General features: G+C 36.9%; 2 protein-coding genes across 8 annotated transcripts; one reads left to right on the top strand and one right to left on the bottom strand.

Annotated features, from left to right (window-relative positions):
• Positions 1–18437: 18437 nt before the first annotated feature.
• On the bottom strand, positions 18438–57033 carry GLIPR1L1 (GLIPR1 like 1). Its single transcript, XM_014736885.3, has 6 exons — positions 56800–57033; positions 34041–34286; positions 30386–30486; positions 24439–24527; positions 18681–18707; positions 18438–18592 (listed from the first exon to the last, which is right to left on the bottom strand). Exons 1-6 carry the CDS (start codon positions 56974–56976, stop codon positions 18501–18503), a joined length of 732 nt encoding a protein of 243 aa, XP_014592371.3. The 5' UTR covers positions 56977–57033; the 3' UTR covers positions 18438–18500.
• A 6138-nt stretch (positions 57034–63171) lies between these two features.
• CAPS2 (calcyphosine 2) lies at positions 63172–116414 on the top strand. 7 transcript variants are annotated; one of them, XM_023631113.2, is made up of 18 exons: positions 63172–63495; positions 67264–67370; positions 71446–71495; positions 73192–73237; positions 73324–73443; positions 74687–74863; positions 86597–86719; positions 89528–89595; positions 92405–92524; positions 96940–97014; positions 97538–97633; positions 97722–97815; positions 100569–100687; positions 101974–102050; positions 103610–103764; positions 106853–106972; positions 109156–109252; positions 113330–116414. In XM_023631113.2, the coding sequence occupies exons 2-18, from the start codon at positions 67293–67295 to the stop codon at positions 113503–113505; spliced, it is 1791 nt and encodes a 596-aa protein (XP_023486881.2). In that variant the 5' UTR covers positions 63172–63495; positions 67264–67292; the 3' UTR covers positions 113506–116414. The 7 variants fall into 7 exon arrangements, with proteins under 7 accessions (XP_023486881.2, XP_070110281.1, XP_023486882.2 ...); XM_070254183.1 differs by having other exon boundaries at positions 63257–63495; positions 71450–71495; XM_070254180.1 differs by lacking the exon at positions 73324–73443.
• The last annotated feature ends 1062 nt before the right edge of the window (positions 116415–117476 follow it).

Below are 117476 nucleotides of genomic sequence, written 5' to 3'. Positions count from 1 at the left end.
CAAGACACAGACCCTGCTCCTGAGTAGCTTACAGTTTAGAGAACTAGGAAATTGGTAACTTCTATACCATGTGATAAATACAAAGCCAAAATACTATTGTGGCATGTATGGGGCAACTAACACCGTTTTTGAGAACCAGGAAAGACTTTGTGGAGAATGAGACATCAAGAAGGTGAAGCACATAGGTGAAAGAGCCCATTCTAAGTGAGGAAAAAGCATGTCATATGCCAGGAGATCCCAGAAAGCTAAAAGTGTTTTAATAGGAACAGAAGGTATTGTAGGGGTAAAGGTGGCAAGTGAAAGAGTTCCTTTATGACGTTGATACTGTTGTTAAGACCATGAAAATTGTTATATTATTGCACAAGATAAATAGAATAAATGCAATCTTAGAGTAGGAAGAAATTTTAGACACTTTTACTCATCCCATCTATGTATTAGACATATTTTCTGATACATCATTGATAGGTGATCATCATACCCTCTGCTTAAATAATTACGCTAACAGGGAAGACACCATCTCTTAGGCAGCCCATTCCATTGGTAGACACCTCACTCATTAATTTAATAAGTGTTTCTTTAGGACCTCCTATGTGTCAGAGCCCATGCTAGGTGATAGAGCTACAAATGCTGAACAAGCTAGGTATGTGGTATATCCACACGAAGCCTTTAGTTAAAGGTGATATAGACAGATCATCAAACAATTACAATACAGAGTAGTAAATGCTATTTTTAATTTATTTCAAAAATCCTTACTATGTGTCAGGAGCTGTTTTATTTTTATTTTTTGATTTTTTAAAATTGTGGTAAAATATACAGAACATAAAATTTGCCATTGTATCCATTTTTAGTGTAAAATTCAGTGGCAATTACATTCACAGTGTTGTATAATCATCACCACTGTTTCCAGAACTATCTGATACTATTTTAAATGCTTGGAAAATATCAATTCATTTAATTGATTAAAAACCTTAAGAAACAGATATTATTATTTTTATTATCTCCATTTTACCGATGAAAAAATTGAGAAGAAGTCCAGTAAGTTGTCTAAAGTCACCCATCCAATGAGCAGTAGAGCTATTTTCAAGCCCAGGTGACTAACATAGGAGTACAGAGGAAGCGCACACGAAAGCATCTCATTTGGTTTGTGTATAAAGAGGCTGGGTTTGCTGACAGTGTTCTGCAAACATTCAGCCTTTCAGATCTGTCAATGAATGGGCCACATCACAGATTTCATACAAAAAATATTTTAAATGCATTACATTTCTAAAATATACTTTTTCAAAACTTTTAAAGAGACGTGTAATACTTAGGGATTATTTAATCATTGTTTAACATATGATGTATTAAATCACAGATTGTACATCAGTACCAAAAGGTATGTAGTTTTCTCATAAGTTTTTGTAGGGTGTGACTTTTTGAGCTTTGAAATTTTGGGCTATTCAGCTAGCCCTCAAAGAAGTTTTCACTTTCTTCGTTTTGAAAGCGATGAAATGATTTAGCATGTTAACTTTCTTGAAGGCATTGGAATTGTTAGAGGAAATTGCCAGAATCGTCTGTCTCTTTACAAGCAATGTGAAAACTACAACGTTACTAAATTATTTCACTCAAGTTCTGCTGCCGATGTACTTTTGAATACCCATTTACTTTTCTGTTGTTGTGTCTGAGATACTGCTTTCACTTAGCAAATAAAGGCAATTTTAGGAAAAGACTTTAGGCCTCTTGTTTATCTCAGATGATTTTGGGCTTCCTTAAGTTTTCAGTTTCTGCGTACTATGCTTGAAATTTTAAGGAAGTACACTTAAGGAGAATGGTCATGAAATAAGGCTAAAGATAGTGATAGGCGTCGTTTTGTTCTCTGTATAGATGCTATTGGAGAGATATATTGTTTTGTCTTTGACTCTCTTTTTTCACATTTTATCAGTCCTCACTTGATTGATCTTTTCTCTAATGAAAAATACAAATTATAATAATGATGCACAAGAACTGTTACAAGAGAAAATCAACATGATTCTTCAAATAAAATCCAACATTCAAAAGTGGGAAGATGGACTTTACTTCATCAAAATGCAAATAGAGGACAACCAAAAAAGATATTTGTTAGATAAATGTCAAAGGATTAAAATCACCGATGTGCTGTTAAAGCACATTTAAGAATCATTTAAAATTTCCAAGAAAATGAACAGCACTATTAAAATGAAGGAGATAAACAGGCAGTGGACCAAAAAGAAAAAAAAAGAGCCAAAAACAGTGCAGTGGATATCTTCATGATGCTGCGTCTATTCTTTCCTTATAGATAAGTGGACTGTGTATATCCACATTCCAGGATAAGTTTGGGTCTCAGGAACTAAATTACAGTGTGCCTCATCCAAAAGTCAATGCCGTAAAATCAAGTATAAATCTGTGAATATTTATATGAAATTTTGACTCCTAAAATTACGCTATTCCTGTATTCTTGAGTTCAGTATTTATTTGGTATGGTTATATGCATGCAATAACTCCTAGGAATCCTCCCACCAAAGGACAGCATTCTCCTAGATTATTTTAATAACTCTCAAAAAAATGTATAAATCTGAATGCAGTTTATGAAAATGTGTTTACATCTACTAGTATTCAAGAAATGAAAATTAATAGCATCTACCTGAGAATTATTGAGGGGATTGTATAAATTATTACACGTGGAGCACGTAGTGCTTGGCACATTGTAAATATTATTTTGTGCTAGGTATTACTGTTATTGAATTAATGCTATTGATAAATGCTGTCTCATCTCACTTATATGGACAAGGACTAAAATAAGTTTTCAACACAGCATTTTGCCAGATATATTATGCATTCTTAATACATATTTATTGAATTATTATAATGATAACCCTTGTGTTTTCACTAGCTAGGAGGAGCGAATCCAATGTGTGCAACTCAGTGGGTTCCTGGTAGTTTTTGACCAGGGGGCATTGGCAGGTGGTATGTAGCTTGGCTGAGGGAAAATGGGAATTGATGGTTATAGGATTTGTTTCTTTCCTTTGCTCCGGTATGTGAGCCCAGGTAGATTTAATTACAGATTATGTTACCCAGTTTTCACTAAGCCAAACATCAGAAATTGGTCATATGTCTTGCAAAAATAGCTGAAAGGATATTGCAGATTAATTATAGACAAACAATATCAATTGTTTGATTCTTGTCTTTCTGACCTAAACATCTCTTTAGCACTTATTTTTCCATTCATTTTTATGTCATCATTTTCAGGTTCAATTTTGTATTTTAAACATATATTGCTCTATTATAAAAATACACATAATACATGTAATTAAATGGTACATATTTACTTTTGGTTGAAGCTTAGGGTCACCAACTTTCTGGTTTGTTAGGGAATGCCCTGGCTTTCCCCTGTCTTGGGAAACCCTTTAGTCTCAGGCAAACCAGGACTGTTGGTCACTCTACAATATTTCCTTAGTGATAGAGATACATAATCAAAAAGTTAGAGAGACTACTGTTTAAACCATCTCTTCACCATCCTTCCCAAGGGCTAAGAATGGGATTAACCTGGCCTGGCTAAGACTGACAATTCTGATCCCTGTACTGCCAAGCAATTAGTCAATTTCTTGGAACTTCAGACAAAGCCTCGTAGGACAAGAGGATACCCAGAAAAATGCACTCCTCAAAGCCTGAGTTAACTGTCATCAGGAATTTGAAAAGGCCAAGCCCAGAGCTGTCTGTCTAGAAATTCCAAACTGGGTGAAACAAGGTTGATATTAAGAAGAAGATGTGCTCAGAGTCAAAGAATGGCAAGTGATGCCAAGCCTCCCAAGATGTCCTGTCAAGTCTGTGGTTATGATCACAAGAAATAGAAAAGACATCCTCTTGACCCAGAATTTTCTACTCTTGCTGATGAAGGGAAACCCCACTAGGAAGGCAGAGGTGCTCCACCTGCCCACGCTCTGCTCACAGCTTCAGTGTACGTGGAGAACACTGCAAATGGTGACCTTATTTTCTGAGGACTGCCACTACTTGCAAGTTCCCAGAGCAGTGCCAATTTCATACTCTTCGACAAATATTTCTTTAAAATCTGAGAAGATAATTCTGTAAAAATTCATTTTTTAATGTGGTCTGTAGAATTTCAGTTTTCTGATTTAAGGAGTCATATGTCCTTGGATGAATAAGGAGCCTGAAGAAGTAATGGAGTAATTACATTAAAAATCAGAGGATATTTTAATTCTTAATTAAAAACCCATGAAGACAACACAATAATAAACAATACAACAGATCGAAAAGTATACTATGTAAATGTCAGTTTACCTTTAGCCTATTTCATTTTATTTATTTATTTATTTTGAGGAAGATTTGCCCTAAGCTAACATCCGTGCCCATCTTCCTCTACTTTATATGTGGGATGCCTGTCACAGCATGGCTTGACAAGCAATGTGTAGGTCTGCACCCAGGATCTGAACAGGCAAACCCCAGGCCACCAAAGCAGAATGTGCAAACTTAACCACTGTGCCACCAGGCCGGCCCCTAACTTTAGCCTATTTTAAATTGCAAGTTAAAGAGTAATTATGAATTCAAATTTTAACAATGCAATAGTTAAATAACAATAGCTCACTAAAGAGATAGTGACTCCAAATACATGATGCCAAATAGCAGTATGATTGTTAATTTTATATGTCATTATGGCGAGGCTATAGTGACACATTATGTGTCAATGTGGCTAGACTATGTTGGCTAGTGTTTGGTCAAACACTAGTCTGGGTAATGCTGTAAAGGTATTTTGTAGATGTGATTAACATTTACAATCAGTTGACTTAGGTAAAGCAGACGGTCCTCCATAATGTGAGTGGGCCACATCTAATCACTTTAAGGCCTTAATAGCAAAGACCGAGATTTCCTGAAGAAGAAGGAATTCTGCCTTCGGGTAGCATCATAGAAATTCTACCTGATTTTCCAGTCTTTGGAATCAAGACTGCAACAGCAATTCTTACTTGAATCTCCATCCTGCCAGCTTGCCCTACATATTTTGGACTTGCTAACCTCCAAAACCATGTAAGCCAAATACTTAAAATCTCTCCTCACTCTCTCTTTCTTCCTCTTCTACGTCTTGTTCTCTTTCTCTGAAGAACCCTAATACGAGCATATTTGAAATATAAAATCACTTGGCTTCTTTTTTAAGAATAGCATCAATTGCCTAGCTATGTGGAAATTCCTGGGTATTTGGCAACATATGCAAAATAACTCTCAGTCATGTTAAAAATACATTTAAAATGGTTTCTAATATTTATACTGAGGGAAGTTGGTGGTTGCTTTAGTTGAGAAGAAAAAGATCTAGATAATTTAGTCCACAGAACTCAACAATTCAACATAAGTGATTTTTTTTTGAGGAAGATTAGCCCTGAGTTAACATCTGCTGCCAATCCTCCTCTACTTTATATGTGGGATGCCTACCACAGCATGGTTTGCCAAGCAGTGCCATGTCCGCACCCAGGATCTGAACCGGTGAACCCCAGGCAGCCAAAGTAGAACATGCGAACTTAACCACTGCACCACTGGGCCAGCCCCATAAGTGATTTTTTTTTTAAAGTATCCTTTTTGGTGAGGGAGATTGGCCCTGAGCTAACATCTATTGCCAATCTTCTTCTTTTTCTTTTTTCCCTCCCCAAAGCCCCAGTACATAGTTGTATGTCCTAGTTGTAAGTCATTCTAATTCTTCGATGTGGGACACCACCACAACATGGCTTGATGAGCCATGCTAAGACTGTACCCAGGATCCAAACTGGTGGACCGCTGGGCCACAGAAGCAGAGTGCACAACCACTTGGCTATGGAGTCAGCCCCCATAAGTGAATTTTAAAACTGAATTAATTGAATAATCTGGGCATTTTTTTGTCTTCAGGCAAAAGAAATTCCAGAATTTACCAATTCTGTGCTTTGTAGAGGTGTTGTTAACTATACTACAGATAATTTTGTATAAGGGTTTTAAAAGGTATATTATCTGCATCCTGTTATTGTATGCAGGGCACATTTGAAAATAAAATCTCCTAGAGTATGATTTTAATTTTCAGATATACATGTACCTTTAAAGCGTTTAAATTTTCTTTTTTTATTGCAATAACATTGGATTATAACATTATATAGCTTTCAGATGTACATTGTAATATATTTCGAATTCTGTGTAGATTACATCATGTTCCCCACCCAAAAACTGATTATAGTCCATCACCTCACATGTGAGCCTAATCTCTCATTTTGCCCTCCCTCCTTCCCCCTTCCCCCGTGGTAACCACCAATCCAATCTCTGTTGCTATGTGTTTGTTTGTCCTTGTTTTTATCTTCTACTTCTGAGTGAGATCATATGGTATTTGACTTTCTCCCTCTGACTTATTTCACTTAGCATAATACCCTCAAGGTTCATCCACGTGGTCAAAAATGTCTGGATTTCATCATTTCTTATGGCTGAGTAGTATTCTATTGTGTATATATACCATATCTTCTTTATCCATTCGTCCCTCGATGGGCACCTAGGTTGCTTCCAAGTCTTGGCTGTTTTGAATAATGCTGCAATGAACATAGGGGTACAAGTATCTTTATGCATTAGTGTTTTCAGGTTCTTTGGATAAATACCCAGCAGTGGGATAGCTGGATCGCATGGTAGATCTATTAATTTTCTGATGATACTCCATACTGCTTTCCATAGTGGCCGCACCAGTTTGCACTCCCACCAGCAGTGTATGAGGGTTCCCTTCTCTCCACATCCTCTCCAACGCTGTTGTTTTCTGTCTTGTTAATTATAGCCATTTTGACTAGAGTGAGCTGATATCTTGTTGTAGTTTTGATTTGCATTTCCCTGACAGCTGATGATGTTGACCATCTTTTCATATGCCTGTTGGCCATTGGTATATCTTCTTTGGAGAAATCTCTGTACGGATCTTTTGCCCATCTTTTAATTAGGCTGTTGGTTTTGTTTGTTGTTGAGATGTATGAGTTCTTTGTATATTTTGGATATTAACCCCTTATCTGATATATGGCTGGCAAATATCTTCTCCCAGTTGTTAGGTTGTCTTTTCATTTTGTTGATGATTTCCTTTTCTGTGCAGAAGCTTTTTAGTTTGATGTAGTCCCATTTGTTCATTTTTTGTTTTGTTTCTCTTGCCCGGTCAGACATGGCAGTTGAAAATAACGCTGCTCAGACTGACGTCAAAGAGTGTACTGCCTAGGTTTTCTTCTAGAAGTTTCATAGTTTTGGGTCTTACATTCCAAGTCTTTAATCCATTTTGAGTTGATTTTTGTGCATGGTGTAAGATAATGGACTCCTTTCATTCTTTTGCCTGTGGCTGTCCAGTTTTCCCAACACCATTTATTGAAGAGACTCTCCCTTCTCCATTGTATGCTCTTGTCTCCCTTGTTGAACATTAGCTGTCCATAAATGTGTAGGTTCATTCAATTCTGTTCCACTGATCTGTGTGTCTGCTTTTGTGCCAGTACCAATGCTGTTTGGTTACTATGGCTTTGTAGTATATTTTGAAATCAGGAAGTGTGATACCTCCAGCTTTGTTCTTTTTTCTCAGGACTCCTTTGGCTATTCGGGGTCTTTTGTTGTTCCATATAAATTTTAGGATTCTTTGTTGTATTTCTGTGAAAAATGTTGTTGGAACTTTCATAGGGATTGCGTTGAATCTATAGATTGCTTTAGGAACTATGGACATTTTAACTATGTTATGTCTCCCAATCCAAGAGCACGGAATATCTTTCTATTTCCTTGTGTCTTCTTTGATTCTGTCAACAATGTTTTATAGTTTTCAGTGTACAGATCTTTCAATTCTTGGGTTAATTTTATTCCTAGGTGTTTTATTCTTTTTTGTTGCAATTATAAATGGGATTGTATTCTTAATTTCTCTTTCTGCTGCTTCGTTGTTAGTGTATAGAAACACAACCGATTTTTGTATGTTGATTTTGTATCCTGTGACTTGACTGTATTCATTTATCATTTCTAAAAGTTTTTTAGTGGATCCTTTAGGGTTTTCTATATATAAAATCTTGTTGTCTGCAAAGAGTGACAATTTCACTTCTTCTTTTCCAATGTGGATCCCTTTTATTTCTTTTTCTTCCTTGATTGCTTTGGCTAGGACTTCCAATATTATGTTAAATAAGAGTGGTGACAGTGGACATCCTTGTCTGGTTCCTGTTCTTAGAGGGATAGCTTTCAGTTTTTCTCCATTGAGAATGATATGTGCTGTGGGTTTGTCACATACGGCCTTTATTATATTGAGGTATTTTCCTTCTATACCCATTTTATTTAGAGTTTTTATCATAAATGGATGCTGTATCTTGTTGAATGCTTTCTCTGCATCTATTGAGATGATCATGTGATTTTTGTTCTTCATCTTGTTAATGTGGTGTATCATGTTGATAGATTTACGGATGATGAATCATCCCTGCATCCCTGGAATGAAACCCCCTTGATCATGATGTATGATCTTTTTAATGTATTGTTGTATTTGATTTACTAGTATTTTGTTGAGGATTTTTGCATCGATATTCATCAATGATATTGGCCTGTGATTTTCTATTGTTGCGTTATCCTTGTCTGGGTTTGGTATCAGGATGATGTTAGCTTTGTGGAATGAGTTAGGAAGCCTCCCTTCCTCTTCAATTTTTTGGAAGAGTTTGAGAAGGATAGGTATTAAGTCTTCTTTGAATGTTTGGTAGAATTCACCAGGGAAGCCATCTGGTCCTTGACTTTTATTTTTTGGGAGGTTTTTGACTGCTGTTTCGATCTTCTTTCTGGTGAGTGGTCTATTCAAATTCTCTACTTCTTGGTCCAGTTTTGGAAGGTTGTATGATTCTAAGAATTTATCCATTTCTTCGAGATTTCCAATTTGTTGGCATATAGCTTTTCATAGTATTCTCCTATGATCTTTTGTGTTTCTGAAGTGTCCATCATAATTTCTCCTCTTTGATTTCTGATTTCATTTATTTGAGCCTTCTCTCTTTTTTTCTTGGTGAATCTAGCTAAGAGTTTATCAATTTTGTTTATCTTTTCAACGAACCAGCTCTTGGTTTCATTAATTTTTTCTGTTTTTTTCTTTTAGTCTCTATTTCATTTACTTCTGCTCTGATCTTTATTATTTCCTTCTTTTGCTGTTTTTGGGCTTTGTTTGTTCTTCTTTTTCCAGTACCCTTAGATGCACTGTTAGATTGTTTATTTGGGATTTTTCTTGGTTGTTGAGGTAGGATTGAATTGCTATAAACTTCCCTCTTAGAACTGCTTTTGCTGTATCCCACAGATTTTGGCATGTTGTATTTTCATTTTCATTTGTCTCCAGGAATTTTTTGATTTCTCCTTTGATTTCTTCATTGACTCAAACATTGATCAGTAGCATTTTGTTTACTCTCCACATTTTGTGGTTTTTCTGATTTTCTTCCTGTTTCATACCTTTGTGGTCAGAAAAGATGCAGGGTATTATTTCAATATTCTCAAATTTATTGAGGCTTGTTTTGTGACCTAATATGTGATCAGTCATGGAGAATGTTCCATGTGCATTTGAAAAGAATGTGTATTCTGTTTTTTTGGATGGAATGCATGCACTAAGTCCATCTGGTCTAATGTGTCATTTAAGGCCAGTGTTTCCTTATTGATCTTCTGTTTGGATGACCTATCCATTGGTTCAAGTGGAGTGTTAAAGTCCCCTACTATTATCGTGTTACTATCTGTTTCTCCTTTTATGTCTATTAATAATTGCTTTATATATTTAGGTACTTCTATGTTGGGTGCATAGATATTTACAAGTGTTGCATCTTCTTGTTGGATTGTTCCCTTTATCATTATGTAGTGCCCTTCTTTGTCTCTTGTTCACAGTTTTTGGCTTAAAGTCTATTTTGTCTGATATAAGTGTTGCTATCCCTCCTTTCTTTTCTTTGCCATTTGCATGGAATATCTTTTTCCATCCTTTCACTTTCAGTTTGTAAGTATCTTTAGGTATGAAGTGGGTCTCTTGTATGCAGCATATATATGGGGCTTGTTTTTTAATCCAATTTGCCACCCTATGCTTTTCGATTGGAGGATTGAGTGCATTGACATTTAAAGTAGCTTTTGATACATATGTATTTATTGCCATTTTGTTACTTTTTTCTGGGTGTTTTAATGGTTCTTCTGTTCCTTTCTTTTTCTCTTGCTCTCTTGTGGTTTGATTGCTTTCTTTAGTAATACATTTGATTTCTTTTGTTTTACTTATTTGCTTACTTATTATAGGTTTCTGATTTGTGATTACCATGAGGATCCTATATAATATTCTATGTATATAACTGTCTATATTGAGTTGATAGACTCTTTAGCTTGACTTCTTTCTAAAAGCTCTACTTTTTCACTCCCCTCCCACGTTTTATGTTTTTGAAATCATATCTAATCTCTTGTTTTGTGTGTGTCTACTCATTACCCTCTTATCATTGAAATAGGTAATTTTAGTACTTTTGTCTTTTAACCTTACTATTATCTTCACAGGTAGTCAGTCTGCTACCTTTACTATATTTTTACCTTTATCAGTGATTTTATGGCCTGGTTTGTTTGTTCATTTGTTTGTTTTTGATAATTTCCTAATCCCTATTTGTGGTCATCACTTTCCCACAAGTTCAGCATTTCTTGTAGAACTGGTTTCTTGGTAATAAACTCCTTTAACTTTTGCTTGTCTAGGAAGCTCTTTATCTCTCCTTCCATTCTGAATGACAAGCTTGATGGATAGAGTATTCTTAGCTATAGGTTTGTTCCTTTTAGCACTTTAAATATGTCATGCCATTATTTTCTTGTCTGTAGGGTTTCAGCTGAGAAGTCTGCTGATAGCCTTATGGGCTTTCCTTTGTATGTCACTTGTTGCCTTTCTCTTGCCACTTTTAGGATTCCCTCTTGTCTTTAATTTATAACATTTTAATTATAATTTGTCTTGGTATGGGCTTCTTTTGGCTATCTTGTTTGGAGCTCTTTGTGCTTCCTGTACTTGGATGTCTGTTTTCTTCCTTAGGTTTAAGAAAGTTTTCAACTCTTATTTCTTCAAATAGATTTTCTGCCCCTTTGTCTCTCTTCTCCTTCTGGGACACCTACAATTTGAGTTTTAGCATGCTTGATATTGTCCCAGAGTTCCCTTAGACTGTTCTCATTCTTAATTCTTTTTTCTTTTATCTGTTCAGCTTGGGTGATTTCCTCTAGTCTTTCGTCCAGCTCACTAATCTGTTCTCCTGTATCCTCTACTCTGCTGTTGAGTACTTATAGTGTTTTTTTTTATTTACAGTATTGTATTATTCATTTCCGATTGGTTCTATTTTACTTTTTTTAGTTCTTTGTTGATGAGCTCACTGTGTTCATCCAGTCTTCTCCCAATATCTGTGGGCATCCTTATGAGTTTTGTTTGAACTCTTTGTCAGGTAGATTGCTTATTTCTGTTTCATTTAGTTCTTTTTCTGGGGTTTTGTCGTGTTCTCTTGCTTGGAATGTATTCCTTTGTCTCCTCATTTTGCCTCTTTTTCTGTGCTTATATCTATGTATTAGGTGAGTTGGGTCTCTCTCCTGATCTTGGAGAAGTGGCCTTCTGTAAAAGATGCCTTTTGAGGCCCAGCAGTGTGCTTCCCTCTCGTCACCAATCCAAATGACGTGGGAGTGACCCCTTTGTGGGCTACTTGTGTCCTTTGGCTGTGGCAGGCTTGCTCTTAATGCAGGTACCCAGGGAGTCTAGTCTTTCCTTCCCTGGTCAGCTGTTTGTAAATCTGGCTTGGGGAGCCTCAGCACCATTGGCTGCAAAGTCTAACAGCACACTCCTGTTGCAGTTTTTCTGTTAATTGGGTAGGTGCCCAGTGTAGCTGGTTTCTAGGGTCAGGGGCTTACAGTTGCTATAGGCCTCAGGCCTACAAGGCTGTTGTCAGTTCTCTTAGGAGTGCAGCTGAGTGGGGCTGGCCCTAGGCATGGGAGCCCTCAAGTGTTTCAGGCTTTGGAGTGTGGGGCTGATCCTTTTTATGGCTATTTGTGGAGCACAGGTCTTCTGTGTTGATAAGCCTCACCCCCCCACAGGACCACACACACCATCAACACTGTCCTGGTCTGTGCACTCTTTCCAATCCCATGGAGCATACCCTGACACCCTATTGCAGAGGTCCCCACCTCTCCACCAATGCCCCCCACAGTTCACCTGATCCTCACATAGGCCCTGACCCACAGAGGTGGACACACTCTCCTGCCTGTAGAAGATCAAGTCAATGCAGGCTGAAAAGTAGCCTGAGGGCTTGTTGTTGAGTGGCGTCAGTCCCTAGGGTGGGCTGCCTGCTCTGGCTGAACTGGATTAAATCTGCACTCCAGTGGGTGTTGCAGACCCCTGGGCTAACAGGCCAGGGGAAGAATTTCAATGGTATCTGCCAGAGTCTGTGTCAGTATACCTGGACTAAGTCACAACAATGGCCACCACCAAAGTCTCAGTCTCCAGAGAGGTCTCTCCTCTTGCCAAGATGCACCCAGAGCCTACCAAGTGAGTCTCTTTTCATCAAAGGACTGTCAGCCTTTCCTCTGGTGGTTTTAGGGTGCTGAGATGGGTGAGTTTGTGCATGGGCCCTTTAGGATCTGGGTCTTTTAAACTTTCATCCGATAGCTTTTCTGGGGGTATCTCCACTGCAGTTAATAGCCAGTGAAGCCAGATAGTAAGACACTCATCTCAGTTGTGCTGAGTCTGAACGATGCTTATAGCAGTCTCGGGCCACCACTCAGGACCTCACTTCTCCAGGGAGGGCTGCATACCTTAGGATGACTCCAGCCTGGCCAGCTGAGAAATTCTGCTGCTCCTGAAGGTGGCTTTTTTTCTCTCCAAAAGGAATTTCTGCCCCTTCCGCCTTAGTCAGGACTGTCCCTTGTTGTGGGGGTTCTTTTTATCCAGTTTTCTATTTTCTATCCAGGGTAATTTTTCCAAAAATAGTTGTAACCTGGTTGTGTTCATGGGAGGAGATGAGTTCACAGTTTGCCTACACCACCATCTTGATGGGATCTCTAAATTTTCTTTTTAAATTTTTAAATTGAGTTCATAATAGTTTACATCACTGTGAGATTTCAGTTGTACATTATTTGTTGTCTGCCACCACAAAAGTGCTCTGCTTCATTTCCTGTGTGCCCACCCCGACTCCCCTTCTCCTGGCAACCACTGAATTGTTTTCTTTGTCCATGTATTTGTTTACATTCCACATATAAGTGAAATCATATGGTGTTTGTCTGTCTCAGTCTGGTTTATTTTGCTTAGCATAATACTCTCCAGGACTATCCATGTTGTTGCAAATGGGATGATTTTGTCTTTTTTATGGCTGAGTAGTATTCCATTGTGTGTATGTACCACATCTTCTTTATCCATTCATCAGTTGATGGCCACATGAATTGTTTCCATGTCTTCGCTATTGTGAGTAGTGCTGCAATGAACATAGGGGTACATACGTTACTTTGGATTGTTGATTTCAGATTGTTCGGGTAGATACCCAGTAGTGGGATAGCTGGGTCATATGGTATTTCTATTTCTAGAGTTTTGAGGAATTCCATACTGTTTTCCATAGTAGCTGCACCAGGTAGCATTCCCACCAGCAGTGTATGAGGGTTCCTTCTTTCCACACCCTTTCCAACATTTGCTATTTTTAGTCTTAGTGATTATAGCCATTTTAATGGATGTTAAGTGGTAGTTTTGATTTGCATTTCCCTGATGATTAGTGTTGTTGAACATCTTTTCATGTGTTTATTGGCCATTTGTATATCTTCTTTGGAAAAATGTCTGTTCATATCCTCAGCCCATTTTTTGATTGGGCTGTTTGTTTGTTTGTTGTTCAGTTGTGTGAGTTCCTTGTATATTATGGAGATTACCCCTTTGTCAAATATATGCTTTGCAAATACTTTCTCCCAATTGGTGGGTTGTCTTTTTGTTTTGATCCTAGTTTCTTTTGCCTTGCAAAAACTCTTTAGTCTGATGACGTCCCAATTGTTTATTTTTTCTTTTGTTTCCCTTGTCCAAGAAGACATGGTAGTCGAAAAGATCCTTTTAAGTTTGACGTCACAGAGTGCACTATGTATATTATCTTCCAGGAGTGTTGTCGTTTTAGGGTGCATCTTCAAGTCTTTTATCCATTTTGAGTTTACTTTTGCATATGGCATGAGATAATGGCCTAGCTTCATTCTTTTGCAAGTGGTTGTCCAGATTTCCCAACATCATTTATTGAAGAGATTATCTTTTCTCCATTGTATATTCTTGGCACCTTTGTCAAAGAATAGCTGTGTGTAGATGTCCAGTTTTATTTTTGGGTTTTCAGTTCTGTTCCACTGATCTGTGTGCCTGTTTTTGTACCAGTACCATGCTGTTTTGGTTACTATGACTTTGTAGTACATTTTGAAATCAGGGAGTGTGATGCCTCCAGCTTTGTTCTTTTTTCTCAGGATTGCTTTAGCACTTCAGAGTCTTTGGTTGCCCCATATGAATTTTAGGATTCCTTGTTCTATTTCAGTGAAGAATGTCATTGGGATTCTGATTGGGATTGCATTGAATCTGCAGGTTGCTTTGGGTAGTATGAACATTTTAAATATGTTTGTTCTTCCAATCCATGTGTATGGAATCTCTTTCCATCTATTTATGTCATCATTTATTTCTTTCAATAATGTCTTATAGTTTTCATTGTACAAGTCCTTCAGCTCCTTGGTTAAATTTATTCCTAGATATTTTATTCTTTTTGTTGAGATGTAAATGGAATTGTATTCTTGAGTTCTCTTTCTGTAAGTTCGCTATTAGAGTATAGAAATGAAACTGATTTTTATAAGTTGATTTTGTACCCTGCAACTTTACTGTAGTTGTTAATTATTTCTAACAGTTTTCCAATGGATTCTTTAGGGTTTTTTATACATAAGATGATGTGGTCTGCAAACCGAGAGTTTCGCTTCTTCTCTTTCTATCTGGATTCCTTTTCTTTCTTTCTCTTGCCTAATTGCTCTGGCCAAAACCTCCAGTACTATGTAGAATAACAGTGGTGATAGTGGGCATCCTTGTCTTCTTCCTGTTCTCAGAGGGATAGCTTTCATTCTTCTTAAATTTATTGAGGCTTGCCTTGTTTCCCAAGATATGGTCTGTCCTTGAGAATGTTCTGTACACACTTAAGAAGAATGTGAATTCTGCTATTTTTGGAGGGAGTGTTCTATATATGTCTGTTAAGTCTAACTGGTCTAGCTTTTCACGTAATTCCACTGTTTCCTTGTTGATGTTCTGTCTGGATGATCTATCCACTGATGTGAGTGGAGTGTTGAGGTCCCCTACTATTATTGTATTATTATTAATATCTTATTTAGGCTTGTTAACAGTTGTTTTACATACTTTGGTGCTCCTGCATTGGGTGGATAGATATGTATAAGTGTTATGTCTTGTTGGTGGAGTGGCCCTTTGATCATTATATACTGCCCCTCTTTTTCTCTCTTTACCCATCTTATCTTGAAGTCTATTTTGTCTGATATAAGTATTGTGATACCGGCTTTCTTTTGTTTGCCATTATCTTGGAGTATCATCTTCCATCCCTTCACTCTGAGCCTGTATCTGTCATTAGAGCTGCTATGTGTTTCCTGGAGGCAGCATATTGTTGAATCTTGTTTTTTAATCCATCTTGCCATTCTACGTCTTTTTATTGGAGAATTCAAACCATTTACATTTAGGGTGATTATCAATATATGAGGGCTTAATGCTTCCATTTTATCATTTGTTTTCCAGTTCTCCTACATTTCCTTCTCATTTTATGGTTACAGGTCTTACAGTCAAGTCTCTAATCCATTTTGAGTTAATTCTTGTGTATGATATAAGATAGTGGTCTACTTTCAGTCTTTTGCATGTGGCTGTCCAGTTCTCCCAACACCATTTATTGAAGAGACTTTCCTTTCTCCATTATCTGTTTTTGGCTCCCTTGTCAAAAATTGGTTGTCCATAGATATGTGGGTTTATTTCTGGGATCTCAACTCTGGTCCATTGATCTGTGTGTCTGTTTTTGTGCCAGTACCATGCTATTTTGATTACTATAGCTTCATAATATATTTTGAAATCAGGGAGTGTGATACCTCCAACTTTGTTCTTTTTACTCAAGATTGCTTTGGGTATTCAGAGTCTTTTACTGTTCTATGTAAATTTTAGGATTCTTTGTTCTATTTCCAGTAAAAATATCATTGGGATTCTGATAAGGATAGCATTGAATCTATAGATTGCTTTAGCGAATATGGACATTTTAACTATGTTGATTCTTCAAATCCACGGACACAAAATATCTTTCCATTTCTTTGTGTTTTCTTTTATTTCTTTCAATAACGTCTTACAATTTTCAGTGTACAGTTCTCTCACCTCCTTAGTTAAATTATTCCTAGATATTTTATTCTTTTTGTTGTGATTGTAAATGGGATTGTATTCTTGATTTCTCTTTCTGCTAATTCGCTGTTAGTGTATAGAAATACAACTGATTTTTGTATGTTGATTGTGTACCCTGCAACTTCACTATATTTGTTAACTATTTCTAATAGATTTTTGGTGGGTTCTTAGGGTTTTTGATACATACAATCATGTCATCCACAAATAGTGAAAATTTTACTTCTTTTCCAATCTGGATACATTTTATTTCTTTTTCTTGCCTAATGGCTCTGGCTAGACCTTCCAATACTATGTTAAATAAGAGCGGCAAGAGTAGGCATGCTTGTCTTGTTCCTGTTCTCAGAAGGATAGCTTTCAGTTTTTCCCCATTGAGTATGATGTTATCTCTCAATTTCTCATATATGGCCTTTATTATGTTGAGGTGCTTTCCTTCCATACACATTTTATTGAGAGCTTTTGTAATAAATGGATGCTGTATCTTGTTGAATGCTTTCTCTGCATCTATTGAGATGCTTATGTGATTTTTTCCTTCATTTTGTTAATCTGGTGTATCACATTGACTGATTTGCAGATGTTGAACCATCCTTACATCCCTGGAATAAATCCCACTTGATTATGGTGTATGATCCTTTTAATGTATTGTTGTATTCAATTTGCTAATATTTTGCTGAGGAATTTTGCATCTATAGTTATGGGCGATATTGGTCTGTAATTTTCCTTCTTTGTGTTGTCCTTGTCTGGCTTTCATATCAGGGTAATAGTGGCATTGTAAAATGAGTTAGGAAGTGTCATATCCTCTTCAATTTTTTGAAAGACTTTGAGAAGGATAGCTATTAATTCTTCTTTGAATGTCCGGTAGAATACATCAGAGAAGCCAGCTGGTCCTGGACTTCTGTTTTTGGGGAGATTTTTGATTACTGTTTCAATCTCTTTAACATCAGTCTGAGCAGCATCTTTTTGAATATGTCTCCTCAGGCAAGGAAAACAGAAGAAAATATAAACAAATGGGACTACATCAAACTAAAAAGCTTCTGCATAGCAAGGGAAACCATCAACAAATCGAAAAGACAACCTACCAGTTGGGAGAAGATAATTGCAAATCATCTATTTGATAAGGGGTTAATATTCAAAATCTATAAAGAAGTCATACAACACAACAACAACCCAACTAAAAAATGGGCAGAGGATCTGAACATTTTTCCAGAGATGACATATAGATGGCCAACAGGCACATGAAAAGATGTTTAACATCTCTAATTATTAGGGAAATGCAAATCAAAACCATAATGAAATATCACCTCATGCCTTTTAGAATGGCTTTCATTAAGAAGACAAGAAGGAACAAGTGTTGGAGAAGATGTGGAGAAAAGGGAACTCATACACTGCTGTTGGGAATGTAAATTGGTTCAGCCACAATGGAGATTCCTCAAAAAATTAGAAATAGAACTACCATAGTCTACTATTCTACTTCTGGGTATTTATCCAAAGTAAACAAAAACACTAATTTGAAAAGTTATTTGCACCCCTATGTTCATGTCAGCATTATTCACAATAGCCAAGACTTGGAAACAACCTAAGTGCCCATCAATAGATGAATGAATAGATGAATAGCTATAGCATATATATACAATGGAATACTACTCAGCCTTAAAAACAATGAGATATTGTCATTTGCAACAACATGGATGGACCTTGAAGGTATTATGCTAAGTGAAATAAGTCAGATGGAGAAAGTCAAATACCATATGATTTCACTTGTATGTGGAAGATAAGCAAACAAAGAAACTAGCTAACACACAGATACAGAGAACAGATTGGTGGTTACCAGAGGGGAAGGGGGGTGGGGAGAGGGCAAAAGGGGTACAGGGGCACATTTGTGCAGTGATGGATGGCAACTAGAATTTTGGTGCTGAACACACTGTAATCTATACAGAAGTTGAAATATAATGATGTACACCCGAAATTAACATATTGTTATAAAGCAATGTTACCTCAAAAAAAGGCATTACATTTAGATGAGACAGGAGTTCAGAAGTCTTAATAATTAAACCGATGAGAGTTACATTGAGCCATTTAGTTCCTTTATTGTTGTGTCTTTCGAATTTCTCTTGTATGTAAATAACAGTTAAACTATTCTTGGAAGAACAATAACTAGGTACAATAGTTTATACGCTGTCTGAGGAGGTGCTTCCCCAGGTGGTTTCCAGTTGGGATACTCTGTCGGTAAAACACAACAGTTAAGAGCTCAACGTAGTTTCAAGGAGAGAAAGTAACTGAATCAACACTGAAATATTTTGATACATACTTTGAAGTTTGTCACGTTCTTTATTATCTAAAATAGAAAAAATAATATAAAATTAAAAGCATTTACTTACTTGTCTGACTTTTTGAACAAGATAATCAGCTTAGGAAACTTCGTTTGGCTTTTTACCTTAAGTAAGTGAAAGCTTCCTCCTCAAATCCCACAGGACTTAAAAATCTCAGATGCCCACTGCCAGCAATGTCATGCCCACAAATATTTCTAGAGTGCCTCTCCTATTGAAGGCACAAAAGCCTAAAAGAGGCAGAAGTATACACAGTAGTTAACTCTATTTTTGGCCCTCTGCCATGCCCATTTAAAGTTTTTGAAAAAGAACATAATTCTTTCTTGTTGAGTTTTGGATATGCAGAGCCCTTCATTAAACGTCTTGTTCATTTCTGCAGTGGCCCTTGCTCCACACTTTGCTTTACATCTTTCTCCCATCATATTTTTCTCCCTTATTTGCCATTTTAACAGGACCCTGAGATTTGTTAGAAATTCATTTATTTCATTTTTTTTCATTCATGTACTCATTTTTTGAGTGACTACTATGTCTGTATGGTTATCAGGAAATAATAAAGTTCTTTTCCTTAAAGAAAAGTGAAGGAAGAAAATCTATCATCAATTTAAAACTCAGATACATAAATAAAAATGATCATTTCAGAGAGTGATTCATGCTATGAAAAAAATAAACTGGGTCAATGATAGAAAATAATGAGGAACTTAACTATAATAATAGCTAAAATTTACTGAGCACTTACTTTATTTGGGGCTCAAATCACTTTGTATGATTTATCATACTAATTCTCTTAGTCACCTCCTGAGTTAAGCAATCTGACTCCAGGTCTAAACATTTAACCATTATGTTACATCTCCTCAAAAAAGAAGTTAACAGGGGCCAGCCAGGTGGTGCAGTGGTTAAGTTTGCAAGCCCTGCTTCAGCGGCCCAGGGTTCACTGGTTCAGATCCCAGGTTCAGATCTACGCACCGTTTTCTAGGCCATGCTGTGGTAGGCATCCCACACATAAAGTAGAGGAAGATGGGCACGGATGTTAGCACAGGGCCAGGCTTCCTCAGCAAAAAGAGGAGGATTGGCAGCAGATGTTAGCTCAGGGCTAACCTTCCTCAAAAAAACAAAACAAAACAAAAAGAAAAAAAAGAAGTTAACACAGTTAAAAGTTGGCTTTCTATAGAAAATGATGGACAAAAAAGAGGAAAGGCACAAACCAAAAGTCATAGGACTTAAACAAATGGAACATAGAACAGAGATAAAAAGATAAGAGAATTTCATTAAAACTTGAATAAAACAGAAATTTGCCAATTTTCACTCAGAACCTGAATTTCACATAACATTTATTTATTTATTTTTGCTTGAGAAAGTTTGGCCCTGAGCTAACATCTGTGCCAATCCTCCTCTATTTTCTATGTGGATTTCCACCACAGCATGGCTAGATGAACAGTGTAGGTCTGGGATCTGAACCCTCAAACTTTAGGCTGCCGAAGCGGAGCATGCCGAACTAACCACTACACCACCATGCCAGCCCCTCCTAGAACATTTAAAGAAATTAAATTGGTAATTAAAAATCTACAAACACATACACATACAAACCAGAGCAAAATCATTTTACAGAAAACTTCTCCCAGACATTAAAAAAATAAATAATCGGAATCTTACAAAAATTGTAACCAAAATGTTAAAAGAAGTAATGTTGCCAACTTTCAACTTCTTTTATGAGACAACGTCAATCTTGCAGTCAAAATCATATTAGGAGAAATGAAGAAGGAAAATTACAGACCAGTCATAATTTTAAAATTAAATGCAAAAATTATAAGTAATATGTTAACAGAAATCTAGCAATCTATAAAAGAAACCTCATGACCAAATTGGATTTATCATGGTAATGAAAGAACAGTTTAAATTTGGATTACTGAGCCATCACTTGACTCCTGATACCTATATGAAAGTATAAATCTCATTGGTTAAGTTGTATACATTAAACACACGTACAGCTTCTTATAAGTCAATTATACTTCAATAAAGTGGTTTAAAATAATAACAAGGGAAGTTATAAATAAAAAATGGAAACAGGAAATAGAATATGATAAAAGACAGATTTTAAAAATTAAAAAACCAGCATGTACCTACCTCTTTACAATATTATTTATTTGTATACAATATAATTTGTAATACAATAATTTGAAAATATTAGTGAAATGGACCACTATTGAAAAAAAAATTGTATTTACTCAATGTGGGATTTAAAGCACAACTAAATTTTTAAAAATTAAAGTTGCACAGTATTACTTCTAAAATGGTTTCCAAAAAAAGGGAAATCTTTTGATGTAGTTTAAAACATTAAAACACTAAAGGAAAAAAAATTGGGGATCATTTCAAGAGAGGCAGAAAAAAAATCTGATAAACTTTCATTCAAGATAAAAGCTCATAGAAAAACAAGGAAAAGAGAAAACTTCCATAACCTGGCAGTGAGGATTCATTAAAAACTATCTAAAGCAAATATGCATAATGGTGAAACACTATTTTTAAAGTCAGGAACAAGAGAATGGTATCTACTATTATAGCTCATGATCAACATTGCACTGGAAGATTCACTATTAATATTAGTAAAATAAATAACTGACAAAGATCAGAAGAACAAGACTTACATTTTTTACAAATAAGATGATTGTCATTATAGAAAATCCATGAGAATCAACAAATCATTAGAAATAATAAGAGAATTCAGTAAGATTCCTGGATAGTAGACTGATATAAAAATAATGTATATTTCTATAAATCAGCAGAAACCAATTAGGAAACATAATTTTAAAACACCATTTATAATAGCAACAAATACCTGTTAGCAAGGAATCTAATTTGATGTCTAAGACCTTTACTGAGAACATTTCAAAACTTAACTGAAAATGTTTAAAAAGCCAGAATAAAGCATCTTTATTAATGGAAATAGTCAATGTGCTAAAGATGCTAATTCTTCCCAAATTTATCTATAAATTCAATGTAATTCCAACCAAAATTTCCAGGTCTTCTGTGGAATTGATAAGTTTACCTTAACATTAATATGCAAAAGCAAAGGGCCAAGATTAGCCAAATAATTTGGGAAAGGAACAAGTCAGGGAAACACCTGCTACCAGGTATCAAAGCTTTATTGCAGCCTCTGCAGCTTGTGGGTACTGTCTGGGAGACCCACTGTCAACAGCTGCTTCAGTCTCCAGGATGGAGTCTTTTATGACAGATAAAAGCTCTCATCAAGCACAGCTAGAAAATCCATATAACATAAAACAAAACAATGTTTAAGAGTGCTAAAGCAACAAAGACTAGAGGATCAAGATTTCAGATTAGGAGATCCTTGGAGAGGTGGGCTGATGTTATGAAAGCTATTCTTTTCCTGGGGCCATTTGTTTTCTCTGGGCCCAGGACTAGAGCTGAAAATCTGGTCTTTGCCTAGGCAGAGGTCAATTTCCGGAAAACAGAGAAATCAGCAGAGCTTTTGCTGGCCTTGCAGGGCTAGAGAGATATAATTGGAGAATTGCATAGTTCAAGATCCGGCTGAGGGGTAGAGGTGGAAGAAATGAGCCCAAGAGATGCCCATTTTGCACTCAAGCTGTGTGTTTAATTTTGAAGCTGTCGGGGGCAGGAGGCTAAAACACTAGGCTGAAAACCTCTGGAAATCAAAGCAGATTTTTCAGTAATTTCTGCATGCTAAAGCAGTAAGGATTTGGGTTCAGAACCCACCAGGGAAAGGCAACAATGAACACACCAGTCTTTCCGTGGTAAGCCCCAGAAGTCTACACCTGTGGAACAGGGGCGAACAGAGGTAGACGGAACCTTACATAAATTCTAACCAGCCTCAACTGAATTCCGTTTGGATTAAGGTGAACACCCCTGACTCTACTGTTCAGCAGAGGAAAAGGCAGAACACTCTACATTTTTGTTTTACACATGTTGTTAAGCGTTTAATAAAAACTTACTAGGCACACCAAGTATTTCCAAAATCTACTGCTGTGAAACAAATCCAAGACTTAGTGGCTTAAAAGAATAAAAATTATTATTTCTCACAATGACCTGGGTTGGCTGGCTCTACTAGGAGATTCCTCTGCTATATGTAGTGTCATCAGGGTTCAACGACATGGCTGCACTTAGCCAGAACTCATTCGGGGTTGAAACAGAAAAATGACCTCTCCTCTCCAGGGCTTTTCTCAGTGTGACATCTCCAGCAGGAGAGCATGGATTTCTTAACGTGCTGGGGGGCTTCTAACAGCAAAAGCCAGAGCTGCCAGGTCTCTTAAAGGCCAGGCCCAGAACCGACACAATTATCAGGTCCTTATTCCAGGGGAGGAGAAACAGTGTCCCTTCCTGATGGGAGGAGGGGCTTGTGTGTAAAGGAGGGGAGAAATTGTTGGCAGCTGTCTTTAAAGACAATTCACCACACGAAGAAACAGAGCATATCACCAAAACCAAGGGAAAACAAAACAGTCCTGAAACTAGAAACAGACCCACAGGTGATCTGCATGCTGGACTTTTTAGAAGGAGGTTGGAATGTTGGGAGGTAGAGATGATGGAGCTTACTATGTCAAAGAGAGGATAACAAAAAATACAATAGGAGAGAGAGACCAGAGACAGAGACGCTGGGCTTGTCAGCCACGGGGTGTAGAGTCAGGCGTGGCTTCAACTGCAGTAAGAAGCAAGTGATGAATTTTAAGAAAAGACGTTATTTGATCTGATTTTCTTTATGTAAAACAGTTTTAAGTAGAAAGAGAAGTGGGAGACCACTAGTTCAGGTGGAAAATGATGGTGGTTTAGATACCAGGCAGGAAGGCGAGGTGAAAAAATAGTGCACCATTGTTGTCTTTATATCCCTTGACTGGAAAACATTAGTTTGCAAATACAAGATAGACAACAAATTTATTTTTAAAAATTCTTTGAAATCTGAAATTAGAGGGACCATACTTACAATTCATTCCGTAATTGAAATGTATGAATATAGAAACATGCATACCTCATAAATGGAAAGATTGATGAATTACTACAAAGTGAGCACACCTGGGGAACTACAGCATAGGTCCAGAAAGTCCTTGGCATCCTCATCTAATTACTAACTCCTCTTTCCTCTCTAAAGGTAACCAGTATCCTGGCTCCAGATGTAGATGCGTTTTCATGATTTTGAACTTTGCAGAAATGGAATTATTTAATATGCATTTTTTGTGTCTGTCTTCTTTCATGGCACCACCTTTTTTTTGAATAATTTTCAAATCCTCTCCACTCTTCACCCATCTCACTCTGTCCTCAATCAAGAATTTACACACTTATCCTTAAAAAGTAACTCTGTTCTGAAAACTAAAGGCCGGTGATGAAAGAGAAACATAGTTATAAATCACAATTAATTTGGACACTAATGTATTGCTTCTGAATGAGTCACTATTTTAGTAACAAGAAATAAAAGCAGGTGGATGGAAGAAAACACAGATAAGAAACACTTCAACCGATCGCTGCTTTGAGTGCAGCAGCAAACTCCATCAGTTCTGCCTGCCTCCTTCCTGTCCTTTAGCCTGAGAGGGGAAATAATCAGGGAAGAAGGGAGGGGCCATCTGAGTTTAAATATGATAATTTATGACAAATAATTTGTATCATATAGCAGCAATCAAATCTTGCCCATAAATTCTCTATAAGCTTACGTAGCCAAATTTTAAAATATAGTGAATTTGTTCTCCAAACAGAATGTGATGATTATTTTTCCCTTTGGCTTACGGCAGAGCTTCTTTGCACAAGTGTCTCCTGCTGCACACATAGAGCAGGAGGCTCCTTTAGTGTAAGGGATGACATTTCGAATATTTCCACTGTAAAAAAGAGAAACATTGATTAGCCAAATGGTTATTAATTTCTCTAATTTTGTGCATGCATTTAAGCAAGTTGTTTTGGTCACTCACCAAGTTATGAATGTTGAAAAGGAAAAAATAAATTTTACCCCAATTTTATGTTCATTTCTTTTGTAAAAAGAAACTACTGAGACTGTCCTTTACAGGATGTCCCTGATCCATGTGGCAGTTATATTTTTGAGTATTCTTTAGAACACAAATTAGATGTAAACCCGATATAATTATGCATGTGACTGTCACAACGTTTTTGTTATAAACACTGTGATTACCTCTTGATTTTGTAAATGGAATAAGCAAGATTTAAATTGCAGATGGAGACATGCTTTATGGTTTAATTTAAAAGTACAATATCACAGTCCTTATCTAGTTCTACTTGATGATGTGCCAAAAAGATTTGGCAGCTATTATGCCTACTTTTCAATAATATAAGTTGATACATTTTGAAAAATCTCTTTTTTCCATCTCTGTGACAGTGGAAGACTTAAAAAAGTGTTATTTACCTAGAGCACACAAAGAAAAACGTTGATAACAGGAGCGGTATTCCACTAAAGAAGATGGCACAATTGGTTTATCCATTCATCCACTGACGGACATTTGAGTTGTTCTAATTTTTGGCTAGTACAAATAAAAGTTACTATGCACATTTTGAACATTCGCATACAAGTCTTTATATGGACATACATTTGCTTGGATAAATACCTAGGATTGGAATGAATAGATCACATGATAGGTGCATATTTAACTTTTTAAGAAATTGCTGCACTGTTTTTACAAAGTAGTTGTAACACTTTATATTCCTACTAGCAGTGTGTGAGAATTCTAGCCTTAGGATCTGGAGCCACCTGTCTTTAGCCATTCTAATTGTTGTGTAGTGGTATTCATTGTGATTTTAATTTGTATTTCTCTAATGGTTAATTATTTTGAGCATCGTTTCATGTGCTTATTTTTCATCTGCATATCTTGTTAATCTTTTGTCCTTTTTGTTCTTGTTGAGTTTTAAGTTTTCCTAATATTGATTGTGGGAGTTCTTCCTATATTCTTGTCATAAATCCTTTATCATATGTTTTGCAAAGACTTTCTTCCAATCTGTGGCTTATCTTTTCATTGTCTTACCAGTGTCTGAATAGCAGTAATTTTTAATTTTAATGAAATCCAATTAATCTATTTATTCTCTTATGGATCATGCTTTCGGTGTGGTAGCTAAAAAATCTTTGTCTATCATAAGGTCACAGAAGTTTCATCTATGTTTTCTTCTGAAAGTTTTATAGTTTTAGGTTTTACATTTTAGGTCTATGATCCATTTTGAGTTAGTTTTTAAAGGTTGTATGTTGTGCGCATCCTAGTCTACCTTTGTTTTTTATATATGGATGATAAATTGCTCTGGCACCATTAGTTGAAAAATCTTTTTTCACTGCATTGCTTTTGTGCATTTGTGAAAAATCAGTTGAACATATGTGGTCAATCATGTATGGGTTTATTTCTAAACTCTGTATTCTGTTCCACTGATCTTTTTGTCTAACTTTATATCAATATCACAATGTTGTAATTATTCTAGCTTTAATAATTCTTGAAAACAGTAGTGTTAGCCCTTCAAATTTGTTTTGTTTTCCACAGTTCTTTTGGCTATTCTAAGTCCTGTGCATTTCCATATGAATTTTATTATCAGTTTGTCAATTTCTACAATAAAATCCTGCTGGGATTTTTATTGGGATTATATTGAATCTGTAGATCAATTCAATGAAAAATTACATCTTAACAATAATGAGTCCTTTAACCCATTAATAAGGTGTATCTCTCTAATTATTTGTGTCATTGTTAATTTCTGTCATGAACATTATGTAGTTTTTCAGTGTACATGTCTTTCAAGTTTTCTGCCAGATTTATCCCTAGATAATTTATATATATATTTTTTTCTGATTTTTTTTATTAATTAATGTTATGATAGATTACAACCTTGTGAGATTTCAGTTGTACATTATTGTTAGTCATGTTGTGGGTACACCTCTTCCCCCTTTGTGCCCTCCCCCCACCCCCCCTTTTCCCTGGTAACCACCGATCAGATCTCCTTGTCAATATGTTAACTTCCACCTATGAGTGGAGTCCTATAGAGTTCGTCTTTCTCTGACTGGCTTATTTCACTTAACATAATACCCAGAGGTCCATCCATGTTGATGCGAATGGGCCAATTTTGTCTTTTTTTTATGGCTGAGTAGTATTCCATTGTGTGTATATACCATATCTTCTTTATCCAATCATCAGTTTCTGGGCATGTAGGTTGGTTCCACGTCTTGGCTATTGTAAATAATGCTGCGATGAACATAGGGGTGCAAGGGACTCTTGGGATTTCTGATTTCAGGTTCTTAGGATAGATACCCAGTAATGGGATGGCTGGGTCATAGGGTATTTCTATTTTTAACTTTTTGAGAAATCTCCATACTGTTTTCCATAGTGGCTGTACTAGTTTGCATTCCCACCAACAGTGTATGAGGGTTCCTTTTTCTCCACAACCTCTCCAACATTTGTCGCTCTTAGTTTTGGATGTTTTTGCCAATCTAACGGGTGTAAGGTGATATCTTAGTTAGTTTTGATTTGCATTTCCCTGATGATTAGCAATGATGAACATCTTTTCATGTGTCTATTGGCCATATTTATATCTTCTTTTGAGAAATGTCTGTTCATGTCCTCTGCCCATTTTTTGATCGGGTTGTTTGTTTTTTTGTTGTTAAGCCGTGTGAGTTCTTTGTATATTATGGAGATTAACCCTTTTAGATAATTTATATCTTTGATGCTACTATGAATGGTATTGTTATTTTAATTCAATTTATGGTTGTTCATTGCTAGTATATGGACATGTAATTGAGTTTTGTATACTGATTTTGTATCCTTAAAAATTGCTAAACTTCCTTATTAGTTCTCCAAGAGTTTTCATAGATTCTGTTGGCTTTTTATATAGACCTACGGACCAGTAGTCAGCACAGTATGGCTCATAGGTCAAATAGGGCCTGTGGTCTGTTTTTATGGAGTCTGTGAGCTACGAATTTTTTTTTAATGTTTTTAATGAGTTATATAAAACAAAACAAAAACAAAGATGCATATGTAACAGAACGTATGTGGCATGCAAAGTCTAGCATATTTACTGTCTGGTACTTTACAGAAAAAGTACAGCAAAAGTACTGCAAAGTTTTTTCCTATTGATATAATGCTACATATAGGCTTTTTGTAGATGCCCTCTATTAGGTTTAAATAGTTCCCTTCTATTTCTAGTTTGCTGAGCACTTTTATCAAGAATGAATGTTTTGAGGGCTGGCCCCATGGCATAGTGGCAAAGTCCTATGTGCTCCACTTTGGTGGACCAGGTTTGTGGGTTCAGTTCCCAGATGCAGACATACACCACTCATCATGTCATGCTGTGGTGGTGCTCTACATATGAAAAATAGAGCAAGATTGGCACAGATGTTAGCTCAGGGCAAATCTTTGTCACCAAAAAAGAAGAATGAATAGCTTTTTCTCTATTGAGATGATCATATGATCATATGATCTTTATTTTTAGGTTGATTAATTAATATAGTGAATTACATTGACGGATTTTAGAATGTTAAACCAGCCCTGTATTCCTGGAATAAACTCCATTTGGACAAGGCATATTATGCTTTTACTATATTGTTGGATTCAATGGCTAAATTTTGTTTAGAATTTTTGTACCTGTGTTCATAAGAGATATTGCTTTGTAATTTTCTTTAGATTTCATTTATCCTTTGTAATTTGTGTGTTTTGAGGAATTTTTCCATTTCATCCAAGTTGACTCATGATCAGTTAACTCCATTATTATTTTGAAGTGATCTTCTTTACCTCAGGTAATATTCTTTGCTCTAAAATCCACATTATCTGATTTTACTATAGACCCTGCAGCTTTATTTTGACTAATGTTAGCATAGTAAACATTTTTCCATTCTTTTACTTTTAATCTATTTGTGTCATTATATTTAAAATATGCTTTTTGTAGACAGAATATAATTGGTTCTCAATTTCTTAGCCAATCTTGCCATCTCTGCCTTTTCGTTTGGGTGTTTGTACCATTTACATTTGATGTGATAGTGACATAGTTAGGTTTGAGGCTGTCATATTCTTATTTATTCTGTTTGTCTCATCTACCCTTTGTTCCCCCTTTCCTCTTTTTCTGCATTCCTTTCGATTAGTTAAATATATTTTAAAATTTAATTGTACCTGCTTTGTTAGCTTATTTGCTACTACTCTTTGTTTTGTTATTTTAGTAGTTACTTTATGGTTTATAGTATGCATCTTTTACTTATCACAGTCAAGTTAAATTACTTCACTTAACATAGAGTAGAATAACCTTAAGGTAATACACTACCATTTTCCCCTCCCAACCTTTATGCTATAGTTATCACAGATTTTAATTTTACATATGTTATAACTCTCATGATACATCACTATTATCTTTGATTAAACAATTCTCTTTGAAAGATAATTAAATAAGAAAAATATCCTATATATTTACCCATGTAGTTACCATTTCCAATGGTCTGCAAATATCCTTATTTCACTTTTATTTTTGAAAGATATTTTTATAGGATATAGAATTCTCAGTTGACAGTTCTTTTTCTTCCAGTATTTAAAGATATTGCTGTCTTCTCTCTTGCACTGCTTGCAAGGAGAAATCTGCCATCATCCTTAGCTTTGTTCCTCTGTATGTAGCATGTTCTCTGGCTGCTTTTAAGGTTTCCTCTTTATTACTGATTTTGAAAATTTGATTATAAGGTGAGTTGGTATAGTTTTCTTCATGTTCCTTGTGATTGCGGTTTGTTAAGCTCCTTAGTTCTTCAAGTTTATAATTTTCCTTAAGCTTGAAAAGTTTTGGGCCATATTTCTTCAAATATTTTTATGTCCCCTCTTTCAGGAAATCAGTTCCCACTAAAGTTATCTCATAGCTAACTGATGCTCTTTTTATCTTTCTTGGATTCTTTTTTCTCTGTGTATTCTATTTTTGATGACAATAAATAAGTGTTCAGTAGTTCTGCAATTTCTCTGGTATTTATAAAAATTGTACTCTGCCCAAGCTTTAAGGCTATGTATTTGTCATTCTTGTTTTTGCTTCTAATTGAGATGGAATGGAAAAAAACACAGAAAGAGATATATAGATTAGTACCTTTTCGTAGAAATTTTGGCATATCTCAGCTCCTTTTTGTCAATCCTGTATATTTATTCTTTACCTATGTTTTCATCTTTTGTACATTTTATTTTGAAATTTTTGTTTGTTAGAGAGGTGGATTATTAACTGATTTTATCTCTTTCCTTGTACAGACCTAGAGTTCCAGAATTTCATTTTGGAGACTCCCATTAGGTTAATATTATATTTCCATTTAGATATGCAAGTATCAGTGAGACAATTAAAAATTATGTATTCTTTTCTTAGACGAATGTGCTTTTCACCATCTTTCTCAATCATTTACTCATTCCAGTTATGTTATATTATATTAGAGGACCACTTGCCAACCTATTTTGTGTTCCAGTATTTAGATATTACTATGGCAATGCATTTTATGTTATCTTTTTTTTACCTAACAATCTCCATCATTTTCACTCTCAAGTTTAAATATTTCATGATAGATATAACTTTTTACACAAGGTAACATTCTCTCACCACTTTCTATTTTCATCTATTTCTTTTGGTTAGCAGTATAGAGGGAGACTTCACTGATCAAAAATATACTTGTCTCTTTAGTATAAGATCCTATTTTTGGAAACAATTCTCAACATGTATTTCAATTTAAAGTATTTTTAACAACAAAATAACTTACGCAGGTCCATAGTTGCATACAAATACTGCAGTTTCAGCTCCCCCAAGGTTAGGACAAATTCTAACTGCACAACCAACTTTATATGAATTGGCCCAAACTACCTATAAGGAAAGGAATTTAAAAATAAAATATGCGAAAAAACTCTACACAAACAATGCATTGTGGGAACAGGTATAATCTTTGTCATGCTACAAAAAATGAATGTGCATAAATACTTATTGGCTATTTTTCCCTTAATTTCTAATATTTAGTTTAAAACAATTATTTTGTTAAGGCTGCTTTCATGAGTGCTACCTATTTTTTCCCTCACTGATAATTCTCACAAATAAAAATATAATATATAGCAAAAAGCATAATTTCTCCCAGATGATTTATGAAACATATTTTTATTTTCTTCATGGTCATGTCATACAAACAATATTAAAATCAGATTATAAATGAAAACAATAATTAACTTTTATTTCTTTTTCTCAGAAAAATTCTACCCAGTTTATGATCACATTTTAAATTTTATGGTCTTAACTATATTCTTACTTTTGTCAAGTCATAAGAGACAGATAGAGATTAAAAACATATTGACTTTATTGCAAAACAATGCCTGCCATAGGGATGGTGAATCTTTATTTTTATCTAGTTGCGAAGAATAGAAAAGTTATTCAAAAGGAAGAAGATTCCTGTGGAAAACTAGCCATGGGGAGAGAGAAGGAAGTGAAGAATGTTACTACTCCTTTGTGACAAGGATAGAATAAAATTTTCCTCCTTTCTCCAAATGAACAAAGGGAAAATACTGATTTACTCCATTTGGAAAACAAAAATAATCCAAGGAAAAATGATAAAGATTTTGACAACATAAGTGAATTTTCTGAAACTTATTTTACAATTCTACTAACAAAATGTATTAACATTTTTTATAAATGACGTATTAGTCACTATTTCCCATGGCCTGGGTGTAGCCAGAATCAATAGTTTTGCAAAGTATATTTTAATGGCTCTTTAATGTCTGGCAGTCAGCAAAGTGCAGTAAAATCACAATAAATCGAGAAGTAAGAGAGTTTTGCTTCTAACCATTTGTGTGATTTGGGAGAATGACAGATCAATGATAAGCTAGTTTCCACTTAATAAAATGAGATTAAGCTAGATCTTTAAAACATCTCTTTCCTTTTGAATGCTTTAGAAAGTTAATAAATTATATGACTACAAGTGTATATATTTTCAAGAAACCATGTTTGAAAATTTGGTTCATGAATAACTGACTATGCCATGAAATTCTATTTGCTTATTATATCTAAATTGTGAATTTTTTTTGCTTTGAGAATGGTAAAAATAAATATTGACTATATGTAAGTTAAAAATGTATTGCTTTCACTAAAGGGACTAGATGTAACATTAATATGAACACTGGTTGTAATTTCAATATGAATATCTGCAGAAGACAAATGAAGAAATTTTTAGCTCATTTTGTTTAGAACACTGAACAATATAGAATTCTTGAACCAATATGAAGAATGTACCCATTCCTAATTATTTAAGCATATATGTAAATTAGCCAGTGAGGAATGAGCTCCCGTTTCTGATGTAGCAATATTAAGGGAGAAGGGTTATCTGGAAACAGGTTCCTTTTTCCTTGCAACAATAGAGGAAACAAAGGATAACACAAAGGCTGTGATTCAGCCTTGATGTCATATTAAGGATATTGCTTTCTGCTTATTATCAGGATACCTGACGTTTGATTCCATTCTCTCAATTTTCCCAGCAGTAACCAAACCATATTTTTTGCTAACAACATATATCCTGAGAAGGGTTTCCAGTCTTATTGCAAACTGTTATTGGACAAAGAGTCAATAGACAGGGAGCATGGAAGCTGCTAATTTCTTTGTTTGGTGCACTTCTGGTAAAAATGACTTGCTTTAAGACACTCTATCTTAATTCAACTTATACAGATGAATAAGTTTGGAAAACAAAGTTAGCTCTTTCTGTTGCTTAAATGGGCCTTTCTAGGAGCTCAGTGCCATCTCTAGGATTAGCTTGGATAAAAAGTGACTATTACTTCTCACCAAACCTCCCATCTAAAACAACAAAAAGAATTGGAAAATTATAGGAAATAATATTTTTCAAGATACTGGACGTCAGACAACAAAGAATAATGCCCCCTGAGAGTTGGGGGGGAAAGATGTGAGCTGTACAATTGTCCCAGCTTATTGCTTTGAGAGAGTTTCCAGGCCATGGCTGGGGGTGTGGAGTGATGGGGAAATCAGAAGAAGCTTGATGGATTCATATAGTTGAGAGACAGAGCTGAGAGTATGGGGAGACCAAGAAGGCAGGAACTCAAAGAGGATAGCATAGGAGAGGAGAAAATCTTACAGTGACACAACTGTGGAGATCTACAGGGAGTCCTCATCATCATTTCAGCAGAGCAGTGATCAGAGCATGCACGTGAAGACTCACCTATAAAAACTAGAGGTTCCACAGGGCCAGGAATAGGGCCTGTTCCCACTAGCCAGACTGGAAAATTTCATAATTTCTGGGGCATTGGGTACAGTATGCATAGGAACCATGCCTCACTGGTGAGAGATAATTAGCCCTAGACTAAACTCTGCTTTCATTCCACCCAACATATTTTGAAAGCAGAAGCCAAAAGGATCAAATAAATTCCAGATAACTGTATCCCAGAAGACAGTTCAGAAATATTTACAGGTATATAAATGATTCCAGCATCTAATAAGGCAAAATTTACAAAGTTGGGAATGCAACAAAATTTACCTAACATGATAGGAAGCAGGAAAATTTGACCCATAAGGAAGATGAAAAATCAATCCATTGAAACTAACCCAGAACATAGATGCTAGAATTAACAGGGAAAACATTAAAATAATTATAATTGTATCCCATATGGTTAAAAAGCTAGATGAAAGATTAAACATACTAGGTATAGTCACTGATGATATAAAAAAGACAAAAATAAAACTTTTAGAGATGTAGACTTTAATGTTTAAGATGAAAAACAAACAAAATATCATTAATAGTAGATTAACATTACAAAGGAAAAGATTAGTGAATTTAAAGATATAACAATAAGACTATCAGGAATTAATTACAGAGAGAAAAAATTCAAGAAAAAAGAGAAGAGATCATCAATCAACTGTGGGGAAACTTCGAGTGGCTTCTACATAAGTAACTGGACTCTGGGAAGAGAGGAGTGAGGGAGAGTAACAGAAATAGTTCAAGAAACAATGGACAACATTTTCCCAAATTTGACTTAAACTGTAGACCTACAATTCCAAGAAGCTCGGTAAACGGCAACACAAAACATGTGAAGAAAACTGTGGTACATTATTATGAAATTGCTCAATACCTGTAACAAAGAAAAAATTGCAAAGGCAGTCCAGAGGAGAAAAGATATGTTAGCGCAGAGGAACAAATAAAAGGATTACAGAAGATTTCTTGTTGGAAACAATGCAAGTGAGACGACAGTGGAGTAAGGTTTTAAACGTTCAGGAAAAAGAAAAACCTCACTGCGTAGGGTTGTATTCCCAGTAAAAGTATCTTCCAAATGAAGGTGAGTTTTCCATAAACTCAAAAGAAAATGCTAAGAAAGTTGTCTTATGATTGAAATGTGCATGAATAAGAACTAGTCAATAAAATGTCAAATATTTACCTGTGTATAGTGGCCACAAACTCTGGAACATGACGGACTATTAATATCATAAAATTTATTTTCATTATACCAGGCAACAACAGCAGATTTTGGTGTAAATATTCTGAATCCACCTAACCACATGTTTTCTCCAACAAATTGAAAAGCTGGATGGCATTCATATGATTTTGATAAACAGGTGTTGTGTTGGAATTTGCACTTCTTTGTCCATGCCTCAGCAATCTGCGCTAAACCTTCATCCCAAGTCTGAAAGATAAAAATCATTTAAATTGAATTGTGCATATTTGTTTGGATTAAAGTTATTTTAATGATTGTAATCAATTGATTTTTGTTTAAATTTTTATTTTAATAAAATATAGTTTTTATTTTGTATTTATTATGTTCATAGTTAGTCATTTCTTTTTAGTTCTGCTTCAAAACCACTCATTTAGTGCCCACCCTATCACAGTTCATCTTCGTATTTCCAGGACCCAGTTGATGGCCTGGTACAGTAAAGGCACTCAACAAATATATTTGAATGTGATTTAAATCAGTCAGAGTTCACAGATTAGTAATTCAGAAGGTCATGCAAATATGTCATAAGTAAAGGATGAGTGTCCATTTATAATTTCAAAGAGAAAAAGCCTCTCAGTCCTCTAAGAATAAAATTCTCTTAATTTGATCAAGGGTATCTATAAAAAAAACCCTGCCACAAGTATCAGTATATAATGGTGAAATGTTGAAAGCTTTCCCCCAAGATTGGGAATGAAACAAGATGTCTCATTATTTCTATTTAAAATTGTATTGGAAGATAGGTAGTACAATAAACTATGTGACCTATAAATATATAAGACAAAAGATATAAAATATATAACGATTGGAATATATCATTATTCACAGATGACTGGGTGCATAGAAAATTCAAATGAAAACACAAACAAAACTATAAGAAATAAATGAAAGTATCAAAGTTGCCAGATACCAGGAAAATATACAAAATTGTATTTCCATATACAATCCAGAAACAAATAACTTCAAAAACATCAAATATGTATAAATAATTCTAGTAAATGATTTAAAAAAAATCTCTACACTGAAAACTACAAAATATCACTAAGAGAAATTTTTAAAGACTGAAATAAATGGAGAGAAATAAAATGTTCATGGACTAGAAGATTCAGTATTGTAAAGAATATAGATCTTAATATTTAATTAATTTATTTTTTTAATATTTATTTATTTATTTGAGGAAGATTAGCCCTGAGCTAACTGCTGCCAGTCCTCCTCTTTTTGCTGAGGAAGACTGGCCCTGAGCTAACATCCGTGCCCATCTTCCTCTACTTTACATGTGGGACGACTACCACAGCATGGCTTGCCAAGTGGTGCTGTGTCCACACCTGGAATCCGAACCGGCGAACCCTGGGCCACTGAAGAGGAATGTGCGAACTTAACCACTGCGCCACCAGGCTGACCTAATTCACTTCTAATGGAAATCCAAGTAGCTTTTTTCCCTGGAAATCGATTATGATATGTATATAGAAATTCAAAGAGCCAACAATAGCCAAGCCAATCTTTACAAAGTAAAACAAAGCTGGAAGACTTACTCCACCAGATATCAAGACATCATAAAGCTACATTAGGACAGTGTAGTCTTTGCACAAAGGTAGACAAAGAGCCCGATGGAACGGAATGGAGTCCAGAAACAATTTTTAACAAAAGTGACCTTGTCTTAAGGTTGCTATTATTAGCAAGATGATTTTAAAAAATTTTTATTTTAAACTAATTCTAGATTCACAAGAAGTTATAAAAATAGTACACAGAGGTCCTGTGTAAACTTCACCTCGTTTCCCCATTAATAATGTTTTATGCTACTATAGAACGATATCAAAATCAAGAAATTGACATTGTTACTATTAACGGATTAAGATTACAAGAGGTTTACGTGCACCCACTTGTGTTTGTCGTTTTATGCAATTTTTTATCACATGTATAAACTGAAGTAACTGCCCCCATAATCAAGATATACAACCTTTGCATCAGCACAATGATCCTTAAAGTCTTACTCACTCCCCGCCCTATCCCTAACCCCTGGCATCACTAATGTGTTCTCCATCTCTATAATTTTGTCATCTCAAGAATGTTATATAAATAGAATCCCACAGAATGTAACCATTTTGAAATTGGCTTTTTTTCACTCAGCATAATTCTCTTGAGATCCACCTACACTGTTTCTTGTGTCGATATTTTATTCCTCTTTACTGATGAGTAGTATTCTATGGTATGGATGTACCACAGTGTGTTCACTTATTGATGGAAATTTGGATGTTTACAAGTTTGGGCTTTTACCAAAAAAGCTGCAATGAACATGTGTGAAAAAGTTTTTGCATAGCAGTTAAGTTTTCCTTTTTCTCTCCAGTATTTGGCATTGTCACTATTTTTTATTCTAGTTTTTCTAACTGGTCTGTAGTGATACCATATTGTGGTTTTAATTTGCATTTCCCTGATGGTTAACAATGTTGAACATACTTTCATGTGTTTACTTCCATCTGGCTATCCCTGTGGTGAAATGTCTCTTCAGTCTTTTGTTCATTTTCTAGTTGAATTGTTTTATTTACTGTTGAGTTTTGAGAGTTCTTTATGGATTCTAGACAGTTCTTCCTGAGATAAGTGGTTTGTATATATTTTCTTCCAGTCTGTAGCTTGTCTTTTCATCTCTTAAGAGGGTGTCTTAAAGAGCAGAATTTTTTAATTTTGATGAGATTCAACTTATTAACTTTTTCTTTTATAGCTTGTGGTATTGGTGAGATGTCTAATCAAAGTAACCCACCATATTAGGAAGCCTCATCTAGCTGTAGGTGTTGAGGATCTTCTCCACTTTTTCTTCTAAAAGTTTTATGTTTTGCATTTAAATATATGACTCATTTTGTGTTAATTTTTTATAAGTTGTAAAGTTTAGGGCAAAGCTCATTTCTGTTTTTTCTCTGCTTATGGACGTCAAACGTGTGTAGAGTCGTCCATAGTATTTGTCTGCAGGGTCTGTAATGATACCCCTGATTCATTCCTGATATTGGTAATTTGTGCCACTGTGTATTTCATTGACCTTTTCAAAGAATCAGATTTTTTATTCTATTGATCTGTTCTATCATTTTTCTGTTTGCAACTTCTTTGATTTCTCTTATCATTATTTTCTTCCTTATGTTTATTTTGCTTTTTTTCTTGTTTATTTGGGTAAAATTTAGATTATCCATTTAATAGCTTTCCTCTTTTCCTTTTTTTTCTTCTTCTCTCCAAAGCCCTCTAGTACATAGTTGTTTATTCTAGTCACCAGTGCCTCTGGTGGTGCAATATGGGACGCCGCCTCAACACGGCCTGATGAGTGGTGCCGTGTCCGTGCCCAGGATCCAAACTGACAAAACCCAGGGCCGCCCAAGCAGAATGTGTGAGCTTAACCACTCAGACACGGGCCTGCCCCCTCTTTTCTAATATAACCGTTTAGTGCCGTACATTTCCTTCTCAGCACTGCCTTAGCTTCATTGTATAGGTTTTGATATATTTTCGATATATATTTTTAAAATTTTACTTGAGACTTTCTCTTTGACCCATGGGTTACTTACAAATGTGTTTAATTTCCAAGTGTTTAGAGTTTCTTGTTATCATTATGCAGTGATTTCTTGATTTCATTATGTTCTGAGAACATACTGTATACAATTTCAATTCTCTTGAACTTACTGAGTTTTTATTTTGCGGCTCAAGATATGGTCAATCTTGCTTAATGTTCCATAGGCTTGATAAGAATGTGTATTCTCTAGCTATTGAGTGGAGTGTTGTATAAATGTCAATTAGATCCTAGTTGATTAATGGTATTGTTAAGTTCTTTATCCTTTATCCTTGCTGATTTTCTGTCTTATTGTTGAGAGAAGAATTTTGAAATCTCCAAATGTAATTGAAGACTTTTCTATTTCTTCTCTCAGTTATATCAGCTGTCCTTCCTGTATTTTAAAGGTCTGCTGTTTGGGGCACACAAATTTTTTATTACAATTTCTTTATGATTGATTGATCATTTTATCATTATGTGATGTCATTCTCTGTCTCTGGTAATTTTCTATGCTCTGAAATCTGCTTTATTTGACATTTATAAAGGGAGTCCTGCTCTCCTTTGATTCACACTTCCATGACATTTCTTTCTCCATACTTTTACTTTCAACCCACCTATATCATTATTTTTGAAGTGAGTTTCTTGGTTACAGCATATTTTTGGCTCCTGTTTGTTTGTTTGTTTTTAATCCACTCTGTCAATCTCTGTTTTTTAATTGATATATTTGGACTATTTACATTTGCTGTACTTATTGATAAGTTAGAGAATGTCTACCATTTTATTGTTTATTTTTAATTTTATCCCTCATTTTTCATTCCTGTTTCACTTTTCCTGTCCTCCTGTGAATTACTTGAACATTATTTAGAATTCATTTTGATTCATCCACAGTATTTTTCAGTATATATCTTTATACAGCTGTTTTAGTGGTTGCTATAGGTATTACATAATATATGTAACTTATCACAAACTACTGGTGTCAGCTTTTACAAGTTTGAATGAAATGTAGGAATATTACTTCCATTTAGGTCCCTTTACCACTCACTCCACCAATAATATAATTATCTTAAATATTTATTCTACATATATTAAAACCATATCAAACAATGTTATAATTTTTGCTTCAATTGTCAAACATAATTTAGGAAATATGAGAAGAATAGTTTATTTATTCATATTTTCACTCTTTACCTTCTTCTTTCTTCATTCCTGATGTTCCAAGAGTCCTGGTTTATCATTATCTTATTGTTTACAGAATTTTCCTTAGCTAGTCTTTCAGAGTAGGTCTGCTTATGACAAATTATCTTAGTTCTCCTGAATCTGAGAATGTCTCAATTTCACCTTCACTCCTGAAGCGTAGTTTCTTTGGATAGAATTCTGGCTGACTCTTCTTTGAACGTGAAATTGAAATTGAAATCGAAAATGTTGTGCCACTTCCTTCTGGCCTCCATGGGTTTGGATGAGAAGTTTGTTGGCATTGAAATTGTTGCTTTCCTATAGGCAATGCATTCTCTCCAGCTGCTTTTAAGTTGTTTTTCTTTGTCTTAAATTTTCTGAAGATTGATTATGATGTATTTTGGAATGAATTTCTTTGAGTTCATCATATTTGGGCTTCACTCAGATTTATTATTTATGTCTTTATCCAAATTTTGGAAATTCCCAACTACTATTTCTTAGAATATTTGTTTTGCCTCTCCCCATCTTTCTCCTATCCTTCTGGGAGTCCAATGACATGAATGTTAGGAATTTTGTTATTGTCCCATATATCCCTGATGCTCTGTTCATTTTTTTTCAGTTAATTTTCTCTCTTTTGTTCAAATTTGGTAATTTCTGTTGTTCTGTTTTCAAGTTCACTGAGTTTTTCCTTTGTCATACTCATTGTGCTTTTGTGCCCACCCAATGAGTTTTTAATTTTGGTTACTATCTTTCCAGTTGTACAATTTCCATTTGAGACTTCTTTATAACTTCCATTTCCTTGCTGAGATTCCTATTTTTTCATTTGTTTGAAGCATTTTTATAACTTCTCTTTGAAAAATTGTTATGACGACTACTTCAAAATCCTTGTCAGATAATTCTAACACCTATGTCATTGAGCGCTGGCATCTGTTGTCTTGTTGAGATTTTCCTGGTTCTTGGTATGATGAGTGATTTTTTATTGTATCTTTGACATTTTGAGTTTTATGTTATGACACTCTAGATCTTATTTAATCCTCCTGTTTTAGCAGATCTTCGCTGACATTGCTCCAATGGGGGAAACAGGGCACCACCTGTTTATCACTGGTTGGCGGGTGAAAGTCCAGGCTCTCCATTTACTCTTATTAACCCTGCTGTGGGGAGGGATGCCTTGTTACTACCAAAAGGAGATGGACATCCAGGCTCCCCCTTTGCTTCTGCTGATGTCATCCCATGGGGGGAGGAAAGGGTGTCTTGTTATCACCAGGTGGGGATGAAAATCTAAGCTCCCAACTTGGTCTCTACCAACATCACAGGAGAGGAAGGGGTACCTCATTACCATGGGACGGGGCTTGAAGTCCTCACTTTCCACATGGCCTACACTGATATGGTGGGTGGGTGGGTTGTTGTGAGGGCCACCTCATTACTGCTGGGTGGTGGTGAAAGTTCATGCTCTATGCTTGGCCTCCTCTGACACCACCCTGGTTGGGAGGGGGAGCGGCACCTCCTTGCTGCCTGGTGGGGGCTGGAAGTCCCTTCACTTAGCCTCTTCTGATACAACACTGGGGGAAAGGAGGTAGGAGGGGTGCCTCATTAGTTTCAGGCAAGTATGGTAGTCTAGGCTCGCCACTTGGCCTTGGCTGAAAAGGATAGATGTTTTCCTGTGTTGTTTGTCCAGAGTAGGAGGGTCATTGGAAAAAAAGGTTTCTGCCTTACTAGACTTCCCCTTTCCTGGTTCACTGGCAAGAGAGAGCAGGCTTTTCTTGAAGCTTTTATTTTCTGCATCCATTGGAATTTCTGGGTTTCAGGCTTCTTTGTGCCAAATCCGGAATATATTGGAATCAAACAGGAAATCCAGGGAACTCACCTTGTGTCATTTCTTGAGTCTTGGAGTCTCTAATTAATCTGTCTTCTTTCTTCTTTCCAACTTTAAAAGTCTTATATTTCTTCTATATATAATATCCAAGGTTATTAGCTGTACTTAATGGGAGAGAGAGGGTAAATGGATCTACCTCATCTTGTCAGGAAGGTGATTTTTAAAGGTCTTTGCTTGTTGTATTTCCCATTCTTGTCTCCAAAACTCCAAAGAAGACATTTCCAAGAGGTAGATAGACTCCCTATAATTCCTTGCTTCAAGAATTTGGCATGGTAGAAAGTTTAAGTAGCTAAAAATAATGGCTACTACCAGTATCAGAATCACAGCCTTGAGCATACAGCAAGATTTCAGAGGGGAAGGCAGGATGATGGACTAGGCAGGTAGGCTATCTAACATGGTTCTCCCAGCCCCCATCAAGAGTTCTGTGCTATAGGACTGCCACGGGGGCAGTTGCATGTCCAAACGTGGATGGACAATGTCACTGGCATCCCAATGGTGACTAGTTTGGAAGGACAGTGATGATTGTTGACTTGATTCCTAAAGATGCTTCTCCTATCCTTTGGAACAAAGACCCCAGGTTTTTCGTGTAATGATGGAGGAAGAGGAGTCCCCAAAATGTTAAAGATCACAGGTTTAACCCCCTTGTCAATGTGAGGACTAAAAATTAAACTGAAGGTGATTTAATGAAAATAAATGTCATCTTAAGATTTTAGATTTAAATTCATACTACTAACTTCAATGGTTAATTTCCTATATTCTTTTTTTTTTTGACATTTTAATCACTCATTTTCCTTCAAACTACAAAAATAGCTGTATTAAAAATTTTGTTTTCAGTAGTCAAGAGAGACTTCAGCAGCTCCCCGAGCATGATTCATAATTTACTCTTCTGAAAAATGAATAAACTAAGTGATGAGTTCTCAAATACCACCCTCTACCAAAAATATACATACTTGGAACAGGTAAAATATCCCAAAGACAGAATTTCCATTTTTCTCACATTTACTGTAGGAAGATACAATTCAGAACCAAACAAACAAGAAATCAACAAGTCAACAAATGTTTTCAAGCCAGATCATTTCATTTAGTATATTCCTAGCTATAGCTTTTACACAATTCATTCCTTTTCTAAGCTATCTCAGTTTAGCTATAAACTCTAGAAAACTTTACCTCCCCTTAAGCTTGTGAGAGTCCTTGTGTTTTGCCTGAATCATTGGGAGATTTCCCTGCTTTAAAAGAAAAACAAACAAACAAAAACTAGCTCAAATCTGGTACATATTTTAAACGAAAAAATATTAATGAAAACATAGTTCTGAGGAGGTGGGCGGAGCAAAATGGCGGGGTGAGCTGACCTCTCCCCTCCAAAATACAACAAAAGATTGGAAGAACTGAATTTCAGAGAATAACATAATGCCAGCTCGTTAGAGACCTACAATACCAAGAAGGTGGAGATCATAAACCCTGCTTTACACCTTCGGAGGCACTGGAACGGTAGGAGAGAACATCGCTCCCTCCCCTAGAGTCTGCGATCACTGCGGCACGGGTCGGGAAGGAGCAGGGGAGGGGCCACGTGACTGGGGGATCATCCAGGACTCCTGCCGCTGATTCAGTGGAGACCCGCTGACAAGGGGGAAAGCTTCCGTCCGCGGGGACCCTATAAATCAAGGGCCTTGGGAGACCAGAGAACAGAACTGATCTGAACCCAGACCGGCGCGTGTGAGTAACAGCCCCTCCCCCCCAGCAAAGCCAGTGGGCGCAGCCATCTTGCCCCGAAGGCGGAGAGATAACACGCCGCTGTCGACCCCCATCTAGTGGCGACAGGCTGTAACTGCAACCGAATTCTACCACCATGAGAAAAAACCGCTCCTCTACCATCCAGCAATTTATAAAAGCCCCAGACCAGAAGGAAAACAATAAAAACACAGAATTAAGTCCTGAGGACTTGGAATTAGGTAAACTAAGTGATAATGAATTCAGAGCAGCTATAATCAAAAAACTCAATGAGGTAGAGAGAAAGAGAAACAAGCCGAGTTCTGGAGTTACTTCACAAAAGAGATTGAAATCATAAAGAAGAATCAAACAGAATTACTTGAGATGAAAAACACAATGGACCAGATAAAACAGAATACAGATTCCCTGAATGCCCGTGTAGACAACCTAGAGGAGCAAATCAGCATAATCGAGGACAGACAGGCTGAATGGCGCCAGACAGAGGAAGAAAGAGAACTAAGAATTAAAAAAAATGAGGAAAATCTCCGAGAGATAATGGATTCAATGAGGAGTAAGAACATAAGGATCATAGGAATTCCCGAGAATATGGAAAAGGAAAATGGAGCAGAAAGTGTGCTTAACGAAATTATTGAAGAGAACTTCCCAAATCTAGGGATCAACGGAGAATGTGTGTAGAGGACGGTTTTAGATCTCCTAGATTTGTCAATGTAAAAAGACCCACCGCAAGGCACATAATAGTAAAGTTGGCAAATAGGAATGATAAGGAAAGAATACTCAGGGAAGTAAGAAAAAAAAAGAGAACCTATAAAGGAGCCCCTATCAGACTGTCAGCAGATTTCTCTACAGAAACCCTACAAGCTAGGAGACATATATTCAAAGCTTTAAAGGATAAAAACCTTCAGCCAAGAATACTCTATCCAGCAAGAATTTCCTTCAGATATGAGGGAGAAATTAAATCTTTTCCAGACAAACAAAAGTTAAGGGAATTTGTAACTAAAAGCCCTTCATTACAAGAAATCCTCAAGAAGGCTCTCATACTTGAAAAAAGAAAAAAGGGAGAAAGGGGACACAAGCCACAGACTAGGGAGACTGATGGATAGAACCAGAACAGGATAGCAAATATTCAACTATAGCATTAGGGTGAAAATAAGGAAACTACCAAAACAAGGACGATCGTAGCACTCTAACTACAAATTAATAAGACGAGTTGGAATAAAAAATGAAAATAATTATTTAGGAGGGGAAGAGCAAAGGGTCTAAATCAGTATTGGTCGACTAAGTAAGAGACCACCAGAGAATAGACTATATTATACACGAGATTCTAAATACAAACTTCAAGGTAGACACTAAAATAAAGTACAGAACAGAGTCACAAATCATAGATAAGGAAAAATCTAAGAAACCCAGCATAAGAAAGTGCAGTATTAAATGGGTAGTCTAAAGCACACAGGAAAAGAAACACAGGAAAACAAGATAATGAGCGACAGATTGACAGCATTAAGTCCACATGCATCAATAATCACTCTCAATGTGAACAGATTGAACTCTCCAATAAAAAGACACAGAGTGGCAAAATGGATTAAAGAACAAGATCCAACAATTTGTTGCCTCCAGGAAACACACCTCAGCCCCAAGGACAAACACAGACTCAGGGTGAAGGGGTGGAGGACAATACTTCAAGCAAATAGCAAGGAAAAAAAGGCAGGTGTTGCAATTCCCATATCAGACCAAGTGGATTTCAAAATAAGACAGGTAAAGAGAGACACAGAGGGACAATATATAATGATCAAAGGGACACTTCATCAAGAAGAAATAACACTTATAAATATCTATGTACCCAACACAGGAGCACCAAGATTCATAAAGCAATTATTAACAGACCTAAAGGAAGATGTTAAAAACAACACAATAATAGTAGGGGACCTCAACACCCCACTCACATCAATGGACAGATCATCCAGACAGAAAATCAACAAGGAAATAGTGGAGCTGAATGAAAAACTAAAACAATTGGACTTAATAGACATAAATAGATCACTCCACCCTGAAGGAGCTGAATACACATTCTTCTCAAGTGCACATGGAACATTCGCTAGGATAGACCATATGTTGGGAAACAAGGCAAGCCTCTACAACTTTAAAAAAATTGAAATAATAACAAGCATCTTCTCCAATCATAGTGCTATAAGGCTAGAAATAAATTACAAGAAAAAAGCTGAGAAAGGCACAAAGATGTGGAGACTAAACAACACACTACTGAACAAGCAATGGATCAGTGAAGAAATTAAAGAAGAAATAAAAAAATACCTGGAAACAAATGAAAATGATAGCATGCCATACCAACTCATATGGGATACAGTAAAAGCTGTATTAAGAGGAAAATTCATTGCAATTTTCACAGGCACATCTTAACAAACAAGAAAAATCCCAAATAAGCAACCTTACAGCACACCTAACTGAACTAGAGAAAAAAGAACAAATGAAGCCCAAAGTCAGCAGAAGGAGAGAAATAATAAAAATCAGAGCAGAAATAAATACTATTGAAATGCAAAAGGCAGTAGAAAGGATCAATGAGACAAAGAGCTGGTCTTTTGAGAAGATAAATAAAATTGACAAACCACTAGCCAGACTTACAAAGAAAAAAAGGGAGAAAGCTCAAATAAACAAAATCAGAAATGAGCGAGGAGAAATAACAACAGACTCTGCAGAAATACAACAGATTATAAGAGAATACTACAAAAAACTATATGCCAACAGAATGGATAACCTAGAGGAAATGGATAAATTCTTGGACTCCTACAATCTCCCAAAGCTCATGCAAGAAGAGGCAGACAATTTGAACAGACCAATCACAAGGAAAGAGATTGAAACAGCAACCAAAAACATCCCAAAGAATAAAACCCCAGGACCAGATGGCTTTCCTGGGGAATTCTACCAAACTTTCAGAGAGGATTTAATACCTATCCTTTTCAAGCTATTCCAAAAAATTAGGGAAGATGGAACACTTCCTAACACATTCTATGAGGCCAACATTACGCTGATCCCAAAACCTGACAAGGACACCACGAAAAAAGAGAACTACAGGCCAATATCACTGATGAACATAGATGCAAAAATTCTAAACAAAATTTTGGCAACCAGAATTCAGCAATTCATTAAAAGAATCATACATCAGGATCAGGTGAGATTCATACCAGGGACACAGGGATGGTTCAACATCTGCAAATAAATCAATGTGATACACCACATCAACAAACTGAGGAATAAAAACCACATGATCATCTCAATAGATGCAGAGAAGGCATTTGACAAGATCCAACAGCCATTTATGATAAAAACTCTGAACAAAATGGGCATAGAAGGAAACTACCTCAACATAATAAAGGCCATATACAACAAACCCATAGCCAACATCATACTCAATGGGCAAAAACTGAACCCCATCCCCCTGAAAACAGGAACGAGACAAGGATGCCCTCTATCACCACTCTTATTTAACATAGTACTGGAGGTCCTGGCCAGAGCAATCAGGCAAGAAAAAGGAATAAAAGGAATCCAAATAGGGAGGGAAGAAGTGAAACTCTCGCTGTTTGCAGACGACATGATCTTATATATAGAAAACCCCAAAGAATCCATTGGAAAACTGTTAGAAGTAATCAACAACTACAGCAAAGTTGCAGGGTATAAAATCAATTTGCATAAATCAGTAGCATTTCTATACTCCAGTAATGAACCAACAGAAAAAGAACTCAAGAATACAATTCCATTCACAATCTCAACAAAAAGAATAAAATACATTGGGGTAAATTTAACTAAGGAAGTGAAGGACCTATATATTGAAAATTACAAGGCCTTTCTGAGAGAATTGGATGATGACATAAGGAGATGGAAAGACATCCCATGTACATGGATTGGAAGAATAAACATAGTTAAAATGTCCATACTACCTAAAGCAATCTACAGATTCAACACCATCCCAATCAGAATCCCAATGACATTCTTTACAGAATTAGAACAAAGAATCCTAAAATTCATATGGGGCAACAAAAGACCCCGAATTGCTAAAGCAATCCTGAGAAAAAAGAACAAAACGGGAGGCATTACAATCCCTGACTTCAAAACATACTACAAAGCTGCAGTAATCAAAACAGCATGGTACTGGTACAAAAACAGGTGCACAGATCAATGGAACAGAATTGAAAGCCCAGAAATAAAACCACACATCTATGGACAGCTTATCTTTGACAAAGGAGCTGAGGGGGTACAATGGAGAAAAGAAAGTCTTTTCAACAAATGGTGCTGGGAAAACTGGAAAGCCACATGTAAAAGAATGAAAATTGACCATTCTTTTTCACCATTCACCAAAATAAACTCAAAATGGATTAAAGACCTAAAGGTGAGACCTGAAACCATAAGGCTTCTGGAAGAAAATGTAGGCAGTACACTCCTTGACATCAGTATTAAAAGGATCTTTTCGGACACCGTGTCTTCCCAGAAAAGGGAAACAATAGAAAGAATAAACAAATGGGACTTCATCAGATTAAAGAGCTTTTTCAAGGCAAATGAAAACAGGATTGAAACAAAAAAACAACCCACTAACTGGGAAAAATATTTGCAAGTCATATATCTGACAAAGGCTTAATATCCTTAATATATAAAGAACTCTCACAACTCAACCACAAAACATCAAACAACCCAATCAAAAAATGGGCTGGAGACATGAACAGACATTTCTCCAAAGAAGATATACTGATGGCCAATAGGCACATGAAAAGATGCTCATCATCGCTGATCATCAGGGAAATGCAAATCAAAACTACACTAAGATATCACCTTACACCCGTTAGAATGACAAAAATATCTAAAACTAATAGCAACAAATTTTGGAGAGGTTGCGGAGAAAAAGGAACCCTCATACACTGCTGGTGGGAATGCAAACTGGTGCAGCCACTATGGAAAACAGTATGGAGATTCCTCAAAAAACTAAAAATAGAACTACCATACGATCCAGCCATCCCACTACTGGGTATTTATCCAAAGAGCCTGAAGTCAGCAATCCCAAAAGTCCTGTGCACCCCAATGTTTATTGCAGCACTGTTTACAATAGCCAAGACGTGGAAGCAACCTAAGTGCCCATCAACAGACGAATGGATAAAGAAGATGTGGTACATATATACAATGGAATACTACTCAGCTGCAAAACAGAACAAAATCATTCCATTTGCAATAACATGGATGGACCTTGAGAGAATTATGTTAAGTGAAATAAGCCAGCGAGAGAAAGATAATCTGTGTATGACTCCACTCATATGAGGAATTTAAAACTATGGACCAAGAACAGTTTAGTGGATACCCGGGGAAAGGTGGGGTGGGGGGTGGGCACAAAGGGTGAAGTGGTGCACCTACAACATGACTGACAAACATTAATGTACAATTGAAATTTCACAAGATTGTAACCTATCAATAACTCAATAAAAAATAATAATAATAAAAAAACATAGTTCTAATGCTTTACTCTAGAATAGCTTGTACCAAGTCATCTCCTATCCAAAGTATGGTACAAGAGAAAATTGTTCTATCATTCTAACTAAGAGCTAGTCTTATCCAAATGGCAAACACCATGACCTTGAAAGAGTAGGAATTAACATCTGATAGCCAAGGAATTATATGCTTTCAAACAAGTATTTCAAGCCAGTTCAAACAGACATATACTATGTACATGTGTATGTACAAATTGTAACCACTTAGATGTGTTTATAACTAAAAGCATTTATTTGCATTTTAGAATTCCCAAGGACCTTATAATTAAAACTCATTTTTTTCTGATTAAACAATGTAATTAAAAACTTTTCTAGATAATCTATTTTAATCACCCCTTAGATCTGGCAATACTTTCACTTAAAACTTAATGCTAGTAAGTCTCTGGCCCTGGGGGAAACGTTTTATTGAGCAATATTCTGCCTTAACTTGTAAACGGAAGAATTTGACATGCTTATGGACATAAATTTTAATGAAGCTCGATCACCAGTCTTATGCCTAGTAACTAGTGACTCCAGTACCCTCCAGAAGCTTTTCTAATCAAAGCTCTCATGTAGTGAGTTACATCTATGTAGTTTCTCTACACACAAAGAAGAAAAAGCCCACTAAGGAATTCTTCAAAATATAAAGTAAAAACAAAGATAATTAAAACAGTTTCATCTGATGGAGAGTACCCACACAATCTTTTTAAGAATATGCTCATGTAATCATGATGCTTTTGCTTGTGCTGTGGCAAGAAACATTATATTGTGCACAGGGTTGAGGACAGGAGAATACTGGGATGTGTCAGTGTGTTACTGAAGAATTTACGCTATACACGGATAGTGTAAAAAGGACGATGTTGAACAATAAATAGTACATAGTCAATGTCCAAAAATTCCTGAAAGGACTATAAGAAATAATTCAAATGAAAAAATAATACTTTAAACAAATGATTTATTGAGGTAAAATTGATAGAAAGAACTGCACATATTAATGTGTACCATTTGATGAGTTTGGACATATGCAAACACCACAATAGCAATACCACAATCAAGGTAATAGCCATAACCAATACTTCTCAGAGTTTCTTTGCATCTCTTTGTTTTTGTTTGTTTGTTTTTGTGGTAAGAACACTTAACATCAGAGCTACCTTCTCACAAAGCTGGAATGCACCATACCATACCATGGACTATAGGCACTATGCTATATGGCAGATCTCTAGAACTTATCTAACATAGCTGATGTGACTGAAACTTTATCCCTTTGAATAACAATTCCCTAATTCCCCCACCCCCCACTTCCCAGCCCCTGGCAACTACTACTGTATTCTCTGCTTCTATGAGTTTGACTATTTCAGATACCTCAAAAGAGTGGAATCATGCAATATTTGTCCTTCTGTAACTGCCTTATTTCACGTAGCATAATGTCCTGCAGGTTCTTCCATGTTGTCACAAATGGCAGGATTTCCTTCTGTTTTAAGGTTGAATAATATTCTAAAATATGTATATAACACATTTTCTTCATCCATTCATCTATTGATGGACCATTGGGTTGCTTCTACAGCTTGGCTGTTGTGAACAATGCTGCAATAAACATGGGAGTGCAGAATATCCCTTCAAGACAGTGATTTCAACTTTTTTTGATATATACTCAGAAGTGGGATTTCTGGATTATATGGTAATTCTATTTTTAACTTCTTGAGTAATCTCCATACTGTTTTCTATAACTGCAACACAATTTTACACTGCCATCAACAGTGTACAACAGTTTCAATTTCTCCACAACCTTGCCAGCACTTATCTTAAAATTTATTTGTGCTGTTACCTCCAACATGACAAACATTTGCAATTAAGAAAAACAACAATCTGCATATAAAAGTTATATTAATTCAACAAAAAGTGGGGAAGAAATGAGAAGAAACTAAACCTCTTACTTTTAGAATTGCAAGAGAATCAGCAGATACCCTCTTGTTCTTCCTTATTCTTCACATTTGTTGTCAGTGCTGTTGTGTCCATTCTGACTCCTAGTGACCCTGTGTGCAGCAGAGCTGAGCCCTGCCTGGGCTTTTTGCTCCATCTTCTCACCTTCCGTCCCTGTATGAGACAGTGCTCTGCTGCTGTTCACAGAGTTTTCATGGCCAACCTTTGGAAGTGGGTGGCCAAGTCCTTCTTCCTAATCTGAAGCTCCACTAAAACCTGTCCACCATGGGTGACCCTACTGGTATTTGAAATACCAGTGGCATAGCTTTCAGCATTACAGCAACACACAGCTGCCACAGTATGACAACAGACAGTCGAGTGGTGTGGTTCCCTGATCAGGACACCAACACAGGCCACAGTGATGAGAGCCTTGGATCTTTACCACTAGACCACCAGGGCTGGCTTTTCTTCACATTGGTAAAGCAATTATCCAATGAATGACTTTGGAAGCTCTTATTATACTGCCTGTCAATGAGCTAGCTAGGGTTGGGGGCTCCCCCTTGTCCAAGCAAGAGAGGTTCAATTCTAACTCACCTTCTCTACAACAGGTACAAGTAAGAAATGAGACTTTCTTTTGTTAAGCCGCTGAAATTTCAGGGTTTACTTCATATCACAGCCTTGCCTAGCCTCTTATAAAACTTATTATTGGAAGTAGGGTGCAGTCAGAATACAAGTCTAAACGTATACCACCCTGAGACCTAGGCAGGAAGGATCCCTTCCTGGGTCTAGATTTCACAGGACATCACATATTACACACACACACACACACACACACACACACACACACACACACACAATTTATTATAAAAGACTTTCCTCATTCTCCTTAGCATAGGCTCAGTGTGACCCATGACACTGAATGTCTCCATCTTTTGCCAGATGTTTTCAAAACAAAAGACATCTATAGCTGAATGGTAAATAGGTTTGTGAATATTGCTGCCAATGACATTGGAGACAGACACTGCTTCAGAGTCCAAGAAAGATTTGAAATATGGAAGCTTTGGAAGATTTGAACTCTTACTATGAACTTTGGTAAGAGAAAAGATCAACTTTCCTTTCCTTTCTGCATGAAAGCAGTAGATTCTTGCAGAATATAATATTGTTTAGCAGTACCTTTGAAGATCTGTTTCCTCAATTCTCTCTTTATGTTCCTGTCTTGGGGGTAAGGGGCACATTTTGCAATGGGAACCATTTCCTTCACTGTTAAGTAGGGATAAATGCAGATCTGTATGTTATCAAAGTGGAGCATGACATCAGTTATTTACATTGGCCACCAGATGGACATGAGCACTAGAATGGTGAATAATTTTATATTTAGAAAAATATATAAAAAGACAATTGAATTTTCTAAAAAAATTTAAAATACTTAAAATTAATACTTATCCATTATAACTTTGCCTTTTAATTTTAATAGATAGTTTTGGTTATTTTAGAAGAAATGAAAATTTAGTTACTGATAAGATCAATGCAGATTTGCAAAATTATTCTGATTAAATCCAAATCTGAATGGGTTAGATGAAGTTCCTGAAACCACACATTCCTTACTAAATAAAGATTTAATTGTTAAGCAAACAATGAGACTGTATGTGGGCTTCCATTTTTACTCTTCCTCCAGCCCACAAATGTTAGTGGCGAGCTTGCCTGAACCATGTGCGAGAACTTTTCAGTTAGCTGACAAGCCGTGAGGAAACTTATGCCAGAGGCAGGAACGATGACAATCCATGTGACTCAGAGGCAAAACATCTGACAAAATGTGATCTATAACTCAGGAGGCAGGCCATGAGTCCATTGAACTTGGAGCTCCAAGCAGAGGTTGGAAAACAGAACATTAATAGTGTTTGTTCGTTATAGTGTGGGTTCAACAAGATATTACAAGAGTAAAACACTGGCCAGTTTGGAAGCAGAAATGAAAAAGAGAATCAAGAAATGTGGGACTTTTTGAGATATGGAAAACGAATTGCTTCTATATAGCATATAAGAAGATATAAGATTTTTAAAAGGCTTTGAGAAACAAATGGAATAAAACTTGCATGTGATTAAAAAGCCTCAGGGCAGAGAAGAGATGAAGTACATGACTCCAAGGAAGTCCTCTTAGTTGATTAAAAAGTGCCTCAGCAAATGGACCAGGTTAAGGGTGTACCCATTTCCCCAAAAGTCTTGTTTCAAGGTAACTGGCATTAAAATGAGAAAGAAAAGCACTAGGGTGAGAAAACAAAGGAATAAAGGCTTGAAAATTTCTCCAAACTCTACTTGAAGTGTGGGTCCTGGTACCTGGAACTGATTGGAAGCATATAGCTGAAAGACCTTCAGAGTTTTTGAGAGAGACGTATTCCCAAAGGTATTGTAAACCTCTTGTGAAAAAGCCTGGGAATGCTGAATACTTTCAATGACCTTTGGACCTTAAACTTCTGTGGGCAGAAAGCAGTCTGAGAGGCTATGCAGCCCTCAAAGATGCCATTCCCAATGCCCAATTTACACTGGGCCAAGAAGGATGATGGATGAGCAAGAACATTGCAGAGGAAGAAGATAGGGACCACAGAAACCAATGGATAAGGGAACTCTTACTACCTCTAATTAAAGAAATTTCTGACCCCCAGTCTAGCAGGTCTTCACAATACCTGCCCTACAGATTTCAGAATTGCTCTGAACCAATGATTGCTGTGTGGCTCCCATTCTTCCACTTTCTGAATAGAAGTGTTTGTTATGATTGTCTTCTCTTTGTGCTACTATTGAATATTGCTTATGTGGAGGGCAGACACAGTCACTAGGCCAAGAGTGCCCACAACCAACCTTGTTGGAGAGATTGTTGCATACCACTCAGAGATGTTAGACTCTGATTCAGTGGCTGGATAGGATATTGGGTTTTACCCTTTGAGGGAGGCCTTGAATTTGTTCTGCGTACAGGAGGAAAGGAATAAAAGAATATTTGATGGCCACAGAAGCAGTTCTGTGGTAGAGACATTTAATGCAAGCAGGCTAGGGTCATCAGACTAATTTTGCTGAGAGGAATATGGGTAGGAACGACATATCGCCTCCAGGCCAGATCATAAACACTCCTGTGCAACCCTCTAGCTTTCTCAACGGTGACTCTGAAGAACATGTGTCGGCATGATGGCACCAAGATGTAAACAGCTGAAAGCACTGCATGGAGAAGAGGTGATGTGGAGAGTGGTGCAAGTAAGATACTAAACATGTATTGTTTAGTGGACTTTGTGTGAGTGAGACATTAAACTTTTGTTTGAAGAATTCTAAGTGAAATAAGGCAGACAGTGAGAGACAAATACTGTAAGAGCTCACTTATACGTGGAATCTAAAAAAACCAAACTCGTAGATACAGAGAACAGATTGGCGGTTGCTGGAGGGGGAGTTGGGGGCATGGACAAAATGGATGAAGATGGTCAAAAGGTACAAACTTCCAGTTACAAGACAAATAAGTTCTGGGGATATAAAGTACAGAATGGGGACTACAGTTAACCATGCTGTCTCGCATATTTAAAAGTTGCTAAGAGATTAGATCTTAAAAGTTCTCATTACAAGAAAAAATTTTGTAACTATACGAGATGATGGACATTTACTAAACTGATTGTGGTGATCATTTCACAATATACACATATATCAAATCATTATGTTTTATAGTTTAATGTCAATAAAAAATAAAAAATGGGAAATGAAAGCCTGTGCGATTTCAGGATTTATTTGTTAACAGAGCATAGTCTATCATTTTCTGACAGATACAGAAATTGATATGAGAAATGAGGCACCTGGTTTTCCTGGATGATTTAGTAGTGGAAGACAGGGCAAACTCCTGTTGAAGACTTAGTCAACAGTCAGCACTTCTGCTTCTGGCCAAGATGGGGTAACAGGACCAGCTTTACCGTCCCACTTGAAACAATAAAAACAAAATATGTGAAAAAGCAGCTGTCAAGACACAGGACATCAGGCAACAATGAACAGTGATCCCTGAGAGGAGGGAACCAGCAAGGGGAGCCCTCCGAGTGCCTGAGCTTACTGCCTGGAGAGAATTTTCAGGCCATAAAGGAGTACCAGAAAGGAGAGACCTGCACAGAAAGAGAACTCCGAAGACGTTCAGAGGGTCCCCTGGAGTGTTTAGCAGAGTGCTGATTAGCATATGCATATAAGGAACCTACCCTAGGCCAGGGAATGAATCACTCAAAAGGATAAGAGGGAATATTACCTAAGGCTCACACAGTATTCAGTATAATGCCTCTTCCCACTAGGCAGATTGGAAAACCTCACGGTCTTGGGAATTGTGTAGAGTACTCAGAAAGGTCTTGCCTTAATAGTGGGTGATAATTATCCCTAGGCTAAACCACTGCTTTTGTCCTGCCTAACAAATCTTAAAAACAAGACACAAATGGATCAAAATGCTAAGTAACATAAATGCAAGGCAGGAAAAAAAGTCAAGAATATTTATAGAAATACAAAAATAACCATCACCCAGCAAAGTAAAATTCAAAGTATCTGGCATCTGATAAAAAATTATCTGCAATGGCTAACATTTTCCTAATTTGATTAAAATTTGCAGATTCAAGAAGCTCAATGAACCCCAGGAAACATGAACAATACTATACCAGGGCACATCATAATCAAATTGTTCAAAACAAAGGATAAAGAGAAATTCTTAAAAGCAGCCAGAGGAGAAATACATACGAGGTACATGGGAACAAAGACAATGATCCAGCAGATTTCTCATCACAAACAATGTGTAAGAAGATAGAAGATAGTGGGAAAACATCTTGAAAGTTCAACCTAGAATTCTATACCCAGTGATAATATCTATCAAAAATTAAGAAGAAATAAAGACTTCAAAGACATAAAAAGTTGATAGGATTAATTACCGACAGACTCACAGTATAAGAAATGTTAATGTCCCTTAGGTGGAAAGAAAATGATACCAGGTGGAAGTATGGATTTGCACACAGAAATGAAGAGACCCAGAAAATGCTGTAGGGGAGGAAGACATTTCCTGTAGCCACTCTAGGTCTTTCTGGCTGGACTATGAATTAATTTCACATGAGACAGAATAACAGGAGAAAATTAAACAAAGCTTTATAACATGTATACATGAGAGAGACTCAGGCAAACTGAGAAACTTGCCAAAATGGCAGAGGTTCTCATCTTAAACACCTTTTTCAGCTAAAGACAAAGGAGGATGTTGGGGGTGGTGGTTTGGGGCTTCAAAGGAGAGGAAGGCAATTCACATGGAGATGGAAAAGCAAATGTTTGGTAAATAGAACTTTGATAAGAGTGGGCTTAGCAAGGGTCCTCCCAGTCTGCCGAAACCCAGAGTTATCTATGGTGATGGCCTGTCCTGGGGACAGGCCTTTATTTTAAATTTCTTTTAGGCACTTAGAGGGAAGGTCATAGTTTCTTTCAGAGTCTTTTGTTCTTAAAAATAATCAAGGCAAGGCAAAGACACATATTTTGGGGTGGCCAATTCTGATCCCCCACAACGCAAATGGTAAAAACAACAAAGACTTTTACACGTTTACAAAGTCAAACTACAAAACAAAGTGAGTCCAAAGAAGGCTTGTTTTCATTCATGTATCCTCCACCCTACTCCTTTCTTCCCTCTCTCCTGCAGGTAGTTATGTAAATTTAAATTAATTTTATGTTCACCCTTTCATTGTTTCCTTTGGAAAATATAGCATATATATGTGTTTATATAGAATATGTGTATATATATGTAAATATACACACACATATTTAAGTAGCATTTTTATAACATAAAATAGTTCTTAAAAAAAGATACTGAAATATAGAGCAAACTGCATAACAAAACATGCCATTGACCGTCCCAACCTGTTGGAGATTAAAGTATGTGTTACATATCAAAACATTTTAACAATTCTGATTAAAGAGATGGGTTTATTTTTGCTTAATCCAATATTTCCTAAATTTACATCCTTTTCTCATGTAGCAGCATAGTGCAGTTTTGAGCTTGTTTTAGTGCCTGAGTTGTGACTTTATAACTACTTCCACTTTATTTTCTGCTGGCTAGACAGGAAGAAAGCTGGAGCAGATATAAGAGTTACAGTACAGCTACATCTGCCTAGTACATACATAAGCAAGACTAATGCTATCCACAGTTATGTTCATAATTTCATGATGACATCGTATTTACATGCAAGAAAAAGTTATAATGCAAGGGAAATCTCCAGCAGTAAAATTCACAGTCAATTTGTTAAAAATTTGTAAATTCTATGGATTACTTTAATAATCCCATGTTCTTTATGCTCATTCTTCAATAGAGCACTCTTGTTTTGCTTTATTGTCTATATGACGGAGATCTACAACAATCAGTCAAGGTTTTTGAAATTAAACTTCACATATTTATTGTTTTTCATGAATTGACAATCTGATATTCTTCAAGCAGTGATTTCACTATTTATATCCTTGTAGAACATTGTTTTTTTCAGATGAACACCACACATGTACTGTTGTTTCAACCTCGAGTTCATAAGATATAAAAATAGATAAGAGAACAAAGCAGACTCTCCATGCCAGTGCTAGTTCTTTTATGCACAGTACCTTGACTGTGTGGCGTGGGAAGCGCTAGCCAAAACGGAGGGGGCGGAACCCGTGCAGCGTAGAGAAGCCTGAACCATAAACCAAGCAATTCACAAACACGGCCCTCCCCAACCTCCTCTCCCCGTCCCGAACCCCGCACAAGGGAGCGAAATCCTCTAAGTCTTGGCAAGGAAGAACTTAAAGCTTTCCTTTCCCATCCACTCCTATGCTACCCTGGAGGAGACAGCTCAGCCAACCTGTGATTTTTAACTGCATGCTGAAAGTCCAGACTTATTTCATACAAATGAGTCTATGAATTTATTCCCCAGATGCCTTAGGACGAACCAGAGAAATAAGATCCCGGCCCGAGTTCTTTCTCACCATGTGTTTCATGTTGGCCGCGGGGGGATCGACTTTGCCACGCATTTCGTTGTGACTCTTGACGCAAGCGTCTATAAAACTCTGGTCTGTGATGGAGGGGACTTTGGGAAGCGATTTATTGGCTACTAGACAGAGACTTAAGGTCCATAAACAATTGAGTTTCTTCCTCAGAACCATGGTGGGACGCAGAGAATGCCCCGACTGCGCAGACCTTCAACGGCTGGGCCAGTGAGTGTCCCCGCCCCCCGCCTCTGGGGACCACGCTCTCGTCCGGCTCCGTGCGTCCGTCCGCACAGGCTCTAGGCCAGCGAGGGGATGCGCAGCGGCCCGGGCCGGCGGGCAGGGACAGAGCCGAGGCCGGACAGGCGGCAGGATTAGCCCGCTCCAGAACCCTGGGCCACAGGGAAACCCTGAGTCGCCCTCTGGTGCAGTTTTAACCATCCGAGGAGCTTTCTGCGGACCCAATCCGGAATCACTGCTGAGGGTGCCTGGATTACAATCCAGATTGTAACATGCAGGCAGCACAGTGTTATGTAAAAGGACGACATGTATTAGATGCTGACACTGGGCCAGGCCTGTGCAAAACCCTGTATATTAGTTTCACAGACTCAGCTTCTGTGTAGAGCTTTTTTACTGTTTTAAATAAACTGCAGCATCATATTGTCCGTTTCCTCAGAGATTGGGAATACAGCAAGAGTAGACATTTTGAACACTCGACGACATAATGTGATCTTAAATCTTTACTTTGTAAAAATTTAATAATTTATTGCCTTTTTCTCATTTGAAGAGACTGACCTAGAAAGATAAAAATAGATACTGGAAAAGTGTAGCCAAGTAGTTCTCTGGACAAAATCTTCTCTTGGTACTTAAATCTGGAACAGACCTGCTTTGGTGACTAGTGAACTTCAGATGAAGCTCTGCCTAGGTTGGCGTGCTAACGACTAGGCCAGAGGACACTGTTATTTTACCTACGTTGCAATATAAATCAGGTTCATGTGGCTTAATGTTTTAAATTCATTATATCGGTTATATTGTTATTCAATAATAAACCGGCACTTTTTCTGACATTAACTGACATTTCTCACTGTTTCTGTGTTTCAAATAAATATCTTTATTGGATGATTTGATGTTGTTTACAATGCCATTTAATTCAAGTGAACACATATTTACACCTACTGAATGTTCTAGTCAATTAGCCTTGCCATTAAGAAAAACAACTTTGATGCAACTAGTTACCACTTTTTAATAGAAAGCAGAAAACTAAGTTATAAAATGGAGAAAAATACAAGGATCCTAATGAAAATTCGACTGAGCAATAGAGAAAATATTTCTGGTCCATTATCTACTAATGAAGAATTGCAATATATGTGACTTCGGAATTACATACACAGTCCAAACTGAGCTTCCGATATCCCACACCCCCATCCGGACCCTCCCACGTCTTCCCTGTCTCAGTTCCTGGCAGCCCCATCCTTCTGATGGCTCAGGCCCCCAACTTTGGAGGCTTTAGTCCTTAGTAAATCCTGTTGAATTTGTCTTTGTATTTTCCGACCTTGAGCACTGCTCACCATTCGAAATGGCACCTCCTTGATTCTGTGCATAATTGCAGTGGCTTCTTAGTGGCTCCTCCTGCTCCCATTCTTCACCTCCTGTAGTCTACTCTTCAGACGCAGACACTGTGATCGTATACAGGCTTTAGTATACGTAAGTGTTTTGAGTGACTACTATGTACCAGGTGTTCTTCTTGGTGCTTGGGATATAACCATAAAAAAACAAAACAAAACCTTTCTAGAATCCTAGTGAAGGGAAACACAATGCATGACAACATAATAAATAAATGCTATAGCACGATTTAGAAAGGTGGTAATATCTATGGAAAAAATAAATGAGGCTAAGGAGTTTATAGGGACTCTGAGGGGGGTGTGGTGGTGGGGATGGCAGGTTGTGGTTTTAAATAGGATGATGAGTGTGGATGTCTCTGAAAAGGTGGCTTTTGAGCAAATACTTGAAGGAGATGCAAGAGGAAAACATGTGGATACTGGAGAAAGAGTATAAATACAAAGTGGAACTGTAACACCAGGCAAAAATCAGATGGAAGATGGGAAAGCTTAGTGATCACAGGTGAACTATTCCAAGGTCTTGTATTGCTGTGGGAAGAGTGGAGATGCTAACTTTTGATTCTGTTGAGTGATGCATACGTATTAAAATTTAAGAATAATTATTAAAAGAAAGAAATACCAAGCTAGTAGAGGGAAAATGACAAAAGAAGGATATTTAATCAACCCAATAGAAGTCAAGAAATCAGAAAGAGTTTTTACTTTTTTCTTTCTTCATATGTATTTAAGATTATTGATGTTTCTTGAATTACAACTTGAGCTGCAACTCAAGGTTTGAAAGTATACTACTTTTATTGGTATTCAGTTATAAATATAGTCATGTGCCACATAATGATGGAGGATACATTCTGAGAAAAGCATCTTTAGGCGATTTTTTCAGGTGCAAACATCACAGAGTGCACTTACACAGACCTAGATGGTATAGCCTGCTACACACCTAGCTGTACGGTACTAATCTTATGGGACCACCATCCTATATGCAGTCCATTGTTGACTAAAATGTCCTTCCGTAGTGCATGACTGTAGATAGAATGAAAAAATAGTCAAGAAGTACCCGTATGTACCTCTCAAAACTGGTATACAACAGAGATGGCATTTTTGATGAGTTAGGTGATATGGGCTTCTTAAAAAATATTCTCAGATAATTACTTATCCTGTGGAAAAATGTAAGATTTAATCACTTCCTTTTCGTTACACAAAATTAAATTCCAGATTAAGACTTAAATGTGAAAAAAATCTCTAGAGGAAAATAAGAGAGTATTTCTAAGACCTCATTCCATTGCCTTTATCTATATTTATAATCTTCATATTCAAATATTTAAATACTGTTCTCAACACAGCATCCAGAGTGATGCTGTTAAATGTAAGTCAGATCATGTCACTCCTCTGCTCAAAATCTTCCAATTATCGGTTGCCCAGGCACTCACAGCAAAATCCCGAGGCCTCACAAGGGCCTCCAGGCCCTTACACAGTAGTGCCCCTCTCTGATCTCATCTCCTGCTTCTCTCCCCTCCCTTTTCCCTCCTCCAGACACTCTGGCCCCATTGTTGCTCCTTGAAAAAGCCAAGGTGCTCCTGCCGCTGGGCGCTTGCTCTTGTTTCTTCAGCTAGAAGTCTCTTCCCTGAAAGCTCCACGGCTCCTTTACCACCTCCTCCAAACATCTGCTCCAATTACACCTTTTCAAAAGACCTGACAGTGGGATTGTATGTTACCCATCCTACCCTGTCACTTCCCATTAGCCTTTTTCTGCCTTACGCTTCTCCATAGCCCTTATCCTCACATCTTATGATGCAATTTTCTTATTTTTATTGCCATCATCTCTCCCCTTAATTGAATGCAAGCCCCACGAGGAGGGACTGCTTATTTGCTATTTTTTTACTACAGTATCCCAAGCATCTCAACAGAGGAGTTCAATATTTGACGAACCAATTAACAAATGAATCTTTAAGACTGCGATCAAATGTTAGTTCCTTTTACAAGGTCCTCCAATTAGAAGGAATCTCCTGTCACTAAATCACCTCATGTTCCTGTGTCTATTTCTCTTTTTCCCTCTGCATTAGTCAGGGTTATCCAGAGAAAGGAACACCAGAACATATGCCCCCCACTTTACACCCACACACACACACACAAGCACACACACACACACACATACTCACAGACAGAGATTTTAAAGAAATTGGCTCACACAATGGTGGGGCTGGCAAGCCCAGTCTGCATGGCCAGCAGACAGGTGGAAGACTCGGCGAGAGCTGATGCTGCAGACTTGAGGCTGCAGGCTGGAAACTCATGCAGACTTCCCATGTTGCACTCTGGAGGCAGAATCCCATCTTCTTTGCGAAACTTCAGTCTTTGCTTTTAAGGCCTTCAACCAATTAGATGAGGCTCACCCACACTTTGGAGAGTGATCTACTGTACTCATAGTCCATTGATTTAAATGATACTCACATCTAAAAACTATCTTTTTGAAACATCTAGACTGGTATTTGACCAAACACCTGGCCACCATCATCTAGCCAAGTTGACATATAAAATTAATCATCATACCCTCTTACTCCTCCAAACACTTCATGTGCCTTATTACTTTATTCTTCCTTTCCTCTCAAACACTGCATTCAATCAATTTACAAATCCTGTTAGCTCTACTTTTAAACTATATCCTGAATCCAAACACTTCTTTCCATTCTGCAAACTGCCAACATCCTGGTTAGAGCCACCACCATTTCTTACTGGACAAAGGCAGTCACACCTTTCTACTCAGTTTCTCAGTATCCATTCCTACTTCATTACAATTTATTTTCCATAGAACAGCCAGATTTTAAAACATAAGCCCTCCTCTTTTCAAAACCCTCTAACGACCTCTTACCACACTTATAAAATCTGAAGACCTCAGTATGGCCCCCAAGGCACTACAGAACCTGACCGCAGTTAATCTCGGGTCCCTCTCCTACATTCTCCCCTGGCTCGCTCTACCTCAGCCACATCTGCCAGTTTGACGAGGATGCTGTCTCTTCAGGCCTTTTGCACTTGCTGTCCCCTTTACCTGCAGAATTCCCCCCATTGAAGCCATACCTGATCATACAGCTACACACGACATACACCTCCTACATGCCAGTGTCTATCCCATTAGCCCGCTGTATTTTTCCTCACCGTGTTAATTGCTACTCCACATTGGACATTTGTTTATTTAATGCTGTTGCTTCTATGAGATTGTAACCTTCACTAAAGCAGTGCAGTTGTTTGCTTCACTGCTCTAGCAGCACCCAGAGCAGATACTGAGCCCGTGTGCCCTCAGCAAATATTTGTTGAATGAAGAAATGAGCACGCTTTAACTTTCTAATAAAGTTGTATACAATTGTAAGCTCCTTTAGAAACTATATCTCATTTGTCACAGACACGCTAGGGGCTCAATAAATATTTTAGACTTAAAAATTTAAAAGGCAACGTTGAGTAGGCTTATATACTTCACTTTTTCTAACATTGCATTTATTTGCAGATAGCAGGTGTTCAATGGATGTGTCTTGAGCTTCAAATGCAAATTATTTTGGATCTGCAAATAATATGGGTTAACATATAGCTAATTTAGTTCCATTTTGTATACAGACATTAATTGGCTGTAATAACAACAGAACTTTCATAGAGTAGTTAATTGTTTTGAAAATTGACTGAAAAGTACAATTTATATAATCAAAACATAGATCCATGATTATTGCTTTTATAATAGATGTTTTAACACAATATCTGAATTGTGTAAATGTGTTTTTTTAGACCATGTTCCTAATAGCTTAAAGAAGTGTATTCAGAAATACTGGAGCAATTTATGTGTACTGAGCCTCCGTGCCAGGAACAGACAAGGACAGGTTCTAATGCTCTTGTCTTCAATACCTATTTGTGGAAGGGGCAAGGTTAGTTGAGTAGTAGAATTTTTTAAGGTCTTTGACAAGCTTATAAAAATTGAAGTTCAGTTTTTGTTTCCTTTTTCCTTTTTTTCTCAGTTTATCTTTGGGGGGTGGGGGAACTTCCTGGAGTGTAGGAGAGAAACAGGAGTGATTGCCTGATACCCATTGACTTCACTACTGTTATGCTTTTAGATATATTTGTATTTTTACTCCAAAACTGGCTCCCACCTGCAAATTGAGATACATGCATTTTGAGAGAAGCTAATTTTGAAAAGACACTGAAGATTAGAGAAACAAGTTGATTGTGCGGGAAGAGAACTGGATCAGGCTTCAGAAGATCGTAGTCCCAATTCAGGTATCTGACGCTTGACTGTGTAATTCAGGAAAGTGACGCATATTAGAGGGGAGTGGAACCTCAGAAACCTCTCAAACCAGACTATTCCTTTGATTGATCAGGAGCTGACACCCAAAGACATGGTGTGCAGAGCAAAGAATACAACGGAAGTTTCCTGATTCCTTGGTCCGTTCCTTTTCCATTATATAAGTATTTTCATTTGTAATTATATCCATAATTACATATGTGATCATATATGTATATGTGCATGCATATTTAAAGTAATGCTGTATAAAACACATTAAGCAGAATTCCCTGAAATGAAGAATTACATACTACGCCAGCGCGCACGCCCGGGCTTTGCCCTTCGAGCTGCGACCGCGCCTGCCAGCGAGCGGCCCCGTGCCCGGCGGGGTCGGGGGAGCGCGCGCGGGCTTCCTCCGCGGGGCGCCGGGGTCGGAGGGGCGCGCGCGGGCTCGGCTCCGCGGGGCGCGGGACTCTGGGGCGGGGCGGCGAGAGGGACGGCGAGGGGGAGGCGGTGGCAGCCGGTGGACTTCTTTTCCCAGGAAGCGAGAGAGGGACTGGAGGCCCCCGGGGAGGCGCCTGTTGCCGGGCAACCGAGGACGCCGGCCTGCGCGGCCCGAGCCTCGCTGAAGACTGTGTGTCTGAAGCTGTCTCAGGAGGGTTCTCGGGGAGCCGCCCTGGTTTGTAGCTTTCCCAGCCCTCCCACTCCGGACTTGCTCTTTACCCAAATTGTTGGTCAAGTGAGGTTGGTTGCCTCTGGTGTCCCATCCCAGTCCGTGAATTCCAGACAGGAACAAGGTGGAGCATTCCTCTTGGTACATTGCAGGTACTCTTAAGTATAATCTCAACTTTTCGGGGAGTCATGGGGGCGGGGGCAATTACTCTGCTGTGTTTGAAATTAGGAATGATGCCAGGTTCAATTCAAATACTTGGGTTTGTAATCACTTGGTCTCCTGCGGGGGGCTTAGATATTAAATTGTATTTACAAATCTCTTTCCTCTCCTTGATTATGGACTGGTTTTGATCAATTTATTCTTTGCTTTCTACTATCTTCTGATTTGGTAAAAGCAACATTATAGTCACTAATGTCACTAGCCAAGAGAGAAGTGATGGTAATTAGAATTGGAAATAATCATCCTTAAAAAATGAGGGAAGGGGTAGGCGAGTTCAGTTCTTTTTGGTAGCTCTAAAGATAATATGGTAAGTTGTGGATCTGTTAGTCAGCAACATTCATTTCATGTTAGGAGTAACATCTCGCGTCTTGGCAGCAGTTTGGGCAGAGACAAACCATTCGGAAGTGCTCTTCCCTCCTTATCCCCCCATCCTCCCCCACCCTCAACACACCCCAGCTGGATGGTCAGTGTTTTAGGACAAAGACAACCCTTGGCATCCATTCCAAAGATGGGCTCACAGCCCATTTGTTTGAAATGCTGATTCTTTTGCCACCAAGTTTAGGTTTCCGGTGTTCTTTAGTCTCTGCGGCTAATTCCCCTCCCCTTCTTCTGACTATCACCTGTACCAGGAGGGGTGCAGAACTGGAAAGGGGGCTGAAACGTGTGAATACAGGGTCTGTAATAACTGGCAAATAATTTGGCAAAGTAAAATTCACTTTTCTGGGTCTCAGATTCCTCAGTGTGGAAATCCGAAGGTTGAGCTTTCTCTCTCTGACACAGGGTATCGCTGAGCTGAGTGCTCTGTGCTGTGGGTTCTGGAGGCCCCCTATATGATGACGGGCCCTTTGAAGGCTCCCATATCTGAATGAACCATTTGTATGCTAGTAATTGTAGTTTTGAAATAACTCATATCCGAATTGACTGAATTCACTTATTTAACAAATATTTAAGTTCCTACTATTTTCTAGGCTTTCTGCTAAGTGCTGAGATATAGGGTGAACAAAATGGTAGTCCTTCCTTTATGAGGCTTACAGTATAGTGGTGAAGAAAAATAGTTACTGCTCATGCTACAAACATGTTATCTAATTGTTTGAAGACAATTTATATGTGGGCATTGTGATCATGTCATAATTATAAGTGCAGAGAAGTGAAACTGATATAAGAATATGTTTAAAATGTGTACAGCTATTACACATACTACGCATTAATTTATTGAGACTATGCATTAATTTATTGATTGACTAAGTAAATATTTATTAAGTACCTGCTATTAATATAGCACGAGATACCAACATTATTAGGAGATGAAAAGAACTAATTACAGTGAAGCGTGATGACTGTCGTGCCGGAGGAAGTCCAGGGACTAGGATGACCTGGACATTTGAGGGTTTAAATTTTGTTGTTTTTATTATTTCCAAATGCATTATAATGATTTAAAGTGACCTCTAGTGATTTTAAATGGCTGTAATGTTACTAAGGTATAAATAATTGTGACACTGACGTGTGGAGAAAATCCCTTAGCTGTTTGCTGAGCATCCGTGTCTCAGCTTGGGTTGTTGGCCACTAACCCTCATGACAAATAGAACAGCTCTTTTGATGTGGTTAAATGTAAACAACTACTCCCTCCCCCATCCAAACCAAAAACAAGTTTAAATACTGGCTTCTTTGTGAAAGATATCCCTGAAAAGAAAGCCATAGGCTGGCTACTGCTATAGGACTATTTTCAAATCTGATGATTTGTGATGTTTTCAGAACATGGCTACTGTTGGTCGGTAAGTCATCTTGACTTTGCTCTTATAGTAGAATTCCAGCTTAGAGCAAGGAGTTTGTAGGGGAGGGGCTGTGGAAATAGGGCGAAGGGAACTATATAGATAAGTTAGTAAGGAACTGAGTTATCGTTCCTTACTTCATTGAGTATAAAATAAAACTACGTTTTTATGATAATGATGATGGCTGCCATGTATTGAATGTTAACCCTGTTCCACAGGGTAGAGGAGGATTAGAAAGGTGCTAACATTAAACTCATTTTAGAAATATTGGCTCAGAAAGATTAAAGTTCTTATCCAAGCTTACACTATGGGAAAGTGTCAGAAATGAGAATTTTAATGTCAGTCTATCTGACTCCAAGCTGACGCTATGCTGTGCTATCTTTCCTTAAAAAAAAAAATTACTATTCGAATAAATCCAAGTCTAACAATAGAAAAAGAAGGTATGAATGAATCATTAGGCACAAATATATCCTTGGGAACATAAGGTCGAAGTATAAAATAAAATATACAAAATTTGGGAGGCTGGCCCAGTGGCATAGTGGTTAGTTGCACGCTTCGCCTCAGGAGCCTGGGTTCACAGGTTCGGATCCTGGGCGCGTACCTACGCCACTTGTCAGCCACACTGTGGTGGCATCCCACATACAAAACTGAGGAAGATTGGCACACATGTTAGCTCAGGGACAGCCTTCCTCACCAAAAAGAAATATATATATATACACACAAAATTTGGATGACTGAGATAGTCATGTGATTTTTGTTTTGTACATATTTGCAAGTTGCATATTTTCTTGCAAGCATTTTTACCTATCACTTCATAATTACTAATTGGACCATTCACTCCACTTTATTCTTTGCATTAGATACAGATTCTGTTTGCTAAAAATATTTTCATCAGCCTACTCTGGCAAAAATCAAAACTCATAAAATTTTAGGAAAAGAGTAAAGAAAGTAAATTTGTATTGCTTTGTGGTGGAGATGAGGTACGTGCATGAGTTTCCTTTTGCTGCTGTAAACAATTACCACAAACTTAGTGGTTTAAAACAAATTCATTATTTTATGGTTCTGGAAGCCAGAAGTACAAATGAGGCCTGCAGGGCTTAGAATCAAGATGTCCGCAGGGCTGGTGTCTTTGCAGACTCCGGGGGAGAGTCCCTTCCTGGCCTCTTCCAGCTTCCGGAGACTGTTAGTGACCTCTCCCTGCGTTTGCAGAGCCAGCTCCATAGCATCTTCTCTCCTCTCTGACCTGTCCTCCATCCTTATGTCTTCTCTTTCTCAGTCTGACTGTCCTGCCTCCCTTTTATAAGGACCCGGGGGATTCATTGGGCCACCAGATACTCCAGGATAATGTCCACATTTGAAAATCCTTATCTTTTTATTTTATTTTATTTTTTTTAAAGATTGACCACCTGGGCTAACAACTGTTGCCAATTTTTTTTTTTCCTGCTTTATTTCCCAAACCCTCCCCCCGGGTACACAGTTGTATATCTTAGTTGCCGGTCCTTCTAGTTGTGGGATGTGGGATGCTGCCTCAATGTGGCCTGATGAGCAGTGCCATGTCCGTGCCCAGGATCCGAACCCTGGGCCGCCGCAGCGGAGTGCGCAAACTTAACCACTCGGCCACGGAGCTGGCCCCTAAGATCCTTATCTTAATCATGTCTGAAAAGTCCTTTTTGCCATGTAAGGCAGCATATTCACAGGGCCTGGTAATTACAACATGGACATCTTTGGGGGGCCGTCCTTCCCACCAGTATCTGCCCCACAACTGTTGCCTCACGTAATGTAATTGCCTCACAGAAAGTTGATTTTGTTGAAAGAAGTACAAGTGATTAACCACCTCATTTCTTTCCATGTAGTATTATTATGTAATTTGCATAGCTTATTTAAAATTAGAGTAATAATTTTCATTTTATGTTTATTTTACCTTTTTCACAGTATCCTGCATGATAAATACGTGAACTTTAATGGAGTTAGAGGTTAAAGGAATTGCTGCTTCTCCAAGTCAAACTCAGCCATTCTCTGGAAGAAAGAAGCCACTACGAGTATGTATGCTATATGATTTTCCCCTTGTAGGATAATTCGTTAAATAATTTTCTGATTCCTTTCTTCGTGTTTTTATGGCTACTTATACTCCCAAATATTTAGGATCAATATTTCCTAGACTTGAATAATTGAAGCACCAAAATTGAAGATAATTATTACTTAAAAATTGGTCACTACTTGAATTAGCTTTATTTTTTTAAATGAAGCTTATTGTTTCTTCTTATTATTAAAAAACATCTGTATGTCGGCAGAAAATATAAAAAAGAAAAATAGAAGAAGAAAATATCAGTATGCATTTTGTGTTAGCTAGATAGGAAGAGAATCTGGGCTTCTATTATTAGGACTTTTATTCTTCTCAGCCTTCATAATGTCACTGTTGTGTATATCATTGATAATTAAGTGCAAGTTTAAAGCTACTTTGTTCCTGTATCCACCACAGGATTGGGTAAATACAAAATTTAGTTTAGAAACATAAAAATGATGTGTATTTCCTTGCTATTCTTATTATTTCAAATATTGAATGCCTATTGCTTATCAGTGACCATGATATGTGTTTCAATAATTCGTATCACTTAATTCTTACAACAAACCTTTGAGGTGGGTATTCTTATTACCCTGCTTTAAGATAGGGAAGAACTAGAGATTCAGTGACTTGTCAGGATTTTGAACTCTGGTTCTGACTTCAAGATCTGTGCGCCTTACTCTGTCTTCAACCATCTCCCTTTGTATGGATCAGTTAGTGCCTTGGGGTTCCTGGTCGCAGTATTATGGGTTAAATCCGGACTATTTGGTGATTTGAATCAAAGCAGCCCTTCCTGCTGGTCAGAATGTCAAGGACAGTGTTATCGCCTTTCCCGCTGATTGTTTGGTTATCATGTTGTGGATGCTTCAGCTTTTTTCCTGGTTGTTAGGAAAAGCTCAAGGTTTAAGTCCTTAAAAAAATGATTTCTAAAATTACCTTTTTCTGCCAAAATCATATCTTTATTTAGGTCTTAATGCCTTCGTCTCTGTATTAGGAAGGTCCAGCTAGTGGTAGAGTTAGGGAAAAAGTTTATGTTTATCTTAGAACCCTTGTTTCTTAAGAAAACAATAATCCCAGATATCAGGTTATCATCTCTTAGAGTTTGTCAGCAAAGTATTGATATCATAGCTATCAGCTGCCATTTCTGGAGTCTTCTAAAAGCTAGAATTAAAAGTGAGAAATAATATGTAAACTTTTTAAAAAACGATACTTAATGCTTTAAATATCATTATAAACACCAACAACGATAAATACATGTGGGAGATAAGAATATAAAAAGTTCTTCAGTTCCACTGATAAGGGGATGAAAATTAACATAATGATATTCTTTTATGTGTCTATTAAATTAGGGGAAAAATGTAATACTGAGAGTATTCAGAACTAGAGTTGGTGCATTGTAAATTGGTACCACATTTTTGGAAACGAGATTGGCAGTGTGTATTGAGCTACAAAAGTGTTCAAATTATTTGATGCAAAAAATTTCATACCTGGTAATATGTCCTAAGGAAACAATTCAAAATATAGAAAATGCCAAATGAAAAGAAAGATATTTTTTGAAGTGTGTTTTTTAATAGTGCAAAATATATTGAAAAATATGTAGCAATTGAGAAATATTAGATAAATTAATGTACAACTTTTAGATGGAATATTATGTAGACATAAAAATGATGATTTTAGGGGCTGGCCAGGTGGTGTAGTGGTTAAATTTGCATGCTCCAATTTGGTGGCCCATGGGGTCACAGGCCTGGATCCCAGATGTGGACCTATGTACCACTGGTCGTGCCATTCTGTGGCAGCGTCCCACATACAAAATAGAGGAAAATTACCATAGATGTTAGCTCAGCGGCAATCTTCCTCACCAAAAAAGTAAAAAAATAAAAAAGATGATTTTAAGGAGTAGCATAGAAATAGCTTATAATAAAAGGTGAAAAAGACAGTATATATGTCAGTATAAATTTGTCTAAACTTATAAAATGTACAACACCAAGAGTGAACCCTAACATAATCTATGGATTTTGGATGATAATGATGTACAGTGTAGATTCATCAGTTCTAACAAATGTATCACTCTTGTGGGGGATTTTGATAATGGGGGAGGCTATGCATGTGTGGGATCAGGGGCTGTATGGGAAATCTTTGTGCCTTCCACTCAGTTTTGCTGTGAACCTAAAACTGTTCTAAAAAATAAAGTCTATTTTAAAAGGTGTATTTTAAATAAAGTCTTTTTTTTTTGCTGAGGGAGATTCACCCTGAGCTAAAATCTGTGCCAGTCTTCCTCTATTTTGTATGTGGGTCACCACCACAGCATGGCCACCAACCAGTGGTGTAGGTCCATGTCCAGGAGCCAAACCTGGACTGCCAAAAGTGGAGCACACCAAACTTAACCACTAGGCCATGGGGCTGACCCCTAAAGTCTATTTTTTTTTAAATGAGAGGATACAGAAATATCTAACTTTTTAAATAAAGGGCCAGGTAGTAAATATTTTTGGCTTCATGGGCTGTGTGGTCTCTGTTCCAACCACTCAACTCTGCTGTTGTAGTGAGAACATATAGACAGTTTGTAAAACAGATGAATATGGCTATGTTCCAATAAAACTTTATTTGCAAAAACAGAGCTGGGTCATAGTTTGCTGACCCCCAGCCTAGGGATTTGTAAACTAATTTGTCTATTCTGGATTGGCTAACACAGTTTTGTTGGAATTAGACAAGAAAAGTAAATGCCATTCTAAAATATTTATGCCTATGACTTCAGAAGACAGTCTATAGGTCTATTAAAACACTTTCTGGGGAATAATAATGATGATGATCATGATGACTATGACAACTACAAGTATATTCTATTTAGGTTTTCTCCCTAAAGTTAGATGAGGTCATAATGTTCCCCAAAAGCAATTAAGAAAATCTTTGATGGATAATGGAAGTATGCTGCTATATTAGGCTACATTTTATATATATATACACACACACACACACACACAAACATAAAAAATTATATTTTATTTTATCAATTTAATATAATTAATAAATTATATTTATTTTTATTTTATTATATATAATATATATTTTTAAAATTTAAATGATCATCTTGGATTTTACATTGCTATATTTTAATTATTTATTAGGATAGTATCTAAAACAATGCCATATTAAATTTGATTCTGAGCTGAGTTTGTTTTCTCTTACTCTTATGGTCAGAGTGATGAAGCTCAGTCTTGAATATAATTTCTGTACTTGCTGTCGGTATCACAAAAATGACCAGTTAGATAACATTTCAGAAGTAAGCTGTAAGTGCTGATGAGTGAGTTATTTCCTGCTTTTATTTATTTGAACTTTCCCTAAGATTCATACATATTTCTCATTCCATGGTGACTAAGCTCACTGTAATTTTCAAGTCTTTGCACAATTTTTTGGCAATAAGATTGAACATTTACAAACATATACGTGTATATATTTGTCGCTTCCTTGCTGAAATCCTGCACCACCTGCCCTCCCATTACCTTTAGGGCAAAGTCCAGGTTCCTCAACCTGTGTTATAGTGTAACAGCTCTGACCTCTACCTCCTCACACTCAGGATTTCAGCCCTTTCCGACAGCTGACTCTTGTCTGTTTGTCTGTGCTGCACAAATTGTTCCTCCTGGCTGAAGCGATTTTCTCCCTTCTCTCTTGATCTGGCTAACTCCTACTCATCCTTCAGAGCTTCATTTAAAGGTTACTTTTTCGTTTTGAAAAACCTCCTCAGTTTCCTAGACTAGGTTGGGTACATGCTCTGTGCAGCTGCTCTGTCACGGCACGTGTTTTCTGCATTAGTATTTGCAGGAATGTCTTCCCCAGCAGACAGAGCGCTCTGAGGGCAAGAATTACCTCTGTTGCTAATCATCCTGTCTCGTGTCTCAGGCACAGTAAGGAGGGCTTAATAAATACTTCTTATATAAAGTGTACTGAGAAAAATTGTAATTAGCCTTATTGCATTGACACACTGCTTGTCTTTTAAGGTATAAATACGGGATAATAAGGGATATATGCACACTGATTCTTTTTTTTTTTAATTAAAGCAAGGATGGACTTCGAGATCGTGGGCAATCCAGAATCCTTGCCTACCTGTGTAAGTCACATTTCTTCACCTTTGAGCAGTATAATGGGCAAATATTTATAATACATTGAGAAGCATGAAAAGAAAGCAAAATGATATCTGTAGCTATGATTGTGAACCACAGAAAAAATTTTATGCGTGTGGATGGCCTGCAAATGACCCTGCTAAAATTAAAGCTGCTCTTGTGATAGGATGGTCGGACTAAGGGAAATATGTCTCTTGTTGTTTTTTTTTTTTCTGTTTTATCTCCTCAAACCGCCCCCGTACACAGTTGTATATCTTAGTTGCAGGTCCTTCTAGTTGTGGGATGTGGGACGCCGCCACAACGTGGCCTGACGAGTGGTGCCATGTCCGCGCCCAGGATCCGAACCCTGGGCCGCCGCAGCAGAGCACGTGAACTTAACCACTCGGCCACGGAGCCGGCCCGTGTCTCTTGTTTTTTAATTTTCTTTAATATTATTTTTATATTATCTTGAAAGAGTTAAAATGTTGTTTTATTTAGAAAATTCAGCTACATGCATTTATTAAACAAATATATGAAATCTTGCATTTTATAATTGGGATAGTCAAAATGAACTTAATGGGGGTATATCTGTGCTTTGATCTTATCTTGAGGAATATGACAATTTTATCAATCTTACTAAAAGGATTTTATTTTGGGACTAGAATATATTAATTTATGTTTTATATTTTACATTTTTGCCTTTTAAAATTTGGAAGGATATGATTTTTATATTGTTTTAAGTATGTTAGACTTACAAGATTTCTGGAAAATAGAAATTAAAAACTATAATTTATAAGGCTGAACTGTATAAAGTCGACATTTTTACAGATTGAAAATGGGCAAATGGCAGCAATTTCCTATGGTTCCACATAAGAGACCCCTGCTTGCTCCTCTAGACAAAGAATCAAGCTAGGTACACATGCTGTGTACAAGGTACTTAGGGTGTGAGGACAGTCAGTTGGGTGCTGATGGATGTTTAATAAATTTTACTTGGGAATTATAAATAAAATTAGGTATATTTTAACTTGATTATAAATTTTACGTGAAAATATCAACCAAGATGAATGTTGTTGTAGAGTGAAGTGATTTCTTTGCTGAATCATGTAATAGTTTTGAATAGTGAAACAATATTTCCTCAGTGTTTGTCATGCACAATGTGCCACTTAGAGACATGATGCACTTTAAGTTTCATAGGCATATTAACGTTTGCTCCGCCATTCTTTCAAGTCTCAGCAATCAACAGAGTAACATATCAAGTCCTGCCTCATAGCACTGGTTCATTCCTGTGCGAAGGGCCCGCTGTGGTGATTTCAGGCTCTCCATGTGGTCTCAGAGCCCCGAGTTGGAGAGGGATGTGCACCCTTGTGTTACCCCATGCTACGGTAGATAGAAGGAACCTCCAGAACACAGGTGATAGCGAAGCATAGTAAAACCATTAAGAAGTGATGACTTTTCAGTATTTATTACCTTTGTTTTTAATATAATGTACTTAATTGTGTTTATATAATTTTATTTTTAATAATTCTTTGGTAACAACCAGCTCAAAAAATTACTGAACATTTAAGAAAAGCCTGTCACAGCTGCTGGGAGCCAGCTCACCAATGGCTTCAGTGTACCTGTTTATATAAGATGGAGTGTATATGGTTTGCAACTTTTAAAGTCTTATTTTTAAAAGTTATGGGATGCATAGATTATTTCTTTCAGGGTCCCACGACTTGATTTGGCAAGCCTTATTGACTCTGCTGATGAGGTAATTTTTACTTGGTATTTAATATGATAAACATTTGAACACAACATTACAGACAGCATATAATTGTCATTTAATTTTATTTTCAGGATGATTTTTCATATGTTCCACTTAGTACAGCACATATTTATTTTAACCCACCAAATTCATCTGCTTTTGGTTGGGTCACACCATGTCGCATTCCATATACTCAGCGTCTAGGTGAGCTGGTTAGTATTTATTTCTCCTTACCAACTTTCAGGATTATAGTATGTATTTTAGCGCTGTACTTAATCCAGAAATGTCATTATGTTCAGTCTATGCTTTATCCAGTGTAAGCATTTTATATATTAACATCACAAACAATAATATTGGTGGAATAATTTTACTTTGTTTTACGTTTTTCCTCATGTAAGAATGGTATTTTTAAAATATCTTATAAAATTGGTCAAGTACAGGTTTATACTAATAGGCAGTCCAGGGATTAAAAATTATGGCAGAATATTAGATAAGATCTTGCTGGCTTAGCCATATAAAATTGGTCTCTTGGAAACTGACTCATAATTTAGGCTAGTAGGATGCTGTGGAGAAGTAAGTAACCATTCTTATTCCAAGATGCCTCCTCGGGACATATTTATACCTCAAACGATATTCAGTGTCTTATTCCACATTATAAATACAAGTTCTAACCAGTATCCTGTGAGCAGCGCTTGCTTTTCTGTCTTTGTTAGTCTTTGTCCTGTAGCGGGCCATGTGCCCGGTCTCCTCAGTCTCATTTTGGGTAAATTGCGGGAATAGGACCCCGGTCTGGACCGTGCTGCAGTTTTCACCCTGAAGCTTTGCATCACCCTTCCCTCTGGATACAGACTGTGCTGTACTCCTTTTGGAGCACCTGTCTCTCTCTGGTGCATGTGTTTGCTTACTGTGCTGGTTAGGTTTCTCTTATCCACTGGCTGTGTTATCTCTTGTCCCAAGGAAATGTGGCAGGGGACCAAATAAAACCACAAGGTAGAATATCCCAATATTCTAGAAATGGCAACGAGTGCTTCTCAGTATTAGTCTCTTCAATTCCTATGACTATTATAGAAGAAATGGTTGACAGTGGAGTTTTTCTGGAGCAGGAAAAAAAAAAAAGCCTATCTAAAATTCCTAAGAAGAAAGAAAAGCCATTTTTTCTCCTTTCAATTTGTTTTAGAACCAGGACTGATTTTCAGCTGAGAACAAGAGACAGACTCACTGGTCTTGAAGGCCGGTAACCATTCTGAGCGGTTCTGTGAGCTCTGATTGCTCAGAGATGTTGTACCAGCTAAATGTTTTAAATATCACCTCTGTTTAGAACATAGGTAATAACAGTCTCTTCCTTGGGCATAGTAATGCTAAGGTAAATGATAAGTCTGATAATGTTAATAAGGAAAGTTAATAATAATTTTGTTTTTTTCTGGTGGATAGCATACTTTTTCTTTTTACTTCCAGGAGCAGGACGTAATTCCTGAAAACTTGCCAGCCCCGACAGACAAATATAAACTAAAATATCAGCAATACGAAACTGAAATGAAAGAGGCATATAAACAGTATAGTCAGAGAAAAGCAGAAAAGGCAAAATCAAATGTCACACATCAGCAGTCTCCAAGGAAGAGGATCAATGACGAGGTGATGTATGAGGCTTCACAGAGTTCTGATAAAGTTGAAAGCAAATAGGGCGTGTGTTATAGAAACGTCTTTTTGTCTGATATGGCTTGCTATGGGTCAGAGTAAGCGTAATAGCTGACGTTTCTGTCTGTGTGCCAGGGACGGTTTTAAGTATTTTACTTATATTGACTAGTTTTTCTTCACCACAACCCTAAAGGGTTATTATCACCATTTTCAGATGTGAAAACTAGCCACGTGACCTGGCCAGCTTTTCTCTGTTAGAAGCTGTGCACTTGCCCTGGGATTGGAAATAAGACAGTGCTATATATCTGTTTTTGATGTAACTGTCTTGAACTCTGTTGCTCTCATGGTCTAATTTTTAAAGTTGAAAAGTGATTTCAGACTTTATAGTGACCCTGTTTTATTCTAAAACTGTCATCACTCCATGATTGTCTTCTACCTCATTTTAGATGTTTTTTTAACATCATGAATTATAAAATTGTTATGCTTTTATTTAATATTAATTACATGTAAATTCGCTATTCATGAATATAAGAGCAAAGAAAACATAGTAAATTTAATGGCTTTCCATAAGCATACAGGAAAGGCCAATCTTGAATTTTGGAAACTTTTGAAAGGTTTGAAAACAGTTTGTGATACTTCTGGCTGTAAAGAAGAGAGCACTTGGATGCAATTCTTAAGTCAGTTAACTTTTAGTAAGAATAATGTGTTTTCAGGTAAGTTTGACGGTTGTATTTGCTTAGCATTTTCCTGTAGGAAAAAAAAAAGAGAGAAAAGTAGATGTGGCACATCGCTGCTTTTCCTATCCCTGTGGGAACTGTCTAGAAATAACTGAGTCATATGGTGTTTAGTTGAAAGAGTAACAAAAGCTATGGGATTATTTGGTCTCTTATCATCAAACAGATTTCCCAGATCCAAATGGATGCACACAAATGTAATATTCTAGTATCTTTGATTAAAGCTAGGCAGGGTACTTTCACAGCCCTGCAGCATCTGGCCGTGTATTATCTGCAGGACCTACCATGTGATATTTAGATCATTGCAATAATGTCAGGAAAATAGAATGAGGGTTTCTGAAAGCACATGCTTTATTTGCTGTGGCAAAATCATTCAAAATATTTTTAAAGTAAAACTTTGATTTCCTAAAACACAAGTTCAAATGAGGACATTTGTTTACTTTTGGTTTAAGAGAGGAACAAATCTTGTTTGAAAATCTTCCCATATGATTGTAAATATTTACAAAGTATCAATAAAGAATTTTATAAATAGAAGCCAATATGTGTGTATTTTCTTCTGGAAAAGATCCTGTTTTCCTTCTTTGATTTTTTTAACCTACATATTAAAATTTTAATATGCTCTTGATAGTCTTGCAAAAAGCCCTGGTTTGTATATAGTCTCTATATAATAATCTTGTGCTTAAGGGGTTTGAGCAACTTATTTGCTGACTTTTTAGATGTATACCATTATGAGAAACAACGCTGCCGTTAGAAATCCTATTACTGTCACATCAGTTAACACTGGAATAGGAACCTCTGGAAGGAGAAGAGGTCCCTGATACTAGAAATGCAAAGCAGGGAGCAACATGCACCTTGATTCTATTTACTGATAAAAGCTACAGTTAAATATATTTAGGATCCAGGACAATAACTAAAAGCCATAGTTGCTAGTTAATTGGGCTGATACATCAGTCAACTGATAATGTCAAATACGAAAATAAAAGTGGCATCTGCTTGATTCTAATGGCAAATTTTCTTTGTTGAATTTCCTTCTGTTTAGTATAGAGAGATGATGGATCTCTTGGCAAATTGTTTTAGTACCTAAAAGTTAACCTTATTTGTGTGTGTGTATATGTATTTAAATAATGAAACATTTGTAAATAAAACATGAAAATCATTAAACTTCGGTTTTACAGGAAATATGAATTCCTTAATTGTACTTATTATTAATCATTCCAGATATATTCTTTTTCACCAATTCTATAAAAAGACAAAATACCTTTTGGTTTTAGAAATTATCACCCTAAATTTATTTGCTCATTGTTTATTCTTTCAAACAAATAGGTACTGAATGTTTAACTATATGCAAGGTTTTCTTCCAGGTACTGATGATAAGTCAGTGAATAAAACACAAAAATTTATACCCTTACAGAACATTTATCCTAAAGGAGTTAGCAAGGAAAACAAAAAGTCAATCAATCGATCAATTAACTCGTCTGGTTTGACTAATGGTGTAGATTGAAGGGAACTGGGAAGGGCTGGAGGGTGGGCAGCAGTGTGTATGGGGTCCCTGGGGAAGATCTTTTCCATTAGGTAGTGTTTTAGAGCACATCTGAAAGCGGGGAGAAGCTAGCCAGTCAGGAAAAACTCTGTCGTGAAGCAGGAGTAGGCATGAAGTATTTAAGAAATATCAAGGAGAACAGCGTGGTGGGAGGAGGGAGAGCAAGGGAGAGATGAGAAGAGATTGGGCAGAGAGGAAAAGGGAGGCTGGGAAACAGAACAGGGAGGCCTTATAAACCACGGCAGGCCTTTGCCTTTTATTCTGAGGCAGAAAGCTACTTTGTTCTGTTGAGAAAAGGGTAACGCGGGAGGCAGGAAGCCCTTTGAGGGGGCTCTCACAGTATGCAATCTAGGGAAGAGATGAGGACGCTGGCTTGGACCCAGGTGGTAACAGCACACTTGGATAAGAAGTGGTCATGATGAGAAGCCACGTTCTGGATAGATTCTGAAGGTGGCGCTGAGAATGTTTGCTAATGGATTGGTTGTAGGCGTGGGAGAAAGGGAAGATGAAGAATGCCTCTAAAGCTGTTGGCCTGAGCAATTGAAAGGGTGGTCTTGCCGTTAACTGGAGTGGGGAAGACCACAAGGAAGTCTGGTTTGGGGAGTTTAAATTGGAAATACCAGTGGGAATGTCACTGTTTCCCTTTTTGTAAAAGATTAGAAACAAGCCAAAACAAAATAAAATGCTTTTGAAAGTTTCTTCCAACCTACAGCATAATATAGCCAGCCCTGGTTGTTCAGTGGTTAAGACCTGGCGCTCTTACCGCTGCGGCCTGGGTTCGTGTCCCATTCAGGGAATCGCACAACCCATCTGTCGGGTTGTTGTATTGTGGCGGCTGTGTTACTGTGATGCTGAAAGCTCTGCCACCAGGATTTCAAATACTGGCAAGGTCACCCATAGTCGACAGGTTTCAGCAGCGCTTCCAGACTAAGATAGACCAAGAAGAAGGACATGGCCACCCACTTCCAAAAAAATTGGCCATAAAGCCCATGAATAGCAGCGCAGTGTTGTCTGATAGAGCCCTGAAAGATGAGAGGACCAGGCAGGGTTCCACTCTGCTGTCCAGGGTTGCTAGGAGTCAGAATCCACTGACAACATTAACAACAGATGCATAAGGCTTATACTTAAACATATCAATCTGTTTAACATACCTTATATAATGCTAAATATCTTTTTGGTGCTTGTTAGATCACTATTTAGGGAAAACAAATATATTAGTGGGTAAATAAAATTATAAAGTATCTTCATAAATTCATTTCCCAGTAGTAAACGTGTACTTAAGATTCACTGTTGATTTGCTGAGTAAATATTTATCAAGTGCTCACGATGCATGGTCTTGTTCTGGCACCAGGGATACTGCAATATAAATGTCAGACAAGGTTCCTGCCCTCATGGAACTTATAGCAGGAAGCCAGGCAACACATCTTAAACATATGTATAATAAAATTCATGTAGAAATTCAAAAGTCGTGAAGACAGAGCAGAGTATGAAGATGGAGTGTGACCTTTTAAGGAAGATCTGATGTAAGAACAAGCCTTTGGGAAAAAAGCTATTGAAACCTATTAAATTTATTTATTTATTTATTTGATAACATTGATTTATAACATTATGTAAATTTCAGGTGTACATCATTACATATTTTGTTTTCTGTGTAGGTTACATCATGTTCACCACCCAAAGACTAATTGCAATCCATCACCACAAACGTGTGCCTAATCACCCTTTCTCCCTCTTCCCTCCCCCTACCCCTCTGGTAACTACCAGTCCAGTCTCTGTTTCCCTGTGTTTGTTTGTTTGTTGTTTTTATCTTCTGTTTATGAGTGAGATGATATGGAATTTGACTTTCTCCCTCTGACATTTAACTTAGCATAGTACTCTCAAGGTTCATCCATATTGTCGTAAATGGCCAGATTTCATCATTTCTTTTGGCTGAGTAGTATTCTATTGTGTATATATACCACATCTTCTTTATCCATTTGTCCATGATGGGCACCTAGGTTGCTGCCAAGTCTTAGCTACTGTCAATAATGCTACGATGAACATAGGGGTGCCTGTATCTTTATGCATTCGTGTTTTCATGTTCTTTGACTAAATATCCAGCAGTGGAATAGCTGGATTATATGCTAGATTTATTCTTAATTCTTTGAGGAATCTCCATAAGGTTTTCCATGGTGGCTGTCCCAGTTTGCACTCCCACCAGCAGTGTATGAGGGTTCTCTCTACATCCTCTCCAACACTTATTGTTTCCTGTCTTGTTAATTATAGCCATTCTGATAGGAGTGAGGTGATATCTCATTGTAGTTTTGATTTGCATTTCTCTGATAGTTAATGAGTTGAGCATCTTTTCATGTGCCTGTTGGCCATCTGTATATCTTCTTTGGAGAAATGTCTATTGAGATCTTTTGTCCATTTTTTTAATGGGGTTATTAGTTTTTTTTCTTCTTGAGATGTATGAGTTCTTTGTATATTTTGGATAGTAACCCCTTATCAGATATATGGTTTGCAAATATCTTCTCCAAATTGTTCGGTTATCTTTTCGTTTTGTTGATGGTTTTCTTTGCTGTGCAGAAGTTTTTTAGTTTGATGTAGTCCCATTTGTTTATTTTTTCTATTGTTTCCCTTGCCCAGCCAGACATGGTACTTGAAAATATGCTGCAAAGACCGATGTCGAAGAGTGTACTGCCTATCTTTTCTTCTAGAAGTTTAATGGTTCTGGGTCTTACATTCAAGTCTTTAATCCATTTGGAGTTGATTTTTGTGTGTGGTGTAAGATAGTGGTCTACTTTCATTGTTTTGCATGTGGCTGTCCAGTTCTCTCAACACCATTTATTGAAGAGACTTTCCTTTCTCCATTGTATCTTTTCAGCTCCCTTGTCAAAAATTAGCTGGACATAGATGTGTGGGTTTATTTCTGGGCTCTTGATTCTGTTCCATTGATCTGTAAGTCTGTTTTTGTGCCAGTGCTATGCTGTTTTGGTTACTATGGCTTTGTAGTAGATTTTGAGAGCAGGTAGTGTGATACCTCTAGCTTTGTTCTTTTTTCTCAGGATTCCATTAGCTATTCAGGGTCTTTTGTTGTTCCATATAAATTTTAGGATTCTTTGTTCTATTTCTGTGAAAAATGTTGTTGAAACTTTGATAGAGATTGCAATGAATCTGTAGATTGTCTTAGGAAGTGTGGACATTTTAACTATGTTAAATCCAAAAGCATGGAATATCTTTCCATTTCTTTGTGTCTTCTTCAATTTCTTTTAACAGTGTTTTATAGTTTTCAGTGTGCAGATCTTTCACCTCTTTGGTTAATCTTATTCCTAGGTATTTTGTTCTTTTTGTTGCAATTGTAAGTGGGATTTTATTCTTAATTTCTCTTTCTGCTACTTTGTTAGTGTATAGAAACACAACTGAATTTTGTATGTTGATTTTGTGTCCTGCAACTTGACCATATTCATTTATTATTTTTAAAAGATTTTTAGTGGATTCTTTAGGGTTTTCTATATATAAAATCATGTCATCTGCAAATATTGACAGTTTCACTTCTTCCTTTCCAATTTGGATCCCTTTTATTTCTTTTCCTTGCCTGATTGCTTTGGCTAAGACTTCCAATACTATGTTAAATAAGCGTGGTGAAAGTGGGCATCCTTATCTGGTTCCTGTTCTTAGAGGGATAACTTTCAGTTTTTCTCCATTGAGAATGATATTTGCAATGGGTTTGTCACATGTGGCCTTTATTATGTTGAGGTACTTTCCTTTTATTCCTATTTTATTCAGAGTTTTTATCATAAATGGATGCTGTATCTTGTCAAATGCTTTTTCTGTGTCTATTGAGATGATCATGTGATTTTTATTCTTCATTTTGTTAATGTGGTGTATCACATTGATTTGTGGATGTTGAACCATCCCTGCATCCCTGGAATAAATCCCACTTGATCATGGTGTATGAGCTTTTTAATGTATTGTTGTATTTGGTTTGCTAGTATTTTGTGGAGGATTTTTGCATTGATGTTCATCAGTGATATTGGCCTGTAATTTTCTTTTGTTGCGTTATCCTTGTCTGGTTTTGGTATCAGGGTACTGTTGGCTTCATAGAAGGAGTTAGGAAGCTTCCCTCCTCTTCAATTTTTTTGCAACAGATTGAGAAGGATAGGTATTAAGTCTTCTTTGAATGTTTGGTAGAATTCACCAGGGAAGCTGTCTGGTCCTGGACTTTTAGTTTTTGGGAGATTTTTGATTACTGTTTTGATCTCCTTACTGGTGATTGGTCTATTCAAATTCTCTATTTCTTCTTGATTCAGTTTTGGCAGGTTGTATGTTTCTAAGAATTTATCCATTTCTTCTAGATTATCCAATTTTTTGGAATATAGCTTTTGATAGTATTCTGATATGATCATTTGTATTTCTGAGGTGTCCATTGTAATTTCTCCTCTTTCATTTCTGATTTTGTTTATTTGAGCCATCTCTCCTTTTCCTTGGGGACTCTATCTAAAGGTTTGTCAATTTTGTTTATCTTTTCAGAGAACCAGCTCTTGGTTTCATTAATTTTTTCTATTGTATTTTTAGTCTCCATTTCGTTTATTTCTGCTCTGATTTTTATTATTTCTTTCCTTCTACTTATTTTGGGCTTTGTTCTTCTTTTTCCAGTTCCTTTAGGTGCACTGTTAGATTATTTGGGATTTTTCTTGTTTGTTGAGATAGGCCTGAATTGCTATAAACTTCCCTCTTAGAACCACTTTTGCTGTATCCCATAGATTTTGGCATGTCATATTTTCATTTTCATTTGTCTCCAGGTATTTTTTGATTTATTCTTTGATTTCTTCATTGACCCAATTGTTGTTCAGTACCATTTTGTTTGATCTCCACATTTTTGTGGCTTTTCCAGTTTTCTTCCTGTAGTTGATTTCTAGTTTCATACTTTTGTGGTCAGAAAAGATTCATGGTATTATTTCAATCTTCTTAAATTTATTGAGATTTGTTTTGTGGCCTAATATGTGATCAATCCTGGAGAATGTTCCATGTGCATTAAAAAAGAATGTGTATTGTTTTTGGATTTAATGTTCTATATATATCTACCAAGTCCATCTGGTCTAGTATGTCATTTAAACCCAATGTTTCCTTATTGATCTTCTGTTGGATATCTATCCATTAGTGTAAATGGAGTGTTAAAGTCCCCTACTATTATTGTGTTACTGTCTATTTCTCCTTTTATGTCTGTTAATAATTGTTTTATGTATTAAGTTCTCCTATGTTGGGTGCATAGATATTTACAAGTGTTATATCCTCCTGTTGGAATCTTCCCTTTATCATTATGTAGTGCTCGTGTCTGTTGTTACAGTTTTTGTTTCAAAGTCTATTTTGTCTCATATAAGTATTACTACCCCAGCTTTATTTTCTTTGCAATTTGTATGGAGTATCTTTTTCCATCCTTTCACTTTCAGTTTGTGAGTGTCTTTAGGTCTGAAGTGTGTCCTTGTATACAGCATATATACATATATGTTTTTTTTATCCAATCAGCCAGCCTATGCTTTTTGATTGGAACATTTAGTCCATTGATGTTTAAAGTAGCTATTGATAAATATGTACTTATTGCCGTTTTCTTACTTTTTTCCTGGGTGTTTTAGTAGTTCTTCTCTGTTCCTTTCTTTTTCTCTTGCTCTCTTCCCTTCTGGCTTATGGCTTTCTTCAGTGTTATGTTTGGGTTCCTTTCTCTTAATTATTTCTGTATTTATTATAGGCTTCTCATTTTTGATTACCATGAGGTTCATGTATAATAATCTGCGTATATAGCAATCTAGATTGAGTTGAAGCTGTCTTTAGTTTGACCTCTTTCTAAAAGCTCTGCTCTTTTACTCCCCTCCTCCAACATTTTATGTTTTTGATACCATATCTAACCTTTTATTTTTTGTGTGTGTATCCATTACCCTCTTTTCATTAAAATAGGTGATTTTCATACTTTTGTCTTTTGACCTTTATGTTGTCTTCATAGGTGGTTGATCTGCTACCTTTACTGTATTTTTACCTTTAACAGTGATTTTATTGCCTTTTTATTGGATAATTTTTTTTAATTCCTATTTGTGGTTTTCTCTTTCCCACTTAAGTCCCTTTGGCATTTCTTATAAGGCTGATTTCTTGGTTATAAACTCCTTTAGTTTTTGCTTGTCTGGGAAACTCTTTATCTCTCCTTCCCTTCTGAGTGATAACCTTTCCAGGTAGAGTATTCTTGGCTGTAGGTTTTGTCCTTTTAACTCTTTAAGTATATCATGCCACTCCCTTCTAGCAAGTAGGGTTTTTGCCAGAAGTCCACTGATAGCCTTATAAGGTTTCTTTTGTATGTCACTTGTTACCCTACTCTCCTGGATTTTAGGATTCTCTCTTTATCTTTAATTTTGGACGTTTTAATTATAATGTGTCTTGGTGTAGGCCTCTTTAGGTTTATCTCTGTGCTTCCTGTACCTGGGTGTCTGTTTCCTTCCTTAGGTTAGGAAAGTTTTCAGCTGTTATTTCTTCAAATAGATTCTCTGCCTCTTTGTCTCCCTCTTCTCCTTCTGGGACACCTATAATACAAATGTTAGTGCACTTGATGTTGTCCCAGATTTCCCTTGGACTGTTCTTGTTCTTTTTAATCTTTTTTCTTTTATCTGTTCAGCTTGGGTGATTTCCTCTAGTCTTTCATCCAGCTTGTTGATCTGTTCTTCTGTATCATTTACTCTGCTATTGAGTCCCTCTAGTGAGTTTTTCATTTCCAGTATTGTATTCTTCATTTCTGACTGGTTCTTTTATATGTTCCAATTCTTTGTTGACATACTCACTTTGTCATCCATTCTTCTCCCAAGATCAGTGAGCATCCTTATGACTTTTTGTTTGGACTCTTTGTCAGGTAGATTGCTTATTTCTGTTTCATTTAGTTCTTTTTCTAGGGTTTTGTCCTGTTCCCTTGCATGGAATGTATTCCTTTGCCTCTTCATTTTGTCTCTTTCTCTGTGCTTATATCTATGTAGTAGGTGAGTCAGCTGTGTCTCCTTATCTTGGAGAAGTGGCCTTATGTAAGAGATGCCTTGCCTTTTGAGGCCCAGCTGTGTGTTTCCCTCCTGTCACCCTTCCAACTGTTCTAGGAGTGTCCCCTGTGTGGGCTCCATGTGTCCTTCTCTTGTGGCAGGGCTGCTATTGCTGCAGGTGGCTAGGGAGGCTAGGCAGGCTAGGCTGTCCCCCGGCCCACTGGTTGTAATGCTCAGCTGTGTGTGGCTGCTATGGTCTTTTCAGTCACTTTATCAGGTGTGGGGAGCCCCAGCACAGTTGGGTGCAAGGTCTAATAGTACGTTCCTGTTGCAGTTTTTCTGTTAAGTGAGTAGGCCCTCAGCATGTCTGGTTGCTAGCTTCAGGGTCTTACAATTGCTGTAGGCCTCTGGCCTGCAAGGCTAATGTCAGCTCCCTCAGTATTGCAGGTGAGTGGGGCCGGCCCCAGGCATGGGAGGACCCAATTGTTTCAGGCTTTGGAATGTGGGCCCAATTCCCTCTGTGGCTGTTTGAGAAACACAGGTCTTCTGCTGCTGATAAGCCCCATGGCCTACAGGTCCACACACACCTTTGACACAGTCTTGGCCTGTGTACGCTTCCCAACCCCTTGGAGTGGACCCAGTTGCCCCATACCCTCCACCCTGCCCCACAGGGGCAGACCCACTCACCTGCCTGCAGAGGATCCAGACACCCAGTCTATGGAGATCAAAGAGTTGCCTGAGGGCTTGCTGTTTTGTGGGGTCTGTCCCTAGGGCAGGATGCCTGCCCTGGCTGAGCTGGATTAAATCTGTGCACTAGTGGGTGTGGCAGACCCTGGGCTAACAGGCCAGGGGAAGAACTCCAATGGCATCTGCCAGCATCTGTGTTAGCACACCTGTACTAGGTCACAAAATGGCGGCTGCCAATGTTTCAGTCCCTTGACACTTCTCACATCTCACCAAGAGGCACCCAGAGCCTATTCAGTGAATCTCTTTTCACCAAAGGACCGTGCACCTTTCTTTCTGGTGATTTTAGGTTGTTTTCCAAAATGGGTAAATTTGTGTATAGGCCCTTTAGAGCTGACTTTATTCTTATGTCCAATAGCTTTTCTTGGGCTATTCCCCATTGTTGTTAACAGCCAGCAAAGCCAGATATTATGAGACTTGTCTCAGTTGTGCTGAGCCTGAAGGATGCTTATGCTGTAACGCATCCCTGTTCAGGTCCCCTGCTCCTCGAGGGAAGGCTGCATACCTTAGGGTTGCTCCTGCCTTGCCGTAAAGGTCCACAGCTCATGAAGGTGGCTTTTTTCTCTCCAGACAGGAATTTCTGCCTCTTCCGCCTCAGTTAGGACTGTCCTTTGTTGTGGGCATTCTTTTTATATCTAGTTTTCAATTGTGTCTCAGTGGCAGTTGTTCCTAGAAAAGTTGTAAGTTGGTTGTGTTCATGGGAGGAGAGGAGTTCACAGTCTACCTATCCTGCCATCTTGACACCAACTACCTGTTAAATTTTTGATAAGTTGCTGTCCTATTGGAGCATTGTTTTTTGTTAAGGTACATCTTATATTCAGAGAAAAATTTAGTGTTTATTTCTTTATGATCCCAAAGGATCCTTTACCTTCTCAAAAGTTCAGAAATAGCAGAAGTAAAACCAGTGAATCACCAAAATAGTAATTAGTAAAACCTTATTGTACACACACCAAAAGATCACGAAGCAGGAGCACTCAAACCAAGCATGGAAGGAGGTCGGAGGATATTGTTATAAAGCAGCTTATCTAGTGAGGAGGCAGAGACTATTCGTTCTTCCCAGTGATTGATTATACTATTAGAATTTTCTTAAACAATGTGGAATTGGTTAGTGTTTATCTCATCAATTTGGGGGAACAGTTTAAGTTTCGCTTCTGATTTCTGAGGCATAAACAAGAAGTGACCCAGGTCAAGTTAGTCTTGCAAAACAAGCTGAATGAAGCTTTGCTGTGTGACTAAACTGGTTTTGTCTGCTCAGGGAATTTCAGTGTTGCTGTTTGTGTTTGATTTAACAACCTCAAAGGATACACCCCGTCTATTAGTACTTTACTTCTGAATTTATTTTTATAAAGGAGTGACAAACCCACATTAATTAACTTTACAAAGACTCAAAAGGACAATAATAGTTATAATAGTTGCTACCTTTTATTTAATGCTTACTGTATGTCAGGTACTTTTATAAGTGTTGGACATGTATCATCTCATTTAATCATTTCTTGTGTGTGAAGTAGTTGCTATTATTAATTTCCATTTTATCTATGAGTAAACTGAAGCCCAGAGAGGCATCTACCTAGAAAGTGGAAGAGCTGGATTCAAACAGGCAAACTGATTGTTAAAGCCTGTACTCTTAATCCCCACGTGTCAGTGGTTATTTAATACTTCAGTTTGTTAAAAACAAATATTCTAAATATATGTATGAGAGTTCACTAGTTGTTTTCACATACAGTGTGTCCAAGGTGAAGAAGTCATCATGGGTGACCTCACAACTCTGGATAGGAAGGCCCTTCTCCAGCAGGGTTATGCAGACAACAGGTACAGTGCACAACGGAGCACAAGAAAATCTGATGCTGTAAGTTGTTAGTGATTTTACTTATTTGATAAGCCATTGAGATAATTTTCTCTCCAAGATTTTACAGACCAACAAATGAATTAATAATTGCAATAATTGAATTTGGACTAAGGTGACTATCCATTAATGTGCAAACTGAGTCCTCACTTTTACAACCCATTGGTGTTTGATGTATTTACTGTGGAAAATTGTCTTGAATCTTTAGGAGTTGTTAAAAATGTAGTTTACATTGTTGAAAATGTTAATTGGCTGCTGTTTATATCAGTGGAGTTATTTGGCATCGTCACTCTCCACCCCAAAGAAGTAGGCTGGTTATTTTTTTTGAAAGTCATAAGCTACTAAAACTAGAGAAATTCAGGCCACTTAAGGAAAAGGGTAGGCATAAAGTAATTTTTCTTTAGGAAAAGGGAAGCAAAGATCTAGACTCTCAGTATTAACTTTAAATTGTATATTTTACAAAATCAGATTATTTGATGACTATTGCTTAGGCTACTTCTGGTACAAATAGGTAATTATAATATAATTATAATTTCTGTGATGTCCTGGGATAGGCAGACCAAGCTGCTTGAAGTTGCAGTCCACTGGCCACCCAGACACCCCAAAGTGAGTCATATCTTAGACACACCTGTAATGGATTGATGGAATAGCAGTGTGTGGTGGCTCAAAAGTTGGGAAAACTCTGGTTTATATGGCCTAAATAATAATAAAGCAGTCTGGATTTAGCTAGTTGCATTATTGCTATTACTGAATAGAAATTCAGTATATGTTTTATTTGGATAAGGATCATCCAGCATCAATACATTCTGAATTGATAGCAGTCTGTAATTAATCTCTGGGTCAGGTGGACTGATTTTCTGTGGATGTCTCAAGTTGCTATAGTTCTTTTACTAAAACCACATACACATTATTTTCTATGCCTATTATTATATAGATATTTATGCTTAATTGAATAAGGACTATTACCAGGATTATTCTAAAAGTAAAAAAAGCTACTTTATAAAGCAAAATTGTGTCTTATTTAAGGCCCATAGGGTATTGTTCTTGGTACAATCCAAAGCCACCTGGGTGTTAGTGGGTTTCTTTTCCTCACAATTACTTATTGTGTCAGTGTGTCTAAACTCACTGTCAAGTGCATGTTACTTTATTGTGGGAGCACTCATCTGTTTTTTTCAAGGAAATGGTTATGTGAGTAAACTTTGCATCTGAAATTAGTACCCATTTATTTTTTTAATATAAGTGGAAGCTTTTTAGTTTAATTTTTGGCTGCTTAAGTGAACAGCAGAACCAGTGAAACTGTGGTTTTTATATCCATCTTTTCTAGTTTGCTTGTAATTTTTCAGTATTATCAGATCCTTCACGTCAGTGTGACTTCTGCTTCTATTCTGCTTGTGTTTACACAGACCTCTAAGTCAGTGAGCCGGAGGGTGGTTCTAACCCTCCCTCCAGACTGTAAGCCACCATAAATACCACCCTCAAGGTGGGCTCTCTGCCTGGGCTCGGGGTCTTCATTCATCTTACCTCTCTTCCTTGCTTCTGGGGTTTACATTGGTGTTCTGGCTGATGTGGATATTTTCTCTTTAGAATTTCGTGTATTAATCAGTGTCCACTTTCTGAATCACCCTTAGGTCTCAAATATACTTACTTGACCTGCAAGTTACACAATTTTTCTAACTTTTTAATTGCTGTTTTAATTTACTACCAACCAACAATCCTTATAAAGTGTCACTAGCTTAGAGAACACAAGATGCAGTTTAATATAGTTATGTATTAAATATGAACTTCATATGGGCATATTTGAATATGTAGCTATACATCTTAAGTTTCTACCAAACAATAAAACTAAATTCAATTATAGGTTAACATTTAAATCATTGTGCCCAACGTGTCCAGGTTTCTTAGGAGTTTCTACCTTTTCTTTCTATTGTTTTAGTCATTCTTATTTGAATTTCGTGTCAGTTTCAAATACAGCATTCTTCCTAAGGCTACAAAGCCTTTATCTTGAGCAATATCATCTTACTTGATTTCATTCATTAGAGTGATCAATGGGGATGACAGTGATTTACATTCTAAAACTAGAACAGCTTCATTTTGATTTCTTAATTTTTTAAACGTTTTATTATCCTTCAAAAGTAACATTTTAGTGATTATAGTTGGATGATAACCTAATTGGAATTGAATGATTACAAATCTTCCAATTGATATGACCTAAAATGTAGTAAAGATACTTTTGGATGAGTTGGAAAAGCAAAAAATAGTATGAAGACAGTTTAATCAAACCAGTAATTGAGAAAAGTTGATCAAGTATTGTTAATGAATTATGTACACAGAAAAGATTATTATCCTTTTAATGGTGGGAGGCCTTTTTGTTTGTTTTTTTTAGGTTTGTTCTGTATGTTTGAATGATTTGGATTCAGTTTCAGCATCACCTAATATGCATGGTTTTAGACCGAGTTATCTGTGTCAGCAGTGGGATTCTTTCTGGAGCAGGCTAAGATGACTTTCGCAGGGCATCTCTCGAGGGGAGGGAGGTCATAGTCTCCTCCTCCTTTATTCTGGTTCTGTAAAATGCAAATGTAGTTTGTGGAAATCTCTGAAGATTTCACCTAAATTTAAGTGCATTACGTTTTAGGAAATAAATAGTACTTTTAGATTAAATAATTGGAATTTGAACTTATTAATCATGTGTATAGTAATCTATATTTAAGAAGCAAGTATGAAATGTTTAATTTATATTTTAGGGCTCTTGTGTTAACTATTGTATTGTTCTGCTTTGGGGACAATGACATCTTCTATATTTTCTCTTCTTAGGAAATTGTGGCTGCAGAGAAGAAGAAACAGACTGTTGCAGAGCAAGTGATGATAGACCACTTATCCAGGTGAGACTGGTAACTGGGAATGCAAATCCATTCAGAAAGTTTTCATTAAATTTCTTTTTTATACATTACACACATATCCTTGGTCAATCAACAAGTGGCTAACTCAGAGGGTCCCAAACTTGCTGTGTTCACTGAACGTGTAGTGTTTTAGTAATTTTTTCATGGCACTCCTAGGCCAATAGAAATACCTAGTAGTTATATTTATTAAATATTTTTGTGTAAACAACTCAATAAGTATTTACTTCCTAACAACTTAATGACAATTTGAAAAAATACACATAAATTGAAAGAAAAATATTTTACTTTTATGTTATTTTGTGTGGTATCCTACAAATATTGGGTATCACTGTTTCCCTCAAAAATTAAAAATATCCTGCAGTGTCCTTGTGAGTTCCCTGTGGCCCCCCCAGAGTGACTCGGTAGGTGGTTTGGGAACTGTGGGACTAATTGTCAAGAATTTTAAAAGCTAATCTAAAGTTTCATAGTGCTTGGAAAGCTATATAAAGCTTTAATACCTGCTGTGCTAAATTGCATGACAACATGTAAATATTGTAGGGTTTCAGAAGAGGCTGGAATGGTCTAGGAGGTCTTCCAGGAAGAAGTGAGACTAAATTTAGCTTTAAAAAATTACTGTTTAGTTAGGTGGCAGTTAGAAAAAAAGCTATTCTACATGCATGTTTTTCAGTAAATTCTTTGAAATAATTATACTTAAAGTCTTCAATGTGTCTCCTTCCAGTATCTCATGAACTCACTGCGTTTATGTTTCCACCCCCCACCCCCCTAGGCATCTTTTCCTAAGAAAACTAGTGACATCCATTTTACCAGACTATGGTGATTTCTCAGCCCTCATTTACTTGACCCATCAGCATCTGTCTCAGTTGAAGACTTTCTTCCTTTGAAACACTTTCCTCTTTCCCGCTTGGCTCTCTGTACACCACACTTGGCTGGTTTTCCTTCTGCCTTCTGCTCCTTTCAGTCTCTTCTCCTGCTTCCTCATCCCCTCACCAGTCTTTACACATGAGTGTACATGAGGGCTTGTTCTCAGACTTGTACATTTACTTCCTAGGTGATCTCATCCAGCACCATACCTTTAAAATCCGGCTATATGCTCATGCTTTCCTGATGGAAGATTCCAGCGTCACATTTTCTAGTCTGAGTTCCTGAAAGTTGTTTCCATTCCCTCTCCCCAGAACCAAATCCTCTTTAGTTTTCCTCTATGGCAACCCCATTCTTCAAGTTATTTAGACCTAAAATCTTGGTGATGCCTTTGATCCCGCTCTTTCTCTCAAATCCTGTATCTAGTTTGTCAGGAAACACTCTTGCCATCAAAATAAATTTGCTCCCTCTGCTACCACCGTCTCTGTTCAGACTGTCATGTTCTGTCTCCTGGATTATTTCAGTCACTTTCTAACTGGACTTATTGTGTCTGCATTTGCCCCTCATTGGTCTATTCTCAACCCAGCAGCCAGAGTGAGTCTATTAAAAGGCAGGCAAGGGGCCAGCCCCATGGCTGAGTGGTTAAGTTTGTGTGCTCTGCTTCGGCAGCCTGGGGTTCATTGGTTCAGATCCTGGGCGTGGACCTACACACCACTCATAAGCCATTCTGTAGTGGCATCCCACATAGAGGAGCTAGAATGACTTACAGTGAAGATATACAACTGTGCACTGGGGCTTTGGGGAGAAAAAAAACAAAAAAGCAAGTAAGATCAAACCCTCCAGTAATTCCCCATTTCAATCAGAGTAAAACCTAAAAGACTTTGGTATTGGTTATGTTTCACCACAAAACTTAGTAGCTTAAAACAACAATCATTAATTATAGCTCATATATCTTCAGATCACCCGTCCAGGCTAGGCTTGGCTAAGTGGATATACTTTCTACTTACTTTGGCCAGTTATATATGATCAAAAACAATGGTCTTAGTTCTGAGCTTAGGCCTTAAGAAACTTCGTGTGTTTCAATTTGCCGTTTTGTGCTTCTGCCATCTTTGAAACGGAACACAGGTTGGCCAACACACTGGCCTCAAGAAGATGCCTCTACAAATGCACCTGAGCCATTTAGCCAAGATTATCCTAGATGAGCAGATCCCCAGCCAACCCACACTTACATGAGTTAGTTCAACTGAGATCAGCAGAGCCATCCAGCTGTATGTAATTGGCCAAAGCAAGTCAAATGGCTAAGCTCAAAGCCAAAGGGTGAGAAGGTACACTACAACTATGATGATGTTGTGGCGAGGATGTGGATCAGGAGTGCTGAAAAACTGGAGTCAATAATACAGTCCACCCAAGCCCTACATGATCCATGCACCATTAGACCTTGGACCCCTTTTCCTATTTCTCTCTGTCTTGTCTACTCTGCTCCCTCATTTGGCTTCTCCCTGTTCTGAAACATACTAGGTTCACTCCTGTCTGAGGTACTTTGCATTTATTTTTTCCTCTGCTTGGGATGCTTTTCCCCCAGAAATCCGTATGGCTGCTTGCTTACTTTGCTTCATGTCTTTATTCAGAAGTTACCAGCACAGTGTCTGTTTGTTTGAAGAACAGTAAGAGAGAGAAAGACATGAAGCTCTGAGTTCTCTCAAAAATTTCAGTTTATTTTTATTTAACACTTACGGAAAAAGAGACAGGAATATTCACGTTTTTATGGCTAGTATTTTGTACTTATTAAATTTATTCATTCACTACCTGACAAATATATAATTCTGACAGTAGCGTAAATTTGCATTTGTGTATGAGCTTTTCCAGCTGTTTATAAATGAGTGCCAGAGCGGTGCATTGTGGCCTTCGTCAGACTTTGCATTTTCCTGTGTAGGGCTGTGATCAGTGATCCGGAGCAAAATGTAACCATTGAGAAAGAGGAAAGTGCTTCCGTCCTTCCAGATGCCAGGAGAGCCCCTCTTCGATTTAGGAGAAGAGCGTTGCATGAAACAAAGTAAGAAGGTTTTACTTATGTAAAATGAGGGTGTAGTGTGTTATAAATGTATTTTTTAAAATGTACTTTTGTGTGTAACTGAAAGTTTTTCTGCTTCTTTTTGCTTTTTTTCTATATAAAGGGAAGTGGAATTTTTGGAGTTCAGATCCCAGTTCTGCCACTTTAAGATATTGGGGTAAACTTTGCCCTCTAGATTTTCTATTTGTCATTTAGGAATAATAGCCACAGTTAGGTGATAATATATGTGAAAACATATAGTAACTGAGACATTTGTATGTGCACTTTTATGTTGGCAGAATCTCATTGATATAATATGTTCAAAATTAGTATTGTTTAAAATTTATTGTTATTTTTTGCATTTTACTTTGTAGCTTATAAAGTCTTTGGGTCTGTATGGACTTTGACAGTCCTCTGGTGCAGTCCACTTAAATTTCCCAACGCCTTCGCTGACAGTTGACATCTAGCCTCAGCTTTAATAGATAGAGGAAACCCGCCAGTCCCTGTGGCAGATTTTATGTTTTCAGATAGCTGTAATCGTTAGATGGTGCTTTCTTATAACGTCTGTCTTTTTGTCTCATTCTTATTTTCTGAAAGCCTTTGTTTCTATGCCTTTAAATATTTGAACTTATCACATATTAATTTCTTATTGCTGCTGTAACAAATTACCACAAACAATGCAAATTTTAAAACAACACCAATTTATTGTCTTACAGTTCTGGAGGCCAGAAGCCTAAAATGAAGGTGCTGACAGGGCTGCACTCCTTCTGGAAGCTTCAGGGGAGAATCAGTTTCCTTGCTGTTCTCAGCTTCTAGAAGCTGCCTTTGTTCCCTGGCTCATGGCCCCCTCCTCCATCTTCAGCGCCAGCAAGGGCTCATGGCACATCATTCTGACACTCCTCTTCTGTTGTCACATATCCCTCTGCTTTCCTCTTATAAAGACACTGATTGCATTGAACCTATGTGGATAATCTTGGGTAATCTTCTCATCTCAAGATCCTTAAGTTAATCACATATGCAAAATCTCTTTTATCATAGCATGTAAATTAACGTATTTCCATGTTCTGAGGATTAGGAGATGAACATCTTTGGGGGGCCATCATTCAGCTACCATATATCTAAACTTCTCTTTTTTGAAGTCAGCTTTTATTGAAATAAAATATGCATTCACAAAGTGTACACACTTTAAGTGTACAGCATAGGAATGTTCACGAACTGAACAATACTCATGTACCAAGTTCCTAGATTGAGAAATAGGACCTTACCAGTACCCCAGGAGCCCACCTGTGCTGCTTCCAGTTACTGCCCACTTCCTCTGCCCTACCGGGTTAACCTCTCTATCCTACTCTCCTGGATTATAGCAGCCTGGTTATAAATCTATATGAAATCACAAAAGTTGGATTCTGTATCTGGCCTTTGTCACTCAACATAATATGTGTGAATTTTACCCATATTGTTATTTGTAGTTGTCCTTGATTCTCATTGTGTACAGTATTTCATTGTATGAATGTGCCACAATTTGTTTAGTCCGAGATGATGGACTCCATGGTAGATATTTGGCTATTTATGGATAGTGTTCCCATGAACTTCTGTGCATGCATTTTGGTGAACATGTTTGCTCATTTCTGCTCAGCACATGCTTAGAAGTGGGATTGCTGGACCATTTTGTATGCATATGTTCAGCTTTAAAAAACACTGCCAAATAGGGGCCAGCCCATTGGCACAGTAGTTCAGTTCACACATTCTGCTTTGGTGACCCAGGGTTCGCCGGTTTGGATCCTGGGTGCGGACATGGCACTGCTCATCAAGCCATGCTGTGGTAGGCGTCCCATATATAAAGTAGAGGAAGATGAGCACGGATTTTAGCTCAGGGCCAGTCTTCCTCAGCAAAAAGAGGAGGATTGGTGGCAGATCTTAGCTCAGGGCTGATCTTCCTCAAAAAAAAAAAAAATACTGCCAAACAATTTTCCAGAGTGGTTGCTGCAGTTTACACTCACACCAGCAGGGGCAGTTAAGAGTGTGCTGGTAGCACCCTGTCTTTGCCAATGCTTGGTATGGTCTAAATTTTTCATTTCGGTTCTTCTTATGGGTATGTGTTGGTAATTTTAATTTACATTTCACTGGAGACTAATGAAGTTGAGTACTTTTGTATATGTATGTTGGTCATCTAGATATCTTTTTATATGAAATTTCCCTTCAAATATGTTGGCTTATCTATTTCATATTGATTTTTGGAACTTATTTATATATTCTAGTTACAAGTTCTTTTTCAGTTATATTTGTTGGACATATCTTTTCCTACTCTGTGGTCACCTTTTCATTCCTTTGATCATGTCTTTTGATGAATAGGAGTCCCTAATTTTAATGTAGACCAGTGTACCAATCTTTCTGTTTATTTCTAGTGTCCTTTGTACCTTCTTTAAGAAATCTTTGCCTACCACAAACTCACTGGCCCTTTGACTTGTAATGCCACATAGTGGTATATCCAGTTGTTATAAATGCATGGTTGGTTCCCAGGCTTTTTCTTCAGTCTCCTCTACCTGTCTTGTATCCCTGTACCAGTATCATCCTGTCTTCATTAGTCTTGCTTCATATTGGAGTAAATGCCTGCTACTTGTTTACCTTCCATAGTGTCGTGGCACCCTAGGCCCTTTCCTCTTCAATATAAATTTTCAATTGAGCTAGTCTAGTTCCATCAAAAATGCTGTGGGGTATTGATTAGAATTATTGAATTTGTGGTTTTACGTCCTCATCATTCTTTCCAGAGGAGGAGGAGAGAGTTTTGCTCCCTGGAGTTGGAAGCAGGAGGTGGAGTGGTGCCCTTCCTCCCGTCTCTTCCATGGGAGCCAGCTGCCTGAAGAAGCACACATTCTGCCCTACCCATTACGTTTTACAGGGTCCCTCCCCAGTGGGAATGAGTGGGTTAGTCTGTCTAAGTCTAGTGTTAAGGACTTAGATTATTGTGGTTACATTCCTAAGCCGTGGTTTCCAACAGCTTTATTGATAATACAATTCATGTTTTGGTCTTCATCTGCCTGATTTTTATTTCTGTATTAGTTAAGAACTTGGGTAGAGAGAAGTATTGGTGCTACATATTGGTTACCTAAAACCCCAACATGGAACCTCTCACTTATAATATAAATGCCTATTGACTTATCTTTTCAAGAAGACTCTAGACCTCTTGAAGCTGTCACTGTTAAACTGAGTTCTGCTCACCTTTGAGAATCAGTATGATGTAATGGCTATGAGCAAGGTTTTTTTCTGGTTCTTCCATGTACTAACTGTATGGCTTTGTAAAGTTTATTTGTGAAATGAGGATAATAGTACTTACTTTATAGACCTATCGCAAGCATTAAATGAACCAATGCACATTAAAGTGATTTTAACACTAGCTAGTGTCTAGGAAGTTTTTAATAAATAGTAGCTGTTGTTATTGCTGTTATTTTCTCAGCATTTAGAGTTGTTTTAGGCACTTAGTTGGCACTCAATGAACCTGTTAATACTGATGGATTAAATGGAGTCAAGTTGACCAAGCTTTTGTGGCTCCACTCTGTGTTCACAAGCTCTCATTTAGTCTGCAGGCTCTTGTTTGCTGTGTCCTGCTTACCTTTCACAGAGGCTGAGCTTTTACAGAGGTATCCCTTTTCAAGATCCCAATGACCCACTCTTCTTGCAGTTTCATTATACCTGCAGTTTTAGAGAAATGTCATAAAATTATTTAGGAAGGGGAGTAAAAGATACGTCACTGAGTCTTCTGATCTCTCTCTATAAAGGAGATTATTAGTGTTTGGGTTCCAAAGATTGTGCATTTGGGTTTTGCTTCATATTATTAAACAGAGTTTTAGGATTGGCAGTCTTTGTGAGATTGCTCAGTGCTATCTGAAGGCCATAAAGATTCAATCACTGATCTGAGGGCTCTCAGCTGAAACTCTGTCAAGACTGGAATCTCATCCAGCACTCTTTTCTCTATTCTTACCAAAGTAAGGAATATTTTCAGCTCCCCATAACTGAAAACCTAACTGATAGTAGCTTTAAAAAGCCAGGATTCATTTTTCTTGTATCACCAGCTGCCTGGAGTAGGCAGTTGTTGCTTTCAGTTCAGTGGCTCAGTCCTGGCCCAGCTCTGGGCTGGCTTCCTTGAGGTCTTATTGGCCTGACCTGGCTGGCTGATGCCTGCAGAGGCTCCTAGCATCCTGTTCCTGCCACATTCACAGGCGGGAACGCTTCTCATGCCCTCTCGTCGGGACAAAGGAAGGACTTTCCCGGAAGTTTGTTGGCGGAACTGGGTCTCTTAGTCACCTCTAACCACAAGCAGCTAAGAAGGCAGATTCTGTGGTGGGAGGGAGGCAAGGAGAAGAGGCTTAGGAACTACTTAGAAGAACTTTAAAATAATTACTGACAATTGTTTTTGTTAACAGGATAAGAACCCATTCTACATTAACTGAAAATATGCTTTCTCATAAAGTACAATTTGATGGTAGGATCATATCAAGGTAATTGTGATTTTATTAAACTTTTTAATCTTGTGATTAAGAAAAGCTATTCTCTTTTTAAATAGAAATAATAGTGAGATTAAATTTAAGTGAAAAATGTGAATTTAGAACAAACATTTTTAGGTCATGTGTATTGTTTGTATGTTACAAAAATTATAGGAAGTATGAACCTACAAGAAAAACATTTTAATTAGAAATTACTTTAAAAGTGATTTTAAAATGTCTTTCAAAAAGAAACTCAATATTTTTTTAAGTTCTTTTGCTTTATCTTAAATGCCTATGTTGAATTAGTAATCCATATTGTAATATATCCATATTCATATCAGTGTAAGAAAAAGCTTTTTTCTCCACCCAAATCTTACTTGACTTGACACTTCAAGAAGCTCTGTCATGTTTTCCCTGTGCCTTCCTGTAACCCTTGCTCATTGGTGCACATTTGAAGGAATTTATGCTGTCTTTGACATACACAATTCTGGTTGATTATTTAATTTGAAAATCTTTTGATATCATTCTGTTTTTCTAGAAATGGACATGATGCTTGCAGAGAGCTGATTGGGTTCTTTTTCACTCATGACCAGTCTCTTACAGTTTATGAATATCGGCAATTTGGGAAAAATAGGTATGCCATAAAGCATTGTTACAACTCTCAAGATGACTATTTCTGAGAGAAGCTGAATAATTTCACATTTTTGTCCTTTAATTTCTAGAACAAATGTGCTTCCTTTCATTCAAAAAAATGTTTATAGTCATCAGCGTGGACGAAGAAAAGGAAAACAATACCAACTTGGTGATTTTTATATTGTAAGTTGTGTGCATACGTGCGAACATTTTAGTAGCGGATGTTGGGTGCTGTGGGATCCTGTGGGCTGGAGGAGCGGGGTTTCTAACCTTCACTTTATTTTCTCTCCTCCTTCCTGAGCAGGGGCATTTGTGTGAATGGCTAATGGTTGATGTTTCCCCATGAGGTTCTGCCTCTCAGGTCCAGATCCCCATGGTCTGAATCTAAGCATGGTGTTTATGCCCTGTAACACTCTCCCTGCCCAAATCTGCAATATAAGCCCAGGAGAGCTTGTCTCTCGGTACTTTTAAAGGCCTAAAAGGCATCCGGTATATCCCAAGGATTCCCTTGAATGGGTCAATCATAGGTAATGTTACAATTATTGCTCTTTAATTTTAAGTTATTACATCATGTTATCTCATGATCAACAGGCAGCAATATCTATGGTGATCATTCAGGTAACAAATACATACTCTTAGGCTAAGCATTGGAGATAGAACAGTGAATAAGTAAAATCCATTCCCTGCTTTTGTGGAGCCTACAGTCAGATAGGAGGGGCCAGAAAGGAGGGTCAATGACCCAGTTTTGTGGGGTTAAAGGAGGCTTCCTGGAGAAAGTGCCATCTAACCTTGACGTAGGGAAGGAGTTAGATGCGCTGGGGTAAGTAGACAGAAGGGTGTCAGGATGGGCTTCCAGGTGGAGGACACAGCAAAGAGCAAAAGCATGAAAGAACGTGGCTTATTTGGAGAACTGAAAGTAGTTCAGTATAGCCGAACTCTAGTTCAAGGTGGGGGTTGGCAAGAGATAAGTCAGAGCTTATCAAGAGCAGCCTTATGTTAAAGAGTTATGTAAAATGTACTGAGGAGATATTGAAAGAGAGAGGTGGATGGAATGAGGGGAGGTGATATTACCAGGTTTGTGATTTAGAAAGATCTCTCTGGTTACAATGTGGGGAATGGATTGAAGACTAGTACAAAGAACCGGATTGGAGTGAATTATATTAATCTAGGAAGGAGGTTATGGCAACCTGAACTAGACAAGTGACAATGGCTATGATGCTAATTAGAAAAATAAAAAAAAATCTTCAGGAGGTAGAATCAATAAGGTGTAGTGACAGGTTAGGTGAGGAGTTGGGGGTGCGGAAAAGCTTCACATCTTAAACTCGGATTGAATACACTACACATATGTCACTCAAGCCTGCCTCTTGAGATCTAGAGAAAATCAGCTCCAACTCCCATTTCACAACCTGCAGAGAGAATGTTTAATGCCTATCCCAAGATTAAATGTTACCCCTAGCTCTGGCTGCTGTCTCCAGTCATTTAGTGTGTATAGTTGATGATTTATTCTCGCTATCCCTGTTCCATATTACTTGAGCCAGATGTGGAACTCTGCTCCTTTTTATGATTTCTAAGAAAGAAAGAGAAGAAGCAGGGGCTGGAGAGAAACAACGAAGGAAGGGAGGAAACCATACACAAGCCATATATATAATGCTTTGAGTGTGTGGTAGACATTCTGACAGGGATCTAGAGGGAGATTTATCTTGCAGCAATGCAAGCAACTTACTATCTATTATCCGACATTCGTAGTCTTAAAAATATGTTCCTTGAATATTTCCCATGGTAAAAGCCTTCCTCTCCATTTTCTGACTCCTTCCATCTCTTGCTGCTCCCCACATTCTTCCATTTCTTTATGCAGAAATATTTGACCTTCTTCTTTTTTGGGAGGGAGGGGCGGGTCTTTTCTGCCGTCCAGATGTTACTCTGGAACTTATCTTTTCATTTCTATATGCCCCTTCAAGGTTTTTTTCTAAACATTCCCTAAAAAAATTTTAGTGCCAGCTGTTAAGATAATAAGCAATATGCACACGTGCCCATAGACACTCATGCATAGAAGTGCACCCACATATGTTCACTCATACGCATGCATATACATATTGTGTGAATGCACAGACTGCATAGATGTACCTTTATGCACACACGTATGCATACACACATATACTTATATACATAACACTGCTACGCATATCATATGCTCTCTTTAATTGCTTAATATGATAATTTCAAGAGAACTTATATACATTTCAAAGAATGGATGAAGTACTTATAGTTACAGGTTTTCTAAAGTAAATGTTCCAGGAAAAAGGAGGGGAGAGAAATCTCTTCCTTAATTTTCAAGAGAGATAATTAAGCCTCTTATTTTAAATTTGTATTTGATCATATTTATTTGAGCAACTCAGAAATTAAAATAATAATTTTCTAAGTTTAGATTAAGGATTTTTGATAGGAATTTTTTCACCAAAGCCTTGATGCTCTAATTAGGTTAAAATTAGTTTTACATTTATGTGATGTTTGTCATTAAAAGACCAGGTGAAAGAGGGTGAGGAATCTATGATAGTTCAGTCCGTTTGCAGTACATCTTTCTGTGGGTCGATAGCTCTGTTTCTGTATTTAGGGATGTCATAAGTTCAATTGAAATAACTTGTCCGTTCTTCCTCCGATTCTTATAAAAATTTGGAGTTCTTATTTTTTCACGTAAATTGTTAAATCTAAGATTGTTCTAATTGAGAGATTGATTGGGAAATTAGTTCCTTTTTTTCCCTATATTATTAGCTGAAGGCCTGTGTACTTTCTAAATGTTCTCTAAATGTACTTTTTTATCAGTATAACAGTATACCATGTCACATATAATGAAAATTGAATATTTGAAATTAGTATTAGTTTCTTTTACTTCTTATATACTTTCTAGCCTTAAATAATTAATCTATTAATTTCTTTAGGGTGGAAACTTAACATTTTTGAGTTCTGATCATCCCAGACTTCCAGAGAGCATAAGAGAAAACACATTACTTATACTTCGAATCACAAATATTGATCAGATAGCTTTGGATTCTCTCAAGTAAGTCAAACATGCATTTGTCATTTTGAAAGTAAACAAAAACACTATTTTTATTGTTAAAATGAGATTCTATCCCAAGGGTTTTTCTTTTCTTTTCTTTTTTTTTTTTTGAGGAAGATCAGCCCTGAGCTAACATCTGCCGCCAATCCTCCTCTTTTTGCTGAGGAAGACTGGCCCTGAGCTAACATCCGTGCCCATCTTCCTCCATTTTATATGTGGGACGCCTACCACAGCATGGCGTGCCAAGCAGTGCCATGTCCACACCCAGGATCCGAACCGGCGAACCCCCAGCTGCTGAGGTGGAACGTGCGCACTTAACCGCTGCACCACCTGGCGGGTCCCCTAAGGCTTTTTTACTTTAGTTAAGGTTTATATTTTTTAAAAACAAACCATAGCTATATTTGTCTATTTTATGTGCTGTCTTGTACTGAAGTATACTCCATATATGGGAACAGTTACAATCAAGTAAAGATAAAAAATATGCCATTATGTTAGTTAAAGGTACTTTATTAATTTGCCTGTGCTAACACTTATTTTACCAAATGCTACCAAGTAATAAATTTTAACAGATGGAATATAGTAGAATATTATAAGAACTTTTCCCATGTTTTTAGTGTGATGCTTTTTTATTAAGCATTAAAAAAACATCTCGCGTCCCACATGCTTATAGTATTCATTGACTGATAATATGCATAATGAAAAAATAATGCTATGAATCAAAAAATATTTTTAAATGAATTTGAGTTTTTAATCACAGAGTATATATATGTGTTATTCTTGCTGAGTGTTTCTTGGTACTAAATATAATTCAAAATGACAATAATTGGTGTACTATATGTGCATTAGAGGCCGTATTCCACATATTGGCTGGAGGGAGTGTATGTTTCTTTGTCATTTACTGTATTGCTCAAAATGAATGCAATTTTTTGTTTTTTTAAAATAGATTTTTTACATTTTATACTTTGCAAGGTAAAACTGCTTTTAAATTTAATAATTATAATTAAGTAGTTTAATTAATTAAGAGAACATTGAAATAATTACAAACATGAATATAATTTTTAAATGTAGTCTTGGAAGACTGTAAGGATCTGGGCCTTGGTTTAGCATATTTAACCCCCCTGGACACCAAAGCCGCAGGTGAAGGCGGGACTTGAGAAATCTCGAAACCACCTTCCTACTTTGCTTGAGAGTTTCTTTGAGTCTAAAGCAAAGAAGAACTTAGAGTTTCCATACTCAAGATTGCACAATGGAGTATATTTTTTTCACTGTGAACGTGGCAATTGCAGAGCTGATTCTGTGGAACGTGAGGATGACATAACCAGTCAAGAAGCCAGTGATAAGCTGGTGCTCAAGGCTGTTCAAGGTACGTGTCATTGCTATGTTCGCAGGTAGGTTTAATTTTCAGCCACTTGCTTTGCAAGCAGAAAAACAGTATTTTCCAGATATTTTTTAGTTTTATGGCACTTGATTTATGTTTTCTATTTGCTTATCTTTTTATAAGTTTATATATATATAGATAGATATTTAAAAATATTTTTAGGATTTCTCCTCCTTTAATGATCCTATTTATATGAATTATGAATTTAAAAAAGTACTAGATAGTATGGGTTTTATTCATGAAATGAATACAATGGAAGTGATTTTTGTAATATAATACTTGTCTTCTGCGTTAGATGATCTCCTAGAGAGATTGTGGTGGCCTGGTGGAAGAGAAAAGCGCTGGACCGGGAGTCAGTATCATGTTTGGGGTCTGCCATTCACTAGACATATGACTTTGTGTAAATCTCTTGCACCTCTTTCTTTATCTCTAAAATGGGGATAATAACCTATTTTATTAACTTTCCAGAGTTGTTGTAGGTAATAAATGAAATATATGTAGGTTTTGGACACTAATACATTTTATAAATTTTGTTTTTAGAGTCCAATCTTATATCCACTACAGTTTACTAGGCTCAAGTGGACAATTTCTTTGCTGAGTCTCATATTCAAGAAGGGAGGAGGGCATTAACCAAGTAATCACAGAAGTCAACAAATAATTTATAAATTTTGATAAATCCTGATTTATCATTTAAAGATGAAATGGGGTAAGAAGGCTAGAAACAGATTTAAAAGTTGTCTGGAATTGGTGTTTGAACTCTCAAATATCCTTGATGCCACTGTTAGTAAATCGTTTTCTCTATTCTGTCATGGTCAACACAAAATTTGTCCCTATTGTATCTGGTGACATTTGTTCCTTCTTCTGATGATTATATTTAATACTTGCTTTAGTAAAGCTACCTAGATTTTCTTAAGTAAAGATGGCAGAACTGTGTTAAAGGAAGTCGCTGAGCCACACAAAGAGTGCTAGGGGCTTGAGTATGATTTCTGATGAATTCCTGTAAGAAAGGGTTACTTTAATGCACTGGTATAGGATAGCACCCCAAAGCCTTGATGCTATTTAATATGTAAGTTACAATTTGAAGATTTCAAACTATTTTAGAAATTTTGAACTGATGGTTTTTGAGTAACTTGCCTGGCATCAATTTTGTAATTTGGTTGGTAACAGCAAAGAAAGAGGAAAGAGATTAACGATGTGGGATGAAGAGGAAACCTGCAAAATAAAAACTAAAATTTTATTTGTAGCATCTAGATTGTTTTCATGCTGATAAAGTGAACTGTTATTTTCCTGTATTTAAGATATAACACTTTCACCACACAGTGGTGCTATGGTTCTGGTATATTTACTTGTGATTTTATATATAACCCCCTTTACTAAAAGCTTTCTATTTTGCAAAGTCTCTCAGTCATATGTATGATCTGTTTGTATATTCACATATGTTATATCAGTTACATTGACTTTAATTTTCTTACAAGAAAACCACTTGCAATTGATAAATTTGTGCATAGGAACAATTACTTTCTATCTCTCTTCTTCCTAAACAGATATGCTAAAAGAACAGCTACGTAACAGAGGTGTTCGCATTTTGACTGGATTGGGAAAATACCTTCAACAATTGGACAAGGAAGGAAATGGACTTTTAGATAAGGCAGATTTTAAACAAGCTCTAAAAGTATTTCACTTAGAAGTATCTGAAAATGTATGTACCACAGATAATTCTCTGCAGTGAATGACACATTATTCTTAAATGGTATTATTCACTTTGCTACTGAAATTTTAGTAATTCCTTTGTCTCCTTCTTCTTTATGCCTCATTATCAGTGTTAAGCTATCAGGCAAGTAGTCCTGTTGATTTTTAAAAGTCCAACATTGACTCCTCCCTCACATGTTTATTAAGAGCCTTATAACCAGGCATTGTTCTAAGCTGTGAGAAGGCATACTCTGTACTCTTAAGGTCTTCATAATCAAAGGAAAGAAAGATATAAAAGATTACAAAACAATATGATATGTGTCAAAGGGAGAATGCTTTCAGAACACATGGGATAAATTCCAAGCCAGGTTATGGCGAAGGAGGGAAGATCACAGGATTCCTGGAGGAGGATCGTCCGCACGGAGTTTTGAAGGCTGAGAAGGAGTCGAGCAGACAAGAGGGGAGGAAGGGCATGGATCAGACAGAGGATACTTCCCGAGGAGAAGGACGTGTGAAGGCATGGAGGGGAGGAGTGTGGCCTCTTCCGGGAATTGCAAATCCCCACGCCACGCCCCGTCCCGAGCCTTCGCAGCACTGTCCCCTCTGCTCTGAGGGATCTTCACTAGACCTTTGCAGGGCTGGGATTTCTCGTCATTCAGGACACATGTTTCTCTACTGAGAGCACTACCCTGACTCCTCTGTCTGCGGGAGCACCCCGTCTGATCCCTGGTCCTCTCTACGCCATTAGCCCATTTTATTTTCTTCATGTCGCTTTATAAGTATCGTCTGGCTCTGCCTGCAAGTAGATTGTGAGTCCTATCAGCACAGGGACCAGGATGCTTCTGGTTTCCTGCTCTATTTCTGTCACCTCGAATAGAACCTGGCATATAGCAAGTGCTGAATCAACAGATGACACATTGGTTTAAAGGGATAGACGGAAGGAAGGAAGGTAAAGAGAGGAATGGAGAGAAATAAACCCAGCGGTGTCCGTGACAATGAAGCCTTGCACATCATGCTGAGAAGTTTGGATTTTATCCTAAAAGCATATGAATTTGAAACCCATTTACCTCAAAGGTTTCAGATAAGGCGCTCTCTTGCATTGTTCTCTTTTACTTGAAATGGTCTTATCACAAGATACAGTGTGTTTTGTGGAGGGAACACTGGAAATTGAATTTATGAGGTATAGGTTCAGTTCTATCCTTATGACTTGAACTGTGTGATCTTGAATAGGTCTTTTGACTTTCTGATTGACAGGCTCTGCCTAGGCGATCCAGATATGATGCATATAGTCACAGTTGCTTTGAAGCTCAAAGGAGGAAATTACATGGGAACATGCCTTATCAACTATAAAATCTGTGCCAATATGGTGTTGCCTATCATTGTTGTGACGTATCTGTCTTCCGTGTTTTTTGCTGAGTTTAACCTTGTGGCCCACCTAGTGACACACACCAGGGACCATCTAACTTCATCTCTTCCTTTCATAAATAATCATAATAGTAAAAAGCAGCAATAGAAAATTAGAAAGCCTTGGTGTCTTTATCTACCATCACACAGGTAATTATTAACTGAGATAGAACTAGAACCCAGATAATCTGGGCCAGGCTAGTACTCTTTCTGCATCACCACAATACTTCTCTTTTTGTTGATTTGCTAAATTTTTATGATTGGATTCAGGAATAAAAACTAAAATAATTATATAAGACTTCTAACATAGGGAGAACATATATTATGAAGATATGAGTAAGCTTCCTCTTTTTCTCACTTAAAAAATGATATCCCCTGTTATTTTCCCTGTAATGTCCCTGGAGACCGCCCGTGCAAAGATAAGCAAACACAAGAACATAAGAATCCCCAGCCTGGACGAATTGTGGAGCTAGTTTCTGGGAAGCCATTGTCATTCTCCCTGATGTGAAATAAAAAAAAAAACATTGATATGCTCCCTAAATAGCCTAATTTATATAGAGACACTATCAATAAATTTACCTCAGTTTTTTCCCAACTGAATGATTATTTTCCTTTCTGTACCATATCTTTGAAAGGAAGAGTTATATAAATTTGTCGCCACTTTTGGTAAATTATTCAATTCTTGAACACTATTTCTTATAAGCTTCAAGCAGTATTTTTTAATTCTAGTATTCCATGAGTTGGGTGAACAAATTCATCTTCTATCACTATTACTTATGATTTTAAAGGTCAAGCTCATTTTCACACTTAACGCTCACTTTACAGATACTTATAGTCTGTACCATGTACAGGGCTTAGGATAGACAAAACAAAAGTGTGGATTGTTGAGAACTGGGGGGAGGCAGGGCACCTTAAGATGTAGTTTTTCTTATTACAGTTTTAATTGAAAAAAATTAGAAGAAAGTGGAAGAGAATATTTTTGAGTACCCATTATTTGTCGTCACCTTGCTAGATGTTTTATTTACATTCTCAGTTAGAGCTAACAACTGGACTGAAACATTGAAAAGATATTCACCTGAGTTTAAGAAACTCTCATGCTGGATTGCTGGGTTAGGAACTCTGTGAATAGAACATTCTGTTAAATAGTGCATTTGCCAAAGAAGTCAGAGTCGATGGTAAATGAACAAACTGGCATAGAGGTTTACTCACAATAACACCTTTTAGTGTAAATTATGGAATCATATTAAAGTCATTCAGATCTTCCATACTTTCAAGCATGAAGACTAGCAGAAATACAATCAGTGGACCTAATGTTATTGGAGGCATTTCAGAACCTGGAGTGACTTTTTAATTGTCACAGATAGAAAACATTAAAAATAATTGTGCTCAAATTCAAGTAAATGGTAAGTATTTTTACGTGTGTGTGTATAGAAAGGAATTGAACTTAAAAAGATAGATTTGGGATTTATTGCCATTCCTAAGTGGCTCTTTACAGAACTGTCCACCACAGAGTTCCTTTAAATAGCTTTCTTAGTACCTTTGCTTGGATTTTTATTTAACTTTTTGGAATTTTCTTATTAAGTCTGCCGCCTTGTCTGGGGCTACAAAGATGTAACAAAATGCTATTATGATGATTATTGTTGTGGCCATATATAACTTAAAGGTGTAACAGTGGTCTCTGTGATTATTTCCAGGATTTTGAGTCTTCATGGCTAATTCTGAATGGCAATGGCAATGGCAAGGTTGATTACGGAGAATTCAAACGTGCCGTTATTGGTGAAATGAATGAATACAGGAAATCATTTGTTCGGAAGGTAACTTTCTTAAGTAATCTTTCAAATAGTTACTTATAATAGGTTGTTAGGTTCATTATTTTAAATGAATTACCATGTAAAATATTTTAAATCCCTTTAGCTCTCATGTATTTGGGTTTAGTAAAACACAAACGCATACAAACTAGCCCAGAATAAAGCAAAATAGTTTATGCATATGTTTTTGGAAAATATTATAAAAGGAAAATAAAATCTGAAATCAAATTTTGTTCACAAATTACTAGTTCTGTAAATTGTTGGCTCCATAAATTACTAGCTATATGACTATATCTGTTATTAAATATCTCCGAGCCTCAGTTTCTTGTCCCATAGAGGTAGTGTAAGGATTGAATAAGATAATTTGTGTTAAATTCTTAGCATTGGTGGCTGTCCCAGTGTCAAGGCTCAATACATGTTATCTTAGGATGGTTTCTCTGGTTTTTATAATATGCATGCTAAATGTTAAAATGAAGATGAAAGTTACCATCTTAAACTGGAATTAAAAACAGGAGTCCTGATTTTCTTAGGAAAGTACATATCACTTGGATTCTGGTAGCCATTTTTAGAGCAGACTTTTGAACAATGTAGTTTTCCTTTTCTTTCATGTATGTACCTGATATAAAATGTATATGTATCTCATATTGAAACAAAGCTATTGTGTATGGAATAGTATAAACAGTACATCAGGTGTAAGTCTCAAATAGAGAATATCAAAATCTTTACTGGCCAAAAGACACAATAAAAACCCCATGTGAAACAAATTCACCACATAATATTCGTAAATTTGCATTTATTTGTACTTTGCATGTGCTAGTAATAGGTTTGAGTGTCCAGAGTGGAAACTGGAGGTTGTCTCTTTCATAAATCTTGGTGCTGGCAATAGAGGACACACATAGAGTTATAAAGTAGGGCTGCCCTAACAAATACCACAGACTGGGTGCCTTAAACGACAGAAATGTGTTGTCTCACAATTCTGGAGGCTGGACGTCCAAGATCAAGGTGTCGGCAGGTTTGGTTTCTCCCTCAGCTTCTCTCCTTGGCTTGTAGATGGCTGCCTTCTCCCTGTGTGTTCACGTGGTCGTCCCTGAGTCTGTGTGTCTGTGTCCTCACCTCCTCTTCTTCGAAGGACGCCAGTCAGATTGGATTAGGGCCCACCCTGATGATTCCATTTTATCTTAATTACCTCCCTAAAGGCTCCATCTCCAAATACAGTCACATTCTGAGATACTGGGGTTAGAGCTTCAACATATGAATTTTGGGGGATACAGTTCAGCCCATAAAATGCACTGTATGCCTGTGAACACACTATTGTGAATAGACTAACTTGATTATAGTTTTGACTCTTCTGTAAATGTGGGATGTTGCTTTGGTCAGTTGTGTGTTTCTGTGCATCCACTTCTCTTCCCAATAAAATATTTTATATTTTATGATACTCAGAATTGCATTGAATTAGAGGAGCAATGAAACAGCTAGCATTTCAAAAGGTAGTGTTAAATTTCAGGAGATAGAGTGATTAACCCATTTATAAAGTATTTCACTTTCTCATTGATTTTGCACTTTTTGAATCAAAATAGTCCTGGCAATTTGTCTTGGCCATTTATCAGTTTCACGTGAATCCTAGGGCCGGAAGCTACCTGAGAGCTTTTACCCAGCTCTTCAGTGTGCAGAGCAGGAAAGCCAGGGTGGCTGAGGTTTTCTCAAGGTCAGGGTGCTGGAAGGTGGTAGAACTAATACTTGAGTGCAGATTACCTAGTGCCTTTTTTTTTTTTTTAAAGATTGGCACCTGAGCTAACAACTGTTGATAATCTTCTCTTTTTTGCCCCCTAAAGCCCTCCAGTACATAGTTATATATTCTAGTTGTAGGTCCTTCTAGTTCTGCTATGTGGGACGCTGCCTCAGCATGGCTTGATAAGCAGTGCCATGTGTCCGCACCCAGGATCTGAACTAGCAAAACCCTGGGCCAATGAAACGGAGCATGGGAACCCAACCACTTGGCCATGGGGCCAGCCCCTAATGTCTTGCTCTAATATCTTTCTCCCTGTGTCCATGATGCTTCCTTCACACACCAGTTTAATACTTTTAAACTGTCTTGTTTAGAGCTCAAAAATAGCCTACTGTAGAATAGAAGATTAGGTTCACATGTCTAATGATTTCATACAAAAAAATAACATTTCTCTCTTATTTAGGCCTTTATGAAACTGGATTTCAATAAAACAGGCAGCGTGTCTATTATAGACATAAGAAAATGTTACTGTGCAAAGGAGCATCCTCAAGTAATTTCAGGTAATTATTATAAGTCAGACTGCATTAGATTTCTAAAATGTTAGTTAATAAAAATATCTTTAAATCATATTAATTTATAATGTGGACTTGAGGCCATTAAGGGAAGAAATAAATAATTATTTTTTAAACCAGAAATGTGAGAGCTATTTGACTTTTTTCATTTATACTTCTTAGGTCTATTGTCTGTACTTATTTTTTTCTTTTATGTTTGTAATCGAGATTGAACTTTTATTTCTTGTTGAGGAGATAATGAGGGGCTTGAATTAGAAAGAATAGAATAGACTGGGAGAACGGATAATTACATGTGCAGGTTCTCCGAGTTAGTTTTACAGCATCTGCTTATACCTGAAGATTGACGGCAGAATGAGGGAACGCCTTTCTCTAGTGATGGGGCTATACATACAATGAACATACATACATCTATCAAAATTTGAGGATATAGAAAATATCGAAGTGATTCTAGGGATTCATTACCTACTATATTTCTTCTGACTTTTACTTTTACATAACTGATTTATAAATGAATTCTTATTGTGAAGAACGATTTAGCCACAGTAACTCTCCTCTGTTCACTGTTTCCCTCTGTAGACATGACGGTGATTACCATTTAATATGTATATATTTCCATCCCTACTGTATGAATTTTCATAGCTGTATGTGTACTATAAATATCTAAGTTTTTTGAAGATTTTTTTTACATGAAAGGCACACTAAATGTATTGCTCTGTAGTTTTCTTTTTACACACCAAAGGAGCTGTCCCTGGGTGGGCTCGAACCACCAAGCTTTCTGTTAACAGCCAGACGCACTGACTGATTGCACCACGGAGACAAAGATTTGAGCACCTTATTTTTATCTGCTGCATATCTTTTTAAAAATCAGTATACTACGGTTTACTTAGCTAGTCTTCTATTGGTAGAGTAATTTCTAATTATTGATGTACAATTAGTGAAGCAATGAATATGCTTATTTATGACTCCTGAAGCCCATTTTCTATTATTTTCTTGGGGTAATATCAAGACCTAGAACATCTATATTACAAATTTTAATTGATCCTCCCAACTTGTGTTGTAAGATGGCTATGCCAGATTACCCTGCCATTGCTGGAGAATTCATTTCCCCCACAACCTGACAATGCCTTAGATTTTTGCCAATCTGATAGGCTAAAAAACTATTTTTATTTGCATTTCTCCAGTTACTAGGAAGGTTAAACATATTTTTGTATATTTATTGACCATTTGTAATTTATATTTTGTGAATAGTTTCTAATTTATAATTTTGATTATATACTGGTAAATACTATAGAATACTATTATTCTAGAATTTTCCTTTTTTAATATTAAGAGAAGATGCACTGGGAGCTGGCCCAGTGGCGTGGTGGTTGAGTTCATGTGCTCCCCTTCAACCACCTAGGGTTTGCAGGTTCGGATCCCGGATGCGGACTTGCGCACCACTTATCAGGCCATGCTGTGGCAGTGTCCCGTATATAAAATAGAGGAAGATTGGCACAGGTGTTAGCTCAGGGACAGTTTTCCTCACAAAAAAATTTTAAAAACGAAAAAGAAGATGCATTGTAATTACTTTGGTTTATTATCATCATTAACCTTTGTAAATGGTTTATTTATAACTTTTAATTGTGAAGTGAAAAAAACAACAGAATTTGTTATGAAGATTAAAGCTAATCATCATTGGCTTCCCAATTTGTCATAATGTATTTCAGGTCAACATAGTTTCATTTGTTTATCAATGACTTTAAATGAACTACAGTTGCCGTAAGAGAATTTCCAGTATTATTTAATTGTACTTAGTGTATCTTTCCCTTTAAATCCATGCCATTCTCTGCTTTTTTCCTTTAACTAGTCATACTAAATATAAAAACAAGATAGTTTGTCTATTTCAAAATTAGGTGATTTCAAAACTTTTTATTTTTTTCTCTTTGTCTTCTCTAGTAATCTTAACTAAGTTGCTTAAGTAGCTTTAGTATGCGTCACTGAATCGGCAAGGGTTCTGTTTTTGTTGTTATTGGATAAGCCTTTGTTAGTTGAAGAAATTCCATACCTCTTCTTTGCATTCACATTAAGGAAGATAAGCTAGAAAGCTAAACAGTCTTAAAAAAAGGAAAACCTGTTACTGTTTTTAAAAAAAGAAAGACAGAAAACATTTATTGTTATCTATCATTACAAATTATAATCTATTCACGCACTCATCTTTGCGATATAGATTGTTTACAATTTATATTTAATTTCAAATTAAGGCTTTTGTATCACATATAATTTAACCATAGAAAGTATTTTCTTTTTACTTTGCTTAAATAATTTATTAGAAAAAAGCATTTTCAGCTTAAATAGAAATGAGATTTCCCAAATGTATTTCTGTGTAATGGTGTTAAAAATCTAACATCATTTATTAAAATACCTTCTGGTCTCTGAGAGTAGTGAAAGAAAGCTTAGTTACAAATGAGAGAAGGTAGGTATTTTCTGGGTGGGGGATACAAAGGAGGCATAAAATTCTTGAGTATTTGAAACGTACATTTAGATAAAACATGTTTTTCTTAAGTGTTAAACTCATCTGTTCAAAAGTATGCATGGTATAAGGGGAAATCTCTTCTGCTGACAGGTAAACATTTTTATATAGATTAGATCTCGATTAATTTTTATCCTTGACTAGCATTCAGTCACAAATTCACTTTACTGTTTTATATTACCATCTCTGCATAGCATAATTATTCGGTCCTTGTTTATTCAACTTGTTTTCTTAAGTAAAATAATCACTTGTTCTCTATTTCTCGTGTGTTTTTAAAAGACAGCAAACATCTTGCTATCCAAAGCAGATTTTATTGTTTTAGTTTGAAAGGCACTGTACAATGATTTATTATCTAAGTCGGTTAGAGAACCTCTGGCTTTTGAAAAAGATCCAACTCTTACCATAATTTTGCCCACCCTGTAAGAAACAATTAAAGGTGGTATTCCCATTTTTTTATTTTAAAATGCAACTTGACTTTAAAACGATTTAGAGAGTCACATAGATTTTTCTGACCCTTTTCTTCCTTTGTATATGGGCCTCTATTTTCTTTGAGTATTATATGACCATTTTTTTAAAGCTTCTTTTCATCTTTTAATTCCTCTTTTCTTATTAAAAAATTAATGAATGTCTTTTCCCCTGTGTCATGATAGGATCCTGGGAGTAGATCCCTGCAAAGAGGGTGGGGATGGGGGCGCAAATTAGTGAGATGAGTTCTGTGACAGAGTGCCTACATGTGGGTGGTCGCTGACAGCTTCCTAAGGAAATGGTGTTTAAGCTGAAATCACTCCTTCCCTTTAACTGGTCATAATATAATCAAAGCGACTTATTTAAATAACTTATTGTTCTCTTTGTGGATTAAAAATCAAATGAATTTTTAAAAGGATGAATCAGATATGTTATGTTCTTTCTTTAAGACACAGATCAAAGAATTAGAATTTTCTTTTACACATGATTTTCAATAGCATCTTTCTATAGGATGAAATTAATCATATTTGATATAATCCAGTGGAAATAGCCTACTGAAAGTTAGAGATTAAAATAGAATGATTTAATCAAGTGAAAGTTCTTCCAGCAAAGGTTTTCAAAGCCCTGTGAATCCTGTTTGCAGTGACATTTTCTAGCCTCAGTCATGAGTAACGGACCCATAAAATAACCAATGCCTGAGCGTAGGGCCGCCTTTCACACAGTGCGTTACTGTGTCAACAGCCTAGCAATCGTTGAAATTATTCGCTTGTTTTCTTCTTTCCTCATTTCTAATGGGAATGAAGGCAAGTCTTCTAAAACATTAAGAAATATAAGAATATCTATAGTAGTAACTATTATTTTGCCTTTCCGTATAGGATAGCCCCATCAGAAGCTTAAAAGATGCCTCAAATGTGTATTAAAATCACCATTACATTCTATTTCATGTAAGAAGATGTTTAAATAAATTGGAGGGCAGTTTGACATAAAAGTTCAAATTGTTGAAAAAATTTCCTAAGGTGATTATTTTTTTATCATCGTCAGTCATTTTACTGGACTTTTAAGGAGATTGTTTCATTGTCACTATTTTACAGGCCATTCTACAGAAGAAGAAATCAAATCATCTTTTCTAGAAACCCTGAAAGATGCCTGCAGCAAATCTGATGAAGTGTCGTATGGTGAATTTGAGGATTTCTATGAAGGTCTAAGTATAGGGATAGCCGATGATGAAGATTTTGTCAATGTCTTACGTATTCCATGGGGAATTTAGTTTTTTAAAGTGAATATGCCGTTCGCACTAAGCATTTTAAGGGAGAGATGAATTGAATGTAAAGTATGATCAAACACTGGAATATATTTGTCTAAAGCTCCCTTTATTCAGATTTTTTTTTCTCGAAAAGTTGAGTATGGAAAGAGAATATTCAGAAGGACAGATGTTGGGTGTGTGAAAGTTCCTGCACACGTACAAGTGCTCGCTTGTGTATAAGTTGTTAAAGCTCTGTCTTTTTGATTTATTACTTATCTTGAATATATTTTAGAGGTCAATTTTTAATTAGCTTTCATAAGAAAGTTACATCTGTATCAAACTATATGACAGCATCTATACAGTAACCACATTTCTTGTCTACTGTTTTTTTGCTACCCATTCCCCAAAATATAATTGCCACCATTCTCAATTTGATGATTGGAATTGGACCCAAAACCTGTGAGACTAAAATAGTTCACCTTGTTTCAAACATATGAAAATGTTCAAGGAATTAAAGTACATGCAAGAGAAATTTTCCATGCAGCGTGATTATAGATGTTTTCTGTAACAAGCATTTAGAATGATGGAGGCTTACCCCTAAAATGCTTATTTAAACGCTGATTTGTCTTGTGAATTCTTGTCTTCTAAATTATGTGCTGCTATTTGTTCAGTAGAGCACAAGGTAATTATTCTAGTGACTAGTTCTGTTTGTTCTTTTATTCTGTTTTTAACTACAAATCTTATTACCTGCACAGAATTGTTATTTAGCTAGAAACAATACAAAATGGGAGGGGGAATGTTTTCTTAGATTATTAAATAAGGATCTAAAAACGTGCATTATCCATTATCACATATATGGACTAAGGGATAATTTAGCAATTCTTATCCAAAATGTAAAGAGATATTTTCTGTCCCACAATTAATGTATGTTATTCTAAGCATCTCTTTTTGGTATATTAAACAACTGAAACATTTTCTTCTAAATAGATATTATTTAACGGTTAGATGTGTTAGAATCATTTTGTCTAAATTATTCTATGTTTCTCACTTGTCCTTGGAAATACAGAGAGAAGAGAGAACTTTATAGAGTTGTTTCCAAGTTCATAATTTTAAATTTTATATGTTAAGATTACATAAATTAGAAAAAATAGCATCAAGCAAAATAAGTGGTTCAAAAATGAAAAATCTATTTTGTAGAATATGACTTTTGTCTATTCCCTTGGCAATATTATCAGAAATGTGATGTGTGTGAACCCAATAAATTCAAAGTAGTACTTTTTCAAGATCTGAGGAGGTGTTAAAATTCACTACTAAAATATCAGAAAGAAAACATATATAAGTATATGTAACATTTCAGTGCTGTCTTCACTAGCTAAATTTATACCTTGGAATTTCTTTTTTGTTTAGGTTATTGTAATTGAAACAATAAACTGGAAGACATTTTGGCAAAAATAAGTCTATAACACCATTTCTGAGTCATGTTCTCTTTTTTGGAAAAATTTATCCCACTGTAATCATCTTAAACCCTACAGAGGGTTCTCATGTTAAAATGACTACTACTGTGGTTGGGCAGCACGCGTGTAGTATTTTCCCTTGATAAATTTTTCTTTACTTCTCCTTAACAAATCTGTTCTCAATATTGTTGTGTCATATTTTCCTGTGAATATAATCAGAAAATACGTAGGCTGTCATATTGTAGAAAAAGGGGAGATTCTTCTGGGATCTAACATTTTAATAAGACAGCACACTCTGAAACAAACTTCCTTCTTCATCTAAATACTCAGTGTGGTCATTTGTAGAAGTTTTTCCCTTCAGGAGATGTAGCTTTTTTGTAGTTAATTTATTATTTTACACTATTATTTCCATGTAGAGTTAGAAAATACATATCCAATACGTTATTTGCTATATTTTGTTAAATTACAACTGGTGGCACAATAAATCATTTTTATTTTGCCTCATTGTCTGTATTTTTCTTTGACTTTGGTGTAGTAAAATCTATTTTTTAGTATTCAATTTACTGGAAGTTACATTCAAACATCCACAATGTGTAATAGTTGACTTTTGAAATTCTACTCTTGATAGTCTTCAAGATTCTAAAATATCTCATGACTAAAATATTGAATTATATGTTGTAATGATGTTACATGAATTTTACAGTTAAGTGTATTTCATCATTCTCAAGATCTTTGAAAAGCAGGCACTTGTTTGTTGTATAGAATCGCTTTCCCAGATAACCATACTGTTCATTGAATTCTATGTGTTGATTTTGTGATTTTGTTAGAAAACAAGGGACATTATTTAGGAATTTTTAGCTATATTTTAATTAGAAAGAATACATATTTGCCTGATGGAGCAGCTAGAGTATTGTGTAGGCAAAAGTACATGTTCCTGTTTTAAAGGTTATTGTACATGAACATATGTGCTTAGTGAACCAGTGACTGCACAGGGAGAGTCACTTAGAGTAATTCATAATTGGATAGTTCTAAAACACATCTTATTAATTACTTTGGATTTCCATTCAGTTTAAGTTGTTTTCAGTTATGTTAGGAGAGAATTGTATACAATAAGCTATGCTTACTGCAGAGAATTTAACATACATTTGTGAGGTTATAGTTTGCAGTGCTTGCATAAATAAGATATATACTGTGATAAATTGAAATCACTTCCAGGTTGACCAGCAGGGACAAGCATCTGTAGTGAAAGTGCTTAAAGAAGTGGAGGGAACTGAGCCTCTGTAACACAAGCCAGGTAAGAGAAGAGCAGAGAGAATCCAGTGGGTTGACATGGGTGTATTAGTATCTGATAATGAGAAGAAGCTCCTGTCATATAGCCTTCCATTTTTATTTTATGGTTATACAGACTTTTAAGGAAAACTTATGTATTGGATATCTTCATATAATAAAGAATAAATGCACCATATTGAAGCCACTGTTAATTTGATCTTTACTTCATTCATTCGGTCGTTTATACTTACTGTGTAGCACAATCTGTGCAATTGCCCAAGGTCCTGAGACATTCTAGATTTTTCTCATTCTCTGTTTATCCACTCAGTCGCGAGTCCTTTAGTTTCTTACTTTGGAGTCTGTCCCTTTCACTATTCTTGCACTCGCTATGCTTACTATATATCTCAGTATGCTTCTGCCTTTGCCCAAACGCTTACCACTTGTCATGTGTATTACCCCCTTATCGACTCTGCCTCCTCCCCAATCCTACTTCAACTCATCCTACATATTGTTGGAACAATCCTTCTAAAATCTACATTACTTGCATGATTCAAGTTCTTTCATGGTATTCCATATCTTTCAGAAAATTTCAAACTCCTTACCTTAACACGTAAGCCTAAATGAGCTGGTCTCCCAAGCTCATCTCCCTCCACTCTGTCTCCATGTCCTCCAGCCACTCTGAACTACTTACCGTTTTTAAAATGGATTGTGAGGTTTCAAACCTCTGCCTTCAGAACTGCTCTGCGACTTTGTTTAAAATTATTTCCTCCATGTAGTGCATCTAAATTAATTCATACTGGTTTTCTAACACTACGTCAAGAACCATCTCTTCTAGAAAGCTAAATCAGACAAACTCTTGAGTCTGATGTAGTTGCCCTTCTTTGGGATCCCATTGGCACCCTGGGTGTGTTCTTAATCCAGCTTTTATCACTTTATACTATATTGATTACCTTGCTTATGTTTTTCCCACTAGATTGTAAGCTCTTTGAAGATAAGAATCATATCTTGTTTAACTTTAGGACCCTGGTGTCTAGCACAGCATCTGACATGTGGTAGGTGTTCCATCAAAATCTGTTGACTGGATGAATGTATGATTTATTGAGCAGCAATTGTTCTGGTACTTACATTTGAACACTTTTTCGTTAAAACACTTTAGCATAGACTGTGTAAATATTATGAATGTGCAATTTAGTGTAAGCGTCAATTATAGGGGCAGTAAGTTCCCCTAATAAAGAATGCACAGACGAAAGGTGGGTCGGTTAGCACTTTTAT

The sequence above is a fragment of the Equus caballus genome, chromosome 28, assembly GCF_041296265.1.
Source record: "Equus caballus isolate H_3958 breed thoroughbred chromosome 28, TB-T2T, whole genome shotgun sequence".
Taxonomy (NCBI): domain Eukaryota; kingdom Metazoa; phylum Chordata; class Mammalia; order Perissodactyla; family Equidae; genus Equus; species Equus caballus.
The sequence above is the reverse complement of the archived record's forward strand: the minus strand, read 5'-3'. Positions and strand labels throughout refer to the sequence as shown.

Coding starts and splice junctions, on each gene's coding strand:
- GLIPR1L1 (XM_014736885.3), bottom strand. CDS start 56,976: ATGGTTCTGAGGAAGAAACTCAATTGTTTATGGACCTTAAGTCTCTGT. Junction 24,528..30,385: donor GTATGCAACTATGGACCTGC/GTAAGTTATTTT, acceptor TCTTTTTTACAG/TGGAAATATTCGAAATGTCA. Junction 18,593..18,680: donor AGAACGTGACAAACTTCAAA/GTATGTATCAAA, acceptor TTTTACCGACAG/AGTATCCCAACTGGAAACCA.
- CAPS2 (XM_023631113.2), top strand. CDS start 67,293: ATGGAGTTAGAGGTTAAAGGAATTGCTGCTTCTCCAAGTCAAACTCAG. Junction 73,238..73,323: donor TTATTGACTCTGCTGATGAG/GTAATTTTTACT, acceptor TTTTATTTTCAG/GATGATTTTTCATATGTTCC. Junction 92,525..96,939: donor AGAGCGTTGCATGAAACAAA/GTAAGAAGGTTT, acceptor TTTTGTTAACAG/GATAAGAACCCATTCTACAT.